The sequence below is a fragment of the Staurois parvus genome, unplaced genomic scaffold (assembly GCF_062004578.1).
Source record: "Staurois parvus isolate SC_StPar_1 unplaced genomic scaffold, SC_StPar_1.0 ptg000251l, whole genome shotgun sequence".
Taxonomy (NCBI): Eukaryota; Metazoa; Chordata; class Amphibia; order Anura; family Ranidae; genus Staurois; species Staurois parvus.
In genome coordinates, this window is record NW_028318047.1 from 4,211,491 (window position 1) to 4,355,669 (window position 144,179).

Sequence of the window (144,179 nt, forward strand, 5' to 3'; positions counted from 1 at the left end):
GGTAAGGGAGGATAATAATCACTCACAGCAAGTTTGTTTATTTGTTTGACCAACATTTTCTAAAAATGCAATGATGTTTGTGACATGTACCCAAGCAACTTGACTTTGTGTGGAAGCCAGCCATGACATTAACAACTAAAAGTGTAGAAGTAGATGTCCAGTTCCTAATGAAATAATGTAGGTTTTGCAATTCATTCTGCTAAAGCAGGGGTCCTCACATTTTGCAAAGGACCAGCTCACTGTCCTTCAGGCACTAAGGGGGCCATACTGTGGCCAGGGTCAGTAGAAGTGCCCTAGGTCAGTGTGTGTAAAAGATGCCCCAGCGTTGGTGATTAATGGGAGTAAAAAAAATGGCCTAGCACCTCGTGCCAGTGGAAGGAGAAATAGAACACCACTGCTGGTTTCAGTCAGAGGAATAATGCTCTACTGTTGTTGTTGTAAAAGGGAGGGAAAGTTTTACAAAATATTGGTGTCAGTGGGAGAAATAATTCCCCCTCATTGGTGTCAGTGGGAGGAATAATGCCCTGCTGCTAGTGTTGGGGGGAAGAAATAGTTCCCTATAAGTGTCAGTGGGAGGAATAGTGCTCCATCATTGGTGTCAGTAGGAACAATTGTGCCCCATCTTTGCATCAGTGGAAAATGGTGTCTCATCAATGGTGTCAATGGGAGGAATATTGCCCCATTGTTGCTGTCAGCGGGAGAAATAATTCCCCATCATTGGTGTTAGTGGGAGGAATCGTTCCCTATCAGTGTCAGTGGGACTTATAGTGCCCCAGAGTTGGTGTTAGTAGGAGGAATAGTGCCCTTGCCGTTGGCGTCAGCGGGAGGAATAGTGCCATATTGTTGGTGTTATTAGGAGGGATAGTTCCTCATTGTTGGTTATCAGTGGGAGTAATAGTGCCCCTTTCTTGGTGTATGTAGGGGGAATAGTGCCCAATTGTTGATGTCAGTGGGATTGCCGGGCAGGAGATACTTGAGGCCTAAGGTACAGTACTGTTGATACAACACTATCTATTTTAGCCTCTGCTTCCCTTCTCCTTCTGCTTTTAATTTTCCCAGTATGAAAATCTTCCCTTGTGAAACCAATCTACTCATTAGGTGGCAAAATAATATAAAGTATATCTAAATTCAAGAATTAAAATGTAATAAGTTGCAGCTTACCACTTCTTAGATGTGCTGGCTGCATTCGTTTTTATTTTTTTCAGTCTATTTATTTTCACTGTGTGATGCTGCCGATAGCCTATTTTCCCCTTCAAGGGTGAAAACACTCACCGTACTGTATCTCCTGGTTTGAACTATAGAGCAGCTCCCACTCTCTTCCATTCCATAACATGGGACAGGATGTTACAAGCTTGCTGGATTTCTGACAACAGGCATTTGATATCATTTAAAAAACTTTGAATTAAAAATTTACACAAATCAACAAGGAGCAAAAAAGAAACCTGCATTATTGGGGTTTGCATATACGATAACCACTCTCCGACCAGACTATAGCCGAAAAACTGCTACAGCGTGGTCAGCTGGTTCTGGGAGGGCATCTATTGATGTCCTCTCAGAACTACACCCCCTGCACACCTTCGGGGCATGCTTCGAGAGCGCTCTGTGGTTCTGTGTCCTTCGGACACAGCTGATCACAGAAAAAGGTAAAGGTCCAATCACAGCGGCCCTTTACCATGTGATTAGCTGTGTCCAATCACAGCTGATCACAGTGTAAGTATACTTGCCGGTTATTGGTAGACTTCTCACGCACTGTGACAGCGTGAGGAAAAGAGAGCCGGTGACCAGCGATTCTTACGGAACATGTACACTGATAATCAGGGCACTGATCATCAGTGCAGCCCTATAAGTACCAATCAGTACCCATCAGAGCTGCCTGTTAGTGCCCATTAGTGCTGTCTATCAGTGCCTCCTATCAGTGCAGCCTCATCAGTGCCACCTCATTAGTCTGTACAAAAACCAGTCCACTATAAACTCTCCTGTGTCCTTTAAAAGTCTGTATGCAAATGATAGTAGTTTCCTTATGTTCTCACCAGACACTTGATGCAATAAACTGTTGTATATTAGCAATTCCTCCTCTTTACTTCCTTCCCATCCACTGCACGTACTCCTGAGTGACATAAATCAAAAATATTGCATATAGTGTAGTGTGTTTCAAAATTCATATAAATTTATAATACATTGTTGTGCTCACTTTCCAAGTGACAGAACCTGCCACAAAACTCTTCATATGATCACGATATCATCAACCTTCCTTAATATTTACTCTTCTCCTCAACCAAAGGTTTCTTGCATCAATATAGATAGCTATAAACACTATATTGCCAAAAGTATTGGAATACCCCTCCAAATCATTGGATTCAGGTGTTCCAATCACCTCCATGGCCACAGGTGTATAAAATCAAGCACTTAGGCATGCAGACTGCTTCTACAAACATTTGAATGGGCCTCTCTCAGGAGATCAGTGAATTCAAGCATGGCACTGTGATAGGTTGCTATCTGTGCAATAAGTCCATCCGTTAAATTTCCTTGCTACTAAATATTCCACAGTCAACTATTAGTGGTAATAGAACAAAGTGGAAGCAACTGGGAAAAACAGCAACTTGGCTTGAAGTGGTAGGCCACGTAAAATGACAGAGCAGGGTCAGCACAGAAGTCGCCGACTGTCTGCATAGTCAATAGCTAAAGACCTCCAAACTTTGTGTGGCCTTCAGATTAGCACAACAGTGTGTAGAGAGCTTCATGGAATGGGTTTCCATGGCCGAGCAGCTGCATCCAAGACTTACATCACCAAGTGCAATGCAAAGTGGCGGAGGCAGTTGTATAAAGCATGCCTCCACTGGACAGTGGAAACGTGTTCTCTGGAGTGATGAATCACGCTTCTCTGCCTGGCAATCTGATGGACGTGTTTGGGTTTGGTGGTTGTCAGGAGAACGGTACTTGCCTGACTGCATTGTGCCAAGTGCAAAGTTTGAGGGAGGGAGGATTATGGCGTTAGGGTTGTTTTTCAGGGGTTGCGCTTGGCCCCTTAGTTCCAGTGAGGGGAACTCTTAAGGCGTCAGTAAACCAAGACATTTTGGACAATTTCATGCTCCCAACTTTGTGGGAGTAGTTTGGGGATGGCCCCTTCCTTTTCCAACATGACTGCGCACCAGTGCACAAATCAAGGTCCATAAAGACATGGATGAGCGAGTTTAGGGTGAAGGAACTTGACTGGCCTGCACAGATTCCTGACCTCAACCTGATAGAACACCTTTGGGATGAATTAGAGTGGAGACTGTGAGGCAGGGCTTCTCCTCTGACATCATTGCCTGACCTCAAAAAATGCGTTTCTGGAAGAATGGTCAAACATTCCCATAGACACATTCCTAAACCTTGTGGACAGCCTTCCCAGTAGAGTTGAAGCTGTTATAATTGCAAAGGGTGGACCAACTCAATATTGAAGCCTACGGACTAAGACTGGGATGCCATTAAAGTTCATGTGCATGTAAAGCAGGCGTCAATATTTTTGGCAATATAGTGTTTATGAGTCTCCTCTACGAGTCTACATCAAAATATAACTCCCAAAAAGAAACAAATCTAATATAGTGTAATATGCCTTTAAATCATATATAGTAGGAGACTACTATCATTTGCAGATAGACTTTTAAAGGACTGGGTAGAGTTCATAGTGTGCTGGTTTTTGTACAGATAGTTTACTTGCCCAGGGGGGCAGTAGCATTTCCAGCTGCTGGATGTTTTATATGTTTTTGGCTCTGTTGTATACTCTATAATGCCGCCTCATCAGTGCCCATCAGTGCAGCCTCATCAGCATACATCAGTGAAGAAGTAAAATTACTTATTTGCAAAATGTTATAACAGAAACTAAGAAAAACATTTTTTCCAAAACTTTTTGGTCTTTTTTTTTGTAAAAAAACACAATGGTGATCAAATACCACCTAAAGAAAGCTCTGTCTAAAAAAACAATGGTGAAAATTTCATAAGGGTACAATGTTGCATGACTGCGTAATTGTCATTCAAAGCGCGACAACACTAAAAGCTGAAAATTGGCCTGGACAGGAAGGGGGTGAAATTACCCATAGGTAAGTGGTTTAAGTTTTATCTTCTTTCTCTGTGACCCTAGTGAGCAGTCTAGTTTCAGTTTCTGTAAATTTGACTTGTTCAATCTTCTTGCAGCCCAGGGAACCCTTCCAGTGCTGGAATTTGGCTGCCTCTTGCGCTCTGTACAGAAAGGGGAAAGGAGAAGAAGCAGAAGAGTAGAATGACAGAGAAATTAGATCATTAAGTGATACTTTTACTTTCACTGTCCAATCACAGGCTGGGGATGCTCCTGTAAGTAAGTAAAAGTGAAAGACTAGGTCTCCTGCACTGCAAGATGGAACTGCACTGTGAGACGGAACTATGTAAATCACAAGACTGGATGGAAAAAACTACAAACCCTTTGACATATAAGGCAGCCCCCTTTTATGTATTTTCCCTGTGTATTTAATTGTTTGCCCAGAGTTCAGCGTTACATCTGTAATTGTTCCTTTCTGGGCAAAGTAACAGGCGTATCTTATTTTTCCACCTTTTCCTGCAAATACTTCTTTTATTTTCTCTCTAATCACTCAGCTCAGCAATGTAAACACCATCATTTTAAAAATGAATATATCATTAGATTACACTGTTCAACAAATTTTTATTTTTTGCCAGTTTTGGAAACAAAAGGATCCATTTCTTAATGAATTTCACATTCTGAGTTCAAATATAACAATGAAATTTGTCAATTGGCTCTAGTTTTTCTGTAAACTGAAAGTTTTCTACTATAGGCGTAATGACTACATAATGCACAATAATTATATAGATAGATGTCTTTCCACAAATATAAAGCAAGTGATATTGACTACATAACAAAGCCTAAATGGCATAATATATTGCATAGGATTACCAAGAAAAATTATAGCCATAAGCTAAGTTGAATCATTTTAATACTTAGGATTCTCACTAGTTTTGTCTTCAGTTTGTGTCGGTTTTGCTTCTCTTGGCTTTTCTCTTGTATTCGAGGAAAGGGCTATCTCTTACAACTGCACGTGACTACACGCTTCAGGTTCTTCCTCACTTGACTCAACCACGAAGGATTCTGGTGCTTTAGGAATTGGTAGCCCCTCTCCATGAGGAACTGGACGTATTGCCGATGGAATATTTGGATAGTGCACAGATAACTTTTTCTTCTTATTTAGCCCTTTTACAATTGGAGGCACCATACAAAAGTAACAATTACTAACATGATTTGTTGGCTCTCTCCAAATCATTGGCACAGCGAAAGGCATAGATGCCTTTTTTCCATTCAACCATTGCTCCAGTGCCGTCCCACAAGAATTGCAGCATATATGTGGTGCCCAGCTCTTGTCCTGGTCTCCTATCTTGCAGCCAAAATACAAGTTGTAGGCTTTCTTAATCATTCCTGTTATCCTCCTTTTTTGTGAGATAAAAGTTATTTCACCGCAGATATAGCAGAAATTATCTGCTTTATTCACACAAGTTCGATGCATTACTGAGTAGCCTATATAAGCATAAAACGAAATGTAAAGACGCTGTCGAACTACAATCAGCTACAGATACTGCAGCTTTTATGCAGTGAAGTGATGCAATTAAAGGCTAATATTGCATCATCTCAGTATACATGCAATTTTCTATTGGTCACCAGTATCAATTGTGCAATATGCAGCTGAAGTTGCATCATAATTTTGAATGGCTTACGTCATTAGATGGGTGAATATATCATGGAAACTAGAGCCAATCAACATTTTTTAGGGTCATTTTCGTTTTCAGCACCCCAAAATTATGTAAGATTAGCTAATTTTATGCTCAAAACTTTTTACCTGTTGAACAGTGTTATCGAGTATTCTCATACGTAACCATATAGTATATACTCTATACCCAAACTGTGTGGACGTGTTTTTACTTTTCATAATAATGTCAAATCTAATTTATCCTTCAAGCTGTACCATCGATTCTCACAGACAGATGGCAGTTAGGACTGTAAAACTTTTGCAGATAATTTCAGCTTCTTTAGACAGAAATGGAACCTATAATCTATGATCACGGATTACGGGTTCCATTTCTGTCTGAAGATGAGGAAATTATTTGCAAAACGCCTTATATTTCTGTCATCTGTATTATTAATGCCATCTGTATTATAAAATGTAAAAACACCTCTGGACAGTTTGGATATAGAGCATATATACTAATGTATGAGAATATTTGGTAATCCAATTGATTTCAGTGTTTTAAATGATGATGTTTTTTGACTAAAATTTTAATTGCAATTTATTCTTTTAGGGTCTACGGACACTGACTTAAACTGCTACTTCTAGAACAGTTTAGCGTTTTGCCTGTAGACACAACTAATATTATCCTATGTGTCCCCATGCATATTAGGTCATTTAGAGGCATATTTTAAGATCAGCGTTTAGAGGCAGAAAAAAAAAACAACCTTCTGCTTTGCATTTTTAAGAGCGTTTTTGTGACACAAAAAATGCTAACCATTCCTAAACACTCATACAAAAATGCTCAAAGTTAGCATTTTTTTCTGCCAAGAGCACTTGCGTTTTTTAAGCCAGTGTACATGGACCCTTACATACAGTACCTGTCTAATATTTTGGAAAACAAAAAGGTGATACCTCAAACATCCTTTGTACAATTTGCTCTGTGTTTTTTGTTAAAACAGAAGGTTTCATGGCACACATTTGCACATATATATATATATGTGGAGGCCACAGTGTTCATGTTTACCATGTTTCCCCAAAAATAAGCCCTCCCCCGAAAAGAAGACCTGCCTCCACCAGGGGCGGACTGACCATTCAGGTACTGCCCGAGGACCCGGGGTCACTGCAGGGCCCCATGAGAGGCTCAGTCCGTTCCTGTATGTGCCGCATCTAAAATAAGCAAACATTGAGGGGACGGACAGTGAGGCAGGCACTTCGGACACCTCTCCTCCTTGGAGTTTCAGCAGAGGGACGGGTACACATCCCTGCCACGGTGCTGAAGTCGGAGTGCTGGAGGGGCGGGCAGAGTATGCAGCAGGTAAGTACGGTATGTAATGCCCCGACCCTGGTGACAGCACTGCAGCTTTGTGTAGTAAGTAGGGGGGAGAGCGAGGGGGGGGAAGAGGGCAGAGAGAGAAGGGGGAGAAAGAGGGCAGAGAGAGAGGGGGGGGAAAGAGGGCAGAGAGAGAGGGGGGGAAAGAGGGCAGAGAGAGAGGGGGGGAGAAAGAGGGCAGAGAGAGAGGGGGGGAGAAAGTGGGCAGAGAGAGAGGGGGGGAGAAAGAGGGCAGAGAGAGAGGGGGGGAGAAAATGGGCAGAGAGAGAGGGGGGAGAAAGAGGGCAGAGAGAGAGGGGGGGAGAAAGAGGGCAGAGAGAGAGGGGGGGAGAAAGTGGGCAGAGAGAGAGGGGGGGAGAAAGAGGGCAGAGAGAGAGGGGGGAGAAAGAGGGCAGAGAGAGAGGGGGGAGACAGAGGGCAGAGAGAGAGGGGGGAGAAAGAGGGCAGAGAGAGAGGGGGGGAGACAGAGGGCAGAGAGAGAGGGGGGAGAAAGAGGGCAGAGAAAGAGGGCAGAGAGAGAGGGGGGGAGACAGAGGGCAGAGAGAGAGGGGGGGAGACAGAGGGCAGAGAGGGGGGGGGGGAGAAAGAGGGCAGAGAGGGGGGGGGGAGAAAGAGGGCAGAGAGGGGGGGGGAGAAAGAGGGCAGAGAGGGGGGGGGGAGAAAGAGGGCAGAGAGGGGGGGGGGAGAAAGAGGGCAGAGAGGGGGGGGGGAGAAAGAGGGCAGAGAGGGGGGGGGGGAGAAAGAGGGCAGAGAGGGGGGGGGAGAAAGAGGGCAGAGAGGGGGGGGGGAGAAAGAGGGCAGAGAGGGGGGGGGAGAAAGAGGGCGGAGAGAGGGGGGGGAGAAAGAGGGCAGAGAAAGGGAGGGGACTTGCTTTAAAACGTACCTTTTTGTGGAGCTGGTGGAGAGATCAGTTAGTTTGCAAGCCGACGATCCCCGCAGGATGGATCGGATCTGCGGATTGGGGAGGATAATGGTTCGGACTCCGATCCATTATGCTCAATCCGCAGATACATGTTAAAACTGAGGGTTTTGTTGCACACATTTGTAAACATATGTGGAAGCTGTAGTGCCCACCCTCTTGGTTGGGTGAGAGCGCTGATTGGATGCTGATCAGCAGACCTTTTTTTGGTAATGCTTCTTCAACAGAAGCCAGCCCGGCTGCTGTCCACATGGGCCGAATGTCGGTCAGATTTTATTGAACTGGTCGATGGCGCGAGGCAATCGGACAATCAAACTCAGGCATGGTTCAGTTCAACCATACCTAGTGTCAGTGCACTACTATATTCCTCATTACATACATATATTGCACCTGTCCAATAGTTTTGTTTTATTAAAAGTCCTGAATAACTATGTAAATAATATTGTTAATATAAATTAACTCAGTGATATTAAAGGCATAATAAAAAAATAAAAAATAAAACAAACATGTCATACTTACCTGCTCTGTGCAGTGGTTTTCCACAGAGCAGCTCCAATCCCGTCAGCACTCCTAGACCCTCCTACTGCCAAGTTCCCCCAGAGCAAGCAGCTTGCTATGGGGACACCTAAGCAGGCTCACTCCTGAGCCGCTGCTCTGTGAGTCTATTCACACACAGTCATGGCTCAGACCCAACCCCCTCTCTCCTCATTGGCTGTGATTGATAGCAGTGAGCCAATGGGGAGGGAGAGTCCCCGGAGAGAGGTGACCTGGAACATTGCTGGATTGTGATGGGGCTCAGGTAAGTATTGCGGGGCTGCTGCACACAGGACGTTTTTTTGCCTAATAGTATTAATAATAGTCATGGAAAAATATGTAAATGTATGATGAGTCTAGAAGAATAGAAGAAATAAAAAGTAAAGGCAAAGCAATTCCAGTATTTGAAACAGTTTGCATAGTTATCAGTTTTATTAGTATTTCATTCATGTAATACATACATAAACTTTTTAAGTTCTGGATATAATGATTCATTAGTTAGACCAGAGCACTAAGACTGTTTTCTTTTATGGTATATACAGTATATGTAGCTTCTCAGTTGCTTTGCCATCTGGAAAGTAAAGTACTGTGCATCCAGCTGTTGCATAACAGGTTATTCAGCGTATTAAATATGTATTGAACGTCAGAGAAAAACATCTTTCTTTGGATTTCAAAATATTTTGAGGTCTGTTTCTGATGAAATCTCACTGCCGTACTTAACAAGATATTTGTTCACGCTGGGCTGAAAATTATTTACTTGAACATGGTCAGTTGTAAAAACTTGAGGTTAATGCAGTAAGATAAGGTGCTAATGTAGTGACTGCGACTTCTCTTTCCCGTGAATTAATTTAATTGACTGCAGTTAATGTTTTCTTATATATTTGAGCACAAACATACGTCAGTGTGTTCAGACCTGTCTGGACTGCTGCCAAACAGATGGCATAGACATAACTAGAAAATAGATGCTGCTTGTTAGATGCCAGATTTTCACTTTTTAGGGAGAAGCACGGCTCATTATGAGCAGAAAAGACACATTTTTTGCCCTTAAATCTTGTAGAGTTGCGATTTTTACAGGTGTCCAGTGCAATCTCATTACTCCTAAAATGCAAGTTGTTTTACAAGGCCAGACATTTTAAAGAGAACTGAACAGCATTTAAAGAGTAACTCCACAATAGCGGGGAATAAAATAGCAAATAAAAAAATATAGAATTCCTACATAAGTCATACTGTAATTAAATGTTATTAAAATTACCTTTCCTTTTCAATCTTCAGCACTGTCATTTACTGTAAAGTGGAATGCAATATGGCCAACTGGAGGTGTTCTGTACACAGATGGTATACAGAACGCCCCCAGATTTTGTCATTTCCTGCTTGTGTGATTGGCTTACTGATTTTCCCAGAAGTCTGCACTAACTTAAAGGGAAATCACGTCTAAAGGGATGCAGACTCTGCCACTGTCCTCATTAGAATCCTGCAAGTGCAGCAGCTAATTGAAAATTGCAAAATCACTCCCTTTAGCCTCGGTTCACAGGCGGGGCCAGTTTGCAGTGTGATTTCAAGCCCCATCTGGTACAACTTCATTCAGCAGTTCAGATGTGATTCAGGTGTGAATTGTTAAAGTGTATGACATTGGAAATCGTACCTGAACCATCTGAAAATTGTACCGGACTCTTTTTGAAATCGTATTGCAGCCTCCCCACACATATGTGAACCAGCTCCATAAAAAAAGCCTTTTGGTTACTGTAAACCAGATGCAGTTCAATATGCATCCAATTTGCATGTATGTGAACCAGGGCTTAGATTCACTTTCCACGTGGACACAGAGAAACAGCTATTTCTACAAAAAAACAAAAGGTAGGAATCTGCAATAATGTTTGTTAAAACCCTTGCAATGTACATAGATCACCTAGAAAGTTTTTTTCTCAACAAAAATGGAGTTACTCTTTAACACAATACACAACAACCAGTCAAGTATATGGTTCTGTTTAGCTCATTTGCTCAGGAAGAGGTTGACGGTCCTACACTGTCACATGGAAAAGCACTAGACTTACAAAAAAATAAAACAGCACAGGCAAATAGCTTGTCCGGTATATAATGAATGAGCAAAATGCTGAGTTTCCTGTTTGAATGTGTAACTTGTGAATAGTAAGTACAAAGCTGTCCACCATACTGCCCCGAACTACATCACTGACCTAATATCCAAGTACCGCCCAGCACGCACACTCCGCTCCTCACAAGACCTCCTTCTCTCTAGTTCCCTGGTCTCCTCCTCCCATGCCCGCCTCCAGGACTTCTCCAGGGTGTCACCCATTCTCTGGAACTCCCTGCCCCAACCCATCAGATTATCACCTACTCTCCTCTCCTTTAGGTGCACCCTGAAAACCCATCTCTTCAGGGAAGCCTACCCCACCCCCTGCTAACTTGCCGACCTCCTCCACTCGTCCTACCACTCCATCCCCCACAGCTATCTCCTCCTGTACCACTATCCCCTCCCTCCTAGATTGTAAGCTCGAAAGAGCAGGGCCCTCAATCCCCTCGTGTATCGCATCGCATTGTATTGGTATTGTTCTGTCACATGTTCTGTCCCCCTTTGTAATGTACAGCACTGAGCGAACTATTGGCACTTTATAAATACTGTATAATAATAATAGTAATAGTAAGAGCCTCAAAAAGAAGGTGGCAACTCTATTACCTGGCTGGTGCTTATAGTTTATTATTTGCAAGGGCCTTCATCAGTTTCCATAGACACCACACCCAAGCTTTTATAAAGCCAAAAATTGTGCTATGCTAATTCTGGTAGAGACACATTACTCTTTGTACATATGATCAGTGGTAGAGCCCTGCTGATTAAGTACATATTCAGTAACCCTAATAATAATGAATATGCAGCCAAGAAAGGGTTATAGACCTAAATTTCACAATGCGATGACATTACGGGGCTTATGTATGAAAAGAGTGCTATTGAGAACATCTCTTTGCTGCCTGTAGCAACCAATCAAGAATTTTTCTTTTGTCAGCTACAACACAATGTTTTCTTATTAGTACATTTTTTTCTTGCATAAGTCCCTATGTGACGAGTTTACAAACTGTGTGTAATGAACTTTTTTTTTTAGATGAACACTTTTGTCCAAGTGTCGGTCATGGCAGTATCTATCTATACATAGCAATCCAAACATGCGATTATGCATCTGCCTTCTAGTGTTAGGAAAAAAATACAAAATACAGATGACACGTGGAATGTACTACCCTTCTATTTTCCTGTCAGAAGGTTTTCATTTTCTTTAGACCATTCAATTTAATAGACACCAGTGGTCTGCTTCTTACTAAATATAGGCATCAACCAATTGTCTGACATTTTAAAAAAATGCGAGAAATGAGCTGAATTCTGCATGGAGGTACACTATTCCATCTGCTGATATTTTTACATCTCATAATGTGGGTATTTATTAAGCTAGGCCATAATATGGGCATTCCAGCTGCCAGCTGCCTCACATTTTTAGCTTAAACTGTATTAAAAGCCAAAAATTATTTTTAGCTTTAGCTAAAGTAGGCAAGTATTTCTAATTCTAACTGTGTCCCATCTAGGCAGATCCACCTTCTCTATTTGTTTTGGTAAACATTGTCACAGGGACTGAAAGTGGAGAAAAAATCCCATGTTTTTAACGGGCACTGGAACATAGAGGTAATATTTAAATAGGGATTACTTGTTGCACTGGCAACAGTCTTTGGGGAGATATCCTTTCACTTCATGCTGTATGTACTGAACAGGAAGTGAAGGCAAATCTCCCCAATGCGTCACAGATGGCAACAAATCAGTGGTTTTAACCATTCTCTCCTCTGTCCAAAACTAATAAAAAACATTTTGGCTTTAGATATAACAGGGTTCTTCAAAAAGTATTTACATGTTTTAAACTCCTTTTTTACACTTCTTCAGTTACTTCCTGGTTTCCAGCCCTAGGCAAATTATGTTTTACATCCCAGGAGTCTTTAGGAGAGGAGGAGGAGGAGTTTTCCTCCCATATGCCTGAGCTATGGGTAGATGGATTCCAGGAAGTAAATGCTACATGGGTCATCTGCCCTTACTCAAAATGGACACGGACAGAAATGTTAGGTGGGTGTTTTTGAAAGTGATTTCTCAGCAAAATAAAGCATAGAGACATGGCTGGGTGAGTGAGTATGCTTTGAATATCAACAAGGATTTAAATAGCTTTTTTGGTTTGGGATGCTCAGACACAGTGTAGTGCCGCTATAGTGTTAACTATGGGATAATTGGGGTTAAATTGGAACAATGTAGAACCTAATAGCTGCTGTTTTAGGCTGCATTCCTATGGGGAATGCTGTCAGTGCTCCTAATACACAGCTGTCAAACAGTGCAGATTATACTGGGTGAGCTGCTCCTCACTGTAATCTGGGGTAACTGAATTTCTCTCTGGCCTCTGCTTTGGCATGACCCTCAACTGAAAGCAAAGCATGCAATGGGTGATATTAATTAAAAGTTTATCAACTCCATTGTGCCAGTGACATAGCTCTGGGCAGCCTCACTGTCCATTAAGAATGTTTAGGAAATAGAAATTGGTGGGCAGTATCAAGAAGTGCCAAAGCTTTGCACAAGATTCTTTCATGCAGTATGTAATGGTTGCAGGTGGTATATGTGATATGCCTGGCAAAGTATTCTTTCATCTTTGCAATCATTGTTCTGTATTCACATCATTGTGTTGAGTAGGGAGCCATCTATTGGGCATATACTGCAATTGCATTGGAAGACAACAAATGCAACTCCCCTGGGACATTCATGCAGCAACAAGAAAGTATATATCTATACACACACTTTCTTGTTGCTGCATTATAGTCCCAGGGGAGTACTGTTTCAGGGATGAAGCAGCAGGTTCTTCACAGGCACATTACCCTCTTTTTCTGTATATTCACTGCAATTGCAGTTTATTTAAATCCTGAAACAGGAAGTTTCACTCACACATCAGTCCAGTTTCAGTTTAGTGTCCAGAAGAACACCAGTGAAGGCCTCCTTCCTTCCTTTGATACACATATGCCTGCAAGTTCTTTCATTGTGTTTGTCAAAGTCACATACATGGCTGGATCACATTTTAATGTATTCAGTGTGATTTGTAGGTAGCTGTTTGCAAGAAATGTGTTAATTGTAGGCATTTGTAAAGAGACATGTAGAAGCCTATTGTGATTTCGGATTGTGTGATTGCTCTGCAGTGTTACAGACGTATTCAAAGAAGTAAATTCAGTTTTGGAATGAAACACAACGCTGCTTCTGTCAGTATTTTTAGCTAGCTGTCAGCTAACCATTAGTAGGAGAGCATGATCATGTTGTAATCATTTTAAAATAATCTAAAAAACACTAATTGCATTACATGCCTCTACAGTAGTCTCTCCTGTAACCCCCCCCCCCCCCCCCCCCCCCACACACACACACACACACCCTTAGTGACTTCTGCTTTAAAGAAGAAGCCAACAGGTTATTGGTCCCATAAATTCCATAGCTAAATCATCAGTTTTGGTGGACTTGGACTCACTATTAAATTAGTAAATTAAGGATGTGTAGTTTCGGCATCATGGAGTGAGGATATGTGATCTCTGAACTTCTGGGCCCCAGGACCATTACAGCCTTATAACTGCAGTCATCTCAGCCCACAACCTCTCCCTCTGTGATGTCACACAGGCAGAGAAAATTAAGACCTTCAGTGAAATGTGCCACCACAGTGATGGATCGCTGTTTGCATTCTTCCTGGCCTTCTGCTTTGACCCCAGCATCAAGATGGAGCTGGATTCAATCTTATGTGCACCACCAACCTCAGCTTCAGAAGCTGAGAACAGCCCTGTTTTCTAGACACCTAAACCAAGTGGTAACACACTGCCACCCTTCACACCACTGATGACAAGTAACGCACCCTTTTCACAGGGGCAGATGTAGGGGTCGGACTCAGAGGCCCCCTTTATACCTGCCTGAGAGAACTATGTACCTGCAACACCAGGTGAGCACACACTGTAGGCAGTCATCAAATTGTTATCCTGTAGTCTGGTGTAGAGGGGCTAATCACTAGGGACAAGACATGGCTCCAGAAAGACATTAATCTTATTAAACAGGACATCCTTGGATTAAGTGTTAAAGGTAACAGCAATGAAGCAGAACAAAGTAGCTTTACAGTTCCAAGTAGCAAGGATTGAGAGAACATAGGCAGACACTACCTCACAGGTTTCACAGCTGCATAGGTTGGGCATAGTTGGGCACTCTCACTGAGAGCCTGTGACAGCTCCTTAGTTCTATAATCCCCACTGCTCAGGAAAATTATGGAGGTGGGAGCCAGGGTTGGGGGGTGCTTGGCATCAGAGGACAGAAGATTTCTACTGAACTGGAAGACAGAAGAACAAGGAACACATCACACTGAAGGTAAATAATGCCCCTTGTGCTTTGTTTGCTTTTTTTATAGGTAAGCACAAACTATAATCAAATAATTATATACCTTTTTTTGACAGCAAAGGATCAGTAGAAACCTACCTACTTTCATAAATGCTACATCCATTGTATATTGGGCAGCACAGTGGCTAAATGATTAGCACTTCCGCCTGGCAGTACTAGGGTCGCTGGGTCGAATCCCAGCCATGGCATCACCTGCCTGGAGTTTGCATGTTCTCCATGTGCCTGCGTGGGTTTCCTCCGGGTACTCAGGTTTCCTCCCACGATCCAAAGACATGCAGGTAGGTTAATTGGATCCTTTCTAAATTGGCCCTAATATGTGTATGTATGAATGTAAGTTAGGGACCTTAGATTGTACACCCCTTGAGGGTTAGCGACTGATGTGAATGTACAATGTATGTGTAAAGCGCTGCGTAAATTGACAGCGCTATATAAGTACCTGAAATAAATAATACCTGTAAGGCACAGCCACAGAGTTCAAAAAACTAGAGAAGAGAGTACCAACAGACTGCTTCAGCCTTAACATCCCCACTATCTCCTTACCAACAGGAGTAAGCTCCACTCCAAACAAGACATTGCGAAGACCTTCCAATCCTTTTACTTAGATCTCTACAATTTAAGTTTAATTTTATTGCAAATTTCTCTGCAAACCTAGAATCGGACATTTTCAAGGTTTAATGGATGCTGAGAAGCAATCACTCTCTACTCCTAATAACTCAGATCAGCATTTTTTTATACCTTGTATTGAAAAGCTGCAGGCAATGACAAGTTGAGTGTAGCATTTTACAGAACTGTTTTTATCTCAACTTTCCACAGTTTCTGCAGGCATTCAATGTGCTTACATCCTTCCACCAGATTTGCTTCGGGCCAATAGTGCAATAATAAAACGGAAAAAAAAAAAACCTTAGTTGTGTTAGCTAAAAGCCATTCTCCATACTGAACTGAAACCTCAAATTTTCTCCAAGATTATAGCAAATAGATTGTACACCAAATCCCAACACATCATCCACCCTGATCAATCCATCTTCACAGCTTAGAGAAACATGTGATAACACCATATGAACTATTAATCTGTTGGCTAAGGCAAGATCAGAAAACATTCACATGCTTCATCTGTCCACAGATGCTTAAAAGCCTTTGAAAGGGTGGGTTGGGACTTTTTAGATCAATCTCTAGCCCATATCAGTATTCCTTTATGGCTGCATACATGGATCAAGGTCCCCACCCACAGTTTGCTCTGGGTCCAGAAATGTATTCAGACAGATTTAAATGCCTGAAGGTTGTTTCTAGAACAGAATTCAGAATTTTGGGCAAGTAATAGCTTATTTATCAGTTTTCATATTTCTGTATATTTCATTATGAAAGATATATTTCTTACAGTATATGAAAGACTTATTTATTTAAAGGATAATAATTAAAAAAAGAAATATATATATATATAATTTTTTTTTTTTATTAAATGTACAGTGCTCATCATAAATGTGTACACCCCAACACATTTGTCAGAAAACCTTTACTTTCCTTTCAGAATCAACATTTTCTATGGGACACTATACTACAAAATACTCCCACAAATGTGGGCCATTGATTGCAAAGAAGATTTGTTAATTTGCACACACAAAAAAGTATTTTTCCTAATAAATTCAAGACCACGTTGCAAAAATGAATACACCCCAATGAAATTCTTAGGAGCAAAGCTAAATTTTAGACAACAAATCCTAATTAACAAGAATTTTAACTACAGGTGAGTCTAATTATTAATTAAACAGGTATCCAGCAGACAGTTGATTACAAAAGGGCAATACTTATGCAGGCCATAGACGGGGAGAAAACCGGCCGTTTTTTTTTTTTTTTTAAATCGGTCGTTCAATCAGCTGACATTACCACTATTGGTAAAAAAAAAAAAGGTCGGCTGATTTTCGTCCCGTCTACGGCCGGCAATTATATAGAATATATGCAGAAGAAGAAGAAATAGAATATATGCAGAAGAAGAAGAAATAGAATATGAAGAAGAAATAGAATACGAATAAAAAGAAGAAATAGAAAATGTATCAACATTGTATCTATTTGTATCCATTTCGGATACAGATGTTTCTATTCAAATACAAATAGATACAATGTTGCTATACTTATAAATGTCAAATATAATATCGGACTGAAATTCTTTTTTTTCTTCTTCATATTCTATTTCTTCTTTTCATTCATATTATATTTTTTTCCTTTTCTTCTTTTCCTTCTTCTTTCATGTCACTGCTCATGCGCATTTTTAAATATCGGAAAAAGATCGGCAAATTTGTCCATCATTGCCGCAAAAATTGGCAGAACGACAAATTTGGCCGATTATTTTCCAGCAGGACCGATAATCTAAAAGGTCAAAAATCACGAAAAACGGCCGACCGATTACTGCACTAACGATCTGAAAATCGGACGATTTTTTTTTTCTCGGCCAGTTTTTCAGTCATTTTTCATCTCATCTATGGCCTGCATTAGTGTTACTAAACCCAGGGCCCTGCGTTCACTATATCTGGTCTCCTGCAGTACGCAGAACATGGAAGTGCAATTATTTTAGTAAGTATAAACAGCTAAATAGCTTTTCTCATCATCAGTATAGAGTAGTCCTGTGACTTCAGCTGAGCACTGGTTAAAGCTTGTAGGAGGAGTTTTCTTTCTGCTCTAGGAGGATGCAAAACCCCTCACATGCACTTTCCCAAGGAAAAAAACCCTCTCTAGCAATATACACTAAACTGAGCATGTCCAGAAGGGTTCAGTCTGTCTTATCAGCGTGGACATTTGAACAAGAGGAGGATCAGAGAAGACGGGATCAAACAGCCTTTATACACAATGCAGAGGATTAACCCCTTCGGTGCCACAGTGAGTATACCAAGCATGCTTTACTGCATATACAGACTGATCTTACTGTTGTGGGTTTAGTAACACTTTAACAAAAAAAAACCCTTCGCATTTCATGCTGTCATCAATAGCACACATGGAAGAGAAGTGGCACAAGGCCTGAGAATGAAAATAATTTCTTTACACAAGAAAGATGACGGCTGCAAGAAGATCAGCAAAGCTTTACTTATCTGTCAGAATACTGTAGCAAAAGTGATACAAAAATGTAACAAAGATGGAACTGCAACCATCTCACAGAGACGTCCCAGCTATCCATGGAAGTTAACATCTCGACAGGAGCATCTTCTGATGAGAAGGGTTGAATAAAATACCATGCAAGTTCACTTCAGTTAGCTAAAGAAATATAAAGCAAAACTGGGATGATTGATTCTCATGACACAATACGGCGTACACTGCAGAGGAATGGCATGCATGGGTTTCATCCAGGAAGGAAGCCTTTCCTAAAGCCCATGCACAAAACAGCCCGTCTAGAATTTGCCAAGGCCCATGCTGAAAGAGAAGAAGAATACTGGAACTCTGTACTCTGGAGTGATGAGACCAAGATAATTGTGGAACTGATGCCTACAAAACTGTGGTGTCGCAAAGGTGAGGAGTACAAAGAAAATGCATGGTGCCTACAGTGAAACGTGGTGGCAGTGTCCTTCTGTGAGGCTGCATGAGTGCTGCTGGTGTTGGGGAGCTGTATTTCATTGATGGAATAATGAATTAACAGATGTACTGCTGTATATTGAAAGAGAAGATGCTACAATCACTCCATGTCCTTGGTCGTCGTGCGCTTTTCCAACATGACAAAGATCCAAAACACACATCTAAGGCCTCTGTTGCATTTCTGAGGAAGAATAGGGTGAAAGTGATTCAGTATCAGGCCAAGTATGTCTCCTGATCTGAACCCAATCGAACACCTATGGGGAATTCTGAAGAGACAAGTAGAACATCACTCTCCATCCAGCATTCAGGCTCTAAAAAAGGGCATTCTTGAAGAATGGAAAAGATGTTGCAATATGTTGCCAACTTGTTCATTCCATGCCTAAAATACTTAGTGCTGTCTTTACAAATCATGGAGGTCATACAAAATAGTAGATGTAGTAGTTTTTGTTGTGGGGTGTATTCATTTCTTCATCAAATAATTTGAGTAAAACTAAAGATTTTGTAATCTAAGTTATATTATTAACCTTAGTTTCATGTAATGAGTTAAACAAATGTTCTATGAAACTCAGTTTTGTAAAAATCTTGGAAATTGTTCTTGTATTCATTGAGATATTGATTAAATGCTTACTTTTCAAAGGGGGTGTACTCATTTATGCTGAGCACTGTATATACAGTATGCTGTATAAAAATTATATAATGACAACTGACTAAAGTTTTGCTCATGTTGCATTGGATGCAAAATAGCAGTGTTTTATTTTTCTTACTACAGGAACATCACAGAAAGGCCCTAGATACTTCAGTCAGTCACACTCAGTACTACAGGTAGCACCCAAAATTTAGCATTGCAACTCCCTGCCCCCAACCAAGGAGTATGAACTGATCCATTCAGCTCAATAAACACTTCTACACCTGCATTGGAAGGTCCGCTTGCCAAGCGCCTGCTAAATAAAAAAAATGGAGTGTGAACAAGCCCTCAAGTCACAGTGCATTAATAATTGGAATTTGACCTAAATTCTGCTAAATGGACTTGACAACAGGGTTATTTGCTGAAACTCTCCTTCCAATATTGAAGGAAAAGCAATCTGCACTGAGCTATTTAAAAGCTTTTAACTATTTCCAGCTAGCATCAGGATACTATAATAGAAGAAACTAACACATACCCTTTGTTCAGCATTTTCATTATCCAACAAAAGCAACAGATGTAAAATTATGGGCATTTTCAGTAAATAGTTATTTAAAGCAATTGTAAATTTTTAATTATGGCACATGGCATTCATGATTTAAAGTGATTTCTGGCCTTTAAGTTTATAATAATATATCATATAACGATTTGTAGCTTATCACTCTACTGGTTTTATTTTCTTATAAGTTAGACATAGCATTAGTCACATCATAAGCCACAAAGAGATATTGTTGTTTGTACAAATCAGTTAAGCTTCAGCTATTGAGCTCTGTAAACAGCATACTTTTACAACAAAGCAGGTAATGAGTGCCTAGAACTAGACTAGGTAAGGCAGAGGGGGGACCCCAGTGGACTACACATATCATCCAGGAACAGGTATCTCCCACGTGTGGATGCAGTGGGCATATGAGGGTATTGGTAGTGATTCTCCCTGTTAGCTTTTCAACACGTTACTCTTTGGGGCACCTTAAAAGTCCATATGGTTTATTCTTTAATTTCTTATGATTTTTTAGATGTAGTGTCCCCGGTTTTGTATCTAAATCCACCCAGTATCTGCATTAGTGAAAACTTTGTGAAAAAACAGAGATAACCAGTTCTCAATCAGCAACTGGGTAGAATCAAGCACCTATTGAAAGCCATAGAGCAGGCATCACTAAATGGGGGACCACCGTCTAAATCCAGACGAATCAATGTCTCATCTGGATCGCCGCGCTCCCACCATTTTGGAGCCGTTCTGTCACTGCAGCTATCACTGCCACCACTATTATTCTCTAGCAGCCAACAATGCTGCAGAACGGCTCAGGATGAAGTGGGGGGGACTGTTAACAAGCAGGTGATTGGAAGGGTCTTAGGCAAGTAATGGGGGGGTCTGAGGAAAGTAAGCAAAGGTCTAAGGACAGTAATGGGGCATCTGAGGAAAGTAATGGAGGGGTCCAAGGACAGTAATAGGGGGTTTGAGGAATGTAATGAAAGGTATGAGAAAAATAAGGGAAGGTCTAAGGACAGTAATGGGGTAACTGAGGAAAGTAATGGGGGCCTTAGGAATGCAATGAAAGCTATGAGAAAAGTAAGGGAAGGTCTAAGAACAGTGATGGAGCATCTGAGGAAAGTAATGGGGGGAGCTGAGGACAGTAGCAAAAGGTATGAGAAAAGTAATGGGGGGTCTGAGGAAAATAATGAGGGGGGCTAATGAGAGTAATGGGGGAGTCTGAGGAAAGTAATGAGGAGAGCTGAGGCAGTGATGGGGGGTTTGAGGACAGTAATGGAGTGTCTGAGGACAGTAATGGGGGGTCTGAAGAAAATAATTGGGGATCTGAGGACTGTAATGGGGGTCTGAGGACAGTAATAAGGGGGTGCTGGGCACAGTAATGGGGAGGTCTGAGCATAGTATTGGGGGTCTGAAGACAGTAATTAAAGGGTCTGATATCATTAATGGGTGGTCTGAGGACTGTAATGGGGGTGCTGGGAACACTAATGGGGGTCTGAGGACTATAATGCGGGTTCGGATGACTTTAATGGGGATGCTGAGGATTGTAATGTCTGTAATGTAAGGGGGCTGCGGATAGGGGGATTTTGATGTGAAGGGGTACTGTAAGAAGGGGATGTAAAATTGAGATTGTGATATTATATTTGCACATGCACATCGCAGGCAGGGCAGTCCGTACATTTTAATGGTCTGCCCTACCTGCAAGAAACACAGGGAAAGAAGTCCCGATTTTTTTTTTTTTTTTTAAATTAAATCACGCCATGCCAAGCTGTATGGTGTTGCACCACCAAGTGATTTGGTGTGCCATAGGTGCTTATGTGTGGGGTGCCATTAAGAAATAATGGCACCCCCCGCACACCTGATATAGTGCAGTGCATTTCTCTGTGCATCAGAACGCATACAATTTTGTGCATGTTCCTCAGCCACAGAGATGTGAACCTATTTTAAAAGGAGAGGAGGGCTTTGATGTGAAGGATCTGAGTCATCGCATAAACTTTTTGGAATTGGACCTCTGCTGGAAGAACATTTTACTAAGTGGACCTCCATGAATTTTCATTCAATATCCCTGGTAAAGAGCAGGAGCAGGCAGGAGTCCAGTTCCCCACAAATGGTCATGTGGGTAATCTGCCTTTATTAATTCATCCAACTTGCAATTATTAAAAAAAAGTCTTCGAAAAAGCAAAATACTGGTAAACACTACATATACAGTAGGGTCGGAAAGCACCTAAATTAAATGTCCAAGTTTGCAATGTAATATGGATTGCAGCTGATAACTGCTGTGGAACTTCTTCCTTTGTTGCTGCTGTATCCTTCTGTAGTGTGGACAGGGTTAAACTGAATATTCACTAATAGGGAAGTGCAGAAGCCATCTTTAATGAGACCACTTTGCAATGCTCCTTTGTGAAGTGTCTCCAGTGCAGGGTGGCTTGACTGGGTCTGGGTCGATCCTGGAAGGACAGTAATTGGCTACTGCAACAAAGCAAGGAGAGGATAGTCTGCACACTGCTGAGAGAAACAGAGAGTCTGGACTGCTGTCTGAATGGAACCTGCCATAGCTAACCACAATCGAGTTAGACCTCGAGGAGACTGCTCATTGCCCAGGACCTTGCCTCAGAGGCAAGAACTTTCTCCCTGGGAAGGTGCAAGCTGTGATTTGGACACCTGGTGAGGCCAGACTATACTAGATAGAACCCCCATCGATAGTAAGGAAGGAAAAGAGGGACTGTTTAAATAGGACTGAAAGAGAGAGACATCGCAGCAGCTCCTATACTTGTTTGAGGACTTGAACTGAACCAGAGCACATATCCAGAGAACCTAAAGAGGGCATCCTGGGTATGGTAGGATACTAACAGAGACTGCAAAAGTTAATCTGTTTTCTGCTGGGAACTGTTGTGCTATCTTCAAAGACCCCAACTTTTCCTGCCAACACTTTTTTTTTCCTTTTTTCCATCATTCACTGGCCAGTGGGATAAGACAGGGACTGCCATAGCAAGTTAGGACTGTCTTCATATACTGTTGCTAGGATAAAGCTATTCAGCTCTGTTAGTTACTGACAGTCACAATACTGCAGGCTGAGTTAGGTCCATATATATTTGTACACAGGCACAATTTTAGTTTTTTTTTCAGGTATTTACCAAAACATATTCAAGCTATAGTTATTTAATGGATATTGGCTAAAAGTGTGCTCTCTCCGGTTTAATTTGAGGGTATGTACATCCAAATTGGAGGAAGGGTTTAGGAATTACAGCTCTTAAGAGTAGCAATGCCCCCTTTTTCCAAGGGACCAAAAGTAATTGGACAATTGAATATAATCATAAATAAAATGTTCATTTTGAATATTTTATTGAGAATCCTTTACTGGCAATGACTGCCTGAAGTCTGGAACCCATGGACATTACCAAAGACTGGGTTTCCTCCTTTCTGATACTTTACCAAGCTCTAACTACAGCTGTCTTCAGTTGTTCTTTGTGGGTCTTTCTGCCTTTAGTTTTGCCTTCAGCAAGTGAAATGCATGCTCAATTGGGTTGCTTTTGCAGTGTATTTTGGATCATTGTCCATCTGTACTGTGAAGCATCATCCAATCAACTTTGCTGCATTTGGCTGAATCTGGTCTGCCAGTATATCTGTAAACACTGCAGAATTCATCCGGCTGCTTTTGTCTTCTGTCACATCATCAATAAACACCAATGACCCAGTGCCACTGCAAGCCATACATGTCCATGCCATCACACTGCTTCCACCATGTTTTACAGATGATGTTGTATGCTTTGGATCATGAGTTGTTCTAATCTTTCTCCACACTTTTTTCTTCCCATCATTCTGGTACAGATTAATCTTAGTTTCATCCGTCCAAAGAATGCTTTTCCAGAACTGGTCTGGCTTTTTTAGATGTTTTTTGGCAAAGTCTACTCTGGCTTTTCTATTCTTCAGGCTTACGAATGGTTTGCACCTTGTGGTGAACCCTCTGTATTTGCTCTCATGAAGTCTTCTCTTGATTGTAGACTTTGACAATAATACGCCCTCCTCCTGGTGAGTGCCCTTCACTTGTCTGGATGTTGTGAATGGGTTTTTTTCCACTATAGAGAGAATCCTGCGATCATCCACCACTGTTGTCTTCCGTGGACATCCATGCCTTTTTATGTTGCTGAACTCATCAGTGCTTTCTTCTTTCATCAGAATGTGCCAAACTGTTGATTTGGCCTGTCACGAGTTCACCCCACATGCCACACTCCTAATGTTGCTGCTATCTCTCTGGTGGATTTGTTTTGTTTTTGAAGCCTTACAATGGCCTTTTTCACTTGCATGGACAGCTCCTTTGAACGCATGATGTAGGTTCACAGCAATAGATTCCAAATGCAAATACCACACTTAGAGTCAACTCCAGACCTTCTACCTGCTTAATTGATGAAGAAATAATGGAGTAACCCACACCTGGCCATGAAACTGCTTTTTATTCAATTTTCCAATTACTTTTTATCCCTTGAAAAGGGAGGATGGCTACTCTTAAGAGCTGTAATTCCTATACCCTTCCTCCAATTTGGATGTACATACCCTCAAATTAAACCTGAGAGTGTGCACTTTCAGCTCATATCCATTATATAACTATAGCTTGAATATGTTTTGGTCAATACCTGAAAAAATCTATAATTGTGCCTGTGTCCAAATATATATGGACCTAACTGTATGTAACCATATTTCTTAGAGCAAAGATGTTGCCTTATTGATTGTTTGTGCACTTGCTAACACTCTTTACATTTAGGCTACACTTGGTCTAAAATATTCCTAAAAATATATCAAGGTGTGTCGGTCAGCGCTGGATGAGCAAGGTGTGTCATCTTCAGGTGTGCAGAGAAATCACAAAACAATTCGGCGGCACCTCTGGGGGTAGCACTACAGCAGTAAAAGTGGTTGTACTAACTAATAAAACACATATTACAAAAAATGTAAGTGAATGCATGACCACACAAGAGCTAACATTGCACAACCACATCATATACCCTTGCCTTTCATTTCAGCTGAAGCTAATCACTTTCTTTCACACTGATTTCCTTACTGAATTAGGCAAAGTTGGTTCACATGCAATAACCTAATCAGTATGAGTTCCCCTCTATTTAGGCATCTTTACTGGAGCGCCCCATTGCATTAGTTAGAACATCTATTAAACACTAATGTGGCTTTTATACAAATTATATTAAGATTTCAAAAACTGCTATAAACGTTTGTTATACTGTATATCCTATGTAGGAGATATCCACTGCAGAGAATCGATTAGGGGAAAGCAAGTCTCACAGGGAGTGCAATGCTCATCCCTGACAATCTGATATGCAGTTTAAGGCATGAAATAATCATCATGGTTGTATTTATACAACAGGCTGTGATCACATCAGTACACAATCTGCTATTTTCAGAACAGCCTCTTCACTATTCAAAGAAAAACTCTTGGCAAAGAACACCACTAGTCAAAGGTCATTCCTTTTGTTTGATTTCCTACACCTTGGAAATGGATTTTAAAACATTGTTTAAAGTTCATCTTATCTAAATTGTCTCTGGAATACTTGGAAATGCATTACTTAAAATTATAACCTATTAAAAGATCAGCCCTAAATGCATATGCTAATGGAAGGTTGTTATGTAACTTGGTCAGAAGTCTGAATACATTCTTTTCAAGATTGTGCAATTTTTATTCATAACCTTCTAATGAAACACATGTGTAGACTTCCCCAAAACACATGCTACATACTACCTAATAAATCAAGTTTTAGATACAGCTTTGGATTAAGAAGAAATGCCAGTGCAACAGATGGGTTTTGACTATGCAAAGCCAACAGACCATTTATGTGCATAAGATGCTGTATGAACAAATTGAATATCTGTCTACAGAAGGTCCCTTATGTTTTTTGGGTATGTTAGTTACAAGCTTTAGCTGAATGTACAGTTTTTAACTGTAAAGGGACAGTTGCAAGTGTAGCACCCTCCTGGCCCCTGGTGGCATGGTGGTCACAAAAAGAATATTGGGGTACTGGAGAAAGTGCAGAGAAGAGCAACCAAAGTAATATGAGGCATGGATTATATGAACTGTATTCTCTCTTGAAAAGAGGAGCATAAGGGGGGGATGATCAACATGTAAAAATACATAAGTGATCCAAATTGTGAAATTGGTTTAGAGTTATTCACAGAGGACAAGAGGGCACTCTTTATGTCTGGAGGAAAAGAAATTTAATCTCCAAATATGGAAAGGATTCTTCATAGTAAGCTGTGAAAATGTGGAATAGACTCCCTTTGGTCTGGTTGGTTCTGGCCAGCTCAGTAGATTGTTTTAAAAAGGTCTGGATTATATCCTAGATACTCAAAATATAACTGGATACTAAAATTTATAGGTAAGTTGATCCATGGAATATAAGATTGCCTCTTGGGGAATCAGGAAGATATTTTTCCCCTGCTGGAGCAAATTGGATCATACTTTGATTTTATTTTTTGCTCTCCTCTGGATCAACTATGGGTATAGGATTGTGTAACCATACGATTGCATCTGTGTGTATGTATATGTATATATATATATATATATATATATATATATATATACTATATTGCCAAAAGTATTGGGACGCCTGCCTTTACAAGAACTTTATTGGCAAACCAGACTTAGTCCATAGGGTTCAATATTGAGTTGACCCACCCTTTGCAGCTATAACAGCTTCAACTCTTCTGGAAAGGTTGTCCACAAGGTTTAGGAGTGTGTCAATGGGAATGTTTGACCATTCTTCTAGAAGCGCATTTGTGAGGTCAGGTACTAATGTTGGACGAGAAGGTCTCCACTCTAATTCGTCCCAAAGGTGTTCTATTGGGTTGAGGTCAGGACTCTGTGAAGGCCAGTCACGTTCCTCCTCCCCAAACTTGCTCATCCATGGCTTTATGGACCTTGCTTTTTGCACTGGTGTGCAGTCATATTAGAACAGGAAGGGGCCATCCCCAAACTGTTGTTCCCACAAAGCTGGGAGCATAAAATTGTCCAAAATGTCTTGGTATGCTGACACCTTAAGAATTCCCTTCACTGGAACTAAGGGGCCAAGCTCAACCCCTGAAAAATAACCCCACAACATAATCCCCCTCCACCAAACTTTTCACTTGGCACAATGCAGTCAGGCAAGTACCGTTCTCCTGGTACCACCAAACCCAGACAGGTCCATTAGATTGCCAGAGAAGCGTGATTCGCCACTCCAGAGAACACATCTCCACTGCTCTAGAGTCCAGTGGCTGCGTGCTTTACACCACTGCATCCGATGCTTTAGATTGCACTTGGTGATGCAGGGCTTGGATGCAGCTGCTCGGCCATGGAAACCCATTCCATGAAGAGCTCTACGCACTGTTGTTGTGCTAATCTGAAGGCCACATGAAGTTTGGAAGTGTTTAGCTATTGACTCTGCTGACGGCGATTTCTGCACACTGTGCGCTGCAGCATGCGTTTACCCCGCTCTGTCATTTTACGTGGCCTACTGCTTGTGGCAGAGTTGCTGTTGCTCCCAGTTGCTTCTACTTTGTTATAATACCACTAACAGTTGACCGTGAAATATTTAGTAGCAGGAAAATAGACTTATTGCACAGGTGGCAACCTATCACTGTACCACGCTTGAATTCACTGAGCTCCTGAGAGCGACCTATTCTTTCACAAATGTTTGTAGAAGCAGTCTGCATGCCTACGTGCTTGACTTTATACACCTGTGACCATGGAGGTGATTAGAACACCTGAATCTAATGATTTGGAGGGCTGGTCCAATACGTTTGGCAATATAGTGCATATATATATATATATATATATATATATATATATATATATATATATATACACAGTTGTGTTCAAAATAATAGCAGCGTGTTGAAAAAAGTGAATATAGCTCTAAATCCCTCTAATAGCTTTTATTTCCATACACACAAATGCATTGGGAACACTACACATTCTATTCCAAATCAAAACATAAAGAAAAATATATAAAATTTGTGTTGTTCCTCTAAAAAAATTGAAGAAAAGTGAATATTAGACTGTTCAAAAAATTGCAGTGTTTGTATTCTTCTTTACAAACTCAAACATTCACTATATAAACTGAAAAATGTTTGAAGATTTTGCTTTCCTTTCAATCACTTAATTAATATTTAGTTGTATAAGCACTGTTTCTGAGAACTGCTGTACATCTGTGTTGCATGGAGTCAACCAACTTCTGGCACCTGTGAACAGGTATTCCAGCCCAGGATGATTGGACTACATTCCACAGTTCTTCTCTATTTCTTGGTTTTGCCTCAGAAACTGCATTTGTGATGTCACCCCACAAGTTTTCTATTGGATTAAGATCCGGGGATTGGGCTGGCCACTCCATAACATCAATCTTGTTGGTCTGGAACCAAGATGTTGCACGTTTACTGGTGTGTTTGGGGTCGTTGTCTTGTTGGAACACCCATTTCAAGGGCATTTCCTCTTCAGCATAAGGCAGCATGACCTCTTCAAGTATTCTGATGTATTCAAACTGATCCATGATCCCTGGTATACAATAAATAGGCCAAACACCGTAGTATGAGAAAATCCCCATATCATGATGCTTGTGCAACCATGCTTCACTGTCTTCACAGTGTACTGTGGCTTGAATTCAGTGTTTGGGGGTCATCTGACAAACTGTCTCCGGCCACTAGAGCCAAAAAGAACAATCTTACTTTCATCAGTCCACAAAATGTTGCACCATTTCTCTTTAGGCCAGTCAATGTGCTCTTTGGCAAATTGTAACCTCTTCAGTACGTCTCTTTTTCAACAGTGGGACTTTGCGGGGGCTTCTTGCAGATAGCTTGGCTTCACATAGGCGTCTTCTAATTGTAACAGTACTCACAGGGAACTTTAGACCTTCTTTTGATCTTCCTGGAGCTGATTGTTGGCTGAGTCCTTCCATTTTGGCTATTCTATCCATTCGAATGGTAGTTTTTTGCTTTCTTCCATGTCCTTCAGGTTTTGGTTGCCATTTTAAAGCATTTGCGATCATTTTAGCTGAGCAGCCTATCATTTTCTGCACTTTTTTATATGTTTTCCCCTCTCCAATCAACTTTTTAATCAAGGTACGCTGTTCTTCTGAACAATGTCTGGAACAACCCATTTTCCTCAGAATTTCAGAGAGAAATGCACTGTAACCAGCATGTACAACATTTGCTGCCTTCCTTCCTTAAATAAGGGCAATAATTGCCACCTGTTTTTCAAAGAATGAATGACCTCACTAATAGAACTCCACACTGCTATTATTTTGAACATGCCCCTTTCAATTAGTGATTCAATTACACAGAATCAGCAGCATGCATGTCATGACTGCTGGGTCTGTTGGATTTCTATTACTCTACTACATCTGCTAGTAAATTATTTGCCATGTAGAAATATCATTTCTACCAAAGACAGTGATTGATCAGGTTAGTGATGTCTGACTGCTATTATTTTGAACACAACTGTATGTATATATATATATATATATATATATATATATATATATATATATATATATATATATATATACATACAGTGGATATAAGAAGTCTACACACCCTGTTAAAATGTCAGGTTTCTGTAATATAAACAAATGAGTCAAAGATAAATCATTTCAGACCTTTAATGTGACCAATAAACTGCACAACTCAGTTGAACAGCAAACTGAAATCTTATAGGTGGAGGCAAGTAAAAATAAAAAAACTAAAATAATATGGTTGCATAAGTGTGCATACCCTTAAACTAATACTTTGTCGAATCACCTTTTGATTTTATTCCAGCACTCAGCCTATTTGGGTATGTGTCTTTCAGCATGGCACATCTTGACTTGGCAATATTTGCCCACTCCTCCTTGCATAAACACTCCAAATCTGTCAGATTGTGAGGGCATCTCCTGTGCACAGCCCTCTTCAGATCACCCCACAGATTTTCGATTAAATTCGGGTCTAGGCTCTGGCTGATCCATTCCAAAACTTTAATCTTCTTCTGGTGAAACCATTCCTTTGTTGATTTGGATGTATGATTTGGGTTGCTGTCATGCTGAAAGATGGAGTTCCTCTTCATGTTCAGCTTTCTAACAGAGGCTTGAAGGTTTTGTGCCAATATTGACTGGTATTTGGAACTGTTCATAATTCCCTCTACCTTGACTAAGGCCCCAGTTCCAGCTGAAGAAAAACAGCCCAAAGCATGATGCTGCCACCACCATGCTTCACTGTGGGTATGGTGTTCTTTTGGTGATGTGCAGTGTTGTTTTTGCACCAAACATATCTTTTGGACTTATGGCCAAAAAGTTCAACCTTGGTTTCATCAGACCATAACACATTTTCCCACATGCTTATTGGAGACTTCAGATGTGTTTTTGCAAAATTTAGCCGGGCTTGGATGTTTTTCTTTATAAGAAAAGGTTTCCATCTTGCCACTTTACCCCATAGCCCAGACATATGAGGAATATGGGAGGATGTTGTCACATGTACCACACAGCCAGTACTTGCCAGATATTCCTGCAGCTCCTTTAATACTGCTATAGGCCTCTTGGCAGCCTCCCAGACCAGTTTTTTTCTCGTCTTTTCATCAATTTTGGAGGGACGTCCAGTTCTTGGTAATGTCACTGTTACGCTATATTTACTCCACTTGATGAAGACTGTCTTCACTGTGTTCCATGGTATATCTAATGCCTTGGAAATTCTTTTGTACCCTTCTTCTGACTCATACCTTTTAACAATGAGATCCCTCTGATGCTTTGGAAGTTCTCTACAGACCATGGCTTTTGCTGTAAGATGCGACTAAGAAAATGTCAGGAAAGACCTACTAGAATGGCTGAACTTTATTTGGTGTTAATCAGAGACACTTTAAACGATGGCAGGTGTGTACTGACGCCTATTTAACATGATTTTGAATGTGATTGCTTAATTGTGAACACAGCTACATCCCCAGTTATAAGAGGGTGTGCATACTTATGCAACCACTTTTTTTAGTTTTTTTATGTTTACTTCCCCCATAAAAGATTTCAGTTTGTTTTTCAATTGAGTTGTACAGTTTATAGGTCACATTAAAGGTGGAAAAAGTTCTGAAATTATTTATCCTTGTCTCATTTTTTTTTTACTTCACAGAAACCTGACATTTTAACAGGGGTGTGCAGACTTTTTATATCCATTGTATACATACATTATTTTTTCCACTCGGTTGTTTGAACTGGATGAATTTTTTTTCAACCAGACTAGCTATGTATCTATGTAACCTTTCAAGATAGGGGTGGGCCAGCATTTCACCATGGGGGGGACGAAGAAAGAACAATGTGCACCAGTCACTTTCTGTCTTTTGGAAGATTTATTAAACAACATACAAGGAGGTGAGTGTTACAAGTCCCAGATACCCAAGCAGTTTACTTACAGATTTTTGTTCGGCTTCACAATGTCAAAGATGCTCCAGCAACAGGTAGGTAGTATCCTAGCTTGTTCACAGAAGTTGTCCTTTCTTGCTGGTTCCAGTTCCCCCTCTTCTGTTCCCTAAGCTTTAGTGCTTCCTTCTATAGGTGAGTCACTAGGCCCTTCTGACAACAGGGTCTCTTCTTCCTGGGGTCTCAAACTCGGCACAACTTCCCCATCAACAGACAGGATAGCTTCAGGACCACTTCAGGCATATCTCCACAGTCAGAACACATGGCTAAATCTCCTACTAGGTGGGCTGAAGGAAATATAAATATTCAGTATTCAGTTATGAAATCTCATACTGTTACCAGTGACACCTGCTGGCAGCAGTGAGAAATCACAGCTGCACATGAACTGAGGGAAAGACCAAGTGAAAAACTATACAGATCATTCTGAGCTGACTACCACTCAGCCAAGTACTAAATTTTGGTAATAGCCCCTATTTAAATCAGGGTGCTACACAAGTTTTAAAGTCAGACTGCCCCTACACTCCTAGTTTTTAGTGCTAACCACCTTAAACATAAAGCCCATTTCTTTTTGTGTGCAGAATTTAGTGCTTACCTATAAATATTCTTTTTAGCAACACTGTCACCATCCCTTGATTCTACAAATTATTTAAGAAGAATAGACTTCAGAGATGCAAAATTGTAAATGTAAATAATGCCAAAGTGGAAGCAGTAAGAGTTGTCCCCAGTGACAATACAGACATCTAGAAAAACGTGGATGTAATGCCAATTCTATCTAAAATGTAAAAACAAATATTTAGCTGCAGTTCTCATTTATTTACACATCTAATTCATTTATTGATAATGAACAGCAAATACGATAAAAGTTTTTCAGTTTTGTAAGTATGGTTAGATGCTTAGAACTATAAACAGCAAAGTGTCTCTGGAACTTCTTGCTAACTGCTGCATCTCCTGCACAGGATAGTTGGGCTAGTACTTAAAGCGATATTAAACCCAAAACCAAAAAATGTAATATATTTCAGCTTACCAATCATTAGATGTGGTGGCTGCATCAGTTTTCTTTTCTTTGTTTTTTTTCCCATTGTTTTCACTTGGATGTCTGGCCAGTAACACACCTCCTGTGTTAGTGAGACACATCTTTGGAGACCTGAGCATAGGAGGCAAAGCAGACAGCAGCATTGTCAGTCAGGGGGGGGTTAAATCTGTACGCAGATTTGAATGCAATAACAAACTGAAGTCAAACTCTAGCTTACACTTTCTAATCAGTTACAGCAACATTTTTTTTTCTGCCTTTTGTGGTAAAGGATTCACGTGAATAAACAAAGGCTGATCATTGTAATCACCCCCGCCCCCACCTGTGTTAAGTGGTTTGTCTCACCCATGTAAACTGATACATTCTGCTGGAGGGTTTGTGCAGTGAAAAAGAACAGACTTGCTGGCTGGATTACCAAATGAAAATAGAAGAAAGAAAGCTTAAAAAAGGAAATTAATGCAGCCATCACATATATGAACTGGTAAGTTGAATTATTATAATTGTTTGCTTTTGGGTTTAATACTGCTTTAAAGTAGGACTAAAGGAAAACCTTTTTTTTTTCATTTTGGATAGAGTAAGTTCGGGTTATAATCTTTGTCAGTTTTTTTGCCATATGTGTTCCTTTGGGACGATTTCTTTTAACTTTCGGTCCCATAGCCAAAACAGGAAATAAGAGGAAATCCTTCCAAAATGACAAAATCCCTTATTGTCACTAATGACTTTCCCACTGAAAGATTTCCTGTCCATACTTGTTCCGGTGGCAACCCAAAATTTTCTTTCACTTTCACTATTGGTGATAATTGTAAACAGGACAAATAAAGAGGATGAATCTTCCTAACAGACAGCAATAAAAACCTAACAAGTGTTCTAATTACTCTCCACTCTGAACTTTTACACTTTAAAGAAACCTTTGCTTTGCCCATGCAGTGCTAAGTAACAGGGTTTTAGCGTTTACAAATGGTGGTATAGGCTGGAATTTTTTTAAATTTTTATTAGTAATGGTGGCAATCAGTGACTTATAGCAGGACTACTGCATAGCCCAAGTACACTTGAGCTTCATATCACAAACTAATGGCCTGCCATTCTCCTTCAGGATTTTCTGGTAGAGCACAGAATTCATGGTTCTATCAATTATGGCAAGTTGTCCAGGTCCTGAACCTGCACGGCAGCCCCAGGCCATTGCGCTACCACCACCGTGTTTGAATGTTGGCATAATCTTCTTTTTTTGAAATGCTGTATTAATTTTATCCCATTTGTAACAGGACGCACACCTTCAAAAACTTTCAACTTTTGTCCCAGCAGTCCGTAGAATATTTGCCCCAATGTCTTGGGGACAATCAAGATGTTTTTTGACAAATGTGAGATGAGCCTTTGTGTTCTTTTTGGTCAGCAGTGACTTTTGCCTTGGATCTCTCCCATGAATGCCATTTTTGCCCTTTTGTCTCTTTCTTATTAAATTATGAACGTTAACCTTAACTGAGGCAAGTGAGGCTTACAGTTCTTTAACCACTTGCCTACCAGGCACTTATACCCCCTTATTTTTTTCTTTGTTTCTATTATAAAATTTTTCAAACAGGTATTTTTTCTCCTTCACTGATGTGCGTTGATGAGGCAGCACTGATGGGCACTGATAGGCAGCACTAAAGGGCACTGATAGGCAGCACTAATGAGGTGGCACGGATAGGCGGCACTGATAGACAGCACTAATGAGGTGTCACGGATAGGCGGCACTAATATGCAGCAGTGATAGGCGGCACTGATAGGTGACACTGATGATGGGTACTGATAGACGGCACTGACTGGCATCACTGCTGGGCACTGACTGGCGGCACTGACTGGCACAACCCCTGGGCACTGACTGGCAGCACTGCTGGGTGGCACTGCTGGGTGGCACTGGTGGGCAGCACTGGTGGGTGGGCACAGGTTGGTGGCACTGCTGGGCACAGGTAGGTGGCACTTCTGGGCACAGGTGTGTGACACTGCAGAGTGGCACAGGTGGGTGCACTGCTGGGCACAGGTGGGTGCACTGCTGGGCACAGGTGGGTGATCTGCTGGGCACAGGTGGGCAGAGCTAGTGGGCGCACTGCTGGGCACAGGTGGGCGGAACTTGCGGGTGGCACTGCTGGGCACCGATCATCAGGGCACTGATCATCAGTGCCCTGATGATCAGTGCCGATCCCCGCTCTTACAACTGCCGGTTCTCGGCAGTACTTTCCTCACGATCTGACAGCGTGAGGAAAGTGCAGCCGAGAACCGGCACTTGCATTTCCCTCTGATCAGCGTGTCATTGGACACTGTTGATCATGTGGTAAAAGGACGCTGTGATTGGCCTTTTACCACATCACGTGATCAGCTGTGTCCGTAGGACACAGCGATCACAGAGATCGCCGGGTGCGCGCCCCCTGGGGCGCGCAGGAGAGCGCGTTCTGGGAGGACGTCATATGACGTCCACTCAGAACTGGCCGGCCGCAGTGCAGCCGTCATTTGGCTATCTGCGGTCGGCAACTAGTTAAATGCTGTTCTGGATTCTTTTATGACCTCCTGGATGAATTGTCATTGTGCTCTTGGAGTAATTTTGGTAGGTCAGTCACTGCCGGGAAGGTTCACCACTGTTCTAAGTTTTCTCCATTTGTGGATAATGACTCTTATCATGGTGCCCTAAAGCCTTAGAAATGGCTTTGTAACCCCTTCCAGACTGGTACACGTCAATAACTTTGTTTATCATCTGTTCTTGAATTTCTTTAGATTGCGGCATGATGTGTTTCATTTTTGCTATCTTTTAGCATGTGCTTCACTTTGTCAGACAGCTTCTATTTAAGTGATTTCTTGATTCAACAGCTCTGGTAGTAATCAAGCCTGGGTCTGGCAAGTGAAATTTACCTCAGCTGTCAAAAAATTGTGGTCAATCACAGTTCATTCATGATTTAGCAAAGGGGGCAATTAATTTTACACATAAGGCCAGGCAGGTTTGTTTTGCATATTTGTTTGTGACAAATATGCAAAAAAAGAAAAAAAGAAAGGGGGGCAAATACTTTTTTCACAGCACTGTAGGTGTGCAGTAAGGCAAATTGGCAGCATGAATATTGACACTGTGTCCACCAATCCTTGTTGGAGATTGCACAGATGGTTGATGGGAAGGTGTATACATAGTCTGAGATCTGGAACAGAAGTGTCCTGTCCCTGAGGAGGAGATCGCAAGCTGTGGGATCGGGGGGCTGTTTGCACCCTGGGCAAATCTGTCATGTGTCTGCTGTTCATTAAGGACCCAGCTGGGCTGGCTGGGGGGCCTACTTTGCTGAAAGCTGCTGGAACTTGGATTTGTCATCTGGGGATTTAGCCTGGTGTAACCCAATAAAATCTTATTACTAACAATACAATAAAATGGACATTAGATGGCAGTGGCCTGCCATTCAGGGTCACTTACATGGACAGAATAGCTTTCTGGAACTTCTACGCTGTATAGCAGGACTCAGTTGGTGAGCAGGGCAATCAGGGACTACATTTCCCAAGAGAGGTAGTGTGTGGGCGGGGGCATATAAATATCAAAGCCCAGGAGATTGGCCAGGAGTGTGTGGTGAGAGGCTGAAGAAGGTGTGCTGCAGTCTGAAGCATTGAACTAGGCCAGGGAGCCATGGTTGGAGAGAAAGGAAGAGCAGGCAGAGCCTACTGACCACACGGTCTGCCACTCTGCCCAGCAGGCCAATCTGACAGCAGGAGACCAGACGGGACACCAGGTCTAAGCCGGAGAGTCTGTGGACTGACCCTGTCTGCAGGGAAAAGACAGGCCACTATAATCTGCCTGACTACTCTGATTGGGTGAGAGGGACCCATGCACCCACTAGCCAAGTGAATACTGACAGTTTGCCACCCCATCTATCTACATACACATAGTTGTGAACACTACATAGAGCCTTGCAGCCTAGTTCTCGCCGTCGCTGAGATACACCTACATTACAGTTTATTGCACAAGCTGACCACAGGACATACAGTACAGTTGCCAACATTTCCCAAAAAAATTTTTTACTGTATGTCCAGAAAGCCAGTGTAGGCAGAGTGATATGTAAATTAGGGGTGGGACATTAATTTGTGGGTGTGGCTTGGCAAGAAAATATGGTGGCTCACGAAGCGTGCTGTGTCAAAAAGTGGGTGTGGTTTAAATTCTGCTTAATATTGGGCATGGCTTAAAAGGGGTATGATTAAATAGAGTCTGAGATTTTCTTGGGTTCCCCCATACAATACAATACCCTCTTGCACATGGTTTCCATACACACAGTGTATGGAAACCATGACTTCTATGGAGTGACTGTTCTAAGAAGTCCCTACTGTGCTAGTGTAATTTAAACAAACCCATGTTAGACCACAAAGAAAAATTACACATCTAGTCCATCAAACCTATTTAAAATAGGATGTCAATAACATATGATTCCAACGCAGACAGAAGCCACTTGGCTCTTGCATAATGCAAATGCTTCTAGCTATAGAGCTGAAAACAAATGTAAATGTTGGGCATATTTTCATGGGAAGAAATCGTTTTAAAGCTGCTTAGATGGTCATAAGTAGGAGCCTGGCTTTTCTTTGACAGAAAACAGAGACAGAGACATGACATGAGGGCAGTCAGGTTATATTTGATTTACCATCTAAGTGCAAGGATTTGCATTTTTTTCAAGCCTCCCCATTGATAAATGACTTACTGACCTTAACGTATTAAAAGTTCCACTGTGTGCCTGCGAGTAGTTTGAAAACAATTATTTGTACTTTTCTAAAAGCAGCTATTATTACTAAAGCTGTGTGCATTTAAAATGGATATAAAATCCAGGATGTTATTGCAATAAATTATTTAGACTATTCTTTAATCCCTCTTTGTATACAGAGTAAACGGCCAAAGCCTAGAATAAAATCATCTGTGAATTTATTGCAGGAAAAAAATATTTCATAAAATGTGTCAGCCATACATTCATAAAATAAAAGATAAAAAAATGTTAAAAGATACAAAAAAAAACAGAACCTTTTTTTTTTATAGTGGAAATATCCATTTTTCAAAATGCAATATAAACCAAACGAATATCAAAAGTCAAAATAGATTTAGGTAAAGGTTAAATCCCTGTCATTTTTTGTGTATGTCCTTGGGGAGATTTCTTTCAATTCATGTCCTACAGATGCTTCAAAGTTAAGTGATGGAAATCCCCGTTGAGACAGTTGTCACCGCAACAAAAGTCCTTCCATTGGATGGTTTCTGCTCTATACCAGTTCTGGTGATTGCTCAAAATTATGCATTTCCTGCCATCTTCAGTCGGTGACAAATGGAGAGGATGAATCTCCCTACATAGACACAGTCAGCCATTGGAACCTCACAGAGGTGCTATCCTTTTCCTACTCTATCCAAAACAAAAAAACATTTTCTCTTTAGATACATTCTGGATGGCTCCGCCTTATTACTTTTTACTATCTACAGTAAACTTGAACAGGCTAGGTTCCTGGCTGTTATATGAATGCACTCGCTACAATATTTAGAATGACTGACTCACAACAATGCAATGATGCTTGATGTCAGAGAATAGCCAGAAGTCTTCTGCATTCTTGTCAGTGTCAGTAAGACAGCCAAGCAACCAGTGTTATCCGGAGGAATGGTCACAAATGGTAGCTTGCTAGTTTTTCATTAACGAGTTACTTTTAAAGCTGAAGTTTAGGTTTTTGGTTTTTTTAGAACGTTTTTACATTAGTTCAGCTTGGACCAATATTAGTATCCATCTCATACCTGACCAATGTCTATGTAAGTTACAAATCGCTGTAGTAATTTCCGCTACAGCAGTGATAGCAGCAGTCTTCGAAGTCCAATGCTGAGCAGCTGCCCTTCTGCATAGTAATCACAAAGTGATGCCCATTTGGCGCTGAACCATTCAGAAAAAGCCTTGTATATTTTTCAATGAATACAAGGTGTTATATGACTGGATGAGATGGAGAGGCAGAACAGTGACATCACACTCTGTGGTTAGCATGGAAAAGAGGAACGTTCGGCACTGAAACTGGGAGACTGCTGTTGTCACAGTTGTAGCGATTTTCAGCTTCCACAGGGGCTACTCAAGTATCATATATGCATACTTACTTGTTCAAAGCTGAACTAAAGTATTATTATTATTATACAGTATTTATATAGCGCCAACAGTTTGCTCAGCGCTGTACATTACAATGGGAGACAATACATGAGACAGTACAGTAACAATACAGTAAAATACACGAGGGGTTCGAGGGCCCTGATCCTTGGAGCTTACAATCTAGGAAGGAGGGGAGAGTGGTACAGGAGGAAATAGCTGTGGGGGATAGAGTGGTGGGGGGAGTGGAGGAGATCAGCAGTTAGGTGAGGGTGGGGTAGGCTTTTCTGAAGAGATGGGTTTTCAGGGTGCGCCTAAAAGTGAGGAGGGTAGGTGACAGTCTGATGGATTGGGGTATTGAGTTCCAGAGGATGGGGGAAGCCCTGGAGAAGTCCTGGAGGAGGGCATGGGAGGAGGAGACCAGGGAAGTAGAGAGTAGGAAGTCTTGTGAGGAGTGGAGAGTACCTTTTATCTATGCCATAGAAATCATACCTAAACTTTAGCTTTAAAGCAACCCTGTCACTAATCAAAGGACACCTAACAAAGCTTTCACTGTAAAGAAGACAGTAAAGACCCCCCCCCCCCAAAGTCCACTGGGAAGCCAATAGCTCTCACTGGTACCTCTCTATGATCTGCTCTTGTTACAGGATGCAGTAGTGATGTGGAGGTCAGCAGAAGAATCTGTAAGTACAGTACCTGGATCTGACTTTATATCAACTTTTTGCAATACTTTATACAGTAGAATACATTGTCTGTTGTATCGGCAAGCACTAGTTGCACTAGTAGCCAACCCGGTGTGTTCCAAGTCAGGGGCTGACCATTTGAAAACTCGGGCACTGGCCGAGGGCCCGGAGTCAGAAGGGGGCCCCATGAGATGCCCCTGGTACCTTTTTCATAGGCTTTTTTGAGTTTAGGCAAGGACACATGGGCCCCATGATCCCCTATTGCCCGGGGGCCCCATAAGTTGTCAGTCCGCCCCTGTTCCAAGTACATTTACTGACAGGAGGAGAGATCGGCCTGCTGAGCTCTTCAGATTGCTACTGCTTTCCTACCACACAGATGCAGCCTGAAGGCAGGAAAGTAACCAAGCCATATTGCTTAGCTGCAGTAGAGAAAAGTCTGTCACCAGCCTGTCCAGTTATCAGTGCTGTGTAAATTTCATGACTGGATTATCAGCAATGCATAACTCTTGGCTCCCATATATGTACTTCAACTGTGAATTTAGCTGTTTCCCTGGAGTTCAGCTTAAAAGTACTGTAAATTTGTGTTGAAACAAATGTGTCATATAACTGCAGATACTATAAGTTGCCAATACATAACTGCTTCAAGAAAAACATCAGCCTAAATGCCTGATGACACATTCATTTTGACTTATCTAGCACTACCCCCTTAGGAGTTGCAATAGATTTGGGTCCCCCTATAGTCCTACATGGCCAGGTAACACACATTTTCCACAGTTTTGCATCCAGGGGACAGTAATCAGTCCTTGAGCTTTTTTGTGATGCTTTATTAGGGGGATTTCAACTTGGATGGAGTAAGGGGTGTATGGGATGCCCAATGGAACCAATGAACTGAGGACAACTTGCTGGAACTATTTACAAGTCTCTACTGCAACACAGTCTCTTTTGGAGATCTAGCCAGCATCTCCTGTAGTACCACCTCACATAAACTCCTCTTCTTTACCCAGCTGTCTAGAGGTATCCTTGAGCAGGGGATCCGGTGCAGGTTACTTTAAGAAATTATATACAAAACAAGTGCAGCGCTAAAGAAAATAACACAAAGTATGTTTAAATATAGAGTGATGCTAATGGTTCAAACACCACTAGAAATACGATTCCATCAAATTATTATATATGAGAGCAGTGACAATTTAAATAATGTCCATATCCTAAAGTATCAATTAGTAGCGCTTCATTTGTGTAGACTGCTGAAAAGTGCAGTCTCTTTTAAGTGAATCCACCACCAATGTGCACTCACCAGAACTAACAGGATAATGCACCTCATACAAAAAGAACTGCAGCTTCAAAGGATCGCTCGGCCACTCCCATGACTCACCAGCCTGTAATATACCCTGTTAAATTAGCTCACCATTCCCACTCACCAGGGAGGAGCCTATGTACTGACGTCACGCCATCGCATCGCATGTGTCGGAGCGGCAGCCATCTTAGTAAGTCCTTTGTTGGCTGTCTTTGTACTCCACATGGTTTTTATTATGTCTTTACTCTATTGGAATACATCTACTACACTATGAAAAGCATTTCTGGCTTCTGTTTGAGCCATTAGCATCACTTTATATTTTCACATACTCTATGTTATTTGCTTTAGCCCTGCACTTATTTTGTATATATTTATTTTGGTTTGTCATCTTTTTTGTGCTAGCTGCTACTTTCTCCAAGCGCTCACTTTTAAGGATTGTCCTGGCCCCTTGCCAAGCCTCCTGTTGGTGATTGGCTGGGATCCCTCAGTGCAGATCAGCCACTCCTCAGATCCACCCAATGTTCTAGACCTTTCTACAAAGTTCTACAGCTGAGGGAAATTCCAAAGGGCTGGTCTGCAGAGCCTCTCAGCTCTGACCAAAGTTTGACCCCTGATAGCTATCACACCCAGGCTGCTGCTCAGCCCTCCTTGCTAACAATTGAGGTCTAGCCCCCCCTAGCTGACTAGGAGGGTTATATACTTATTATTGCGGCTTTGGTATAGTAATCTATCCTGCCCAGTACAGTTTTTTGCACTACTTTGGGAATTGTTTTGAATAGAAGAGGGCTTTTTTTTTTTTTTTTTTTTTTTCAACAGTGGATTGATTGTACCTGGGGCCCTGAGCTGATTTCAGTTTACGGGTACACACAAATGCCATGGGATATTGCTTAAGGGTGTATACTAGCCCCAGAATGATGCCCCTTACATTGGTGGCTAGTGGTAGTGGTAAGAATGCCCCACTTGCAGTGGCAGTCAAAATGACATACTTACAGATAGCTAAGAAGATCATTGGTGTCATGCAGTTGGCTCTGCCAACTGGCCTTGGACCTGGAGCTAGGCAGGCACAGGGGGGGACTGACCATTTGGGCATTCGGACATTGCCCGAGGGCCCAGGGTCAGTAGGGGGTCTAGTGAGAGGCTCACTGGGCATAATTCACTAAACGGTATCTTACCTCATCTGAGTATGCAGTAGGATACCGTATAGCATTTTTTAAAAAGAGTTTGAATTCACCAAAAAATGCTAATAAAATACCACATGAGTTATTTTATCAAGTCATGCGGTATTTTAGTAGTAAAAACCATGCTTTCATGTTTCAGCTGACAGCGGGGTTCCCCACTGACAGCTGAATGTAAAAGAAAGAATTGCCGACAATTAAAAAAATAATTTAAAAAATGGAGTGGGGGTCCCCCTCCATCCATACCAGACCCTTATCCGAACATTTAGCTTGGCAGGTCAGGAAAGGGGGGGGGACAAGCGAGCGCCACCCCTCCTGAACCATACCAGGCCACATTCCCTCAACATGGGGGGGTGCTTTGGGGCAGGGGTCTTCCCCCCAAAGCACCTTGTCCCCATGTTGAAGGGGACAAGGGCCTCTTCCCCACAACCCTGGCTGGTGGTTGTGGGGGAATGCGAGCGGGGGCTTTTTGGAATGTGGAAGCCCCCTTTAACAAGGGGACCCCCAGATCCTGGCCCCTCCCCCCATGTGAATGAGCATGGGGTACATGGTACCATTACCCATTCACAGAAAAAAAAAACTGTAATGTGAAAAATGACAGGAGACAGTCTTTGACAAGATCCCGATAAGCTCCCTACCTGCAGACTCCCACAACCACAGGCCAGGGTTGTGGGGAAGAGGCCCTTGTCCCCATCAACATGGGGCCAAGGTGCTTTTGGGGCATATTGAGGGCATGTGGCCTGGTATGGTTCAGGAGGAGGGGGGGACTGCATGCTCGGATAAATGTCTGGTATGGATCTTGGAGGGGACCCCACACCATTTTTTTTCACTTTTGGCGTGGGGGTTCCCCTCAAAACCCATACCAGACCTGAAGGGCTTGGTTAGAATGGAGGGGGGGGGGCCATACAACGTTGTTTTATTATTTTTTGTAATTATTTTTAATGCCCTTTCTATTCAGCTGAGCTGCAATATGTAGGTGGGGTTTGTGTGGGTGCAGCTTTGGCTTGAGCTTAGGCAGAGACACAGGGGGCCCCATTATCTCTTATTGCCTGGGGGCTCCATGAGTTGTCAGTTCGCACTTGGGCAGGCACCATCAAATAGGAGGTAAATCATGCACAGCTAAAGGCACACCTGACAACCTCTGAGGGAACCCTGGTTGAGAATTGCTCGTGTATATGGACATTTGTGTGTTGGTTCTGAAATGTGTTTGTAAAGCATTTTTGCAGGATTTGGAACACAGTGTTTGAATTTTCAATTTGATCTTATGCTTTGTTATACTCAAATCATACATAATGCTTTCAGTTACAGAGATTCTTAAAAACGCTATCATGTTAAATAATGTTTCTTTTACGTCTATAACCTGGTTCTATCCCCAGGTTTCATGAAAGTGTACCCCTATAGGATCTAGGATCATGGATCTTTGTCACTACACAGCCTATTCTTAAACTGAACTGGAACTGATGTGATTATGATTGTCCTTTTTTGTATATGTGACTACACAATGCTAGAGCAAATTACATTTGATTTTACTACTGTGTCTTCATGGTGGGGTAAATTGCTTGTGGATCTTGGCAAATCAGTAAGTTGCCATTCTTTCAATGCAGACTGGGATTCGAGAGTTATGCATTTTGCATAAAGTAATATTGGAGACAGAACAATGATATATCATTTTGTATCATCTCTGAATACAAAATCAAATGCAAATTTCAGTTGTCGTTTACTGGGAATACTAACAATAATTCTAATGGTTGGCATTTCCAACGGCAGATTGATGGTTGGCTTTATTTAGAGAAATAGCTGATTACTAATATATGTTTGACATAAGGGTGTCCAATTTGGCTGTGGTCAAGGTGCATCGAACAGGTGGACGTTACTGGGCATCCTACTTGTAATTATCGGACATTAAACTGATGGTTGACTGTGTATCAACAAACACATTTGAATTTTACTAGAAATATCTATTGGTGAGTGTGATAGAAAAATACTTTGTGTTCAGAGTGTAAAATCATTGCAACAGCAGAATTGAGGCAGCCATCTGTGCATATTATATATACTTCTTATGTCTGTGATGCAGAGGCATATTATATACACTTCTTATGTCAGTGATGCAGGGGCATCACCACTGCTCAGACTTCTGCCCCACCTAGCATCCCTCACATGAAAACCCCCCCATCACTCTTCTCCTTCAACCTCGCCACTGTCCAGACCTCTACCCCACCCAACATTCCCCACACTCAAACCCCCTCAACACTCCACTCTTTCGACCCTGTTACCACTGAAGAGGTCACTTAGGTCTTCTCTGAAGCTCACCTTACCACCTGCCCCCTTGACCCTGTCCCCACACAACTCCTACGATCACCCTCCTCCTCCATCCTACGCTCCCTTACTCACACCTTCAATCTCTCCCTCTCTACCGGCACATTCCCCTCCCCTCTGAAGCTTGCGCACATCACTCCCATACTTAAAAAACCCTCCCTGGATCCCACCGACCTAAACAACCTTAGACCCATCTCCCTGCTGCCATTCTCATCCAAACTCCTTGAGCGCTTAGCCTATAATCGCCTAAGCTCCCACCTCACCGACAACAACCTCCTTGATCCCCTACAATCTGGCTTCCATCCCCTACACTCCACCGAAACCACCCTACTCAAACTCACCAACGACCTACTAACCGCCAAAGCCAAAGGCCACTACTCAGTGCTATTACTCCTCGACCTCTCCGCGGCTTTCAACACAGTCGACCACCCCCTCCTCATCAAAAAACTATACTCTTTTGGCCTCAGAGACTCCGCCAGTGTACCTCTGTTACCTCACGTCTAATAGCAGAATGACCTATTTTATCTGGACATGAATGTGTATTCATAGCAAACAGGTACTTTTCACAACACTGATTATTTAAAAAGCATCTTCACTACATTTATTGAGTGAATCATGTCAACTTCTTTGGTAAAGGAGGCTCACCATATCATACCCAGCTCTCAGCTTCCACTGATCCCAATGGGCAATTTTGCCTGCCCATAAATTGCCATATCTACGGCATGTGTATAGTCTTGTCAGGTTGCAATGTTAGAGTTTGGGTGAGCGGTTGGGGAGTTTTAAAACTGTGGCCCAGCCATCTGTTTTTACCATCCCTGGTGGCCAGTGTGAAAGAGCCTTTACTGGAAAGTACAGATAGCATCATTTTGGAAATGCAAACATAGCATAGTTTGGGGAATCTGCAAACCTTAAAAGCCCAGCCATCTTTCTTAGGCTGCCTTTTTCCTGACTTTGAAAACCAAGAATATTTGAGAATGGACCTACTTACAGCAATCAATGGTGTTGGAATACAATGTTCACGTATTCTGTGCAACAACTATCAGTATTAAGTAGAGATATTTAATCTTCAACCAGTAGATGGCAGTGTTTATAAGTTTGTAGCTGCATCTATGGTTAAAATCTATGTTTTTTCTCTATAATAGAGTTCTTGTTTCCTGTTAGCAGAGAAGCAGCAGATAAACACATGTGGACTGTGCACTGTCTGTTCTGTAGGGCTATATACAGAATCTCTAACAGGTTATAGGTCAGACATACACCTAGACACCCTGCCATAGCCTGCTACAGTAAAGAAGTACAAAGTTCAGAAACAGAAAGAAGACTGCAAACAAATAAAAAAATGGCCATTAACACAGCTGCAACAAAGCTTTAATTTGCAAATATGACTAACTAGAGCTACCAGCCTTGGAAATTCAAGATTAAAATGCTGCTGATAAGAGAAGGTAAATGGAAATGTATAACTGAAGTCAGGCCAGAACACGATTCAGATGAGTGGATGGAGAAAGATCAGAAAGCTCAGAGCACAATCTCTCTTAGTACAGAAGATGATCAAATCATACATATATGTAAGTGTAAAACTGCTAAAGAAACATTGGAAGGATTATAAAAGGTGCATGACAGATTAATAAATGGTATCTGATTAGAAAGCTATACCAAACCAAGCTGACGAAAGGCCAGGATATGCAGAATTAAATGAGGCACATCTTGGTAATGGTTGAACACCAGAGAGGTATAGGAGAAGAAATGAAAGACTTTCATGTTGCAGCACTATTACTTAGTGGTTTACCAGAAATTTATGAAACACTTTTCACAGCACTTGATGCACAACCAGATGATCAACTGACATTGTAATATGTTAAGAGCAAGCTTATGGATGAATATAAGTGTAAAACAGAAAGCATTAATAGTGAATGTGCCTTTATCGCAGAGTTTGCTTTAAAGATGAATAAAAACATGCAACAAGAAACACATGAATGTGTGCAAGAAACAAGGTAATTTAAAAGCAGACTGCAGAATCTGGAAAGATAGAATGCAAAAACAAATTAAACTACAAAAAATGCTAAAAACGTGGAGGAAGAAACAGATTATTTTTGAGATAATGAATATGTTTTTTAATCCAATAGTTGCACGTCATCTTTTCAGGCATGGTGTGTTGATTCAGGAACTATGAGTCACATGACAAATGACAGAAGTTTCGTTGGTCACCTTGACCAGAGTAAAACAGAAACAAATCACCACAGCTAATGGGCAAATAATGGAATCAGAAGGAATAGGAGACAATTTTCTTTACTGTCCTATTTCCCAGAGTGTCACCAGAAAGATACCTATGAAAAATGCCCTGTATGTCCCTGCTCTTCAAAAAAATCTTTGGTCAGTGAAGAAGCTCACAAAACAAGGTAATGTAGTGACGTTGCAATATGACAGTTGTGCAATCACAAAAGGGGATATCTTACTTGCAAAGGCTAAAATTACAGATGAACTGTATTAAATGAACTGCAATGAGGTGGTTAATACTGCCGAGAAGGAAACACATTTGAACTGCATTCACACATGGCACAGATGACTTGGGCACAGGAGTCCTGACATAATAAAGAAATTGAGAATAACTATGCAAGTGGAATACAAAACTAGTGTATGTGATCAAACAATGAAATGCACCAGCTGTATTAAAGGAAAAATGACAAAAAAAGCCTTTCCAATGGAAAATTTGACCTCAGGAAAGAAGACGTATTTTCTCACTTTTATACTGCAGATGTTTACTCCAGGTATACTACACTATATCTATTACACAACAAAAGTAAAGTACCAGAGAAACCTGAACAGTATTTGGCTCAAGTAAGCAACAAATTAGCAAAATGCTGAATGTATTGTGCACAGACAATAGAAATTAATATACAAATTATACCACACAGGCGATTCTCAGAAAGCATGACATAATATGTCAAACTACTGTACCATACAACCCAGAAAAAACGGGGTTGCAGAAAGAATGAACTGTATTCTATATAAAAGTGGAAGAACCATGCTGTTTGATGCAGATATGCCAACCACATGCTGGGGAGAGGCAATTATGATTGCATAATATTTCCAAAATCGACCACCAGGAAAATCTACTGAGAAAACTCTATATGAATTGTGGAATGGAAAAGCCCCGAATTTGAACCATCTAAACATTTTTGGAAGCAAAGCCTATGTGCACATCCCATAAGAAAAACCTACAAAATGGGATGCTTGCACAAAGGAAAGTGTACTTGTGGGGTACAGTGAATCTCAAAAGGAATACAGAATTCAACACCAAGACACAAACAAGATTACCATCAGTAGAAGTGTAATTATTGGTGAAACTTCAGTGTGCTCAGAATTTCATGAACTAATAAAAAACTTCAAACTGAGGGAAATTCCATATTATTGTCACATGAAGATAAGCAACAAAGTGACACAGACAAACCAAATATAGGCGTACATCAGTTTACAAACGCCTCAGTTAACGTAATTTTTGGTTTATGAATGAAAATGCATTGAAAATAATGCCTCAGTTTACACATTTTTTACAAATTTTTTTCGCAATGTGAAGTGTATGTCAGTGCCAGTTTTTTAATCCAATTTCCGGCTTTTTTTTTTCTTCACTATAGCTCACAGAATTAGCTGTGACTTCCCCTGGAGTTAAAGGAAACTTTGTTTATTTTAAAAAACATTGTTTCTTTTAACTTGGGGAAATAAACTAAAGGGAAACTTTCTTTCTTTTAGCTGGGGGGAAAGTGACAGCTGAATCTCTGAGCTATAGTGAAGGAAAAAAAAAAGGGTAATTACATTTAAAAACAGGTACCATAATAAATAAAAAAAACGGCGTGGGGTCCCCCCTCCCATCCATAGGGGCCCCGCCCCTTACATATTTTAAGAACTGTCAAACCACTGGAGCAGGCAGATGGCCCGGGGCCATTGTCAGAAGTGAAGCCTTTTTTTTCTTTTTTTTTTCGGGGCGGCGGCGGCGGACATAGTGATTGACATTGGATCCACTGGGGGGGGACATTCTTTTATTTTTTTTCTTTTAATAAAGGACTTGTCAAAGACTGTGTCCTGTCTTTTTTCACACTAAATGTTTTGTTTTTTGTGAAGGAGTAGCGGGACCATGTACCCCATACTTACATGGGGGGTGGGATCTGGGGGCCCCCTTGTTAAAGGGGGCTTCCAGATTCCGATAAGCCCCCTGCTTGCAGACCCCCAAAACCACCGGCCAGGTTTATGGGGAAGAGGCCATTGTCCCCATCAACATGGGGACAAGGTGCTCATCCCTATGTTGAGGGCATGTGGCCTGGTATGGTATGTTTCAGGAGGGGGGGGGCGCTCGCTAGTTCCCTCCTTTCCTGACCTGCTGGGCTGCATGCTCTGATTCGGATCTGGTATGGATTTGGGGGTACCCCCACTCCATTTTTTAAAATTTTGGCGTGGGAGTTCCCCTAAAGATCCATACCAGACCCAAAGGGCTTGATACGGATGGGAAGGAGGACCCCACGCCATTTATTTATTTTTTTAATTGCCGGAAATTCTTTTACATTCAGCTGTCAGTGGGGAACCACGATGACAGCTGAAACATTAACACATGGTTATCACTACAAAAATACCGCATGCCTTGATAAAAAAGTTCATGCAGTATTTTAGTAGCATTTACTTTTTTCTGACCTCCGGAATCGATTAAACAAATAAATAAATCACCTCCTTCACTATGATCCCACCAAAAAGTCACACTTTCTCCCTAGAAAGTTTACTATTAATAAAACCTTTTTGTGATATACCCTAAAATCATAATAATATATCAAATATACAATAAATCAAATTAAACCATGAAGTGTCCAATTCCTATAAAGTCTCCAATGTGTCCAAAAAGTCCAAAGTTCCAAGTTTTCATCCAATAAGAAGGATTTACTCCTATTTAATCTGGCAAAAACCTCAAAAAATAAATGAAATATACTCTAGTGTATTACCTTTTATACAAATAAATTTGTGCAAACTACAACCCACTCAAAAATGTGCCAAAAACAAAAAAAAATGTCTTATTATATGCACATATAACATACACTGTGAACACTCTGTGCTCACTGCAACACTGTGTACACTCCTTGGGACAAAACCCAATAGTGCTAAATACCATTACCCTCTGTGAGTATTCATACGCTAATCAATATTATGGAACCAAAGTCTTCCATTCTCTCTTCTAGGACAATTCTTCCAAGGTCCTCACAAAGACAAGAAGAGTCTTAAGATGGATCTCAAAGCATAGGAAAAATTTAATAGTAACTTACATTAAAATACAGAACTTCCAGCTCTGACCATGGCTCTTGTGCAGGCTTAACAAACAGTGGAAAAAACCATGTGTAGATAACCAACAAAATGGCCGCAGCGACACTTCCGGTTCGCGTACGTGCGTCTTGATGTCACTTCCCCTAAAGGTAATGCACTAGAGTATATTTCTTTTATTTTTTGAGGTTTTTGCCAGAATAAATAGGAGTCAATCCTTCTTACTGGATGAAAGCTTGGAACTTTGGACTTTTTGGACACACTCCGAAATCGATTAATTGGTTTTCAATGCATTCCTATGGGACACGGCGTTTCGGTTTACAAATTTTTCACTATACGAAAAGTCCTACAGCACGAATTAAATTCGTAAACCGAGGTATGCCTGTATTGTAAAATAAGAAACCAGGCTACAAGAGGCTTCAATCAGGAAAACTACCAGAAGCAATAAAGGCATCACAGCCAAATGTCTGTCCTATATTACTCGTGTGGCAATAAAACCAGACCCAGATTCAAAAAAGATGCAAAGACTTCCAACCCATGAGAAAAAAAAGTAGATCAGAGCATTTGACAAAACTGCTTACAAGAAAAAGACTTATAGAATGAGATCCAAAATGGGACAAATATAAGGAGTAGTTTTTGAGTGGGGGTGTTGGAATACAATGTTCATGTACAGTAATTTGTGCAACAACTATCAGTTTTAAGTAGAGATGGCAGTGTTTATAAGTTTGTAGCTGCATCGATGGTTAAACGTTGTCTTTTCTCTATAACTAAGTTCCTGTTTCCTGTGTTTATCAGAGGCAGCAGATAAACATATGTGGACTGTGCACTGTCTGTTCTGTAGGGCTATGTGCAGAATCTCTAATGCATGGTGAATACTGGTATCGAAAGGGTTTTTTTGTTGCTTTATACTATTGTTTCAATAAAAGCTTATTCAGATGTTTTACTAAACCTGGTTCACACCCCAAAAAACTCTTAGGTCTCATTCACACAGCTTAAAAAAAACTTGTTTACAAACATTTTTTATTTAGGGATGTGAATGCAGTTGCGTTGTTTTTAATGGAGGAATTCACACAGGTGCGTAAACATGCACTGCATCCAGATTCCTAACACAGAATTAAAAAAATTTGCATCTAAAGACATGTATATTTATATGCCATTGAGAAAAAACTGGACAATTTTATTTCCTGATCATTACGCATGAACGTTTGTTCCTGAGCCGGAAGTTTTTAAGGCAGTGTTACCCATATTTTCTAAATAGAGGTTAAAAAAAATCTTGTTCAACATACTACATTGTCAACTCACAATCAGCGGTGTATGTAGGTTTTTTGCTGCCCCAGGCAACTCAAAAATCGTCCACCCCCCACCTGACACCGACCAATGCCACCCCCGTGGAGGAGAGAGCCTGAGACATTGACCAACAACACCTCTGCCCCCACCCTTACCTGAGAGAGCCTTTACACTACCATTGCTCCCCATACACCACCTTCCCCACCCAGCGAGAGAGAGAAAGACACTCGCCTTCACAGCTACGGACATCCTCGGGAATGAGAGTCGGGCTCTGCATATACCGTCAAGCAGCCCACAGCCTCTCTTGGATCCCAGCTGATCCCCATGCCACGTGTGTCCCTTCTTCAGTCCCTTCTTCCAGAGAGCAGCACTGCCCTCCTGAAAAATGCCGCCCTAGGCAAATGCCTTGTTTGCCTTGTGGTAAATACACCCCTGCTCACAAAGCCACATGCATTTACTTTATGTGCATTAATTATTTTGTGTCATAATTTTTTTCATCAAAGTGTTCAACTGACAAAAAGAAAATGTACAGCTTTCCACCTAATTTTTTTATATGGCCTATCTATATATAGTAAACTTGAAAGCCTATCGCCAGCCAAGGATTTTAGTTTAGTTTTTAGATACAGTGGCAGTTTTGTCCATTTTATTATGTCTGTAAACCCGTTGGGGAGATTTTTTCTTTACTTCTTGTCCTTGTGATGCTTATACAAGGTTTGGGAAACACACCAGGACAAAAAAGCACAGACAATTAAAACACTGACAGGAAATGCTAACCCTTCCTCATTGCACTAAAAATGTGTTGGAAAGATTTTTCCATCACTTCCTGTCCTGACAGGAAGAGGGGGGAAATCTCTCCTATAGAGACATAAACAGCAACAAAAACCTGACAAAGGCTCAAAATCCTTCCCGGCTCTATCCAAAATGTTCACTGGAGTTGGGCTTAAAAAATATACTTCAGGAAATCTCAGTCTTATTCATAAAATGTTACATCGCATGACTGATAAAAAAAAGAGTAAATAGTGGCAAATATTCTCTTCAAACTTTTCTTTATATAGATAACAAAATCACACTAGGACAAACACAAGTGAACTAAATGTTTATAAAAACTTTAAAAAAAAAGTACAATAATCTCTACATTGCAGCTTTATACCAGAAAAATTCATCTCAATCAACATATAGATCACTATTGATGCATTATTTTGGTCTTTCAAGGGTTTCCTTGTTATTCAATTTTAGCCCCCATACAGGGGAATTATGGGATGGTTCTGACTGATACAACGGCTTATTCCATAATACAATATTAGGTGCAAAGATGTACCTAGTGCAACAACCCATAGCACCCAACTCAATTTTCATGGGTTGTAGCACTTTGCTACCTGGCTTAGGCTGGGTTCACATAGTTGTGTTGCAGTAATACACGCATTACACATGCATTACCACAACACATTAAAACAGGTGTTTTGCGTATTGAGGTGCTGCAGTGCCATTCATTGTTAATAGCACAGCCAGCGCCCCCTCACTGGGAAAGAGGTACGGGGAGAAGTTCCCCATACTAGCTGTCATTTTTCAAAAGCAACGCGGTTGTGTGGGTTTCCGCCCACACAGACGCATCATTCATTCACAGTATTCTGTGAATGAATGGAATACAATTCCCGACAACCTTAGCGGTTGACAGCTTGTAGTCCTCACTGAACTACCATGGTGCTGTGAACACTGTGGTAGTTCACTAAATCTTCCTATCAGCAAGTTTCGATAGTGTGCAGGAGACCTGCATGGCATCAGCGACCTGTTGATCCCTAGTGCAATGTTTTACAGTCTCTGAACACAAAAAATAATAAATGCACATTTTTTTATCTGCAAAAAATGTGCATTTATTATTTTTTGGAACTTATCCTTTTAGGTTCAGAATAGAGTGGACCGGATTTCTTAAACAGTCACAGTAAGGGGATGGATCTTTCAATCTATGGCTCAACTCACAAAGTTAGTAAACCAGCAAAAAGGGTCTATATTAAAAAAAAAAGTGACAGCTTGAGTCCAACAAGATTTAAAAAAGACAGTCACTTAGCTATAATAAAGATCCCTATGCTCATGTTAAAGCAGAATTCCGGTCAAAACGTTTATTTTCCTACTGAGTTAAGTGCTCGTTTTGTCCAGGGGCTTAGGGAAAAGCAGTACTTACCCATTCATCAGATCCCCCGGAAAACTGCGCTCCCCTACATCCAGTGGTGGACTGGTCCTACCATCCTCACGTCTGGTCTATGGGCATGATGACGTCAGGAACATCCCTTTCACAAGACCACTAGCAGTCTTTTTTTGAGCTCCTAGACAAAAACGAGCATTTAACTCATGCAGTGTGGGCACAGCCCCACTGTATGAAAAGAAAATAATTTTGCCCGAAATTCTTCTTTAAGGCTTTTTTTAATTGAGACTGTATTGGGCTTGATTTACTAAAACTGGAGAGTGCATAATCTGGTGCAGCTTTGTATTTAAACCAATCAGCTGCCAGGTTTTATTGTCAAAGCTTAATTGAACAAGCTGTTAGAAGCTGATTGGCTACCATGCACAGCTGCACCAGATTTTACACTTAACAGTTTTAGTAAATCAACCCCATTTCCTTCCAGACCAGTTACTTAAGTTGGTAGAACCCCCTTAAAAGTACTTAATAGTGGTAAAAATCTACACATTTCATATAATATTCTCTACATGAATATAGACAATCCTTGTGAAAATGGTAAATCATGATCTCCATGACGACAATCACTGCTTTTCTGAAATCCATCCTAGATCCTCCCAGCCTTAAAGCGGAACTTCATCAAAAGGGGAAGTTCTGCTTTAAGGCTTTCTCCCCAGCTCATCATTAACAAATTGCCTTTTTTTTGGGGGGGGGGGGTTTTGACAGGTACCCAATCCCACTTCCACTCAGATTGCCTAAGCGATCTAAGCAAAAGTTCTCCCCCTGTCAAAGATCCCAGAATACTGTAGGACCATTCAAAATGTGCAGCACGGCTTGTGCATGCGCAGTGGGCACCCAGTTGTGAAGCCAGAAGCTGTTACATCCAGATGCCCATAGTTAAGATGCTGTTGCCGAGGACCAAAGACCAGTGGAACAAAGGACTCGGGTGAGCACAGCGCTGGAACTTGGGACAGGTGAGTGTCTGTTTATTAAAAGCCAGTTTTTGTAGATGCTGTCTTTGAATCTTTAAAAATTAGACTGGAGCTCCTATTTAAGCTGGCCATAGATGGAGAGAATATCAAGCAAAAATTGTTAGGAATTTGTATGAAAATTCTGAGAACATTCATTTGTCGTTTGAAAGATTTAATTTGCTTTTAGCATTCAATTTTGGAATTAATGTACTTTACACAATGAAAAATCACAGACACTTAGAAATTTGTTTACAACCGGCTCCTTCAAATTTTCTTGTCACTGTGGTTGAAAATGGCAATTTGACCCACTAATGAATAGAAAAATGAAAAAACTTTCTTAGAACCTTCTTTTCCCAAGAATTGTCCAGCTTTTTACTGATTAAAAGTGACTCTAATGCCACCACCGCAGCTCAGGAGTGTGATAATGTTCATCAATCATCATTGTTCTCTTCCCCATGAGCCTTTAATATTCTGGAGCTTTCCTGTCTCTCAGACAAGTGATAGCCTAAACAATGGCTCAAGGTTTGACCTTGTAGCAAAGGATTCGTATGGTATTGTGTGTGGGGGTTTATGATGGTTCTGAGAATGTGAGAGAAAAGTGTGCTAACACATAACAACCATACCGAATCGACTTTATTGATATCACACCAGTAGACAATGGAATCTGGTTACTACCATACCGAATCGACTTTACTGATGTCACACCAGTAGAAGATGGAATCTGGTTACTACCATACTGAATCGACTTTACTGATGTCACACCAGTAGATGATGGAATCTGGTTACTACCATACCGAATCGACTTTACTGATGTCACACCAGTAGAAGATGGAATCTGGTTACTACCATACCGAATCGACTTTACTGATGTCACACCAGTAGAAGATGGAATCTGGTTACTACCATACCGAATCGACTTTACTGATGTCACACCAGTAGAAGATGGAATCTGGTTACCACCATACTGAATCGACTCTACTGATGTCACACCAGTAGAAGATGGAATCTGGTTACTACCATACCGAATCAACTTTACTGATGTCACACCAGTAGAAGATGGAATCTGGTTACAATGATACACAGCGCTTTTGCAGCTTGCACTGTTTTATTGAATAAGCCCTTATATCTTAGTTTCATGACAAGCTTTGGTAATTCAGCTCAAATGAGAGTTAAATATATCCAAAGCCAAAACCTTTATTTTCATTTTAGATAAAGTGGGACAGGGTCTTTGTCATCTGTGTCCTATTTGGGGAGATTTCTCTTTACTTCTTGTTCTGTAGACACAACACAAAGCGAGTTAGATACAATTTTACTAATTTACTAAAAGAATGGAGAATTGAATATTCACTTCACTGCAATTATCCAATCATGTGATGCACACATTTTATTGAGTGAAAACTCTAAACTCCTTTGGTAAAACAGACTCTAAATCACTTCAAAGTGAAGGAAATCCTTTCTGGAAGATTGTACCTCTATTCCTGACCTGGTAACAGGTCACTTTGGTTCCTGGTGGCAGATCATTAGGACATATAGAAAATGTGACTCTCCTTGGACACATACAGCCATACAAACCTGACACAGGTTCTTCAATAAAGGAATAGAGTGTTTCCTTTGTGTAGCTTGTAAGGTGAAGCTGTGTTCGCTTTGAATACCCAGTCACATGCAAGGGAAGCAATAAAAAACACAACAGGATGATTAAAATGAACACAGCTTAATCTATTTCATTAAGCTAAGTGAGCATCACTTTGCAAAGTGAACTTTCTCTATTCCTTTAGTAAATCAGATTAATGACCTTTGCATCAGTAGTTTGTTAATTACAGTATATTGGAAAAGAATATCCATATGGTGGTTATAGTGTAAGCTGCTTTCAGCTATCTGCTAAACAAAGCTTGCACTCCATATATTCAAAGAATGGGGATCTTTGGGTCTCAAATAACAAATAAGCAAAACGAAAGAAACAATCTGTCTTGCCCATAGCAACCATTCAGATTCAGTCAGTCATTTTTCAGGGAGGATAGAAAATGAAAGGAGACATATCTCTGGTTGGTGTAGATGATACATTGTTTATACACCTTGACCCTTGGCCAAACGCTCCTTGAAGCTGAAGCTTAATTTGCCTATATTTTCCTTACATAATTATTACATATTTTCTTATAAATCTCTACATTGTCATTTAGTACCTTATTTTTGACCCAGTGATGTCAACCCGTGTCCCTGTGCTTCTCCTTGCAATGTAGACAGGTCATGGCTGGTGAGTGGGGCTGGCAAGGTGCTGTACATAGCTACCTGAAAACATCCCAGCACCCTGCCTCCCCTCAAGATTCATCAGTCCTGATGCAAACAGGGGCCTGGATTTTGGGAGAAGCTATGCAAATATCAAAATGCTTTGAAGGGTTGGACCTCAGTCTGGAGGAGTGGGCTTTCCTTAGTAGGCTGCATTTGAATGCAGAATGCCAAAGGAAATGCCAACATATACATCTGTGCCTCCATGATTGAACTGAGAGCCAATAAATGAAAAGGGAGGGCCAGGAGCAGTCAATCTGAGGAGGAAATGGCTAAATGATGCTGGATATCATCCAGCCAGAAAACAAATTGGGCTCTATTTGACTTGCTGTAGCATCTAATGCATCACTGTGAGTTCACAATGTGCAGTAATATCATACTAAGCATTTTCAGTACAGGAGGGGAGCTGGTACAACTGTGCAAGACTGAAGGGGAGGCTGAAGTACAGCTTTAAGGACATTTTGCTGCATGAAAATGCATTTCAAGTAGAAATCATATTCTACCTGTAGGGCTAGTTCAAATCTATGGACTTCAGTTTAGTATGAAGGCAAATGGAAAGTATATGGGGGTGCTCAAACCTTTGCATGTGCATTACCAAACACGTTGCAATGCATATGAGCTAAAGCTAGCCTAATGCTGGCCAGACACCTGTGGATTGAACATTACAGTAACACATGGTACTATGTGTATTGTAGGGCCATTTATTTAGAGTAGCTCTCCTGAAAATGTACAGTAGCTCCCAACAATGTACAGTGCACCACATCACACATAATATGCTTTATGTTGTACTAGGTTGCCCAAAATGCAGCAGGTGCCTTTTTTTATGCTGTCAGCCCATTCCAAATTAACTAGCTGCCTTTATACAGCAAACCTTAAGGCCTCCTGTACAATGGGTGTTTAGCATTTAGGTGCTGGAAGAAGGCACAGGTGTACCATCCAGTCCCGCTGCCAGCAACCTGAAAAACTCTATGAGAAGCTGACAGCTGCTGCAGATGGACAAGGCTGGATGGTGGACATGTGCTCCTAACGTTCAGGGCAGTACGTGCCTAGGGATGAATATTAGGGCTGCATACATTTTTGGCGTTCATCCCTGAGCACATACTGTCTAAACATTAATAGCACTCAAGCCCTGTCCAACCGCAGCAGCTGTCAGTCTCTCTCATAGAGTTTGACTGGGTGCCGAAAGTGGGACTGGATGGTGCACCTGTGTGTTCTGCCTGCACCTAAACACTGGTGTCTCATGCAGCAGGACTAAACACCCAATGTGCCTTGAGCCTAAAATAAAATCACAAACATTAAAGCAAGCACAGGTGTGAAGAGACCCTAAAGGCCCTGGCCTTAAATGTGAAAGTGTTGGAAAAAGCCATATTTGTTGTCTTTTGCTGTCATTCTTTTTCTTCCACTGAAAGGGAATGACATGAAAAGAATCATCTGGTTCCTATGGGCAAAATAGTTTCATGAACAATTTTCATAGGTGAGTCCTATTAAAGCAATCAGGAACATCTTTAACATAAATTCTCTCCAAGCTTCTCATCCATCGGGCTAATTATTTAGATAAACAACTTTGACATTAATGAAAGTGGACTAAAACTATTGCTTAGTAATTCGTGCAAATATAAAAAAGGGAAAAAAACTAAAATCAACTACAATATTTTGTAGTAAACAATAGGTTATAACGTGCAATAGTGCAATTTCTTCTTTTCTGCTCCACCAATGCAAATCTTTGTATAAAAGTCCACAGAGTTTTAGAAACATTATCCTGCTAGTCTAGCTCTGCATTTGTCTTGAGTTGCTGTTTTTATTGCCGTTTTGTGCCACAGGAAAATCGCTTTTTCGGGGGAGACGAAGTTTCTGATTCCAACGCTGGAAAAAATGGAAAATATGAGGAATTACAATCAGGGAATCCTGTTATTGATCTTTACAACTCTACCTCCATCCTGAGCATGAGTCATTCTGAAACCTTTGAAATCATTTAAAAGATATCTAAAGCCAAAACAGTTTGTGGTAGTTTTTGATAGTTTGGAATGGTAACAGCCTTTCCCAACTGTTTCAACACAAAGGGACCCTTGAATTAACTTTCCAGTCTCAAGGAACAGAATTGTTTCCACCCAGAGCAGGTGGTTTCTTTTATATTGAAGTCTGTAGCTTGTGCTACTTGGGTATTTTTTGACCATATCCAATTTTTTCGTGTTGACATTTAGGATCATAAGTGATTACTTTTGGCTTAAAGGTACCATGAAAACTTTCAGAAATGGATGGTTTATTGTTTTAGAGCAGCCTTTCTCAACCTTTTCAATACAGAGGAACCCTTGAAATAACTTTCCAGTCTGAGGGAACCCCTGCTAAAAATGACTATCTACAACTCATAATATACTACGTTTATTAATGTGATGGTCAGTAGGAAGAATGTTCCCTACACTTGTGGTCATTGGGAAGAATTACCCCCTTACAGATAGCTAAAGCGATCAATGAACTTCTCTGAGAGGCAGAAATTGCTCATTGCTCAAGGAACCCCTAGCAATCTCTAGAAGAACCCTAGTTGAGAAAACCTGTGTTAGTACTTCAGGTTTTTATTGCTCTCTGTGTCATCTTTAGAGCGATTTTCCCTCTTAATTTGGGGACAGAATGTGATGGGAAAACTGAAACTTTTCAGTTAAATATTTCACATGCCACTCCAAGTGAAATCAGGCTCCACACTCCAAAAAAAAAAGTCCAAAAGGAATTTTAACCATTTCTTACTCAAGGAATGTTTAGCCAGCTTTACTATTAACTCTATACATTGAGGGTCATCTAAATGGGTTTAAAAGAGGTTTAGTTTCCCTGAAGATTTATTCAACCCCCTTTTGTACACTTGGTAATTATAAGCAAGGAAGTGCTTGGGTTCACTCCAAACCCCAAAATTAGATGTGCCCACATTAGGTCATTGATGTTGCAAGCATTCCCACCCCTTTGTGTACATCAGCTAGAGGGAGGAAAACCTCCCAGCACAACCTAGCAATGACAGCTAACTCTCAAGTTTGGATGTACTTGGGGATGGGATTAAACCAGAGCTCATCACCAATTAAAAGATAACGGGAATGATGCATCAAACCGTTCTTACTTAAAGTGGAAATTTTCCCCTCAAGCTTTCAGATTTGAATATTCAGTATAGGACTGAACCTAACTGGTGGCTAAGCAGAAGTAACTCCAGTTAGTAAAAACATGTTGGTAGATCAAACCTATAAACTTTTCCCCATTCTGAAGTATTCAGAAAAGGTGTTCCCACCACTAAGGGATCAATGTATAAAGCAGCCTTATCACTACCATACCACTTAAAAGTGAAAAATAAAATAAGAAGCATTTATAAAAGCGCAACAGTGTGCTTTGCAAATGTGCATTGTACTTTCCTTGTTTTGGGACTGCAAAGAAAGTGGCGCGCAAAAAAAATGCAAAACAAACAAAAAACAGGAGGAGAGCCTGCTCATGTAACCTACAGACGTTATTTGATTGGCCTCTCCTCCAGTCATGGCATTCTCTCTGAAGTACTGCAAGCGCCACATCAAGGTATACATTTTATAAACAGGCTGCAAAATTCAGGCCACATTCAGGTGTGGAGTAACCTAGCAGATTATAATGGTGTGCAAATTGTAATATCTGCTATCTGTTTCTGCTATAAATTAACTCCTAAATAGTAAAATACCAATCAATAAACTACTTTTATGTAAAAAAAAATTCACTTAACTAATATCTTCCATATGTGTTATTTTGCCATACAATTGTTTTTCTTTCAATTAGTTGTTTTTCTCTACACCTATAATTGGCTCTCATTGCTGGAAATAATAATCATTATAGCTTAGTAAATGGACCCTGTTAAAACTAATTTTTTATAAATTATAGAGTAAAATTCCAACTGTGTTTTCAGCAGAGAATATTTTTGCTGAAGAAGAAAATCTTCACAAGTATGCAAGTTTATACAAAATAATACTAATAATACATTTATAAATTAATAAACGACATATAATAATGATAAATATTAACCCCTTCATGCCTAAGGGTAAAACAAATCTTAATGCCTAAGCACAATTTTGCAACATCACAACTACTTTGTGCATCCAGGTGAATTATACTTTGTTTCTTTCAGGACAAATTGGGCTTTCATTTGGTGGTAAATGGTAATGGATATCTCCTGATTTTTTTTATCAAAGGAAAACTGGCCCAAAGTAGTAAAAAAAAAATAATTTATTTTAATTTAGCTGTGTGTTTCTTGTTACTACCAAAGAACAACCCAAAATAAATTTTCCAGCTCTTGGCAATCGCAGTGATACCATATATGTGTATGTTATTTGTTGTTTGTACCCGTAGTACAGCCCAGAATCAATAGTGCGCATTTTGTTTTTTGTTTTACCTAAAACACACTAACACTGGTACCAGTTTAAAAAAAAAAATCCTGGCTCTTGACCCAAACACTTACCCTGGCACTAAACTAGTTCAAACCTTGAGATAGGTATTTTTTCTTTATTTTTAATTTAATACATTTTTTAATATTTATTGATCTTTTTTTTTTTAACAATCATTTTTTTTTCCTCTATGACAGGAGTTAGAGATACAATGTATCTCTCTCCTCCATTCATAGAGAAAAAAAAAACAAGGGGGGCGGGCTATACAGTGACTGATCACTGTGATAGCCAATCAGAGGCTATCACAGCGAGCATGTGACCCGGAATCGGGAGTCCCGGGTCCCAATCGTTAGAACGGGACCCGGGGCTCTCAGTGACACCCTGGTCTGTGTGGCGCACTCCCAGCAGAAAGACAGGTACGCAAATATGCGTCCCCACGGAAAAAAGCTCAGTTCAGTGAGGCCGCATATTTGTGCAACGTCGGCGCGAAGGGGTTAGTATTAAAGCAGAATTTCTCCAAGAAGAGGAAGTTCCACTGTTCCTCCTCATACCCCCCTCCTCTGTCAAAACTAGCATATTTTTTGGGGGGAACAGGTACCTGGTTTTGACAGGTATCTGCTCCCACTTCCCCTCCAACTGCATAGGTGATTAGAGTGGACGTTCATCTCCCCCCTTCTCTCTCCATAGCCTCATGAGACACATCACAGGTCCCAGGAGACTGCAAGACCATTCACAAGGCGCAGCATAGCTCACGCATGCACAGTGGGCAGCCGGCTGCGAAGCCACAAGCAGTCACAGTTGGCTGCCTATATTTAAGATGCAAGTGCCAGGGACCAAAGAAAGGTGAAGAAATTGAGTCGGGTAAGCACGGTGCTGGATCCCTGGATAAGTGAGTGGCTGTTGTTTAAAAGTCTTTTGTAGCTGCTGACTTTGAATTATCACATAGGGGGCTGAAGAACCTCTTTACTACTAATAAAACAATTGAAGTAAACTATTAATTGTGTATCACCTCTATCATAAGTCATCTACCATTTTATGTGTATAATTTACTTTAAGCAATTTGTATATCCTGGAACAAACTGTTTATGTGGTCTGAATGCTGTAGCTGTCAGATTACTGCTTAAATAAGCCCCACCCTGGACAGCAGCATGCCGCAGCAAACTAATGTTTTGATTGTGTGCTTTGAGAAGTGTGTTAAAGTGACCCTGTCAGATTAACAAAATTTACAGATTAAAAATCCATACACTAGAAGAAGTATTCTACTATCCCCTTCTGGGGCCCTTGTCTCCTAGCTTTCCTCCATTGCGGTGCTGCAGCCTCCCTCAGTTTATTATTAGTGAGCACATGTTTTAAGTTAATATTGCACTATTTACTTTTAACTTCAGTAGAATTGTTCCCAGGCTATGGACATTTCAAGAATTTACAACCCTAATATGCAGTAAATAGGCTTTAAATTGCAACTCATAAATCTATTTTTTAGTATGTTTGGCATCATGCCTCCCTGAATAAATGATTTTTTTTTTGTAAATCTATTGCAAAATGTGTTACCTATGTATCCTGCCAGTAACAGTGCTTCTTATTGCAGACTGACAGCACTAAGCCACAGCTTCTCAATAAGCAGAGTGTTGTCACACTGTCATATGCACTTCTTCAGTTGGCATTTGGACTTCCTATCTAATAGACCTAATAAGCAGCTGAACAGCCAACTGTAGGAATGTGTATAGTAATTTATGACTCATTCAAACCAGGCACTCCTCTTCTTAGATGCCAACAAGGCATTTAATAGTGTGGAATGGCCATACCTCTGGCATACCCTGCAGAGAATTGGTTTTGCGGACGTATTTATGGGTGAAACTGCTATACCATGCCCCGAACGCTTCCATTAGAGGGGGAGGCAGGTCCTCCCAGGCTTTTGGTCTAGGTAGGGGGACAAGGCAAGGGTTCCCCCTCTCATGTTTGCTCTGGCTATAGAGCATTTGGCTGCGATGATCAGGGAGAATGACAAAATAGTGGGCTTTCATTATGGGTCAGTACATGAGAAAATCACCCTATACATAGATGGTTTGCTTCTGTTCCTGGGGGACAAGGATACTTCACTGAGATAGGTCATGGCAGTAATAACCGCTTCTGGCCTTTTCTCTGGGTTGACAAAAACTGTCCGAAATCTGCTCTTCTACCGCTAGATGGGGTGGTTTCCCAATTCCTCTCTACTTTTTGTCCTGTCCCCATGGTGCAGCCATTTAAGTATCTTGGGATACATACCTCCCCAATTATTACAGACTACTGCGCACTTAATGTCATACCCCATTACTTTAAGGCCAAAATCAAGATTTGGAACAAGCTCTGGCTCTCCTTGATTGGCAGAGCCAACCTTGTTAAAATGATATGTATGCCCAATTACTCTACTTTCTTCATAATTCCCCTGTGGTGATCCCCCTATATATTTTTAGATTAGTTAATTAGTTAAGTCCCCCAGAATTAAACTTGAACAACTACAACACCCCAAAGATAGGGGTGTAGTAGCTCTTCCCAAATCGTGGCTATACTATCTGACTGCTCAACTGCAGCACTTCATTCGTGCCTTTGTAATGGATGTGGACCCTGCTACCTGCCAGACTCCCTATGCTGACACTATTATGCAGCACCACATGAAGGCTTTAGACATTCCTGGTACGTTAGAATTGTCCTCCTTCCTGTCATCTAATAAAGCATTTCCTACTTACTCATTAATTCAGAAGATCTGGCTCAAGGTGTGGGCCTTTCAGGGAGTAGGGGGATTTACTGATTACAGTCTTAGCTGGCACAACCCAACTTATGGGGAACTGGAGAAGCTTCAGTGTGTGGGGCTGTGGAAGCGCTATGGCATTACTCACTAGAAGCAGATCATCGATGGTGAATCTCTTTGACCCTTCGCAGATCTGAGTGGGGAATTTCACCTCCCTTCCACACTGCAGTTTTCATATCTCCAACTCCATCATGCTGTTTGAGCACAGGGCCCTCTAGCTAATTGGTCTCATTCCCCCACGACAATCTTTCACTATGTTCAATAGGTTAAATACACTAAGAGTTTTATATCCATGTGTTATGACATGCTACTCTTTCCATACCTAGAAGGATGTCCTTGTAAGGCTAAGGTACAATGGGAATGAGACATAGGCCCCTTAGATGAGGAGTTGTGGGTTAACGCATTGGAATCTGTCTTGCATAGCTCCCTTAATACCGGTCAGAGGCTTTTGCAACTATTTATATTGTTCCATGTCCAATCCACCCCTCTTAGACTTCATCATAAGGGGCTCTTCCAACCTCCTCTCTGTGCTAAATGTGCAAGAGCCCAGGGGAATCTCATTCACCTCTTATGGCGTTGTCCTAAACTGCATTGGTATTGGGTAGACATTGTTGATACTATACAGTTGTACACAATACTGTCCCTACTGAACCTACAGGCTGCATTTTGGGTATACTACATGATCTTCCATTAAAAGGTTTCCAAGAGGCTGCAGTTAATAAAATGTTCCAGGCTCGTAGACTTATTCTCCAGCATTGGAAATCTGACCGTGTTCCCACACACAAAGACTGGGTTGCGTATCTGGGAAAATTATTTTCCAATACAGAGGCTGTCCAGGAAAATTCAAAAAACTATGGGCTGACTGGTTAGCAGTGCCAGGCTTTGCGCCTGTTAGTTATTGACCGGCTGTTGATTTAATTGCTTAAGAATATTGTTTTCTTTTGTTATATCTGTGTTACCTTAATGCCTTGGAATACACTTTATTGTTTTTTTGTCCATTCTCATGTATGTTTAATAGACGTACCTCAATAAACATTATTTCTGATTAAAAAAAAAATTGACTCATTCACACCTGAGTGTTTTGTGGCTTGAAGCTCGACCTCAGTATCCAAAATCCCATGTATTATAATGGTGACTGTTCACATGAGAATTTAGATGCTGAGTAGGCTTACTTTCAGGCATTTTTTTTGTACACATATATAAGCATTTTAGAGGCATATGTCAAGCATTTTATATGTGTATTCAATTTTTGTTTTAGCCAATGGAAAGCACTAGGGGACAGCAACCAGTTCTTACAGGCTATAAAATTCCTGAAACATGCCTGAAGAACTGCTCAAAAGAGTTTATCTCAAGTGTTGACAGGCATTCCCATTGACGTCTATGGGGTCAAAAATGCTCAAATCTGCCTCAAAAGTATCTTATGTAACTTTTGAAATATCAGGCTTCAAAGTTTTGGAGCTTCAAGCCATGAATTGGTCTTTGAGCTACAGGCATCTGAGCACTCATATGTGAACAGCCACCATTGTAATACATGGGATTTTGAGGATATTGAAGCTTCAAGTTACAATACATTCAGGTGTGAATAGGGCCTAAGTGTTGAAAGCTGTAACCACTTGCCTTTCAGAAGATTTACAACCCTTCCTGACCAGACCATTTTTTTGCTAAACGGCACTGCACTACTTTAACTGACAATTGCGTGGTCATGCAACACTATACATGAACGTCACACAAATGGAGCTTTCTTTTGGTGATATTTGGTCACCTGTGAGTTTTCATTTTTTGCACTATAAATTAAAAAAGACTGACTTTTTTTTTAAAAAAAGACATTTTTTACTTTTTGCTATAAAACATTTCCAATAAAAAAAAAAGCAAAAAAGCAAATTCCTTCATAAATTTAGGCGAAAATGTATTCTGCTACAAGTCTTTGGTAAAAAAAAAATCCCAATAAGTGTATATTAATTGGTTTAGATGAAAATTATAGCATCTACAAATAACGGTATGTATACTGGAATTTTTACTTTTTAATACTAGTAATAGCGGCAATCAGCCATTTATAGCGCGACTGTGATATTATGGCACTGGCTAACTAACACTGACATCACCAGTGACACTAATACAGTGATCAGTGCTAATAAAATGCATTGTCACTGTACTAATGGCACTGGGTTGGAAGGGATGAACATCTGCAGCAATCAAAGGGTTAATTGTGTGCTTAGGGAGTGGTATTATTGTGTATTGTGTGCTGTTTTACTAGGTGATGTGCAAGTGTTTTTTCCCAAAAACTGGCACATCTCCACTCTCAGGACAGAGATCTGTATTGTTTACATACACAGATCTCTCTCCTGTCACTCTTTCTGCCTATCAGCGGGTACCTGCCATGAATCATTGAACGGGACCCAGTGATCAGCATGTAATGGAGACAATGACAGCATGACTGGGTGGGCAGGCGCACATGCTTCCCCCCCCACCTAGAAAAGCAGAATCCCGTATATATACAAACTCACAAGCCACTTGGTAAAACAAATTGCTAATCAGTCAATAACATGGCAGCAACTCAATGCATTTAGGCATCTAGATGTTTTGAAGATAACTTGCTGATGTTCAAACCGATCATCAGAATGGGGAAGAAAGTGGATTTAAGTGACTTTGAGCGTGGCATGGTTGTTGGTGCCAGACAGGCTGATTTGAGTATTTAACAAAACTGCACAACACACAACCATCTCTAGGGTTTACAGAGAATGGTAGGAAAAAGAGAAAATATCCAGTGAGCCGCAGTTGTGTGGATGAAAGTGCATTATTGATGTCAGAGGTGAGAGGAGAATGGGCAGACTGGTTTGAGATGATAGAAAGGCAGCAGTAACTCAAATAACCACTCGTTACAACCAAGGTATGCAGAATACCATCTCTGAATACACAACACGTCGAACATTGAAGCAGATGGGCTATAGCAGCAGAAGACCACTCCGGGTGCCACTCCTGTCAGCTAAGAACAGGAAATTTAGGCTAACATTCACGCAGGCTCATTAAAATTAGACAATAGAAGACTGGAAAAAATGTTGCCTGGTCTGATGAGTCTGGATTTCAGCTGCAACATTCAGATGGTAGGGTCAGAATTTGGTGTACAAAACATGAAAGCATGCATCCTGCCTTGTATCAATGGTTCAGGCTGGTGTTGGTGACGTATAGGTGTGGGGGATATTTTCTTGGGCCCCTTAGTACCAATTGAGCATTGTTTAAACGCCATGGCCTACATAAGTATTGTTGCTGATCATGTCCATCCCTTTATGACTACAGTATACCCATCTTCTGATGGCTACTTCCAGCAGGATAATGCACCATGTCACAAAGCTCAAATCATCTCCAACTGGTTTATTAAACATGACATTAAGTTCACAGTACTCCAATGGCCTCCACAGTCACCAGATCTCTATCCAATAGAGCACCTTTGGCATGTGACGGAACAGGAGCATCATGGATGTGCAGTTGTCAAATCTGCAGCAACTGCATAATGTTATCATGTCCATATGGACCAAAATCTTTTTAAGAATGTTTCCAACACATTTGTTGAATCTATGCCACAAAGAATGAAGGTAGTTCCGAAGGCAAAAGGGGGTCCAACCTGGTATTAGCAAGTTGTAACTTATAAAGTGGCTGGTGAGTGCATGTGATTCTGTGCAGCCAGATGGCATTGTAGCAGTAAATCTACAGCGTGCGCTTGGCACGTGATGTAAAGAGAAGATATCGAGGTAATAAACACTGCAACAGATTCCACAGATATGTGAACAGTCACCATTGTAATACATGGGATTTTGAGGATTTTGAAGCTTCGAGCTTCAAGTTACAATACACTAAGTTGTGAATAGGGCCTAAGTGTTGCAAGAGTAAGTTAAATAAGTTGTAAGTGTGTGTTTACAAGAAGTACTGTTACTGGCAGGATATTGGGGCAATAAACTTTGCAACAGATTCACAAAATATATTTTCTTAAGAAAAGTATATATAGAAAGGCACAATGCTAATCATACTAAAAAATTAATTTTGGGTTTGCATACACTTTAAGAACACCCTCATTGACCTCTGTAGCTTGAGGCACTGTAAAATACTTTATTCTCAAATTTCAAAGTAGAAAGTAATTTCAGTTTCATTGCAGCAGCTCAGTTCACTCCTCACCCTTCCCAGAACTGACTTGGCAACCTTACAGTGTCCAAATGTCTAATTTAAACACAGCAGAAACTCTGGGAGGAAGTCATGAGTTGAACAACTTTAGTGCTTCTCTTTTGAACTTTGAGGTTGAATTGCTACACAGTGCCTGCAGCTAGAGAGGTCAGCAAGGGTGTGTTTTAGTCTGGCCACAGATCTACTTGAAGCATTTTTAATTGCTTATAGCTCAGTATTTTTGTTACTTATGAAATACATAGATTTGCAGTTTAGACACTAAAGGGAGCTTTGCATTAGGCTCAGCTACATTTAGCCTTGCTGCATAACAACTGCTGAGATAAGTTATTAGACAGACAAGATGTTCACTATCTTCAACGCAATGCATTCACCGTATGTCCTCAGTCTTCTGGATTGAATGACACCAAGCTTCATTCACTCTGGGAGAATGAGGACATCTTGTGTCATGGAAAAGACACTGCGGGGGAGAGCATCCAAGTAGAAGTGAGTATTGCAGTCAGAGCTGCTTTTTAATTTTTATACACTGGCTGGGCTCCTTTTTTTTTCAGAAAAAATGTTTGCCTGGAGTTTGGGCTTTAAAAGCTTGAAACAGAAAGGTGTCATCTCTATACCATGTTCTTTGTTTAAATATTTATTAATAATATTAATAAAAAGAACATGGTATAGAGATGACACCTTTCTGTTTCAAGCTTTTGAAGCCCATTAATAAATAAGGACTCACCTTAACCTTTTTTGCAAGACGATCCCTCCACTTTTCAGCCAAGGAACCTTCCACTAGCAGAAGTCTGTAAGGAAAAGAAGAATATAATATAGTCACTACATCCTCCATGCACCTGCATAAATAGCACTATATAATACTATTATTTAGAGTAATTTTGCTATTTGCTAGGCACATATCGTAATGTATTGCATATTGAAAAGGCAACCATATACATTACACAAAAAATGATTAGATTATGAAAAATTCCACTTTTGCTAAACATTGACATGACCTACAGTATATAACCGCAACACCAGTCATTTTTTTTATTTAATGTTATTAAAAATCACCTTTAAATTGTAATCCTTGTATATCACTTTTTTTAAACTGCCCAAATTGTGAATATTACTTCTCTACAACCAGGGCAGCTGGGGCTATTCTGTACTTAGTTTATAGAACATACTGAGCACACCAGACATGTCATTTTTAGCTTGATTGTCTCTTTGATTTGCCAAAAGATCACACAAAGCTTGAACTCAAAAGCAGCTTAAAAGCCTGTAGGCTGTTGGGTTATTTAGCAGACAGCATCTTTAAACTGATAAAGCAAAATATGAATTTATTGGACACACATCTTGTATAAGCTACTGTGTGTCAAGGGCAGGGGCGGACTGACCATTTGGAAACTCGGGCACTGCCCGAGAGCCCGAGGTCAGTAGGGGGCCCCATGAGATGCCCCTGGTACCTTTTTCATAGGCTTTTTTGAGTTTGGGCAAGGACATAGGGGCCCCATGATCCCCTATTGCCCCATGAGTTGTCAGTCCGCCCCTGGTCAAGGGTTTTGCACCTTCTTCATCAGGTCTGAACAAAATGTCCACCATGAAATTATTTAAATGTTTGGAAGCAAAATGTTACTGCTAATCTGCAGAAGAGTCTCTTTCAAATGCTGAGAGTCACAGGACTAGATGGCATGGAGCATGCTTATTCTGTGAACAATACTTTAAGCAATTTTTCCTAGAACCCCTAAACAACTAAAACTGTGTTCAACCATTTTGTAAAAATGTTAATGAATATCTAGACATACTCTGCAAGCACAAAAATCATATTTATGGTAAATCTACAGACTTTAATATGACAGCAAAAGATTGAAACTGATGCTCAAAGTGTAGTAACACATTTTACATTACTACAGTCAGGTCTCTGTTACCAACTTAAAACATTGCAGGTAAAAGTAAAAAACAAGTATTTTAAATGATTACTTGTGTTTTCCTTTCCATACATAATATTTATTAATTTGCAATAAGCTTTTGAACTTGCTTTGAACTGCCTAACCGATAGCCTAGCACAGCCCCCTCCTTACTTATGCATCATACTTCTCTCCTCTTCTGGGAGTGTCTAATTACTCTCTGTGCTGATCCAGCTCCTCTGCCCCACCCTTCCCCTCCCTACATAGCCTTTTATGTAGATTTTTGGGAACAAGTGATAGGGGAGTAATAAACATTGTCAATTGAGTGAGTCTGCTGACATCATATCCAAGATGCAGTGCCCAGCAGCAGTGTCAGGGCTTTTGGTTGTCTATATGAGGGGGGCTTTTACAGGTAAATAACATGCATAAAATGTTGAATGCACATACTGTATAATCTTATGGTTAGAGTGTTGCTAAGATGAATGGTTTGGCAACAAGGCCACTCTAAAATGTATCCTTTGCCGAAACTTTATTTTTCAGTTTTACAGAGTGTTAAGAAGCCAGAACGTTTATTAGGTTTTTATTGCTGGAATGTGTATAACTGTGATGACTGAAACTCCAAAATTTTGAGTTGTCAACAGAACAGAAATAGAGGGTAAATCTTTCCATGGGTACACTTTGTCAGAAAAAAAAACTGTGTAAGGGGGGACTTATGTTGGAAAAGTTTCCCCTCACTTCCTGTTATGTGTACAGGGCAAAAATTGAAAGCAAATCTCACTAATTAGATTTATAAGGTAGAACATTTCTCTATATAAAAAAAACAAACAATAATTTCTGGTGGTTTGCTAAAGGTCACTGTACTTTGCACTTCCTCACTTCTCATTACACCACCTTCCTGAACAAGCTTGCTGGTGGTAGTTCTTTTACCTGGAACGCTCTTTGTCTTCATAACCCATGATGATATATTCCTCACCGACGAGCAGTTCTGGGCACAGGCAACCAGAGTTTGTGTACAGGGTGATGGTGTCTTTTGGAATGTTCACGAGGGAAGACTTGAGAATCTCTTTCACTTCTACCACTGCAGTAGCATCATGGCACTTCACCTTTACCTCTTTCACTTTGGCTCGAATTACTACATTTATGGAAAGAACAGACAATGAGCACATAAACATTGCAAAGTTATTGGTCTGTCATGCATGAAAAATTCAAAGAGTGGAACTAATGTAAAAAATTCATAGTAATAATAATGCACTGTTATGACCCATTCACACCAAAATGCTGTGCACTGCAAGGCACACCACATTGAATGGGCTGAAGTGCACAGCAACACATGTGAAAATGGGACACACTGCGTTTTATTGCAGCACAGCACACAGGACAACAACACCATGAATTTTGGAAAGGTGTTGGCGCGCCATTTTTCCGGGGCATGTCTCTATCCACTATCCAATAATGAGAAATAACCCCTTTATTTTATGGATTTTTGATGGAAGTAAAACATGCAGATACTGTCTAAAATGAGGCTGTCATCAGCTAACAAACATTTTTTTTAAAAGCTGTTTCAGTTCTCATGCCCCTGATATCCTCTTTATTCAAGAAATATTGTTGCCTGAAAGTTTTTCAGCATTCACACCTAGGTGTGATGAATGTCTGGTTTCACTCTGTGCTCTGTGGTTTCTTCCAATGGACTCTACTTTTCTACTATGTCCTATATTGATGTAGGAGGTGGCAGGAAGAACTACAGAGCACAAAGAAGTGCTGGATGAAGAAGATACTTCCGGCAGCAGTATATACGTTAGATAAAAGAAATACAGTGTCTTGAGCAGTGAGACAAGTATTATTATTATTATTATTATTACAGGTACTTATATAGCACCATCAATTTATGCAGCGCTTTACATATACTGTATATATTGCACATTCATATCAGTCCCTAACCCTCAAGGGGCATACAATCTAAGGTCCCTAACTCACATTCATACATACACATACACGGGCCATTTTAGACAGGATCCAATTAACCTACCAGCATGTCTTTGGAGTGTGGGAGGAAACTGGAGTACCCAGAGGAAACCCACGCAGGCACAGGAAGAACATGCAAACACCAGACAGGTGGTGCCGTGGTTGGGATTCGAACCAACTACCCTAGTACTGCCAGGTGGAAGTGCTAACCATCTAGCCACTGTGCTGCCCTAAGTAAAATGACAGGTGCTTCTTAAAGCGGAACTAAACCCTCCTATCGTTTTCAGCCAATGAAGCTGCAATCTTGGCCTCTGTTTGATCTTCAACTGCTATGATACTGCACATGGGATCTGTTATGACAACAGACGTTTTATGGTTGGATAGTTTGGGTGAGAGCACAAGCAAATGTGATAGTTACATACATTGCTGACACATGCCAGGAATGTAACTGTTTTCTTTAACTGTTAAATTGATGGGTTTAGTTCCACTTTGAGGGCTTGTTCACACCATGGTGCAGAGATGTCAGTTTTACTGCACGTGTTCTACAAGGGCACAATGAAATAAATTGTTCTCTTTGTGCCCTATTCATTCCACAACACTAGTATCAAGCACAGATTTTTTTCTGCGCAGCAATCTGCATCCTGTATAAAACTCAGTGAAGCTCATTTGAAAACTGATGCAATCTGATGTCCCTGCAAGTGAAATCTGCGTGTCAGTTTCCATCAGTTTTTCTGCACATGTGGTGTGAATGAAGCCTAAAGCTTAACAGACAGCAAATGTTTTTCATGTTTCAACAGAGTGAGAAGAGTTAAAATTTCTGCTAGGTTTTTAATTCCAGACAGTTTAGGTGGAGATGGCACTGGATCATGGAGTGGATTCAAAGTGTGAGTATTTGCTGAGCCAGCTCTCACAACCAAAGGACCCATGATCTGCTTGGGGAGCCTTAGCTGCAGTCATGGAATGAAGATGATACAGAAGAAGAAAGATGGAAGAAAATGTAATTTTTCCATGAGGTTTTTATTTCAGTTTGTGAACTTATTAGGAAGATTTTTCTTCACTTTCTGTCCCCATGACATACACAAAATGAAAGGGGGCAGCACCACACAGACAGCAATTAAAACAAATTGTCAGAACCCTTCTCCACTTTATTAGTGTGTTATTGTTTGTGTACCCACTGGAGAAAATTTTCTTCCCTTCCTGTCCTTAAAGACAGTGTGGAGAAATGTCTCCATTAGGCAATTATAACCTGACAGAGACTTTAACTGCCCTATCCAAAACTAAATAGAAACATGCGTGAGGCTTTAGCTCCACTACACCATAACCCATCTGGGTATGCTTTCCAACAAAGATATGTTGCAAATGACTGCGTTTCACTGTTAAAAAATGAGTGGGTTTTTTTTTGGTAATGTGTTCCAGCTGTCGTTGTGCTATCATCAGTAGGCAGGATGGCAGGGGTGCTCCTGAAAAGAGATAAATAAGGCTCACCAGTTGACAATAAGCCACCCAAGAGCATAGCATGAGAACTGCCAGTACTTTCTCAACTTCTAGGAACATGAAACATGTTGCAAAACATAATTTTGCAAGCCTCCAGGCAGCAGATAAGAAGCAGATGTATAAAGGTGTACATTTATATCTATTTAAAGTCTCTGGAGATGTAGTTAACTAGAGGTTTAGAACAAAAATAAAAGCATTAAAGTGGTTCTAAAGGCAAAACGTTTTACCTTAATGCATTCCTTGAAGTGTTTTACTGTTTGCTGTCCCCCCCGCCTCCCTAAATACTTAACTGAGTCTTCAATCGATCCAGCGCTGTACATGGCTGGATCTCTTCTCTCCTCTCCTCTCTCTCCATCTTCACACAGGGACTTGGGCAGCAGCAGAAGCAAATGGCTCTGGCTGCTGTCAGTCAAATGCTGTGTGGAAAGGGGGGTGGGGCCAAGCCTCACTGTGTGTTTCTATGGAGGGCAGCTGCATAGACACACAGAGCTCGAGAGCAAGCAAGCAGCTTGCCTTGGGGGCACACAGAGAAGAGGAATAGCCAAGATTGCTAGCAGGGGACCCCAGAAGAGGAGGATCAGGGATGCTCTGTGCAATATCATTGCACAGAGCATGTGAGTATAACATGTTTGTTATTTTAAATTTTAAAAAAGCCTTTAGTAACTAAAGCACACAAAAGAGAAACAGTAATTTGTATTTAGTTATACATTAGTATGACTTTACCCCATCCTACCTTACAAGCCTACCTATAAGCCATTGAGGAAACCCACCAGATGAAAGGACAAACTGAGAGGCTCAAGTAGCAGGATGAGAAAGAAGAAGTTCAACTTCATACTATATGAGTACAGCTTCTGCTGACTATATCTTGGACCAGTAAATTCAGAGATCAGAGATATAAAAGGTTATCTATATGTACATCTTGAGCTTTGCTTTGCTGTGTTTTAGTGTCATTTTGACTGTAACTTAAAAGCCTACATTGAGGGCTTACTTACCATAGTTGTAATTGCTTTTCATGTAAGTCCTTTGTGAGGCTTTCATAGGCTTACATTTGCAAAGATCTAAAATAAAAAAATAGGTTATAGTTTCAGAAACAAAGAAGCAAAGTTAATTATTTAAAGTAAAGCAATCACAAACCCCCACAATTCAAACCCAATGTTTCAAAAATGTGTAAAGCTACCTTTTGTGAAAATTACATGTTAACATTTCACATTCAGATATACAGGCGAGGGAAGTTAAAACAGGCCCTTCCATTAAAGGACAAGCTCCTTCAATTCCATTAGGCCTCCCCTGTCCTTTAGAAGTTAGAAATTCACTTACTGTATGCTGTAGCAAGGGTGACACCACAATCTTCCTGATGAGATCCTGGGTATGATGAGTGCCCCAGATCTTGTAAAAATATGCTCCCACACAGTGTTGAAGCATCTTCTCATGGGATTTGAGATGAGCAGCATTTCTAGGATCTCATTGGAAGGATTTTGACATAACCCTCTCCAATGTGAAAGTTGGTGGTAAGGTAACATTATTTTCTAACTTTTTCTATCAGTGTTTTCTTTTACAATTATCAGGAAGCAATTTGTAAAGAGTGGGGGAGGCCAGATGTTATAAGTTGCCCTTTCTTATAGTATACATCTCAAGTCTACCTGGAAAGGTCCCCCTTCTGCTTTCCCAGTCTGTACCTCATACAGTGATTCAGAGGCCCCAGTACTCTCATATGCAAATAGCAATTTCAGGAACTGAATGTGTACTGGGATTTACCCCCCCCCCCCCCCACTTGTAATGTCTATCATATTTAAGGGAAAAGATGGGGCAGGGCTATGCACAACTACAGTGCCACTTTAAGTTGTAATTACGGTCTCATAGGATTTTCAAACTAAAAAGATGATTTATAAATGGCTATGATAAGCATCTGCACAGAAAGACTAACAATGAAAATAAATCTCTGCTTACCTAATGTATTATTGATTACTGCATATTTGCATTTTGCAGGATTTAGTTTTTTTATCATTTTGTAGCATTTATATAAAAGCTTTCCAGATAAACTTAGTTATGTAAATTTTGTTGATAAGAGAGATAATGGAGGAGATTTATTAAAACTGGTGCACACAGAATCTAGTGCAGCTGTGCGTGGTAACCAATCAGGTTCTAGCTTCAGCTTGTTCAATTAAAGTGATACTAAAGGCTCAGTTTTTTTTTTTAATAACAAACATGTCATACTTACCTGCTCTGTGTAGTGGTTTTGCACAGAGCAGCCCCGATCATCCTCTTCTGGGGTCCTCCACCGGCGCACCTGGACCCTCCCTTCTGTTGGGTGCCTCCCAGAGCAAACAGCTTGCTTATGGGGGCACCCAAATAGGTGCGCTCCCGAGCAGCTGCTCTGTGTGTCCACACACAGAATGGCGGCTTGGTCCAGCCCTCTTTCTCTCCTCATTGGCTCACTGGCTGTGATTGACAGGTCCTGTTGCTGTCTCAGCAAATGAGGAGGGAGTGTCTCTGGCTCTTGTGCACATCGCTGCTTCGCAATGCAGCTCAAGTGAGTATTGGGGGGGGGGAGGCTGTGGGGAGTGCTGCACACAGAAGGTTTTTTACCTGTATTCTCCAGTTTTAGTAAATCTCCCCCAATACATGACTTTTACATTACATGATATTTTCAGCTTTTTAATAAATGTTATCAGAGACAAAGATTTATCTAAGCAGGATATATGATATGTATTGTGTAAATGGGAAATAAAAATCCATTTACAGGTAGATAAAACAGAAGTAATTTTTTCCTTTAATTTTCACTACACTCACACAAGCTTTTTCTATAACCAGAGTGGCTCATTGAAATTCACCAAGTGGCTACTATGTCTATAGTACTGTAACCCCACACATTGTGTCAGCTCTTGTGCATGGCTTCTTGGGAGAATTCATTAGGCTGGTTTTGTGCTCCATCAAACATTCCAGGGCAGCAGCATAGCTATCCATTAATCTGTTTATAATGCCAATGTTATAAGAAATGTGCAGTTTGCTGCACAAAATGTTCAACATTTAAACGTTGTGAAAGAATAAAAGCAGAAGAGAGATTCTACATAACACTGAAGCATGAATAGTGCAGACAGTACAGGCAGCACATTTTGCAACCACTACCACTGGCATCTATAGTTATCATATACTGTACAACATTTATGTTCATCTATGGTGAGTGGTAGATGTCATAAACACATAGCACCGTTTATGCTACATAAGCACCAACCTACAACTTTTGCTTTCTCTGGCCACTTTTACTGTGTGTTTCCAAATTCCTTTGTGCCCACAAAACATGTATAAAATAAGTATGAATATGACACACACTATATGAACACAAATTGGTGGAAATCTTACCATGAAAGCTAAAGAAGCTTATTAGACATCCTATTCCAAAACCATAGGCCTAGAGAACAGCCTCTACTCTTATGGAAAGGCTTTACAAAAAAGTTTGCAATGTCTTTGGGCAGGCCACTCGGGTTCCTCTTGCCATACTCATGAATGTCCTTAAATTGTCTAAAATGTCTTAGTACTGTAAGTGGTTGCATTGACAGTACCCTTTGCTGGAAACACCTGGACTCAAACATTTGGAGGGGTGTCCACGTATGTTTATTCATATAGTATGGGTGTGATGGTCAGGTGTGCACAAACATTTAGCATATACTCTTACAGAGGAAGAAAATGTACTAAAATGATAAAACTCAATGAACACCCTTATTCACAAACAATAACACCATTCCTCAATACACACTTAAAACAAACTTTAATCTACTGGTAAAGCTGGCAAACAGCTAAACACACAGATTGAACAATTATACCTATGGCTACTATTTTACCATCCAAAATATTTGTATTTTTGTCTATCTAGTTACGATTTCCACAGCTCTGCTTTGTGTTACAGCACCGTCTGGCAGATCAAAAGACCTAATTTTTCTGCTGTAGTAAAACCTACAGATGATGCACCAATCCCACCCACCCCCAGCCTGTGATTGGACAGTGAAAGGAAAAGTAGCAGCCTGATAAGGTCATCTGTCTGTCATTTTATTATTTCTTTCAGCATGCTGCTTATGAGCACTGTAGCATAACTGATTGGCACCCCGTGCTGCTTCTCCTTCTCCTAGTCTGAGCTCCACTATACAGGAACTGCAAGAGTCTGCCAAGTCAAGTCCACTTAATTGCACTGTCACTTAAATAAAAAATGTCAATGCTGATGTTGAGAGTTACCAGTAAAGAAGAAGGTTTAGAATGCACTTCTTCCATTGCCCACACTGCAAAACTTGCCCCCATTGGATGACTTCTTCATATTTCTTGTTTCAGTGGCAATTATCAACATCTAGCTCAATAGCTATTTACAATGGAAAAGGATCACATGTTTCAAAATCAGATCAAACCCTTGGATGATTTTCTTCTTACCTCTCTGCTGCTCAGCACGTTTTCTGAGCTTCCCAGTGTACCCTAGCCTCACCTACTTAAATCTCAAGTCTGACTCATTTTATTATAAGCAGGGAAGAGTTTTAACTTCCGCACACTTGTAATTACAGTGTCACCATTGGAGAGATTTCCCTTACATTCAACATGCAGTTGTCAATAAAGAGCCCAAAAAAGGTCCAGCTCCTTCTACATACTATTAAAGAAGTACTGCTAGGTTTCTATGGTAGTGAGCCCTTGTACAAAGCCAACCCAGGGCTCCCCAGGAAGTGAACCTTAAGCCCCAACCTGCTTCTTCACCAGGGCCCCCGAAACCAGGTACCAGCATGCAGGTATGCCCAGCTAACAATGTGGAAACCACTTGCGTGAGCAGGGTGCAGATGCTAGGAGACAAGAGGATCTGGGAAAGGAGCCAAAGTCAGGGTAGGCAGAAGGCAAGTGAAAACAGAAGATGAAACTGGGTTGGTATACGGGTATTCAGGCTCAGAATACAAGTAATTCAAGACAAACCAGGGGCACAGAGAAACTAGGAAGTTGCTCAGGCATCGAGGGCTGCACTAAGCATGTCTATATATAGGGAAGCAGACAGGGAGGTGGGAAGTGATAGAATGGAAAGGGATATAAATCCACAGTAGAGCAGGTGATGCCCATAGGCAAACATAGAAGCCAGCAGCACATGTGAATGGAATCACGGGTCTAAGAGAACTACTGCAGCAAGGAGGTAAGAATTTCACAAACAAGAAACTGCAGTAAAGACCATGACAAGCACTTTATATTGATGTTTATGCCATAGACTTCCTCTAACCACCTGATTCTGTGAGTGAGAAAGGAAGTGAGAGGAAATATGTCTAACAAACACACAGACAGATGGTCTATCTCTTCCCCATGTTATGCAAAACTTAAAAAAGAATTGATGTTGGTTGGGCTTTAATATCTAAAACCACTGGGCACACGAGAGTCAGGTAGGATATAATACTCACGAACAGTCTATTTCTCTGACTAGCTACAATTGTTATTTGACTGTATGTAGAAAGTGATCATTTGTATCTGAAGAATTAGACCCTTGGACAATCTTTTTCTCACTATTCACAAGCATCCAGTGTTCAGAGCCTGTTGGGTGAGCTCCCCATGGTCAGTGCAGCTCTGTGTAGGCTTACGTCTGTTCAATCAGCAGAGGCTTGTATAATTTACAGGAATATTACATTTTCAGCATTTCATAGTTTTCAGATTTACTGACAGACGCCTCTGGTCCAAACATATCTGGGCACGGTTCACTGAGGTCTCTGTGCCAAATGACCAAAAATGGTTACAATGTTTAATGTACAATTATGCAGAAATGAATGAACAAAGACAGCATTATTAAGACAAAAAAAGAGTTTATCTTGGATGGAAAATGTAACCTTGGTTCTCTGCTGGTCTGGATTTCAGACCACTTCCTCTCCCCATCAGGAAAATTGCAGGTCTCAGGTTCGGTAAGGCGTCATCTCAGCAGCATGTCAAAGCTAGTCTGTTTGACCTAAAGGGGGTTCTTTCCCATTCACTATTTAAATATTGTTTAAATATATAAATAGAGTACATATATATCATTAAATAGTAAAATATTGATAAATAAGATGGATCACCACTCTACTCGCATGGACAGTCAAGTCACAAACGTAGGGAGACAAAAAGCCTAAACTCTGTGGACTGGTTCACCTACATCATACAAACAATTTCTGGATAGACTACACCCTGTCCAAAATAAATATTAGAACTTATCATAATTATCCCATGATTTTTTACCTTGCCACTGCTACAAATTAAATCTGAAGTCTATAGATTTGCTATTGTATGGAAGATTTTGATATAGTTATGGGCATCACCTCCATTTTTGAAGGCCAGATCAACCTCAGAAAATTTAATATAAAGTGTTGATTTACTAAAAGCAAACAGACTGTTAACTTTGCATGGGAATGTTCCCCAGAACTTAGTGAATGAGGAGAAGCTCTTCTGACTTCCGTTATCCAATCATGTGCAAGTAAAAATGCTGTTTTATTATTTGCCTTGAATTTGACTGGGCATATAGATAGGTCTTATTCTACCTTTATTAAAACGTGCAAGATTCAAGGATGTAAATACATGCCTCACATAATTACAAAGCATTTGTATTGTCTGGAATTTAACTTCAAGTATTGTATATACCAGTGGTTCTTAACCTTGTTGGAGGTACTGACCCCTACCAGTTTCATATGCGCATTCACCGAACCCTTCTTAATTGGAAAAATAAAATATGATTTTTCAAATTCAAAACATAGGTATATATTTAGGTATATATTTATACATAGGTGCACAAAATGAACAAAACCATTAAGAACAAAGAACAAAACCATTAAAACATGATTTTCACACAAAAACAAAAACATAATAATGAATATTTACTGCACGAATCATATGAGTCGGGTGTGGGTCTTCACCTCCGCCGAACCCGCGACACTGACTCACCGAACCCCTGGGGTTCGATCCAACCCAGGTTAAGAACCACTGGTATATACAAACAAATGTCACAATCACAAAATGGTGCCTAATTCTCTTCTGACCATTGTCACTAAGAAAAGGGGTATGTAAATTAGAGTGGATGAGCCTCCCACTACCAAGATATAGAAATGGCCATGGCCATAGACCAAAAAATGTTGTTTGAACATTCGTATAGAAATTCATAAAAACTGTTTATCATTTGATCATGCTATCATTGAGTCAACTAATTTTGTTCAAAAGTCCTTTTTTGAATAGGTTTTAGACGATTTAAATAGGTTTCCTCTGTGCCTAGAACATGCGCATTGCAATGTTTATTATTTTTCTCAGCTGAAAAATACCAACTTTTCGCAAAATTTTCGTACTGAAAATAAAAATTTTGGAACCAAACTCTGCTGGTTTAATGGCAGTTTAGAACTGCATTCACAATTAGCGTTTTGTGATTTTGTGCGCATTTATGAAAAATGCATGGCACTCTTGTGTGTTGTCAATTATTGTTAAAGGCACCTCAAACAACACAAAACTCAAGGTTAAAAAAGTGCAAAGCTCAGCTCCTAAAAAAATGCCTTTTTTACTTTACCGCATTTGTTGCTTATACAGCAGCCCAATTTATATGAATGGGCTGCCCTATGCCTGTTGTTGCAAAAACGCACAAAAAACATGCATATGCAGGGGTTTTTTTTGCGCCTTGACAAAACGTTGAATGTTAATGGAGGCTTATTCTGTAGGTTTATGGTCACATTTATTTTAAACTAATGTAATGTGAGCACACAGCAAGTAAACAAAGGACAGAAGACATCATGCTTAGGTCCCCTATCCTGAGTAACAGATACATATTAAGTACTCCCCAGCTTCAAAATATTTTTTGTACTACTAGTAAAAGTATGCGTGTATCCCGTACACATGGGAAGGTTATGAATTGTGAAGAAACAATAATTCTGCTTTCACTAGGGTTCCAGATTTCCAATCACCAGCAACTGATCTCATGAGTCTCAGCCTTGCGTAAGCTGACAGCGATACACTTACATCTCCTTCTTTCATGGGTTGACTATGTCACTATTACTAGTACATTAAATGACAGTGATCTTATATACAAGGTATGTACCTTGCATATATACATTCTTTGTTGACCAGTGACTAAATATAATTCCTACATAGATGTTAACTAGGGAACCAGATGACATATGGAGCGGGAAAGGACAACAAGTCTTCACATCCAAAAATTGTCAAAATAAAAGAAATGAAGTTGTCATTCCAGCCACCTTTAATCACATCAGGATGTTCACGTAAAAGATATCAGGTCTCAGCATAATTAAAGAGCAGTCACAAGTAACATGAGCTGAGTCAGAAGTACAATTATGGTTTGCAGAGACAATGAGATTAAGGCAGGAAGATTACAGTGTGGGAAGGAACAAATAGGCAGGTTTAATGGAATAGGTTTACTTGATCACCAATAGTTATGTGACATAAGGGTCAAAAAAAGGCCATTTTAATTCAGTTTTTTACTTTTATAAATGAATATGAAGATCTATTATAGGAGCTGGGGACATACATTCCTACTGGGCAATATTAGCATAAAAGGAGTTTGACATAATTGCTTAAAGTGCACTGACTGTTTCCCTTGACTTGTCTGACCCTGGTGCTATGGGGTTGATTTATTAAAACTGGAGAGTGATAAATCCGGTGTAGCTGTGCATAGAAGCCAATCAGCTTCTAACTTCAGCTTGTTCAATTAAGCTTTGGCAAAAGAAAAACTGGAAGCTGGTTGGTTTTCATGCAGAACTGCACCAGATTTTGCACTTTCCAGTTTAGTTAAATCAAACCCAAAAGTATTGGGACGCCTGCCTGTACACTCACATGAATTTTAATGGAATTCCAGTCTTAGTCCGTAGAGTACAATATTGAATTGGTCCACCCTTTGCAGCTATAACAGCTTCAACTCTTCTGGGAGGGCTGTCCACCAAGTTTAGGAGTGTGTCTATGGGAATGTTTGACCATTCTTCCAGAAGCGCATTTGTAAGGTCAGACACTGATGTTGGACAAGAAGGCCTGGCTCGCAGTCCCATTCTAATTCATCCCAAAGGTGTTCTATCAGATTGAGGTCAAGGCTCTGTGCAGGACAGTCAAGTTCCTCCACCCCAAACTCGCTCATCCATGTCTTTATGAACCTTGCTCTGTGCACTGGTGTGCAGTCATGTTGGAACAGGAAGGGGCCATACCCAAACTGTTTGCACAAAGTTGGGAGCATGAAACTGTCCAAAATGTTTTGGTATGTGGAAGCCTTAAGAGTTCCCTTCACTGGAACTAAGGGGCCAAGCCCAACCCCTGAAAAACAACCCTACACCATAATCCCCCCTCCACCAAACTTTACACTTGGCACAATGCAGTCAGGCAAGTACCTTTCTCCTGGCAACTGCCAAACACAGTCATTTCCATCAGATTGCCAGACAGAGAAGTGTAAATTGTTGCTCCAGAGAACACATCTCCACTGCTCTAGAGTCCAGTGGTGGTGTGCTTTACACCACAGCATTGGACGCTTTGCATTGCACTTGGTGATGTAAGGCTTGAATGCAGCTGCTCGGCCATGAAAACCCATTCCATGAAACTCTCTACGCATTGCTGTTGTGCTAATCTGAAGGCCACATGAATTTTGGAGTGCTATGGCAGAAAATTAGCGACTTCTTCGCACTGTATGCTTCAGCATGATCTGACCCCACTCTGTCATTTTATGTAGCCTACCACTTTGTGGCTGAGTTGCTGTTGTTCCCAGTTGCTTCCACTTTGTTATAATGCCACTAATGACCGTGGAATATTTAGTAGCAAGGAAATTTCACGAATGGACTTATTGCACAGGTAGCAACCTATCACAGTACCATGCTTGAATGCACTGAGCTCCTGAGAGCGACCCATTCTTTCCCAAATGGTTGTAAAAGCAGTCTGCATGCCTAGGCGCTTGATTTTATACACCTGTGGCCATGGAGGTGATTGGAACACCTGAATCCAATCATTTCGTGGGGTGTCCCAATACATTTGGAAATACAGTGTATTTGCATAGTAGTTCTCAGTGCAGGCATCACAGAAAGTTTGGAGTTTAAGTGATACCCTTTATTGGTTAATTTATTAATATGCAAGCTTTTGGGACAACCTAGATTCATTCGATATGCTTTATAAAGACTGAAGAAGGAATCTAAGGACTCTGTGCAGGACAGTCAAGTTCCTCCACCCCAAACTCGCTCATCCATGTCTTTATGAACCTTGCTTTGTGCACTGGTGTACAGTCATGTTGGAACAGGAAGGGGCTATACATTTTTTTTTTTGTGTGTGTCTTTAATCAGTGGATTTAATGTAAAATAAAAGGAACGGATTCTCCCATCTACATATTCAATGTGGATGGAGGAATCACTCCCATTAAGCTATTGTATTACAGTTATCGGTATTGCCGGCTATATCTGACAACACCAGTTATTCAGGAAAAACCCAACAGGTTGATTGTATACAAATCGATTGATAGATTGACTTGTGTAAAATCAGCTAGCCCATACATGGATCAAAATTTGGCCAGTCTCTGCTGAACCAGCCAAATTTTAATCCATGTATGGCCCCCTTAGGTTATCCCTGGGGTGCTCAGGCAGGGGTTTTAACACTCTATTAAAAACTAAAACAAAAAGATTTTACCATTAGAGACAATTTAAGTGCATTAACCCGTAGCAAATCTGGATCTATTATGTACTGGTCTGGTTTTAGTAGAGCGCATCCTGTTTGATTCCTATAGAAAAGTGCACTTAGGAAAAACTCTGTCTTGAATATAGTTTATAAGCTCTCTGTCAATTATTTGTTTTGCATTTTGCTGAAATAAAGACAGCAATGTTTTCTGCAGTTTATCATTGCAGTGACATTTACCTGTATTTTACCTACTAAAACCAGGTCACAAGAACAGCATAGGTCACTATTTTGATGCATTTAGATTAAAAGAAACTCACCACTGACAGCTCCACCACAGTTCCCATTGTTTGAGTCCATTGAGAAGTCCGGCATTGGTTCTGGAAAAATAAAAACATGCAGGGGTTTTTTTAGTGTCCAATGCACAATTAAATATTTGTATAATTATATATCTCATTTTCACAATTCATATTATTGTATTGGTTCACACTTTGCAAATACCTCCCAGTGGAACTGATTATACATTCCAAAGCATCTATTCACTATTTGAGGATTCGTGCCAACACATGTGAAATACTAATAGTTTGCTAAAGGTTACTAATATAGATGGAGCTGTGTTTCCAAATCTGTATTTACTTAACTCTCCACTCATTGTTTTCCTTACTTGCTGTGTGATATACGGTAGTTTAGCAGATGCATCAGGGAAGGATGAGAAGGTTACACATGGACATAGTTTATGGAGACAAGGTCAACCAATAGTGGTGACGTCTTGTATGCCATGCGGTCTGATCATTCTTTCTTGTACTCTCCTAACAATTACATCATTGAAATGCCATACCTTCTCTTCTCTGTATATAGGCTATATACTGAGCAGGGGCGGACTGACCATTTGGAAACTCGGCACTGCCCGAGGGCCCGGGGTTAGTAGGGGGCCCCATGAGATGCCCCTGGTACCTTTTTCATAGGCTTTTTTGAGTTTTGGCAAGGACACAGGGGCCCCATGATCCCCTATTGCCCAGGGGCTCCATGAGTTGTCAGTCCGCCCCTGATACTGAGTGATTATGATCAGCTATAAATCAAATCAACATGCTTCATTAGAGAATTTTTACAAATTCAGATTATGTAACTAAAAATAATAGCACAAGTGAATGTGTATCTGTCCTGTACCTGGTCATAAGTAAGGTATAAAGTTTAAAGCCCAATTCCAGACTATGCACCGTTGGCCCAGCCAACACGCCCCCCCCCCCCCCCACTAAAAACGAGGCTTCTTTTATACTTATTTTTCCAGGTGTCTTCAGGCTGGCCATATGACACATAGGGGTTTATTTACTAAAGCTGGAGAGTCCAAAATCAGACTCCCTTCTGCATAGAAACCAATCAGCTTCTAACCTCAGCTTGTTCAATGAAGCTTTGGCAATGAAACCTGGAAGCTGATTGGTTTCTATGCAGAAGTGAGTCTGATTTTGGACTCTCCAGCTTTAGTAAATAAACCCCATAGAGTCCTCCAATCCTTTGGATATCCCCCTGCGATAGTTGGTCCTTAATGTTGCAGATGGTGGCACTGACCATTATTATACTGTAAGAGCAGGGTACTGTGGTGACATGTGGTGGGTCTATGATGCTCTGCACTTCCTAATGCCATCAGTCCTCTGGGGTAAATGGCCCAGAGTGTCATTAGACCTGGACTATTGAGGACATCTAATGGCAGAAACAGGGGCGGACTGACAACTCATGGGGCCCCCGGGCAATAGGGGATCATGGGGCCCCTGTGTCCTTGCCCAAACCAAAAAAGCCTATGAAAAAGGTACCAGGGGCATCTCATGGGGCCCCCTACTGACTCCAGGCCCTTGGGCAGTGCCCGAGATTCCAAATGGTCAGTCTTCCCCTGGGCAGAAAATAATTACTATAGATAGCAGGGAGTATGACAGCCAGAAGGAGTGCTGACTACTTAGGTTTTGGATTGTGCTGCTCCTGGGAAGGAGTGTTGCCCTGCTCCACCTACAATTAGCTTATGATATGGTTCTGGATGTGCAGCGAGCTGATCACATGATGAACATTATTTAGTGAAGTATGAGCTCATTGGTTGATAGCGGTGGGCAGGGTAAGCAGTAATAATCCACTCTTTGAACTACATCTTAAGGTTTTAGTCTTCTTTTTTATTTTCCACTGTATTATTCTTATTTTTCTCATCATATTTATGTAACAGATGACCTGCCAGTTAACATTTTGATCCATCCAGTTTATGTGTGACCTGCAGAACATGCTTGAACATGATGTCCCTATAATACAAACAACAACAGATGGACATGAACTCCCAGATTATATTCTTCAAGTGACCAGATACTGAACTTTGTAAAAGTACATGTGCCTTGCACAGACGGTATAGTTACAGTACTAATCACATCTCCAGGTCCTCTGTATCCTGAGCGGGGGCATCCATTGTGTACTTTGAAAGGGTGGTCCATCTATCTATGACACAGATCCCTCTCAGACATGTCTGTCTGCTCCTTGCTTTCTGCAAATGTGCTGGAGCATGGAGACACTGCTCAGGCCCCATACAAGTGAAGTAGGTAAAGGCACACATGTAGCTTTACATGTTGATTCTAGATTGTAAGCTCTTGCATGCAGTGACCTCCTAACCCTCTTGCCTTAAAAATGTATTGTAACTGTATTGTCTCCCTTTATTTTGTAAAGCACTGGGCAACCTGTTGGCACTATATACTGTACATACGGTATAATAATAATAATTTGGCACCACCTCATATGCCTATTCCAGTAATTACATTTTAAATGATAATTAGCATTCTTAGCTCTCACAAAACTGTGATCACTATATGGGGGCAGCCATATCTGAACACAACTCCAAATTACTCTGAAAGTTCTAAAATATCTTGTATCCAACATATTAAGAGATTGGACAAAGAATGCTTTCCTCTAAAACTAGATGTAAGAAAGATTGTGGATATACATGAAATTCCTCATGGAACAAAACCATTGTTAATAGTGCCTTAATAATTAAATTAAAAAATGATACAACCAATCAAATAACAGGCTGTGTTTATCACATTTAAAACCCTGAGTGCAGCCAACGTTAACCCCCCCCCCCCACAAAACCAGCAGAGGGAACATAACTTATGGTCAGTACGATGTGTCTCTTGAGCTGATGCCGCTGTAATATTCCAGTGCGGCAGGGGTTAATAGAACTGGGGGCTCTGTCGCAGACTCTTATCAAGAGTGCCCGATTATGCCTATCCCTTTTGCCCAGCTTCATCATTCATCGAAGCAATAGTACAGCTTCTATGAATGTTATAGGATCTAGGGGGACAGTCCGGTGATTAAATGGTCCTCCTCCTCATTAATAGATCATTTTTCATTCATCAAAGCTATAGTGTGACTTCTAAGAATGGAGATGCTGGGCAGAAAGGACAGGCTTAGTCGGGCATGCTTGATGAGAGGCCGACACAGCACCCACAATTCTAATAACCCCCACCGCACTGGAAGATTATGACAGCAAAGGTGGGAAGGGGGGAATTGATGGAGGAGTACTTCACCAAAAAGAAGAGGCAGCAGCACAACGGACACATCCTACTAGTTCTAGGTTATGTCCCTTGTGCTGATTTTATGTGTTTTAATTATTTTGGCTGCACTTAGAATCCTTTTAAAAAGCAATAGATTTTGAAGATCCAGAAAGATATCAAGATAGTGGTAACCTTGAACAAGCTTGATAGCTCTGTTATAACAACTGATTAGGAAGTTCCAAGTGAAATACCTATCAGAGGGGTAATGTGGACATGCAGAAAACCTCTGTAAAGTTGTATTCCAGGCATACAGTATATGCAAATAAACACCAATTACTGCCATTATCTATTCCTTTAATGTATATATCCAGCCAAAACTGTGAATAAGTTTAGAACCCTGTCAATCTTTTCCTGCTGTTTTTTCCTGGATAGAAAATATGGAAATTTTTGTTGCTAGAAGAGATTCTCTAAACTTCCTTCTGATGAAACAATTGTCTCTCTATTGGAGTTCCAGATACCAGTAAAATCAAGGCAGGGTTTCTAGGTTTCCCCACGCTATCCAAAACCTTAATAAAATATGTTGGCTGGACATAGACTTTAAAGCACTGAATGTATTTCTAATTGCAGCTAGTGTAAATTTGTCTTGATATCAGCCTTCTGTATTCCTCTGTACTGCAGCAATCAGACTAGAAGATTGAGGAGCAGTACTAGAAGGAGTGGACGCACTAGGATTCAAGCAGGCTCTGTGGCAAGCACATGTACTGTACTGTATTGTAAGGAATCATACTGGTAGGAGAAGAGAGCAGAGTGAGTATGTAGGCAGGTGCAGTTTGTTTTCTCCACTGCAGGTGGCGCACAAGCAACAATTCTCTACAGTTTCCTGAGTCAATGGATTAGCGTTTCAATTGGGTGCACTGCACCCATGTGACCCTCAGTGACCACCATGGTTCAGCAGGGTCTATTTAAGTCCCTGCTTCCAGGTTTTGGCGTGCTTCTAGTGTGTGGCCAGTGTACGGATAGAGACCACTGATGAGTAGGGAAAGATGAGGGGCTCGCTATCCTTGAAAGGAGCTTCCCTCTTGGGACCAGACTAGCCAGGCCACGCTTCATCCTCTGAAACGGACACTGTCGGCACCTCTCCTTCTCTACATCCAGCTATATTGAACTGTGAGTTATTTCCCTAGCAGTATTCTCCCGCTTGGCTATTGCAGCATTGGCAGTCTGTTTGATACAGGTTTTACTCCAACTGGACTCTGTGTATTTCCTCTCCGCACCACGCTGCACTTCCCTACAAGAAGACTGCTGGCTTCATCATGGAAGTTAAGGGTGTTTTTTGACTGAAGTATCCTGGGATCACAAATCTGCATTTAAATCATTTGTGTTGTTAATTAGACAGTTTTCATATATGTGTTTAGGCTTTGTATTTAGCTGTTTGCCTGGAGCTTAGCTTTAAGCTGTTGTAAATGTTACTTTTCTATAAGATGAAAGTTAAGTTTCCGCCATAATATCTACATGGAGCTTAGCTGAGTTCTGCCTAAATTGGCCTAAAGTATGTGCAGGCTCTGTATATGCCTATTGTAGTGATTCTCGCCTTACTAGGGAAGGTTATTAATGGAAAAAGTGCAAAATTATCTGTACAGCACCATAAATGTGAAACCTGAATAATCATAATAACACACAATAAAGAATCCAATGCAAATCAGTAAATAAAATATATTTAGAGATGCTTCCTACAATGGTGTTTGGCCTCTTATCTATAAACACATTTGTAACGCTGAAAGTCCATCATTCCGCATCCAGCCATGTAGCTGTGACCTTTCTCTGGTCTGTCTATTTAATTCTGAGAATCTCTTGAGCTTCACACAAAAGCTCTTAGTTGACACGGCAAATAAGGCTGAGTTACCCATCAGAAGTAGGCATGCAACTGTTTGCTGGTGTACTGACAATGCAAAAAGGAAGTTCTCATTAGGGTACAATAGAAAAAGTTTCTTTAATTAATAAAGTTGTTTATGGACAACTATCTGGTAAAGTTGTTTATGGACAACTTTCTATCTTCTTCTTAAAAAAAACCTGACAGGCTCAGCTCATATTCACAGAAAAAGAGGGGATAGTGACAATTGTCTAAAGAGGGTCTCCCTAACTTTGGAGAGATTTCCCTACTTCCTATTGTGTCGTCAGGACAGGAAGTAGGGGGATATCTCACCATGGACTCTCTAACTTAAAAAAGGTTGTGTCTTTAGATATCTCTAGACATCTCTTGATGATTCATTATGGATATGATCAGGGAACCATCCATAGAGCCTATACCTCTTCCACATTTTCCATGGGTTGTTTTCTTTTGCATTTTTGTTTATTTTCTGTATTCATTTTTTCCATTCACCATGAAACTTCCATGTAGAGGTGAAAAATAGATATCTTAGGGGTCTAACAGCTTGGAAACTAAAAATCAAGTCAGGGCCATGCAGTGAAAGTCACAGGAACAGGAAGGAAGGTAAAAACTAAAAATAGCAGGCTGCACTCAATGGGGTAGAGAGGGGGGATTGGGAATTACAAGGTCACTAAAACTTATAAAATGTATTTCTTCACCAAAACTGTTTTATAGTTTTTAATAGAATTAGGAAGGCCATTCAGATATAGAGATGCCTGTGATTTGGCCATGTGACAGTGCTGGGCCAATAGATGTGTGAAACAGGGGCCCATAGCTTCATGGAATCTACAATTCTGGTGACCTGTAGTGTACACGGGACTTTCTATCACTCATAATGGCTGAACAGAGAAGTAGGGGAGTGAATGGAAGGTGAGCATAGCCAACTGTGGTGGTTTGCATTAACATGAACTAGTTTCTTTGCCATACATGTGCAAAGCAAAAATTAATTTTAAAATATCTGTTAGGTTACTATGTACCCTTGGTGGATACTTTCTCTGACTTCCTGTACTGTCAACAGTGCAAAAAAATGGAGAGGCTATTCCACTGCCGACAATTGTTACATATAACAGGAGATGAGGGACATATCAATGTGGGGACACATGTCCTATTGAATGTTGTTAATAGGTGAGATTTTCAGTTACTGTGAAGAGATTTTTATCTCATTCCTGACTTGTCACATACAACATGTCACTTGTCACAGTAAAACATGTCAAAAATTAGAAAAGCTAAAGAAAATGCAGCAGGCTGTTGAAGTATATGATGGAATATAAATGGTAGTTCAATACAACAGAGAAAATGAAAAAGACAAATAAGTTGGAGTAGAAAATATGAAAGCACTAGATTTGGGCATTTTCCAGTGTACTGGTAAATAATTTCTCTTTTCCATAAAGGAAAAGAAGATCTTTAAAGCTGAATTTCAGGCAAACATCTAAATACAAAGATGAGATACTGGGATTTTTGATTTACCTGTAAAATCATTGTCTTAGAGTAAATCACAGGACACAAAGGATTGGATATTCATTACTACTTGGGTTATGCTTCCACTTCTGGTGAATAGACATTGGCCAGGAATCCTCAGGCCTAACCCTTCCCAGCTTTGCTAAGTCTCATTTTTGTAGCAAGTAGGAACACAGACAAGAGGGGAGGGATCCCTGTATCCTGTGATGTACTCTTAGAAAAGGATTTCACAAATCCAAAAATCCAAATTTCTTAATTGTACATCATAGGACACATTCATGACTACCTGGGATGTCCCAAAGACCTAAACATGAGTGGTGGGTAACATGCCCAAAACAGAACGGGAGAACCTCACTACAAGGCAGCCAGCAAGACCTTCTGTCCAAGAACATCTACCTGGTAGATCTTAGTACATGTGAAGAGAAGACCAGGTAGCAGCTTTACAAACTTGAACAACAGAAGCTAAATGCTGACAACCACTCAATCACCCAGAAATCAATCACCCAGAAATCAATCACCCAGAAAGTACTGACATTCCTGGCAGCATAGGCCTTAACCAGGAGGAATCTTGCCCTTGATACACTAGGCCTGAAAAGTGAGCTGATGACTCCACCAAGTTGTAGACCTAAAATGAACTCGAACAGCTCAGACAACATCCAAAGAGTAAAGCACCTTTTCCCTTAAGATATTTAGGAATAGGAGAAAAAGATGACAAGATAATGACACCTATGCGATCTGATTCTGCACATCGCACAGCGTTTTGCAAACTGATTTTGGGGTGTTGTTAATTTAACAAACACACTCGCATCAGTTCGCATGAATGGTGTGCGATTCTGATGCGGTGCGGAATTCGCACAGAAAACGCTGCAAATTCTGCACCACATCAGTGCGAACCCAGCCTCAAAGGGAGAAATCTGCAAAACAGACAAGAGAAAGTGAAGGTCCCACAGAGAAAAAAAGGGTGGTCCATGAGACACCTTGAAAATGAGGCTTTAACCAAGGAACAAAGTTATTGGTCTCTGAAACAAAATGGCCAAGGCCTCGACATACTGTCGAGAATAACAATTTACCTAACCTCACACCAGGCAATGAAAGATGGTACACTTTTCAGGAGTTCATATTTCTAGCCTTGAGGAGGGTAGAATTTACAGAAGCAGAAACATATTTATCCGTCAAGACTTGGGTTTCAACAACCATGCAACCAAAGCCAACGCCCATAAAGCAGGATATAAGCTCGGATTCTACTACAGCAAATCTGGACGATCTAGAAGAGCCAACAGCAAGAGATTTACTATGTCAGCATGTCATGTTCCTCTTGGCCAAACATGTGTGATCACTGGAATGCCCTCCACCTTTATCTTGTGCAACAGATGAACAAGATGAAGTAAAGGGAAAGCATAAAACATGGAAAATTGATTGCAAAGAGTCACCAGGCCATTCACCGCAAACACCAGTGGATCCTTGGTTCTGGACACAAATCTCTCAAGGTTGTTGTTGAAACCAAATGTTAAGAGATCCACATTCAAAGTCCCTCAATGCAGACAAATCTCTATGAATACCTCTGGGTGAACTGGCCAGATTCAGCTGCTGATGGCTAAGATAGTTTACCTGCCAATCCACATCAGGAATCTGCACAGTGGAGAGGGCCAGAACATGAAGGCCTGCCTAAGACATGATCAGGTCTGCTATCTTCTGAGCAGCATGACTGTCAATTGCTCTCTGAAGAGCGATCCATGCACCACACATTTGATCGAGGCCTTATGGTGACACTGGGACTGGCTGCATTATTAGGGTTTATACACACATGAGGTTGGGGGAGGGGGATTCATTCCTTGTGATTTATCCGCAGTTTTACTGACTTACCCCCAACAGTTCTCTCTTTAAGCCGCAGAGGCAGTGGCCGGGTGTGTACACATGCCTTGGCTGGTAGAAAATATACCACCTGTTCCTTTCAGCAGGCATAATGCGTGCCAATCGTGACCCATTCAAATGAATCGGGGCACTTGTACAGGGTCCAAAGTGTTAAAACAGGTGGTGAAGAGGTGACACAATGCTTACTCACCACCTGTCAAATAATCTCTGAATAGTGATCTGAACATGGGTCACTCTTCAAAGTGAATCACACATGTAAACAAGGCCTTATGGTGACACTGGGACTGGTGTGGTGGTGATTGGGGACACTGCAAATGGCTGCACTGGTCTGGGGACATTGTACAGATGTGGAAGTGATCATGAACAATGGCTGGCTGCTCTGATGACGCTATATGTTAGTGTAGCCAGCCATTGTCTCTGATCACTGCCATAGCAGTAGAATGCCACCATTGTGAAACTGCACATGCTCTGGTAACAGTAAGTAAAAAAAAAATACACACTGTCACCAGAGCAGTGCAGTGTCACTATGGTGACTGCAGCAGTTATTGCCTCCGATCATTAATAGCCATGTACTGCTATGACTATTAATGATCAGAGGCACCAGTTTTAGTAAATCAACCCCACTGATTGCCTCCTATAGTCCAGATGCCTGTAGGAAGCATTCAGTTCACTCTCATAGCCTATATATATATATTATTATTATACAGTATTTATAAAGCGCCAATAGTTCGCTCAGCGCTGTACATTACAAAGGGGGACAGAACATGTGACAGAACAATACCAATACAATGCAAAACATGAGGGGATCGAGGGCCCTGCTCTTTCGAGCTTACAATCTAAGAGGGAGGGGATGGTGGTACAGGAGGAGATAGCTGTGGGGGATGGAGTGGTAGGAGGAGTGGAGGAGGTCGGCAAGTTAGCAGGGGGCGGGGTAGGCTTCCCTGAAGAGATGGGTTTTCAGGGTGCGCCTAAAGCAGAGGAGAGTAGGTGATAATCTGATGGGTTGGGGCAGGGAGTTCCAGAGGATGGGTGACACCCTGGAGAAGTCCTGGAGGCGGGCATGGGAGGAGGAGACCAGGGAACTAGAGAGAAGGAGGTCTTGTGAGGAGCGGAGTGTGCGTGCTGGGCGGTACTTGGATATTAGGTCAGTGATGTAATTCGGGGCAGTATGGTGGACAGCTTTGTACGTCAGCGTTAAGATTTTGAATTTGATCCGTTGCGCAATCGGAAGCCAGTGGAGGGATTGGCAGAGGGGGGTGGCGGAAACGGAGCGGTTGAAAAGGTGAATGAGTCTGGCAGCCGTATTCAGGATGGACTGAAGCTGGGATAGCCAGTGGCGAGGCAGGCCAGTGAGGAGGGAGTTGCAGTAGTCGAGTCGTGATATGATGAGGGAGTGGATGAGCTGTTTAGTGGTTTCTGGAGTTAGGAACGTGCGGATTTTGGCGATGTTGCGGAGGTGGAGTCTGCACGAGTTTGTTAAAGAGTGGACTTGGGGCTGGAAGGATAGGTTGGAGTCCAAAATGACACCAAGTACCCTGGCCTGCGGGGCGGGTTTGATGGTGGCGTTGTTGGACATGATGGAGAAGTCAATGGGGGGTGGTGTCCGGGCTGGAGGGAAAACAAGGAACTCGGTTTTGGAGAGGTTCAGTTTAAGGAAGTGGGGCGACATCCAGTCTGATATGTCGCTCAACAGGTGTGTGATTCGGGCGGAGACCGAGGGGGTGAGGTGGGGGGTTGAGAGATAGATTTGTGTGTCGTCGGCATAGAGGTAGTAGTTGAAGCCGTGAGAGTGTATGAGTTGGCCAAGGGAGGAGGTGTAGATGGAGAAGAGAAGAGGCCTGAGGACAGAGCCTTGAGGGACCCCAACAGAGAGGGGGAGTGAGAGGGAAGTGGTGGCATTATAGGTAACGCTGAAAGAGCGTTGTGACAGGTAGGATGAGAGCCAGGAGAGAGCAGAATCTCTGAGGCCGAGGGAGTGTAGTTTTTTGAGGAGGAGGGGGTGGTCGACTGTGTCAAAGGCCGCAGAGAGGTCAAGGAGCACTGAATAGTGGCCATTAGCTTTGGCGGTTAGCAGGTCATTGGAGAGTTTGAGTAAGGCAGTTTCGGTGGAGTGTAGGGGACGGAAGCCGGACTGTAGGGGATCGAGGAGGTTGTTGTCGTTAAGGTGAGAGCATAGGCGGGCGTAGACTAGGCGCTCGAGGAGTTTAGATGTAAATGGGAGCAGGGAGATGGGTCTGAGGTTGTTCGGGTCATTGGGGTCCAGGGAGGGCTTTTTAAGTATGGGGGTGATGTGTGCATGTTTCAGAGGGGAAGGGAAAGTGCTGGAGGAGAGGGAGAGATTGAAGATGTGGGTGAGGGAGCGTAGGATGGAGGGGGAGGGAGGTTGTAGGAGTTGTGAGGGGATAGGGTCGAGGGGGCAGGTGGTGAGGCGGGCATCAGAGAGGATCTTGGAGACTTCTTCGATGGTAGTAAGGTCAAAGGTGCGGAGTGTTGGGGGAGCTTCAGTATGAGGAATGTAGGGTGGGGTGGGAGAGGAGGTCAGAGCAGTGGTGGGGCCGTGGGAGAGGGGTGAAGAGGGGGTAGCTGAGTGAGGGGGAAGGGGGTTGGAGGGAGTTTGAGCAGCGACGAAGTCCCTGTGGGTTATGTCGAGGGGGAGGGGGGATGAGGGGGTAGCTGTGTGAGAGGGGACGGATTGAAAAGGCGTGTGAGTTGCGGCCATGTCCTTGCGAATTGTGTCAATCTTGTTTTTGAAGTGATTGGCAATCTCAAGGGCAGTGAGTGAGGTGCTGGGTGGAGGTGGGGGTGGCGAGAGTAGAGAGTTGAAGGTGGAGAAGAGTCGGCGAGGATTGGAGGAGAGGGCCTTGATGAGGGTCAGGAAGTAGGCTTGTTTGGCAGTATGGAGGGAGGAGGTGTAGGTGTGGAAGGCAGATTTGTATCGGGTGAAGGCTTGTTGGGATTTGGTTTTGCGCCATAGTTGCTCCAGGGCACGACTGTGCCGTTTGAGGGTTTTGGTGTGATCAGTCTGCCAGTGCTGGAGCGGTCGGGGTCTGATGTTGCGTGTGGTTAAAGGCGCTAGTGAGTCAAGGACTGTTGACAGCGCATTGTTGTAGGCGGTCATAGCCAAGTCGGGGCAGGACAGGGGGAGGATGCGGTCATGGAGTTGATCAGCTGCGGAGTGGAGGGAGGCAGGGTTAAGGTTGCTGAGGTTACGGCTGGTAGAAGTGTGACATTTGGAGGGGTAGGCGTTGGAGGATTTTGAATGTCACTTCAACACACAAATTCAGTGTAACCCAACCCTGTACTGTTTGTTTATGTGGTGCACTGCCTTGCCCAAAAGATGCGCAGGTACTTTTTTGTGTGTTGAGGCTTAGTGGCTTAGTTACACATGCAAATTGAAAAAAAACCACAATAATGTTGTAATGGTGAACATGGTAGGTGATTATGTAGAACCTGCCTGGTACTCACAAAATACCTGTGTATTTTTGGATGCCTTGTTAAACAAACACAATGGAAAATATAATCACCACAATGGTCAATATACAGTTGCAAGAAAAAGTATGTGAACCCCTTGGGATTACGTGGAGTTTTGCATGAATTGGACATAAAATGTGCTCTGAACGTCATCTAAGTCACAACAATAGAAGAACACAGTCTGCTGAACATAATACTACACAAACATTAGATGTTGCCATGGTTTAATTGCACATAACATGTAAACATTCACAGTGCAGGGAGGAAAAAGTATGTGAACCTTTGGACTTAATAACTGGTTGACCCTCCTTTGGCAGCAATAACCTCAACCAAACGTTTCCTGTAGTTGCAGATCAGACCTGCACAACGATCTGGAGTCATTTTGGACCACTCCTCTTCACAAAACTGTTTCAGTGTAGCAATATTCTTGGGATGTCTGGTGTGAATCACTCTCTTAAGGTCATGCCACAGCATTTCAATCGGGTTGAGGTCAGGACTCTGACTGGGCCACTCTAGAAGGCGTATTCTGTGCTGTTGCAGCCATTGTTTTGTTGAATTACTTGTATGCTTTGGGTCATTGTCCTGTTGCATCACCCATCCTCTGCGGAGCTTCAGTTGGCGGGCAGATGGTCGTACGTTTTCCTGCAAAATGTCTTGATAAACTCTGGAATTCATTTTCCCATCAATGACAACAATCCATCCAGGCCCTGAGGCAGCAAAGCAGTCCCAAACCATGATGCTCCCTCCGCCATGTTTTACAGTGGGGATGAGGTTTTGATGTTGGTGTGCTGTGCCTTTTTTTCTCCACACATAGTGTTGTGTGTTCTTCCCAAACAACTCAATCTTGGTATATTTTGCCAGTAGTGCTGTGGAACATCCAGGGGCTCTTTTGCAAACTTCAAACGTGCTGCAATATTCTTTTTGGACAGCAATGGCTTCCTCCGTGGTGTCCTCCCATGTACTCCATTCTTGTTTAATGTTTTCCTTATTGTAGATGTGTCAACAAAAATGTTAGCATGTGCCAGAGATTTCTGTAGGTCTTTAGCTGACACTCTGGGATTCTTCTTTACCTCATGCAGCATTTTGCGCTGTGCTCTTGCGGTCATTTTTACAGGACGACCACGCCTAGGGAGAGTAGCAACAGTGCTAAACTTTCTCCATTTGTAGACAGTCTGTCTTACCGTGGACACATGAACATCAAGGCTTTTGGAGATACTTTTGTAACCCTTTCCAGCTTCATGCAAGTCAACAATTCTTGATCGTAGGTCTTCTGAGAGCTCTTTTCTGCGAGGCATGGTTTACATCAGACAGTGCTTCTTGAAACCAGTAAACCCAAACAGGTATGTGTTTTTTAAGGGCAGGACAGCTGTCAGCAACACATCCAATATCATCACACTGTTTGGAGTCAAGGTTGGCTCACTCCTGGCTCCAATTAGCTCTGGGAGAAGTCATTAAGCTAGGGCCTCACATACTTTTTCCTCCCTGCACTGTGAACGTTTACATGTTATGTGCAATTAAACCATGGCAACGTCTAATGTTTGTGTAGTATTATGTTCAGCAGACTGTGTTCTTCTATTGTTGTGACTTAGATGACGTTCAGAGCACATTTTATGCCCAATTCATGCAAAACTCCACATAATCCCAAGTGGTTCACATACTTTTTCTTGCAACTGTAGGCTGTCACATAATTGAGAAGTTCTTCTAATAAGCATGTACAGTACTCAAAGTTCTAGCCACTGACTATGTGGATCAAATGTCCTCATCTGCATTTATATCATCAACTGCAGATCATTTTGGATTCATTTTAAGGACTGACACATTAGCTAGATGTGATATTATCATGGTCAATCAATCACCGGAGTCAAATACAAAAACATCACCTGTCACATTTCATATGAGTGCTATGCTGATCTGTACCAAGGTCACCCGTGCAGAGCTATTCTGAAGCTAAAAATGAACATTGAATAAGTATATCCTTAAATAAACACTGTACATAACCAATGACTTAACATAAGCTTGGTGAATGACAAGGTGACCTATGTGGGGAAAATATTCCCATCTGCATTTTGTCTTCATTGAAAATGTACTTGCCCGGTATATAAACCGATGTCAGGCAAAAGGGAAACAACTTTGCAAACTTTAATGTCAAAGACCTCCATAACCTGGAAAGTTATGACAGATATATTGAACACAGATGATAGAGATTATAAAGGCTCTAAGACACAGATGTAGCTTGGTTTATACATGAGTCAGCATAATGAAAGGAGTGGTAAAGTAGGCCATAGACATTAAAATACAGTTGGACATGCACACACTCTGCATTCATTCCACAGTCTTTCCTGGGCCAGTTCCTCCACTATACAGGGGCACTTTGATTAAAGTTTAGGGCAGTGGAGGAAAAAAAGTGGACCCAGATGTTTCATGCATGGGGTAAAAAAAATAGTAATTGGGCCAGCTTTTCTAACCCTACTAATCATCTTTTGTTCACAGAGAATGGTCTTCAAGTGTGTATTTCTCTGACCATAGTGACAAGGTCATTACTCGATCTGTCCAGAAATGGACAGATCAGGAGACCATCTAACATCCATGGCCATTTATGACCATCTATGGCCACCTAAAGTCTATCCAAAGCCGAAACCTGTTTTTTTATGTTTGGATAGAGAATGAAAAAAAAACTGTCACATTTTGTTTTTACTATCTGATTACCACTGGGGAAATTTCCCTTATTTGTTTGCTATGTAAACATAGCAGGCAAAGTATTCACAACAGGGAAAAGCTCTCCAATCACCTGAGCAATTTGAAATGCGTTTTCAGTAATGCTTCAATGCTCAACAGCAGATTTCCATGTTATTTTATTGTGCCCTTGCACATCTGAGCATTGTGCTATCAATCAATGGTCTGAAAAAGTGAGATCACTTGTTTTTGGCCCCAATAGACTCGTTAGGAGCTCCCTAAAATGTACATTTTTGCATGATTTTGTGCCCAGAAATTGTCATTTCTTTTTAGTAAATAGCTTTCAATTGGCTAAAACAGAAATGCTCAACCCTGAAAAAAGTGCAGAAAACATGCAAAAATGACAACTTTCCAAAATCACATAAACATACTCAAGATCAAGTGTGAATCAGGCTTAGACAGTTACTGCAACAACTGTTCTAATTGGAAGATTTCTCTATTGTTCTTTTTCCAGTAATTCCAAATTTAGGGGTTTTCCTCACTTCTGGTCCTAGTGACATGATTACCAAGACAAATAGAAAGAGTGAATCCCCCAGTGGACACACACAGCAATAAAGACATGACAGGGGTTCTAGTCCCTCCCCATTCCATCCATCCAAAACCATACAAGACAATTCATTCAAAATCTACAACCAATATCCTCAGATATATTTGCAAATGCATCCAGAAAAATGTATGTTTTCAAATGCACCCAGAAAAAGGTATGTTTGCAAATGTATACAGAAAAAAGTATGAGCAACATTGTCACTTAGTCATTATAGTGAAAAAAAAAAAAAATAGGCCCACGAGTGCCAGATGCCAATATTGTTCTCTACTACAATGCTCACCCCCATACTACTACCTTTATCTCAGAAGTCTTCAGATCTGAGAAGGTTGTGAAAGTTAAATACATATTTACCCTTACAATGTATTCAATTTTTTTTTCATTTACTAGTCTTTTTATAGGGAACTGACAGATGCATTTTACGGTTTCCAAAAAGCCCGTAGGTTTGTATACAGAGCATCCAAATTATTTTTGACATCTCTATATTGTTCCCCATTGTAACCATTGGCTGTTTGCAGGTATTCATATGACTGTATATGTGGATACTGGAGGTATGGGTTGCACTTCAATCAACTTTCAGAATATGACACCTGTTTCACAAATCTACTTACTGATGAATCCTAGTACAGAGGAAAAGTGGAAATAGGGCTCACAGCTACCAATCAAAATGACAGAGACTATCTGATTGGTCGCTATAGTCAAAATACCTTTGCTGCACTGTTCGTGAATATGTCTTAATGAGTTGTCATATATAATGTCACACCAATTCAATTTGGAAAGTTGTAATATTGTGTAACTTTTCATTAGACTCACACAGATTGATATATAAAAACTAGAGCAAACTAAAATGATGATATTGTCCATAACAACCAGATTCTATATTTCTTTCTTTAGGATGTTGATGAACCCTGATTGGTTATTATTATAGCTAACAATTTAATTTTATCTAAAAACCAGATTACATAATTTCATTTGTGTGGGCAACTCCACCACTTCATTCCTCTTTTCATAAATCATCCTGATTTATCCAACCTGATGGATCAGTTAAATTATTCCTTATGAAAGAAAACATTTCAGGATTGTTTTAATACTTAGCACTGACTACATAGAGATCATTTAAAAAATAGTTTTGACCATACCCTAAGCAACATCAACAAGCAATGCATCCATTAGGAGCATACCCTGTGACAATCTTGTGGATGGAATGTAGTAAGCATGGCTTTGGTTGAAAATACTTTACATCATGCTGGAACATCTGTCATTGATCTTAATTCATTCCTTTATTAATATTATTATTTTTATTTCAGGTACATATATAGCACTGTCAATTTACACAGCACTTTACACATATATATATTGAACATTCACATCAGTCCCTAACCCTCAAGGGGTGTACAATCTAAGGTCCCTAACTCACATTCATACATACACATACTAGGGCCAATTTAGACAGGATCCAATTAACCTACCAGCATGTCTTTGGAGTGTGGGAGGAAATCAGAGCACCCAGAGGAAACCCACACAAGCACAGGGAGAACATGCAAACTGCATGCAGGAGGTGCCATCGTTGGGAATTGAACCCATGACCCATTTACTGCAAAGCAGACGTGCTAACCACTAAGCCACTATGCTGCCCAGAACAATTCTTTAACGGCACAGGTAATTCAGTATGACCATAGACTCTTCAAAATCACTGATTTGATTTGGAGACCATAAGATCTAATAGTTGCCAGCACAATATGTTTACATATGGCCTGATTATTAAACTTGTGTGACATTCAGAATCAGTAGGGATATACAATGCAGCACCTACCTGTTCCTTGCTCCACTGTAATGATGGCCTCTGGAGAGATGCAGACTCCTCTATCATAGACTGGTAGTTCCTCACAGAGCAGGCTTTCTGGCCAATTATGGCGATACTTGATCAGTATTGGTTCACAGCCGGTCCTGGCTCTCTCACACACTGACTTACACGGCTTGATTGGTTCATGCTGGAAATCAATGGTGCAGATGGGTGCATACATGGCGCATAGAAAAAAAAGCAGGTCCTGGCTGCATTTTGTCTCCAGCAAGCCCTCAAACTGTTCAATTGCCAAAATAGCATTAGCCTGGGTGCTGTGATGCAGATGGTTGGGCATCTTGGTCATGTTCCAGGGCATGGTCTTGCACATGGGAATCTTGACTGGCTCACAAGACGCACTTTGCGCTCTGGGCAAAACAGCTAATACCCCCAGCATAACCAAGGAAACACCGAAACTCCCTAAAGGGGACATCTTCAAAATATATATTAAAGAAACAGTCACTTACGGCTTCACTTGATCCCACAACTTCTTTAAAAACCTTACAAACAAGTTGTATCTTGAAGCAGAAAACCGTGACTTTTGTCTACTCACATCCAAGTTGGATAAAGTAGCAGAATATCAATAAAAGCAGCAAAGCAGTAAAAAAAAAAAAAAAAAAATTACAAAGCTCAAGGGTCAAACACTAGAATGAATTTAAAGGAAAATTTACAATAGATCCATTTGGCCAGGCAGGCAGAGCTGCAGTGAAAGTGTCTGTTGTTCTCCTCTCCTGGAGCAGAAGTTTGAAATAAATGCGATTGCAGCTAATGCCTGGCTCCTTTTGAGTCCAGCACTGTCCCTGGGCACACAACCCCTCCCCTCCGCCCTCCCCTGTCTAGAGTCTCGCCTGCTGTACATTAGGAATCCTACTAAACTCAGCTCGCACCTATACTTCCGAAAGGATTAGCAAAAATCACATAGGGCTGTGTTTGGAGAACAGTACCTGGCTATTCCAGCACCAGCATAAGCCTTTGTAAACTAAAAGCCATTAGGAAATCTTTGCTACTGCCTTTCCCTTTACTTTTTAAACATAGGTTATTAGCACAGTCAATTGTACCTGGGTTATATCACTTCACTCCTCCACCTGTCTTTTAGATAGGGAGTTCATTGTGTGGGAATACATTCCAATATAGGCATGGAGGAAAAAAGTACTTAAAAAGTATATATATATATATATATATATATATATATATTAAAAAAACAAAACAAATATATATTATATATGTATATATATATATATATATATATCTCTTTATATGTATATATTAAACTCAAATATTGCATGTCTGACTTGTTCATACATGTGAACAAGGCACAACCGTTTTCTAAATGCCCTGGTCACATTATACGTGTGTGGCGGTATATATATATATATATATATATATATATATATATATTATTATTATTATTATTATACAGGATTTAAATAGCGCCAACAGTTTGCTCAGCGCTTTACAATATAACGAGAGACAATACAGCAACAATACAGTTCAATACAAGAGGGAAAGGAGGGCCCTGCTCTATATACACTGTATGTGTGTGCATATATATATATATATATATATATATATATATATATATATATATATTAAAGTTAAATACTGCATGTCTGGCTTGTTCACACATGTATGATGTAAACAAGGCACAATTGTTTTCTGTGTGCTCTGGTCACATTATACACGTGTGGCGGTGTACAGAGAAACACAGCTCAATGGACAAGCGGTGAACAAGCTATGAAGATATTCTCTTAAGGGGTATATTCACAAAAAGCACATATCTATAGAAAAAGATTTTTTTTAATCATTCTGGAAGAAAAACACAAATGTTAATACTTTAATAACTTCTTTAGGCTTTTAGCATGGATACACGCCCATTCACACCTGAGCAATTTGAAGTACGTTTCCAGAAGCACTGCAATACTCAAGACCAAATTTCTGTTATCTTATTGTTCCTGTCAGGAAAAGTACAAGACATGATTGTGCATTTTTTGCCCCAAAAGACTTCAGTAGGAGCACCTAAAAATGTGTATTTTTCAATGAATTTTGCCTAATTTTACCTAATAACAATCTCCTCCCTCTAGTAACTAGCTTTCCATTGGCTATAACAAAAACGCTAAAGCCTGAAAACACCAGAAAATACACACAAAATTCATTCAAGTGTGAATTCAGCAGTATCTATCGATATTTGTTTGTGCAGTTCAACAAACTGCATGTGATTGTCACTGCATTGTTCCAATACTCTATGCTTTGTAAACCACATTCTCACATACATATGTACAGTATATTTACATTGAAATCCTCCTATTTAGGTAAGGATTGCTTCTGATCAGTGTTATTGTATTATCTGCCACAGGCAGAACTCTAATTGGGACCAATATAATACTGTGCACTAAGTTAGCAGGCCACATAAAGCATTTCAAACCACTAAACTACTGAATTTGTGCCAAAAGAAGGGCTAATCTCCCACAACACTCGATCCAACTGTCTTCATTGTTGTGTATCATTGTATATAATATACAAAAATTCCACTATTAGGACCCTCCACATTATAAAAGAGTGCTAAACCAGGTTATCAATGCATATATCTATATGCTGAACAGTAAGCTGTATGTCCAGCCACATTTTTGTTCCTGTTTTGGATAGCATGGGGAAAGAATTGGAACCTCAGTTGCTTTTTTACTGCTATCCAGGGTTCTATATGAGAGATATTGCCTTACCTTCTATACCGGTTTCATCAGAAAAATGCTTTCAAAAGAATTGTATACACTGGTATTGTTGGAGTTTTTTTTGGAGATTTACCCTCACTTCCTATTTGGTGAAACCCTCGTCATCAGGGCAGAAAGTGGCAGAAAATCTCTCTGTGAAACCCAAAATAGCAGTAAAAAAGTGGTTCTCACTATTTCCCAAATCGAAAAAATAAAGGTTTTGGCTGGAGATATGCTTAAACCTTTTAATGGAAGTTTATTATTCACCTTTTTTGCCCACCCTCTCTGATTTATGTATATTCCACCAATCTCATCAGAGAGATTCCCCCCCACTTCCTGCCCTTATATAACACCAGCATATACTGTATTTGTATGTATGCATGATGAGCCATATTCCTGTTCAGCTAAACCCTAACCTAATTGTTATTCAATATCCCTAAAAAACACCATAGAAATGGCATTTAAAAAACTCATATCATATTCTCATTTTCCTAACATGTCTCCAATCAATTTTAAGCAAATACATTTCAAAATATATTTTTTGCTTCTTTTATGCTTCTAATATTGATTTTACACTATTTGCAGCCTCTGTTTCTTTCTTGGAGGGCAATATAAAGATATTGGAATTGAAAATGTACTAGATGCAAAGAAAAACTTTGATCTGTCACATAGATTCATTTATTTATTTTGCAACAATTGTTCCTAAATTGGCACTAGGTACAATTAAGACTTTGATTTGGGACACAGAAGGACCTTTTGGTTGATTTAATTATGTAACATACATTACTGAGGTTACAGTTGAAATGTTAAATGAGATTTTGGTGAATATACTGTGTGTCACTATTCAGTGGTGGGGTGTTTTTTTTCTATTAAGATGCATAGTTTTAGCTTTATGTTTACATTTATACATCTTTCACAGTAGTTTTATGATTTTTAGCATGTAAAATGTAGTCTTCCTCATTTTACCTGGTAGTTTGATTTGTTATTGTGAACTGTTATTGTATTCCACATTGTATTAGAAATAAATCTCTCATGTTATGCAGTTGAATCATCCTCTTTTTTACACTTTTTTTTTCTTGCTAAGATGATATCCCTATTAATGGCTATGCGGGTTTCCCATTAAAATCAATGGAAACACATCAAAACATGTCAACATGGTTCGATGCCCGATAATGTGCGTTGTTATGCATTTTTAATGCACATTGCAATGCACTTTGTATTGAATGTCAATATGCATCATAACGCACATCAATGCACGAGAATGAGCGTTGATGCACGTAGTGATACGTTTCCATTGATTCTAAAGGAACTCATATCAGTGAACAGGCCTTAAAGCAAACTAGGGGCTTAGTGGATGGGACGTCAGGACGCTCCTCGAGACTGTCGGCTGTGATGGCGGTGATCGAGGCTCGTCTCTGCTTTAGCTTTTTGAGACTGATATTGCTGGTATCGGTTGGACACCTTTCTTGTGAGTGCATATTTTAGGCTACAATAAAAATTATCTTTGTTTTTATATACTGCACCATGATACTCTTCTTTGATTCCCCGAGCATTTCCAAAGTTATGAAGGCATGATGACCACTTGTAGTTAAGGCTGTTCCATGTGTGCTGATTTGGCTGATTGCAGTCTATTGCTCCTGGATACTCCAACAGATCATCGCTCCCAGAGCAATTGCTGTTTTTGCTGATTTATAATTTGATCAGCAAATAGCTCTGGTGAGTTTATCCATTTCATTCGGAGGGTGGATTTTGCTACACGGTGTTTTTTATTGTTTAAGAGATTTTTTAATCACTTATATTGGTGTTTGGACTTATATATGAATTACGGACATTTATAAATATATTTTTTATTTTTATTTATGTATTTATCTGCATTTTCATGTGACTTGGTATTTAGCGCATTCCTTTATATATTTTTTGTCACTTAAAGCAAACTAGTTTTCGTCTGAAAATGCAAAATACAGATTCCCTTTGTGCACTGCCCTATGGGGAATATGATATAGTAATAATCAATGCAGACTATTACATCCAATAATTACTTACATAATGGTCAGCGCCAACTCATATGGTCTTATGGCAATGATGAAAGATAAGAGGGACAGCTATGGTTGTCATTGCTGAGCCATTGTACTAGGGTCACCATGTATAATTACATTTGTTCCTTTGTCTATTTTGTGAATAGGAAAGGTTCTATTATTCCTAAATGTCTTTACACATAGCAGGCACAGATGAATAGAGGTTACCCCTCCCCCAAATTTTCACAGTATCAGAGTGAAGCTATGTCACCTCTGTCTGATTAATGTAATCTCATATGACAAGGGAGTTTCCTTGGTTATATTGTGAATGTTGAGTAGCAGTAATCAGGATGTTCACAGCACATAACTCATCCCATTTAATGCAAAGTGCTGTTTATTACAGTCGTGTTGATCTATAAAATCATTAGATCATCAAACACACACGTTTAATTAATTTATGCCATGGTGTATGCATATTTAAAGTAGTTTAAAATTCAATCACTAAAGCCTAATATAAGCTTTAACATGTTAATGTAATTTTAAGAGTTATTTAATTTTTTTGTAGCGTCCCAAGCGGTCTGATTATGTCCATATTTCTGTGCTCAAAGCGGTACATTTTTTTGCATGGAAATATGTATTTTTTTTATTGTAGGCCTGTAATTTTTAGGAATAACTCACTGACATCTGTCCGAACAAGAGTCTAGTAAATATCCCGGGTATGATAAAATCTGAAACACGAAATCGTAAATTATAATTTAATAATCATAAAAAATAATAATATATTAATAATAAATGTAATTCAATAATATAATCAAACCAAAAACACTGAAATTTGAAATATAGCGCCAAGTTCACACATCACTGAGCAAAGTCGCAAAATCGTTTTCAGTGTCTGATGACGAATTTCCCCACAAAAATCATCATTCAATTCTGCAAGTGGTTCTAATTTACTATCACTGTTCTCTAGCTGGTCTAAAACCGCTTTTGACCTAAAGGGACGCTTTTTGGACGCCATGGACATTTCTTAGTTTCCAGGCAGAAAGAACGGTAAAAATGCAGGCAAGGCACAGGACAAAGCACTCGGGACAAAATGTATGTGAAATGGTTTGATACAGTAATGTTTTACTATGTGATTTTAGTGAATTTAGTGAATGTCACTTTTTCACATTTTTAAATTTCCCGCCGTTCCGTCCCCATACGTCCTGACGTTGCAGGGAACGGAACCCAGTAGACGGATGCAGACATTGGCCGGAGGACATTACCGGAGACACTGCAGGAGGGACATCACGGGAACGAAGGACAAAGTAAGTGAAGAAGAGATCCTGGATCAATGCTGCAGGGTATTCCCGAGTGTAGCTTGGGGTTACCACTTGTGGTGCTGAAACTTTACCCCGAGCTACACTCGGGAATACCGCCAGGGAGGTTAATATGCAGCTTTTAATAAAATAATAACTAGTCATCCTGTCATGAAGGTCTTTGTTCAGGCACTTCCTATTATAGGGTGACAATGCTCTGTCCCTGTCCCCCAGTTGTGCTCCTGCATTGTCACCCTGGTAAACATGAGAGTCCCCAGCACACCTAAATGCTCCATAAGAAACATCCATTTGTCACAGTAAAAATAACAAATTAAAGGTTCTTATTGAACATTTAATGTGCTGGTGATACTTGCTTCTATTTGAATTGATTTACCTATGCACTGTTGTGTGGTTACTATACCCATCTTTAGGTCTGTGAAATGTATGGCGTGTGCCAGGACTCTTGTATCCTGTGTTGCCACCCAATTCACACATAAGCACAGCATTGTAGTTTGTTAATGTGTGTTGCATTAGGGCTGGCCATACATTATGTGATTTTCTTTCCTTCAGCCATGGGTTTAAGAAAAGGAAATTGCTCAATTACCCTATTAACACAGTCAGTGTTCCTGCTGTCTTAATGCACTATTGTGTTCTGACAGCAGGAGGTTTACCCACTGTCAGAATACGTTGATCACTGCTGCCAGCTATAGCCATTGGCAGTGATCGTGCAAAAAAACGTGTGTGTAGTGTGTGTGTGTTGCCCGCTATTGTATAATGTTGTATAATATGTGTTGGGGTGGCATTCAAAATACATGTGTGGTACACACATTGCTGTTGGTTGTAGTACTGCATGAAAAATCACAACACATATAGTGATCGTGCAAAAAAACGTGTGTGTTGTGTGTGTGTGTTGCCCACTATTGTATAATGTTGTATAATATGTGTTGGGGTGGCATTCAAAATACATGTGTGGTACACACATTGCCGTTGGTTGTAGTACTGCATGAAAAAACACAACACATATAGTGGATCAGAATGGCCCCTAAAACGTTTCCCATAAGATACAAATGCTTCCTATAAATATAGGGATATAGAGCTTGCTACTTGTGATCTCCTTATAAAAATGCTAGTTCCATGGCTGTCATGATAACCTTTATTCTGGGTCCCTGACCTTGGGCAAATTTGCAGATAAGACAAGTACCATTCTCTTGGCAACCGCCAAACCCAGACACATCCATTGGATTTCCAGACAGAGAAGCGTGATTCATCACTCCAGAGAACACGTCTCAACTGCTCTAGAGTCCAGTGGTGGCGTGCTTTACACTACTGCATCCAGCGCTTTGGATTGCACTTGGTGATGTAAGGCTTGAATGAAGCTACTCGGCCATGGAAACCCATTCCATGAAGATCTCTATGCACTGTTGTTGTGCTAATCTGAAGGCCACACAACGTTTGGAGGTCTTTAGCTATTGACTCTGCACACAGTTGGTGACTTCTGTGCACTGTGCACTTCAGCAAGCGCTGACCCCGCTCTGTAATTTTACGTGGCCTACCACATCATTGCTGAGTTGCTGTTGTTCCCAGTTGCTTCCACTTTGTTATACCACCAACACTTGCCCAAGAAATATTTAGTAGCAAGGAAATTTCACGGATGGACTTATTGCACAGATGGCAACCTATCACGTTACCACATTTGAATTCACTGAGCTCCTGAGAGCGACCCATTCTTTCACAAATGTTTGTAGAAGCAGTCTGCATGCCTATTCGTTTGATTTTATACACCTGTGGCCATGGAGGTTATTGGAACACCTGATTCAAATGATTTGGAGGGGTGTCCCAATACATTTGGCAATATAATGTATGTATTGGGGAAGATTTGCTAAAACTGAGTCACTTAGAATCTGGTGCAGTTGTGTGTGGTAGCCAATCATCTTCTAACTTCAGCCTGTTCAATTAAGCCTTGGCAATAAAACTTCAAAGCTGATTGGTTTCCATGGAGAGCTGCACCAGATTTTGCACTCTCCATTTTTAGTAAATCAACCACTTTTTGTATTTTGATAGCTAAAGTCTGGTTGGTGATCTTTGATCTCTATTGCCTGACAAGCAGAACATGGTAAATGCTAACTGGATTTTAAATGACTTATGTAGCTTTCAGTTATTATTTCTACTAAATGACCATTCTATCAAGGGTCTATATATAATTTAAAATAGAAATATAATTGAAAGTTTAAAATGCAAATAAGTAAATAAAATTAAATTTTTATTGTCAGTTAAAAATACAATACAAGTAAAACTAGCAATAATAATATTTAGTCATAGTAATACTGCTCAAAGTAATATTAGCATCAGTATTTTAATATAGTTTATGTTGTCAGCTCCTCAGCTAAGACCAGGCAATTGACTCTGAGCCATGGGGTAGACTGTGCCTACTAGACAAAGAGGGTCCTCACTCACCTTTGATGCTGACAGGTTCTCTTTACTAATTTCACAGTACACAAAACTATTAGGAATATGATGGGATATATTTGTTTGCTTGTTACTTTATTTTAAAAAAATAACATCCTATTTGAATAAATCAGGATACAGTCACAAACCTTTACAAAAGAATAAGAAAATCTTATTTTAAGCCATGTCACTAATATTTTCAACTCTCTTTGGACTCTGAAAATAACTGTCACTTTTTTGAAACAAGAATACTTATTTAAGGGTGTTTGCTTCCTAAACTGAGCCTTTTTTATGCAGTTCTTGCAGATAAATTCGTGATTATATTGTTAATTATATTATTTCTGTTATTTAATAAAATAGCTATTAAGACAGAAGAATGAAAATGAAGATACACAGTAAAAATAAATCTTGAATCCCTATGAGTTTTTTTCAATAATGTGCAAGTATGCATAGCTTATTTTCATATTATGGCACTCTTAACTTACAAAGCATCCCCCCTCCAACACCCTCCTTCCACCCCAGTGGCAAGATGTCCACGCTCCCCCTCCATTGCAGCTGCTTCAATTTTCATCCAGTCTTGTTTTGGATTCGGGCTCTTTAGCCAACTTCATTAGCTGAACCGCAATGACTTAAGTCCCATGTATGAGCACAGAAGTAATTTCATCCCAGCACAGAATTGTACCAAAACTGTACACTGAGCTGCACATTGTACACTTACAGAAGAGACATGTACCTTCATTTGGTCCTAAAAAGTGTACCTGTCAGCATTTCTGGTTATGGCAACTTTAGCTTCATTTCAATTGTTTTCCCGGAGTAGAGTGTAACATGGATTTTACTTGGGCCCATGTAAGTTTATTAAAATCTATAATAACTAAATAATTTCACTGTGTAACCAATGTTCCACCATTTTGCACCACATTTTCCCCTCCTCTGAGAACATTTGCTGGAACTGCCTAAAACATAGGAGTACATAGTTTCATATCTGGTGGAGTCACAGAAAGATACAGCCATATTGGCAGAAAGTCTTTGAAGTTTATCACAATGACACTGGAAATTTCTCTGTCACCCTCACTTCTGGGCTCCAATAAAAACAACAAATCAGACACTTTCAGATTTTGTCTTTCTATAGACTGAAGGACTATATCTAGATACTGGAAATCCTCTGAAACCCCTTTATTGTAGATGTGGGCTTTAGTTATGAATGAACTGTTGCACATGCAGAGTTTGGTGGCAGAGGACAATGACCATATAGATCCATACATATAAGTATGGTCAGGTTGGAATACTGTTTAGCTCTTAGCAGGGGTGGACTGACAACTCATGGGGCCCCCGGGCAATAGGGGATCATGGGGCCCCTGTGTCCTTGCCCATACTCAAAAAAGCCTATGAAAAAGGTATCGGGGCATCTTATGGGGCTCCATTCTGACCCCGGGCCCTCGGGCAGTGCCCGAGTTTCCAAATGGTCAGTCCGCCCCTGGCTCTTAGGTTACATTAGGTAACTGCTGGGCTCTTAATGTATTCCTAGGTCAATGTAATGGCTGAATTTATTCATTACTTTCTCACTTCTGGGAATCCACACTACCCCTTTCTGCTGGGCATCTCCTAATCCTCTCACTCTCTTCACTCCCCTGGCTTCCTTTTTACCATTTACACCTGGAGAATTTGCAGTCTTAGTGCATTGCCCTTTCAAAATTCTCTCCTTCTCTTTCTTACCTTCTCTTTCTCAAATCCCTCAGTTTCATCTCTACATCATCCAACTTGGTACTTTGTACCTATGTAAAAATATATAAAATGGTAATTGAGCGCTGGGAACATCAATAAAAAGCAGCTAGCATAAGAGGTAACCTTTAGAACCCAATGAACACATGTAAAAAAATATATGCAGCGCTAATAAAGCTAACAAGAACAAATGGAAAATCAGAACATAGGTTGCACAATAGCATAGATGAAAAAACTCAGTCCATATTACATGGTGAGATAAAGTGATAGGTGCAATTGTCCAAGTGATCCATGGTCAGAGATAATTGTGACTCTTGTGATCTTGTAATTGTACAAATAATGCACTAACCAGATTGCTCATAAAATGCGCATGGAGCAATTAAGACCCGCTCCTGGTGCTCTGGACTTGTGATATCAGGAGGATGTCATCTACAGGTTAGCCACCAGATGTCATCAATCCAGGTATATTCGTAAGTCATCCACCAGGAAAATCATCAGCGGGGGAGGGGGTAATCACACATCACTCCAAACCAGCAGGAACCTTCAAAAGCGGGCTCCCATGCAATAGATGAGACCCAGAGAGGCTTCTAATAGTGTAGTATATCTTTAATAAGCAAAATTACAGCATGTACAAATAATGGATAAACTTACATCCAGAGTAAGATCTGGCCACCAGGATGTCAGTCAGGATGGCCTTGTGGTATGAGTACACAGGTCAGGGGCACCTCCCTTAACTTTGTACCTGACTTCCTTACTATGTATAAGTTTCTAGGCAGATTAAATTCAGACTCTACTGTTCTATTGGTCAAAATGTTCATAAAATTTTATAGACCACTCTCTTAGTCTTTAAGCCTAATAAAGAAAATGTTTAACTAACAACAAAGTCTATAAATTCTAAATGGCATCATCATTGATTAGTGTTCTTTCATTTCCTGACTCTGATCTTCCTCAACACCTCTAACAATGTCGTTATTAGCACCCCAGTTACAGGTAGTAAGGTGAGGACAAGTGAGATACGTTTACACAAATTAATCACAAACAACATGTGTATTGAGCTCTTTAAACTGCAGTCACACCTCAGTCCTTATTATACTGCAGTCACCTGAACCTGTATTAAGTACTTTGTGTTTATATCTTGGATTACATTAGCCATTGTCTTCTAAATGTATTGTTCCCATTCCCAACTACAACCTGTGTGTACAAATAGAACACCATCACTGTCAAATCCAAACAAACATTTAAACCAGGTGTTAGGATGAAAGGTAACTATATATTCACTATGCATGTAACATATATAATTACTTTGAAAAATACTTGCACAGTAGGGATGAGTCAAACACATCTGGGTTCAATTCAAAAGTTAGAGTGCCACATATAAATCCCAATGAAATGAATGGGAGCTGTCAAATTATGTTTTTCCATTTTTAGGACTAATAGCCAAGAGATTGGCTTGAGGCTGAGTATTGCCCCAGGGGACTTGTACTGATGCAAAAAAATAAATAAAATAAAATATACAGTTTTGCAGGGTGCAAAGAAATTAATAATGCTTTAGAACACAAGTTTAAAAATGCACTATTCATTTGAAAAATGCTTAGTGGTCCTGCCTGTGAAGTGGTGCATTTCTACCATGTAAAAAAGGTTTTATGGCAAAAGCTGTTCATTTAAATTTCACTGCAAACTTCATTTATTTTAAGTGATAAAAAGGGGACCCCCCCCCCCAAATACATACCAAACCCTATCAAGGAGGATGAGGGTTTAGTATGTATTTTGGGGAGGTCTCTCCACAGATTTTAAGGGAGATCCAAAAAATAATGATATAGGGCCCCCCAATTCCTACAAGACCCTTAATCTGAGCAGGCCACATTATTATTATTATAATACAGGATTTATATAGCACCAACAGTTTGCTCAGAGGTTTATTCCCTCGACATTGGGGAAAGAAGAGGCATCACTGTTGATAAAGACAAGGTCATCTTTCAAACAACCCTGGCTTGATGATTGTAGGGGTTTGGGGGGACTTATCAGGATCTGGAAGCACCCTTTAAGATCAGGGGCCACCCTTACGTAAATTAATTCTATAAAAGTTCTATATAAAAATGTTCAGTTCCTTTATTAAAACAATAAACATCCTGTTTCTGTATTTTATGGGCTATTGATAGCCCCTACGTGGGCGCACCTCTTGCATTGTTGGAGTTACAGTACTGATTTCTTTATTTTTTATGTACTATTGATAGCCCCTGCGTGTCTTTTGATCTAAGCCTTCTTGTTAAATTGTTTAGAAAAGTTAATAAAAACTATTGAAATACAAAACAAACACCTCTTTCCCCCAAAAAAATCCCGCATTGTAAACCCAATGTTAGTCACAAACATCCATCGATACATCAACCTACCAGCTTGTGCCACACTTCCACCTTAATAGCAGCTTTCAGAGCTGTCATTAGATTTATATACAAGGAAGTGGGGATGTGGCGACATCACTGACCAAATATGATCACCCTTTGCTTACATGGCCAAAGATGGTGACATCACTGGTTAAGGACTTGGTGGTGCCTGCATCTACCAGTGTCCTTGACAATTATTGACAGTGGGAAGCTGTGATGTATAATAGCGGTAGTAATACTGCTCTTTTACTGTACATGATGCTCGGCTCCCACTATTCAGGTAAATGTTTGGCTCAAATGCCCAAATAGCCATGGTTTGTTTTAGACCAAACCAAGAGCTCATCTTTATAGCAAAGTCTAAGCCGGCTTTTCTCAGCCAGGGTTCTGTAAAACCCTAAGGTTCCCCCAAAGATCGTTAGGGGTTCCTTGAGAAATTATAAATTGTCTCTCAGATAAGTAATCACTGACACCAATGGTCACCATATTTTTAGCTATCTGCAGTTTTCATGAGATCTTTCTTCCTGTGATTACTAATATAAGCTGGTCCTTCTCCCATTGACCACAAGAATAAGGGAACTTTTCACGGATTACCAATGTAATGGGATACTTTTCCATGGACCACCAATGGAACATTATTTTCAGGCCATTAATATTTGTTTATAATTTAGTTATACAGGGCAGCCCTGGGTGTCAATCACCCTAGGTGTGCCACATTCTTTATTTGTTTGTACCATTGCACTATAAACTGTAGCTATAATAATTATTAGCAGGAACTGCCTGACACCTGAAGGTTATTTCAACTCTTCAAATATATATATTTATAGTGCCGCGCTCCTATTTTAAATCATAAAATCTCTCACGCTTATAAATGCATAAGCTAATACATACATAAAAAATGTGTGAGCAAATGAAATACTGTGACTTATAAATTCAATCACCCATATCAGGGAGGGAGACCATACTATAATGGAAACAGAGGTTATAATCAGAGAGGCCCACAAGGTTATCACAACACACAAGAATACTATGGGAGGCCAGGTCAGAATAGAGGTCCTTACTATCCCAAACCACAAAGGCCACAATACCAAGTGCAGTATCCAATGGTGAACAAACCATATCAGATACCTACACACAATAGATACTCACCCCTAGAGAGGGAAGAACCCCACTCACCCATCCCGAATCCTTTTTTAGGATGGGATATGAATCCCCAAGGGGGGAGGGAAGAAGAAATACAACATACACAAGAAAGAGAGGGAAAAGAGGAGGAAGAAGAACACAACAAAAAAAGAAGAAGGAACTAAAGAGTGAGGGCATCTTTAACATAAGTGGATTACCCCTTACAGAGGAGGAAACATATGCGTTAAGTAAGGGTCTCAAATATGCTCCGCAAAAAGGATTAAATAAATTTGACACTTATGTGAGTGTACACAAACTGATTAGGAAGCTTAATTTGAAAAAGTACTATGCAAGTAATCCTATTACACATAACACTGGAGCAATGGAATACACTACATTTAGTCAACTTAAGAATAAATCTGCTTTCAATCCCCAGATCGGAAATAATAAATATATAGAAATGTTTAAACAAATGGTATTGCAAGATTTGGAATCTCTCCAAATTTAAAAACCAAAAATGACAACCAAGCTGAAGAGAGGTCTGGACACACTAAAAAAGAGGAATGACATTGTAGTACGTCCGGCAGACAAAGGAGGGGGAATAGTGATACAATCAAAAATATATTATGAATCAATTATGACCGAAATGCTTAATGATAAAGAAACATATGAAGTACTAACAAGTAACCCTATTAAGGAATATAAGAAAGAATTAATAAAGTTAGTATCTTATGGGAAAAAGAAGGGAGTAATTAATGAGAAAGAACACGAATATTTAGTACCGTCAGTGTGTAGACTACCCATAATGTATTCAGTTCCAAAAATTCATAAAAATAGCACTAATCCACCAGGTTGACCCATTATTAATGGGATCGATTCACTTACAGCAAGACTGGGTGAATATGTAGATCATTATCTACAGTCATTAGTAATTAAAACTAAAGCATTTTTACGGGATACAAAACATATAATACAGGTAATGAAGGATATTCATATAGATAATAACACGCTTTTGAGTTCAACGGATGTAGCAGCATTGTACACCAACATAGACCATCAGGGAGCCATAGAAGCAGCTAAATGGGCGCTTAACAAATATGGAAATATGAAATATAGACATAAAAAATTCATCATAAAATGTTTAAAATTTTGTTTAACCCACAATTATTTTTGGTATGGTCACACATACTACTCCCAAAGAAAAGGAGTTGCTATGGGCGCTAAATTCGCCCCTAGCATTGCCAATTTATATATGGCGAAATGGGAAGATGAGTTTGTATTTCAGAATATTAGAACAGAAATACTAATATACAAGAGGTATATTGATGATCTACTGGTTGTATGGAATGGTGATAAAGAAGACTTAATTGAATTTTGTGAGGGTCTAAATAGGAATGAAGCAAATATAAGATTAAGCTATGATATACATGAAACATCCATCAATTTTTTGGACATTCAAATTTTCAAAGAGGGAATACAATTATGCACAAAAAATTATTTTAAATCAGTAGACAGAAATGCATATATCCCTATAGATAGCTGCCATCACAAAGCGTGGTTAACAAATATCCCTAGAGGCCAATTTATAAGGCTGAAGAGAAACTGTACAAAAATGAAGGATTATATAGAACAAAGTGGAATACTATCGGAAAGATTTATAAATAAAGGTTATAGCAAAGAAATAATAGAAGTGGAAAGGAAGAAAGTAGGGTCTATGGATCGTAATAAGCTGGTAGTAGACAAACAGAAAGAGAATACTAATAAGGAGGAACTGGTAGTAGTATTACAATATAACACACAGTACAAATCAGTACAAAATATAATAAAGAAGCACTGGAAGATTCTACAATTAGATAAACACTTAAAAAATAACATTTCAGAAACACCTCTGTTTATATATACAAAAGCCCCCACCATCAGAGATAACGTAGTGAAAAACATATTAGAGCCACCTATTAAAAATCAGCATTTAAGTTTTTTCCAAGGAAAAGGCTTTTATGCCTGTGGTAGATGCTATAGTTGCAGTAGACTGGCATATAACCCCAGGAGAAGATTTACATTTCAGAACCCCATGAATGGAAAAGAATATAAAATTCACCAATTCATATCCTGCGACACTAGAGGGGTTATTTATGCTCTGAAATGCCCATGCAATATGATATATATTGGCCGTACTAAAAGGATGCTAAGAGAACGTATAAAAGAACACGTATATAACATCAATAGGGGATATAAGTATCATCATTTATCACAGCATTTTAGGAGATACCACAATAAAGATGCTAGAAAATTAGAATTCTGGGGTATTGAAAAACATGTACACCATGGGAGGGGTGATAACCTTATAAGGGAAATCAGCAAAAAGGAATCAAAATGGATTTATGAGATGGGTTGCCTAGCTCCCAATGGGTTAAACAAGGAGTTTGATCTCACAAGCTTTATTAGTAACAAATAAGTATTTAGGTAGAGATGACATAAAATTGATTCTGAGGTTTATCAAAAATTGATTTTTAAAAAATAATAATTTTTTAAAAAATAATAATTATTTTATTAATTTATTAATGTGAGTTTTAATATGTATATTAAAATGTGTTTTAAATAATTTTCATTGTTCCTATTTAAAATAAAAAATAAATAAAAAATTAATTATTATTCCAATGTGGTAATGGTAATCTAAGGATTTTATTATAGGAAAGATTGTGATCATAATTATAATAAATATTGTAAATATCAAGTCTAAAATAAGATTAAATGTATAGTGTTCAAAATCTAAATTAATATAATTATTTTTAAATGTATTTTTATAATTTTATATTTTATCATGACAAAATAGGGTAATAAAGATTGGTAAAAGTTTTTATATTATTATATTATTGTGCTAAGTAAGTTAGACATATATTAGCACATATAACATATATTTGTAGTAATATGTATGGATGCTTAGGCTGCTACATAGGATATGGAATACAGCTGACCCGATTAGCAACGTCTGACTGACAGAATGTTTATACTTACGAGGATACACATAGGTAAACATTGGGCTGAATTTCAATACTAAAAAATCACTTAGAAAATGGCCGTGCTCATGTAGTCTTCAACAAAATGGCGGCCGATGTATATAAAATAACATAGGAGAGTTGTGATGTCCAATCAATTTCCCCCTGATGAAGTCACGTGACCCTGTGACGCAACGCGTAGGGGAGGGGCTCTGACGTCACGACGTTGCATCGGAGAGGCTCGGCGATTCCAGCAAGGCAGACAGAGAGGCAAAGGCAGAGTATACCATTCACTGCTGACCTGTACTTAAGTGCCATATATTGCTGTATATAACCGCATCTGGCAGCAATAAATCATTCATTTTAAAAGGATAAGGCACCATGGTCTTTCTTCTTTCTTTTGTTTGATCTATACTCCCCACACTGAGGAAAGGAGGATATAAGGAAGAGGTGTCCCCAGGAGGGGAAATGGGAGATCCCTATAGATCTTTATAAACACTCATTTATAAGCAGCTTCCTATAGAGAAAGAGGAGAGCACAGGAGGATTCTTACAGATCTTTTGTGGAAACATTTAATATATGAGTACTATCCCACCAATCCTGGAAGGATTAAAAGCTTATTTGCCTAAATTTATTTAGGCAAATATTAAGGTGAGCGCATATTGAGACCACACAGCACCTGGAGAGAGGGAATAAGGAGATCACCTGCACATTTGCACATATTTGATAAAAAGACTTTATTTATGCACTTTATGGATTGTATTTGCACATTTTTTAATGAATTTGCACATATTTTGATTAATCACATATGATATAGTATTGGTACTGATTATGGTACTAATGCGTTTGTATTTGCACATTGATTTATGAATTTGCACAGATAATGATTGATCACATATGATATGAATTAGTATAGATCATGATTTTGATTTATTTATATTCATTTTCTAATTTTTAATTTATAAGTCACAGTATTTCATTTGCTCACACATTTTTTATGTATGTATTAGCTTATGCATTTATAAGCGTGAGAGATTTTATGATTTAAAATAGGAGCGCGGCACTATAAATATATATATTTGGATAATTGGAACACAATTTAGTGGGTTTGTGTAAGTGCCAGCGAACCAAGCACATTATAAATAGATAATTGTTACTGAACACCTCATTCATAATAGCTCACAAGTATTCTCTTTTTATACTATTATTTCAACTCTTCCTCTGTGGTAAAGTCTGGTCTAAGCAATAACAATGCATTTGTGCCTTACCATAAGTGGACACAAACAATTTATGATTGCTGAAATAGGTTAAAATGGAAAAAAAAAACTGTCACCAAATGGAAATATAGGCACTGCATCAAAACACATAGCCTACCTAAAATAATAACACAATACCAAATCTTTTGGATTGAAAATGGCCACTGCCCTTTATTATTATTATTATTATTGGTTTACATTACAAGTATGGAAATGAAATGTAATATTCTACCATAATTAATTAGACTTGAAATGAAAAAAAAAACACAAACAAACCTCAAGTTAGTGCAACACAAGATAATTGATATACTATACAACAATTGAACATATAGTCCCAACACTCCCAACTGTCTCTAATTTGGAACAATATCCCTCTGTCCCTCTTTCTTCCTCAATGATTGGACAAAGTAGAGATTGTGACATCACCATCCTGCCACTCCACCACATCCAATCAGAGAACTCTGTGCATTCATTAAGAAAATGCAAAGTATACTCTAAAATCCGCCCATGTGTTGGCTAAGCAGCATGGCACCTACTCAGCATGGGACCCTGAAGCTAGCAGCGATCACTGTAGCAGTGGTGCCTAATAGAGTGATTTCCAGCTTTCATAGGGATTGGTCAGGTATGGCACAAATATTCTTAGATCCAAACTCGTTCAACGATGGAAAAAACATAGCTAAACATAAAGTAGAAGTAAAGGAAAAAAACATTCTTTTCATCTTGGATAAAGTAGGAAAGGGTTATAACCCCTTTTAGGTTTTTTGGCCTTCTCTCTCCCATTGGGGAGATTTCTGTTCATTTCCTGTCCCATAGCCAAAACAGGAAGTGAGAGGAAATCCCTCCAAAGTAAGGGAATCCCTGGTTGTCACCAGAACTAAATTCCCATTGGAAGGGTTCCCCTCTATTTCTGGTCTGAGGGCAACCTAAAATGTATGAGTTTCTTTCACTACTGGTGATAACAGTAAACAGGAATATGTGACTTTCCCTAACGGGGATGCAGACAGCAATGAAAGCCTGACAGGTATTCTAATTCCTTTCCTCTCCATCCAAAACTAAAAAAAAGTTCTCTCTTTAACCATACTGTCACCTCTTGCATAGTTCTGAAACCTAAGGGGATGTGACAAGATGAAAGCATGGAAGCTGCCATAACTGACTTATTTTAGAAGATGCAGGCTCCAGGAGTGTCATCTTTATCTTTGCTTTAATAAAAATAAAAATACATATAAAACGAAATTAAAATAAAATCTTAATCATGTCTAAATGACGTAGTTCAAGCATCAAAAAATATCACTGGTACTCCTACAAATCACAGAGTGAGTGATAAAGTGACATAGTGCAGATATATATAAATAAAATAAGTGTAGTGCGTCACTAATCAGTGACTCGCCATGTGCACAGTGCCAGGTATAAGTCCAAATGTTAAAGTGCCTAGGAGTCTTCTGGATCCAAATGACTGGTCCTAATATTGGTGATGAGGAAAAAATGTAAAGACTGCGCACTTACCAGATACGCAATCACACTGCGCATTTAGAGATATCTATCTCAAAGAACCAGGGTGTCTCCTTTAAGGTCTGGTCAGGTCTGGTGTCCCTCTTTAAGCCGACAGACCCCCTATGAATACGTGCCATCGCACGAAACGCATCAGGGGCTACAGCAATAGGACGCCACTCTCCCGGCATTTATATTGGTCCCGGTAGCCACCTTGGAACACCATTACTGGTCAGTGGTTTCTTGTACTTTTATTTGGCTAATAAAGCACCCTCTGTTTAAACGTTATTATGCTATCAGCCTCCTCTTTTCTGAGCTCCCCACAAGCTCTTACCATCCACAGAGGAGGCGAGCCACCCACGGGCAGTAGATGTCGGCTTAAAGAGGGACACCAGACCTGACCAGACCTTAAAGGGGACACCCTGGTTCTTTGAGATAGATATCTCTAAATGCGCAGTGTGATTGCGTATCTGGTGAGTGCGCAGTCTTTACACTTTTTCCTCATCACCAATATTAGGACCAGTCATTTGGATCCGAAAGACCCCTAGGCACTTTAACATTTGGACTTATACCTGGCACTGTGCACATGGCGAGTCACTGATTAGTGACGCACTACACTTATTTTATTTATATATATCTGCACTATGTCACTTTATCAATCACTCTGTGATTTTTAGGAGTACCAGTGATATTTATTGATGCTTGAACTACGTTATTTAGACATGATTAAGATTTTATTTTAATTTTGTTTTATATGTATTTTTATTTTTATTCGAGCGCTACACCCTGCTGTTGTTTTATCTGTTTTGAAGGTTATTGGTACCTTTGGTGTTTAGCTGCCTATTGATTTTTAGCGCTCACTTACCCCCCCCCCCCCTTTTTATTTTATCTTTGCTTTACTATGTAGTGGGTCACTGACCTGGAACATGTAGATTGGGTGTGGGGACACCTGAGCTGCACATACTTGTTCCAACTTAGTAGATCAAAAGGAAGTAAAGTAGATATTAGGATGTAAGCCCTGGAACTCTCACTTTTAAAAACAAGTCATTGATGACAGTTCCCATTTACCTAGTCTGACAGGTCCTTTTTTATGTACAATTTAGGAATAAATGAACACAAATAGGATAAAGATTGTAAGCTCTAATGAGCAGGGCCCTCTGTTTCCTCTTGTACCAAATTGTATTGTAACTGTAATGTCTACCTTCATTTTGTAAAGCGCTGCGCAAACTGTTGGCGCTATATTAATCCTGTATAACAAAAATAATAATAATAAATACACATTACTATTTTCTAATTGCATCCTTTTGGAACACTGCCCTCTAGGGAAAGAAAGTTATTACTACTACTAGATTGCAAACCAGAGATCCTAACCTGCTGTGTCACCAATATACAGTGCCTTGAAAAAGTATTCATATCCTTTGAAATTTTCCACATTTTTTTTTATGTTACAAACAAAAAATGTACATTTGTTTAATTGGGATTTTAATGTGATAGACCAACATAAAGAGGCACATAATTTTGAAGTGGAAGGAAAATGATAAATGGTTTTCAAAATGTTTTACAAGTACATATCTGAAAAATGCAGCAAGCATTTGTATTCAGCCCCCTTTACTCTGATATTAGAAATATGGACAGTGCCACTGGGAACAATACAAGGAAAAATTGTCTGGAAAAATATATCAGATAGAAAAGATATATTAGGAAGAGCAGCTATCTCATCCTTGAGGACAAGGTGCAATATGAATCAATTAATCACTTAAGACAGCACTCCTCAATCATAATATACCTTTTACTATGTTAACCAAACACATTTAAATTAGTGCAATAAAATCAAACTGCACTGAATAATAACATGCAAAGCAATGCCATGCAAAGGATCATGACTACTAAACTCTGTGAATACAGAAATAAATCAATGTCCAACGAAAATGTCCATCAAAATGATAGTGTTCATAAAAATAATAGTGAAATCAAAACATTTTTCTTCAACAATTCTTATAATGAACTTCTGTGTTGTGTGACCAAACACCTCTGTGAAATCCACCACCAAATGAATTAAATACACTCAACAGAGCTCCATGCTGGTAACATAAACCAGCTACAAGCGCTTTAGCTCTGGGAGCAATGATCTGCTGAGGCACAAGCCGACTAATTGCAACTCCTTGAAATGAAAATTGACTCTTCATGCACTCAAAATGGGATCATAAAGAAAGACAGAGGAATCCACATAGCGTAAAACCATCCAGGCATTTTATTCAATAAAAAAATCTTCAGATCCACTCACATTGAACAGTATCACAGCCGGCACTAGCATATATTGCATACAACACTGATAATAATGTGTTTGGTTCACATATTAAGAGGTATATTATGATTAAGTGCTGTCTTAAGTGATTAATTTTTTCCCTTTACTCTGATACCCCTAACTAAAATCTAGAGGAACCAATTGACTTCAGAAGTCACCTAATTAGTAAACAGAGTCCACCTGTGTGTAATTTAATCTCAGTATAAATACAGCTGTTCTGTGAAGCCCTCAGAGGTTTGTTAGAGAACATTAGTGAACAAACAGCATCATGAAGGCCAAGGAACACACCGGAAAGGTCAGAGATAAAATTGTGGAAATGTTTAAAGCAGGGTTAGGTTATAAAAAAAATATCCTAAGCTTTGAACATCTCATGGAGCACTGTTCAATCCATCATCCGAAAATGGAGAGTATGGCACAACTGCAAACCTACCAAGACATGGCCGTCCACCTAAACTGACAGGCCGGTCAAGGAGAGAATTAATCAGAGAAGCAGCCAAGAGGTCCATGGTAACTTTTTAGGAGCTGCAGAGATCCACAGCCCAGGTGGGAGAATCTGTCCACAGGACAACTATTAGTCGTTCACTCCACAAATCTGGTCTTTATGGAAGTGTGGCAAGAAAAAAGCCATTGTTGAAAGAAAGCCATAAGAGGTCCCATTTGCAGTTTGCGAGAAGCCATGTGGGGGATACAGCAAACATGTGGAAGAAGGTGCTCTGGTCAGATGAGATCAAAATTTAACTATTTGGCGTAAAAGCAAAATGCTATGTGTGGCAGAAAACTAATACAGCACATCACCCTTAACACACCATCCCCACTGTGAAACATGGTAGTGGCAGCATCATGTTGTGGGGATGCTTTTCTTCAGCAGGGACAGGGAAGCTGGTCAGCGTTGATGGGAAGATGGATGGAGCCAAATACAGGGCAATCATAGAAAAAAACCTGAAAATGTATATTGTATAGGGCGCGATTGTTGGAGCCCAACCTCTGTGGCTGTAAGATAAAGGTGCCAGATGGATATCAGGGATGGATGGGAGCAATAACACTTAGGAAGCTCTTCTTAGAGTGGAAGCAAGGCTGTAATGCAGTAACAAGAAAAAGAGAGGAAGGCGCCTCTAAGTGCAGTATTGACAATTTATTCAGTAAACAATGGAAAATTTGCACTTACAAGATAAACGGTTAAAAGGCTCATCGTGTGGTAATTAGATCCAAGTGGGACATCCAGCTGTCCAGCAGCAGACTATGCCTATAGGATCAGGAAGTAGAGGTTTGAAGAAGGAGCCTATTGAACATGCTCTGAAATGCATTACTGCCCCCTTCACCTGTTACATCTGACTTTGCTCTCCAAGCTTCATTTTTGATGCACAGGCACATCCTGGTCTCTACTTCCTGATCCTATAGACATAGTCTGCTGCTGGACGGCTGGATGTCCCACTTGGATCTAATTACCACACGATGAGTCTTTTAACCGTTTATCTTGTAAGTGCAAATTTTCCATTGTTTACTGAATAAATTGTCCATACTGCACTTAGAGGCGCCTTCCTCTCTTTTTCTTCATAGAAAAAAACCTGAGTCTGCAAAAGACTTGAGACTGTCCAGCAGGACAACAACCCTAAACATACAGCCAGATCTACAATGGAATGGTTCAGACCAAAGCATATTCATGTGTTAGAATGGCCCAGTCAAAGTCCAAACATAAATCTAATTGAGAATCACTGTCAAGACTTAAAAATTGCTGTTCACAGACACTTTCCATCCAATCTGACAGAGCTTGAGCTATTTTGCAGAATGCAGAGGAAAGGGCAAAAATGTCACTCTCTAGATGTGCAAAGCTGGTAGAGACATCCCCAAAAAGACTTGCAGCTGCAATTGCAGTGAAAGGTGGTTCTACAAAGTACTGACTCAGTGGGGCTGAATACAAATGCATGTCACTCTTTTCACATATTTATTTATAAAGAATTTTGAAAACTATTTATCATTTTCTTTCCACTTCACAATTATGTGCCACTTTGTGTTGGTCTATCACATAAAATCCCAGTAAAATTAATTTACATGTTTGGTTGTAACATGACAAAATGTGGAAAATTTCAAGGGGAATGAATACTTCTTTAAGGCACTGTACCTTTCAGTATCATTGAAGTGTGAAAATTCTGGTCAAGCAGGGTAAATGTAGACATAGGAACAGTGCTTTCAGGACAATTCACTGCAATTTCACACTGGAACAGATAATAAAAGGCTGTGAGCTAATTCTGCCTAAACTTTAAACCCCAACCATGGGCACAACAAAAATGCACTTGCAGTTGTCAGGGTTAAGACAGGAAGGAGTCCACCCTTTTGTAGGGAACCCAGTTGGGGTTCCAGTGACATAGACGTGTTACTGATTTATGGACTTTAGGGACTCTAAATACTTTCTCTACAACTAAGTTATGACTACCTCAAGGGCAGTGGCACACAGAAGGCACTTTGTACTGGAATGATCTTTAACCACTTGCCTACCGGCACTTTTACCCCCTTCCGGCCCAGCCCAATTTTCAGCTTTCAGCGCTGTCACACTTTGAATGATAATTGCACGTTCATGCAACACTACCCAAACATTTTTATAATTTTTTGAGACATAGAGCTTTCTTTTGGTGGTATTTAATCATGCCTGGGTTTTTTATTTTTTTGTTAAACAAACAGAATATTATAATATTTTGCACATAAGTAAATTTTCTCCTTCACTGATGTGCGCTAATGAGGCCGCAGTGATGGACACAGATAGGCTGCACTGACTGGCTTTGACAGGCATCACTTGTGGGCATTGACAGGCAGCACAGATGTGCATTGAAAGGTAGTACTCATATATGGCATTGATAGGCAGTACTGATGGGCACTGATTGGAACTGTTAGGCGGCATTGATAGGTGGTACTGATTGGTAACACTGACTGGCACTGATAGGTGGCACTGACTAGCACCAATAATTGGCACTATAAGGCAGCTCTGATGGGCACTATGTGGCATTGATGTGTATTGGTAGGCACTGATATGTGGCATTGATGTGCACTGGTATGTGACATTGTGGGCAATTACAATTGGCACTGATGGGGCTACACTGATCATCATTGCCCTGATGATCAGTGTAGATTTCCCTTCTGAAGAATGCCTATTACTGGCTCTCCTCACACGCTGTCAGTGTGAGGAGAGGACTGCCAATAACCAGCATTTCCTATTTACATGTGATCAGCTGTGATTGGACACAGCTGATCACATGACAGAGCCAACATCATCGGTTCTTTATTCTGATCAGTGATCCACTGTGTCCCAGGGACAAAGTGCACCACTGATCGCCAGGGCGCGCATGTGCATTTGGAGTGGGAGGATGTCATATGACGTCCTCCCAGAATGAGAGAATTGCCGCCCATCTGTCATTTCCTTCTATGGCGGGCGAGAAGCAGTTAAAGGACTATCAAGCTGTATTTGTTTATTTGTAGTTCAACAACTTTAGTAAAGAAATTTGTTCCTTAATATGGGACTGATTTGTGTGTCGCTAGTCGGTCCCATACTAGAGACCCAGCCTGGGGGTACTGGAAGATGGAGTGAGGCCTTGGAGGGTATAAACATTGGTTATGTATGGAGTTGAGCTTCCAAAGATTCAAGTTTAAACACTTGCCCTCTGGAAGATTTACCCCCCTTCCCAACCAGTCCATTTTTTGCTATTCGGCACTGCACTATTTCAACTGCTAATTGCGCGGTCATGCAATGCTGTATCCCAACGCAATTTATATCCTTTTTACACACAAATAGAGGTTTCTCTTGGTGGTATTTGATCACCACTGGGTTTTTTTTGTGGTATAAACGAAAAAAGACATTTTGGTTATAAAAAATATCCAATAAACTCAAAGTTAGTCATAAATTTAGGCCAAAATGTGTTCTGCTACATGTCTTTGGTAAAAAAAATCCCAATATGTGTATATTAATTGTCTTTTGTGGAAGTTATTGCATCTACAAACTATGGTATATATACTGGAATTTACCCAGTTTTTACTTTCTGACTGCCTACTACATTTTGTGAGGTGCTAAAATGCCAGAACAGTAAACCAAAAACAAAACAAAAAAAACCCAAATGACCCCTTTTTGGAAAGTAGACACCCCAAGGAATTTGCTGAGAGGCATGTTGAGTCCATGGAAGATTTAATTTTTTTGCCACAAATTTGTGGAAAATGACAAAAAAATTCTTTTTACACAAACCTGTTGCTTAAATGATATATTGCTCATGTATGCCATGGCTATATGGGGAATAACACCCCAAAACACATTTTTCTACTTCTCCCATGTATGGGGATACCACATGTGAGAGACTCTATGGCAGCCTATCCACATACAGGACCCCAAAATCCAATGACCACCTTCAGGTTTAAAAGAGCATATTTCCTCATATCACTTCCTCACTACCTATCACAGTTTTGGAGGCCCTAAAATTCCAGAATAGTACAAACATCCCCCCTTTTTGGAAAGTAGACACCCCCAAGGAATTTGATAAATGGCATGGTGAGTATTTTTCAGTTATCATTTTTGTCACAGGGTTTTGAAAAAGAAAAGAAAAAATACATTTTTGTTCTTTCTTTCTTCATTTTCAAAAAACTTGGGGCAACAAATGAGATCTGCACAATACTCACCATGCCCCTTAGCAAATACCTTGGAGTGTCTATTTTCCAAAAAGGGGTAATTTGGGGGGTGGGAAGGGTGCTTCTACTATCCTGGCATTTCAGGGTAAACATTAGATGCTTATACCACGCATCTCCCACTCTTCTAACCACTTGAAAAACAAGCCTTTTCTGCCACTTTTTGTTTACATGAAAAAACATTTTTTTTTCTAGAAAATTACTTTGAACCCCCAAACATTATATATTTTTTAAAGCAATGGCCCTAGAGAATAAAATGGTGAGCGTTGCAATTTTTTATGTAACACACGGCTATTTTTCAAATGCTTTTTTTTTTTAAAAATACACTTTTTTGAATCCTAATGCACAAAAACACAATATATTGCCCAATTGTTTGATATAAAAAAATGATGTTATGCCAAGTAAATAGATACCAAACACAACATGCTTTCAAATTGTGCATGTCCATGCAACTGTTACAAACTATGTACATTTTTAATATCGATAGGCGACAATTTAAAACCCTTTACAGGTCATCACTTTATATTTACACAGGAGGCCTAGTGCTAGAATTACTGCTCTCGATCTGACATTGGCAATGATACCTCACATGCATGGCGCAATCTCTGTTTACATAATGGGACTGATGCTTGCTTTCGCCTTTGCACACAAACACGGAAAGGGGGGGGATTATTTAAATTTTAATATTTTTACACTGTCCCTTTTCTTTTTTTTTTACTTTTCTGTTCACTGTTTTTACAGTGAATGTAAATATCCCCTGTGATTGCAATAGGCAATTAGACTCTAGATCTCTCCTCTACCCTTAAAGCATCTGATCACACCAAGATCGGTGTGATCAGATGCTTTCCCAATTTAAAAATGGTGGTTAATATCCGGTGAAACGGAAATGATGAAATGCTTGTAGCTTCCAGTTTCTTAGACCATAGAGATGATTGGAGCCATTCTGCATCTTTGGATTCCCCTGTGAGATGGGAGAGCCCAGGAAAACAGTAGAAAATGGCGAGAGGGGGGGACGTCCCTTCCCACTGCTTGTAAAAACGATCCAGCAGCTAATTAGCCACTAGGATTGCTTTTACATGAAAGTTTACTACCAGCTGAAAAAAAACAATACCAGGATGATGCCTGTAGCTGCAGGTATAATCCTGGTATAACCCCTCAAGTACATTGCTGGTCTTTGTTGGGCATATATGCAACAGCAGAGAACATGGGCATATAATGAATCAGCTCTGTGGACCAATATGACCGCAATTCATTCTTTTTTGTAATATCCATGTTGAGTGTTAGGCTCAAAAAAGTTTTACATTTGGAAACCATGAAAGGTTTCCATGTGAATTGTCTGGCAAGAGCTGAATTTGGGTGGGCGGCGATGTATTGTTGTACATATAAATTGCTTTGGTCCACAATCAGTTGATACAAATCTTCCATGAAAAACAGCGGAGGGGCTAAGCGCTAGTTCTGGCAGCAAACAGGGCTGATCCTGTTAACACTGTGTTTTTGGGGACACTATACAAAGGAGGCACTAGCATAGTTCTGTTCGTGATCAATATATTGATCCATGCAAACACTATACTAGTATTGGCAGTGATCAGTGACATATAGCGTGAGTGCAATAGTGTGCGGGCAATCTAACGCTAGCTGACCCTGGCTGGGAGGGAAGCTTACAGACCCTGACATTATCTTATGTTGCTAGTGGCAGTAATACCGTCATCAGTGAAAAATCCTATATACTGACACTGTGTACTAATGGCACTGGCTGGTTGACGGGGTGATCAAAGGGTTGAATGTGCTAATCTAACGTGTGAGTATAAAATGTAGTGGTTTTACTCACAGTGAGACGTTCTCTCTTCTCTCTCTGGACTGACAAGGGGGACAGCGGGGGGGGGGGGGGGTGCAGGCACGTTCACACCCCAAAATAGAAAGTGATGGAAGGATAGGCCGCTTTGCCCAGAGCCGCCGCTCACCCGCACAATGGGGCAGGTGGTATGTAACTAGTTAAAAAAAACCTTAAAAAGAAAATAAAAATTTAATTCTCAATACAGTATTTTTTTTTTACCTTTTTCATTATTTTTTTTAAATACTTTTATCAAAGTAGTACAACAGTAACATTGTACTACTCTGGGGGGGAGTGATCAAGGATTTTTTTTTTTTTTTTAACGCTTTCCTTTGTAGGAGCAATAAAGATTATTGCTCCTGGAATGCAAAGCTTGCCTTGAACTATCATGAATCATGAGTTACGTTCATGACAGTTCAAAATAATAGCGATCTGTGATTGGCTAGAGCTGATCTCATGCTTTGCTAACATTGTTATTGCATAGTGATCACATGGTCACCAGGTCCCATTCACCAGGATCCACCGGACAGCAGTCGCAGTTGGGATGTGCTGCGTGCCCGTTCAGGCACTCAACGTCTCCCTATGTTAGTACAGCCAGAGTGACATATCCATACGTCACTTTGCCTGTAGCTGACGCCCGTCTGCAGTACATTGTGGGCAGACGCCAAGCGGTTAATATACGGATCAGTGTCACTGGGATGAGATGACTGATAACTGGGCTGGTGGAGTCCAGTGCAGGCTCTCTCAGAAATGCTGCGTGGGAGAGAGGAGTGTAATGGGAATGGTTGTTTATGTTGTACAGAGTATTAAGAGTTACAGAAGTTGGGCCATGGATTACAAGAAGTTAACTAATGTCTGGATGGAAAAGTGCCACTCTTATGGAGATTGACACCTTAGCATCAAGTCTGTGTTTCTACATATCCCTCTGTCAGCCTTTAGGGGCTCCAGTGAGCACTCTCTCCCTGCCCCCATATGAGCATTGCCCACAAGAAGAAGAACTTACATGTTCCAGTAGGGTCCCTCTAGCAGGGATTGATCTTCTGCAGCCATCTCTCTTAAGGCCCGGGACGCATTGGATGTAATGACACCTAGGTACCACCCACAGACCAAAGCTTTGAGAATAACAGCAATGAAAACATAATCCGAATTACTAAAGCTGGTCATACATTAGTAGAATTTCATTAGAAATATTTCATTCTAAGAATGTTTTTGTTTTTATAATTGCTGGAGGGGTCAAATTGATGTTCATTTTTGACCGCAGTTATGAGAATACAAATTTTTAAATTTTGTTCTGGAAATTACAGTCATTTCAAAATCAAAATAATATTTGAGGTACTTTCAAACAACATTTATCTAGTCATTGAATGTACAATTCATTTTTGCACAAATGTTCATTCAAAAATCTACTAGATTATGGCCAACTTTTTTTGTGTCTTTTTGTTTTTGCTTGTTTCCCCATTGGTGGGATTTCTCATGACTTTATGTCCTGATATATATATTTATGTATGATTAACAACAAGGATACCACAATCAACCTCAAGAGGGGGTTTGTTGAAATTGGGGATTTTTAAGTGCCAAAAAATGATTGTAAAACAATGTAAATATTATTCATAATATTAAAAAATCTATTTATTAATTTACTAAAACATCATACAACGTCAGCTACAATATAGACACAAATATCATATGATGTGATATATATGTAAATTAAAACCAGATGGATTAACGCGTTTCACACAAAAAAGAGCTTCTTTAGAATTCACTTTGTATTCTAATCTTTAGAATGTTGTAGCTTAGCCATAGAAAAAGGAAACAAATTCCACGTGTTCAATATAGAGAATGAGGAATATAGCCAGCCAACCAAAATACAGTATATCCAAGATGGAAAGCATCCAATAGACAATTAGAAGTAATGATGGGTATAGATATAATTCGATGGAATAATCCCCAGAATATATATACAGACCAAATAACAGTCCATAAAGAAATCAAGTAATTCCAGGATGTAAGAAAAATACTCGTAAAGAAACAGTCCCTCTAAGGCAATATAAGAATGTTCTGGGGTAAATTAAAGCCCATTTGAAAGCAATCCACACTCAGTCACACTCAGTAACATGCTGGATATCGATCTGCAAGATGGTGCCATGGGTCTGGTGAAGGTCCTAGAAATACTCATGGAAGAAATGCATATTTTATTTTTCATTTTTCTCTGTCTCCAGGGTGAGAAATCTACAAATATTTTGAACCAAGTTGTCTCTGGGGTGAGAAATCTACAAATATTTTGAACCACGTTTTGTAATTTTACCTGTTTCTTCTCATATAAATATTGTTGGTAATTGTTTTCTCAATATTTCTCTGATGATTGCAAGGAGTACATATTTCAGTAGGGACAAGCTTAGGGTTCAGTCTGGATTCAAGTTCGGACTGAACTTTAGAGGTTTGGCCATTCGGATAAGGTATTACTTCTGCTTTTTTACATGACAGCTTCCCTCCGTCAATGGCTATTAGGACCACCAGTGGGTGCAGGCACCACTGAGTCCATAACTAGTGATACTACCCAGCCCAACCTCTGAAGGTCTGGTATTTAATATGATGTAGACCTTACAGCATTTTTTTTGTGTGGGGTCCCCCTAAAATTCATAGCAGAGCTGAAGGGACTGGTATGATTTTTTGGGGGAATGGAATCCCTGGCCACTTTGTAAACAGAACGAAATGGCTGTGAGCTGTCATTTTGCAAACAATCTAAAGACACTTTTTTTCTTTGCAAATGTCAGTGTTGCTGTAGTAGGTTGTCTACGTTACACAGATGTGCCAATTCACGAACAGAGTCAGGGCATCCCCCAGAAATGTTATTTAATGGAGTTTTGCATTTTTTTTGTCATTACTAAAATCACTGCTCCCTGCCAAACAGAATGTTTTCTTTTTGCTTTTGTACATACCCACCTGGGCAGTGTCTAGCACCCCATCTGTTTGAAAATCCCTTGCTGATTAGCCTAGAAAATGGAAAATGGCCAGAACTGATTTTTAACATTTAGCTTTAAACCAGGGGCGGACTGACCTTTCGTGCACTCGGGCACTGCCTGAGGGCCCAGGGTCAGTAGGGGTCCCCATGAGATGCCCCTAGTACCTTTCATAAGCTTTTTTGAGTGTCGGTGAGGACACAGGGGCCCCATGATCCCCTATTGCCCGGAGGCCCCATGAGTTGTCAGTCCGCCCCTGCTTTAAACATTCAATATCAGAGTTCTTGTAGTAGGTTGTCTACATTACACAGATGTGCCAATTCACAGACAGGGTCGGGCCATCCCCAAGAAAATGTTTTAATGGAGTTTTGCTCCAAACAGAATTGTTTCTTTTTTGCTTTGGTACCTGCCCACCAGGGCAGTGCATAGCCCTTCAAGCCATTTGTTTGAAAATCCCTTGCCTATTATTTTTTTTTGTTTTAAGTTTTTTCCAGTACAAAAATCAGCATTGCATCAAACTTTTCAAAAATACACACATTACCACATATATTACCTATTCCCCTCCCCTCCTACCATCTTTCCACCCTCTCCATTAAAGTTCCCTTGTCCATATTCCTTCAATAATTTTCCTGTTTATATCTATATCCCTTTTCTTCCTGCTTCCTCTCTCTTAACTTCATACAAGACCCTCCGACAATTCAGATAAACTCTCCCTACTCTGACCAACTTATACTTCAACTGCTTCAAAGTATCTTTTAGATGTTTTAAAGTCATACCATATCATAGTCATATCATATCACGACTCGACTACTGCAACTCCCTCCTCACTGGTCTGCCTCGCCGCCGGCTATCCCCGCTTCAGTCGATCCTGAATACGGCTGCCAGACTCATTCACCTTTCCAACCGCTCCATCTCCGCCACCCCCCTCTGCCAATCCCTCCACTGGCTTCCGATTGCGCAACGGATCAAATTCAAAATCCTAACGCTGGCGTACAAAGCTGTCCACCATACTGCCCCGAACTACATTACTGACCTAATATCCAAGTACCGCCCAGCACGCACACTCCGCTCCTCACAAGACCTCCTTCTCTCTAGTTCCCTGGTCTCCTCCTCCCATGCCCGCCTCCAGGACTTCTCCAGGGTGTCACCCATCCTCTGGAACTCCCTGCCCCAACCCATCAGATTATCACCTACTCTCCTCTCCTTTAGGTGCACCCTGAAAACCCATCTCTTCAGGGAATCCTACCCCACCCCCTGCTAACTTGCCGACCTCCTCCACTCGTCCTACCACTCCATCCCCCACAGCTATCTCCTCCTGTGCCCCCATCCCCTCCCTCCTAGATTGTAAGCTCGAAAGAGCAGGGCCCTCAATCCTCTCATGTTTTGCATTGTATTGGTATTGTTCTGTCACATGTTCTGTCCCCCTTTGTAATGTACAGCGCTGAGCAAACTATTGGCGCTTTATAAATACTGTATAATAATAATAATACCATCTACTCCAGTCTTTCCTAAATTTTTCCATTTTAATCTTCCTCCATGTGATATAGCTCCTCCATCTTATTTATATACTCAACCCTATTTATCCAATCCTTCATTGTTGGGGGCTCCTGGACCTGCCAGAATTTAGGAATAAGTCCTTTGGCCACACTAATTAAATGATATAATACACTATTTTTATATTGTTTCACTGAAGTCTCAAATTTATGAAATGCACACACCCACGGATATTTCTGTATGATAATCCCCGATATCTCCTGTATATATTGGATTATTTCTTTTTAGCACACTCCCACCATGTACGTGCCATTGTTCCCTTAATCCCACACCCCTTCCAGCATAAAGTTGAAACTTCTAATCGTTTATGTGCCACACTCTGTGTAATATACCATCTCGCTAAACATTTATAGTTCATTTTGATTGTGCTCATATTCATCACCCCATGTGTTAATTTAAATATCATTTTTTTTTGTTAGTCATTCAGTTTTGTTCCCAGCTCCTTTTCCCAATTCTATAAGAACAACAGAGGATCAGATCCTGCCAAATCAATAAGGATCTGGTAGATCCTAGAGGTGGCATGTTTTTGAACTATATTTGAACTCAACATTTTTTTAAATGGGTACATGTCCTCCGACATCCTCAATGGTTGTGGGAGTACTGGTGACAAAATGTCTTAATTGGTAATACCTCCATTCATCTAGTGTGCAAAATAAATCTTTTTTACTCTTCAAATCCTGAAAAGTGTGCAACTTCCCCTTATCTGCTATATCCTTTAAATGTGCATTTCAGTCTTTAATCCATTTCCCCAAAATACTGTCTTTCCCTGGTGGAAAATACTCCATTCCCACCAGAAGAATCAATATTGAATTATAATTCCAACCCATTTGCTTGTGCATTGTATCCCAAACTATTAATACCTTCCGTGGCAACGTGCTAATATGTTCATTCACTGAACGAAACTTTTGTGGTATCCAAACAATCTTCTCTAATTGTGCTTTACTTAAAAAAAAACCCTTGCCTATTAGCATAGAAAGTGGAAAATGACCAGAACTGATTTTTAACATTCAGCTCCCATTGACTACATTGGGCTTTGGATTTAGCACCTGAAATTTATTCCTGTTCACTAAACCCTGCTTCAGCCCATCAATACTTGTCAACCCCTTCATTGAAAAAACATAGGTATTTTTTAGTTAACCTTTTTTTTACAGATGTGAAGTAAAAGGCTTAAGCCTGGTACACACATACCAAAAATTGTCTGGGTCCAGGGGCGGACTGACCATTTGGAAACTCGGGCACTGTCCGAGGGCCCGGGGTCAGTAGGGGGCCCCATGAGATGCCCCTGGTACCTTTTTCATAGGTTTTTTTTAGTTTGGGCAAGGACACAGGGGCCCTTATGATCCCCTATTGCCTGGGGGCCCCATGAGTTGTCAGTCCGCCCCTGGCTGGGTCATCAGGAACAAACTTGACTTTTGGTCTGTGTATACAGCTGTCTCTCCAACAGAAACTGGAAAACCAGCATTCAATCAGCACTTGCACCTGAGTGCAAAGGCTGTCTGCATCCTAACGCAACAGAGGGACCTAAGGCAGCTTCCTTGATAAGTCCCTGCATCCCAGCAATGGATGATGCTACACAGAAATAGCTGCCAGCATTCTAGCAGCAGAGAATTCTAGGCAATGTCCCAGAGAAGCTGCCAGCTTCCTAGCAATGGAGGATGCTAAGCAGCTTCCTTGGGAAGCTAAGTATCCTATCAAAATGCATGGAAACATTACTCAAACATTATATACATATGAAGCACTAATTACACAAGATCCTGCGTACTGATTGCCATATTGTCACACAGCTATGTGCATTGTCCCTAAGTACATCAGGTCCTGCGCAAATAGGGGATTTCCATTTTTTATTCCTTTTATTAATTATTATTAACTAGTTATAATTTCTAAAGTCACCATTTAACATAACAAAAATAGAATAGCAGAAGGAATCCTTCAAACAAAAATGACACATTTATCTCTGTCTTCCTTCTTGTACAAATGAACCGTTTGTTATGGGAAAATATTCTACTGTGTAATGACCCCTTAAAAGGCTAAAGGTCCATGGACCATGCTGAGCCAGAGAATTTCCATCAAATGATTCACAGTGTCTTGTGATCATCTAGACTTTTGTCAGTTGATTAGTGTAAGGAAACTGAGATGTATAGCAAGGAGGACCTCATATTATGTTAGTGATGATCAGTTCAGGGCTGTTTATTTTGATATGCACCATCAGCTCCATATATAGTGATTGCAGTCAGCACTTTTGAAAATGTGGTTTAGAGTCATTTCTAAAAAGCAAACTTGTGCTATTCATTCATGCTGACAAATAAAATATAAACTAAAACTGCTGTGCATTTTACAAGTGACATGGGCAGCTATAATAATATTCTTTAAAGCCCAAATGAACTTTAAGTTTAAATCAGCTAAATACATCCTTGGTGAGTCAAAAGGTGTGCAAAGTCTTTCAGTTTGCTTCTGTATAAAGCAGCCACAGACTGAGTAGAAAAGCCTGCCTCCTGCCGTCAGCTACAGAGTGGGACCCTTACTCTCTGTGTGGAAGAAGTGGTCTCTCTACACAGGTCCAAGAGTCCCCCATCAGAGCTAAAGTACTCCAATCAGATTCTAGATCACTTGACCACCATTTACAAAGGAGTCCATTCTCAAAGTCATTTCAGAAAGAAATGATGCTTGAAGCCCAAAAGTTAAAAAGAAAGCATCTGAAAAATCAGGTAATTAAACATACAGTATGCTCAGGGAAGTGAGGATGTTATCACTAACTGACAACTGAAACATTTTAATTTTAGCAATATGCATCAACTGAGTCTACTTTTTCCCTTTATCAGACTTTTCTTTACATAGGCAACAATATACATTTGATAAAGGGTCTAACCCTTCCCTACTTTAGCCGTTACTAAGAATAGTTTGCCCTAACATACACTTTAATATATGACAGTCAATTCTCCAGGTCTGATTCAATAAGGCAAGGGTCTCCTAACTTTCTAAACAAAGGGCCATTTTACTATCCCTCAGACTTTAGAGGGGCCAGACTGTGGCCAGTGGGAGTAGAGTAGAAAATGTCCTCTCTGTAACAATGCCCCATCATTGGTGTCAGTGGGAGGAATAGTGTCCCATCATTGGTGTCAGTGAGAGGAATAGTGCTTCATCAATGGTGTCAGTGAGAGGAATAGTGCTTCATCAATGGTGTCAGTGGGAGGAATAGTGCCCCATCAATGGTGTAAGTGGGAGGAATAGTGCCCCATCAATGGTGTCAGTGGGAGAAATAGTGCCCCATCAATGGTGTAATTGGGAGGAATAGTGCCCTATTATTGGTGTCATTAGGAGGAATAGTGCTCCATCAATGGTGTAATTGGGAGTAATAGTGCCCCATTATTGGAGTCAGTAGGAGGAATAGTGCCCCATTATTGCAGTCAGTAGGAGGAATAGTGCCCCATTATTGTTGTCAGTAGAAGGAATAGTTCCCCTTTATTGGTGTAAGTGGTAGGAATAATGCCCCACTGCTGGTGTCAGAAATTATGCCCCATTGTTAATGTCAGAGGGAAGAATAGTGCCCCAAGGGCCGGATAACGGCAAGCAAAAGGCCGCATTTGGCCCAGGGGCCACAGTTTGGAGACCACTGCATTAAGGCATCAAAAGTGTAGTAACCAAGAGCAACCAGATGAAAGAGGATGGCTAGTTGACTGCTTGTCTACTAAACTTTGAAAGTTGGAGTTGCATGGAGACTTCTGTCTGAGCAGTCTTGTTTATTTCAACTTTTATACTTCACTTGGTGTAGAATAAAATGATCGTTTTCATTATTCTAGATCAAACAAGAGGAAAGAATTAGTCCTCGGGTGTTGGGACCTCTTATTAAGCCTGTAATAGGGGCTGAAGCTGACTCATTCCAGTACTACACATTCCAGCTTATGCAACAGAAAGTACATTTGAACTTACGGAATGCAACATAATTAAAGTAGGTACTTTGATGTTGTTCATATTATCTGTCTGGGATAATTGAAGTGGCATAAAAGTTGATTGTTTGTTTATCATTACTAATTAACCCTCTATGTTTAGATGCTCCATCATTGTTTAGGGGATAAATGGTTTATGTTTTAATTGCTTCGGTAAATGTCGTTCTCTTCCAACCTTACACTCTGCGTTCCTTTATTCCCAAACATCCAATGACTAAAAAGAATATCTTGGCACTAGATCTAAGAATCACTTCTACAGATAAAGCAGCACTACAAAGTAACACTATCAATAAATTGGAGGGATGCTTTCATCATTGCACCAAAAAATAAACGAAACGGCAAATGCTGCACTGCAATCAATTGATGTTAATAATAATAACTGTGCAATCAGAATGTTACCAGAGATAGAACTATTGGTAAAATCAATTAAATAGATTTGCTGGTATATTGGCTCCTGCTATCTTTGTAACTCATTTGCAGACAGTAATGAGGTCTCTAGTTAGATAATGCCTGCTTCTCACACCACTACTGGTAGATACTTAGTGGCTTTTTTGGCGTTATGCTGAAAATCAACAAAGACATTGACAGGAAGTAAGATTTTTGCAAAAAAAAAAAATCATGAGTGTTCACCCAAAAACAGGCTGAGGATGACTTCCTAGATAGTGATGCAGGCTAGTATTTCACTTTTCAGGGCGGAATCCTTTCAGTGTACAAAATGAAGTTGGGTGCCACTTACCTTAGTAAGTTTTAAAATTTATTTTGCCCAGAAAACTCTGGAGAGAGGGTTAGGGCACAGGACATAGGACATAGGAGGGAAGACCAGGATCCCTCAAATTTATATCCTCCCCAAGCAAAGCCTGGGAGGAAAGGACACTTGTTCTCAAATATTTATTCTCTTCCCAAGCATGCATCACTTGAATAAACCACCTAGTGATTGGCCAGGATGAAATCAATATTAAAAACCTAAAACACTATATCTTCTCACTCTAAGTACTGGGTAACACTTCCCAGAAGAAGGCAGAAACAATGTTCTGGGCTCAGGAGAAATGCAACAAACTCAGATAACAATAAAAACCAAGCTCAAGCTGGGTACAACCGAGCTGAAAACACAAGATTTGTGCTAGAGACAATCCAGTTTATGGCAAGGACCCTACACTAAATATAGATCTTTTGACTTTTTTAATTGAACTGTGAACCAGTTATATACTGCAATTATTTTCTCCAAGTAGTTTTGCAAATTATTATATTAATCTGAAAAGTGCTAAATAGTTTTTTTTCAATCTGGATAACACATCATTTGCTTTTTGGCTGTCTTCGCAGTCCCAAGGAGATCTTGGGAGCATTGTGAATCTGAAACTGTGACATCAAGCTGCATAATGCTTAATCTTCCATACGTCACATAAAGTGCACATGATCAGTTTCAGCCTTACGTAGACCACACTTCTTCCTGTATAGATGAAAGTAAGACCTAGCTCCAAACTATTCTTACCATGGAGACCATTGAATTGTATAAAGGCTCTCAAATGTTACCATATGATCTGTCTTCTGAGACACAGTATATGTTCCTGAGGAGAATGTTCAACTTGTTCAACTTGAGAGCAAAATAGTTGTCATATTTCATGTTGTTGGTACTGGCAGAGGTAGTGGTGGTACTTATGATGGCCATGGAACAAGGAGGCCAGATAAGGTGAAGGTGGAGACAACCTTACTTCATCATGATGTAAGGTGAAAAAGAACCAGCTGTAGAAACATATCCACAAAATAAGAGTTAGGAAAAGCAGGGAGGCTTCTCAAGTGAGTAGCTCTGGCACAGGACATGCTGCTGTTGCCTTATAGTCCACAACTGAAAGACATCAACTGAGGGGCATCTCAAAGTACATGTGATGGTGCACATAAATCTTTGTTCCAGAGTTCTCTTTCTGGGTTATATTTTGCAACATGTGGATATGAATCCTGAACACTGCAACATAAAGTGCACCAACTATTTTACACAGTGTTTATATATGGATCAATTCAGCTCTATGTAACCTTTCTGCCCCGTGTATGCACCATCCCATTTTGGTGTACTTTGTGTACAGCCCTACAGAGGAAGAGTTCGGTCATTTCTATCATAAAATATGGTTCCAGAGTTTGACTCTCATTCATTTCAAAAGATATTATTCAGTAAATCTTTGGAAGAGCACAAACTGCATTATCTATAGCAACAATAAGAAATAAAATTGTACAATCTGAGCTCAGTGAAGTGAATTTTGATTGCTTTAGGTCAGGGGTGAGAAACCTTAAAGAAGTGGAGATCTACCTGAACAACATGGGAGAAGTCAAAGATCACCAGGCACAGTGTCGCCTCCTCACATCTGATTTAAATCTCTAATTGTCGTACTACCATGTAGCAATCACATGCATTGCACAGCAATCATGGATTTAGATCAGGTGGTGAGAAGGCAACATATCGCCTCCTCAATGCCTATCAAACACACTCAGATCACTTTTCAGAGCATCAGCAGTGCCTGCTGCACTTGTGAATGAGCCCTTAGTTGCATTCAGCAACAGCACCCTTAAAGCTTGTTCACACATAAAGTGGTAAAACCCTGCTGTTGAGTCTCAGTTTTACCGCCCCCAATCCCTACCCCCTTTAGTTGCTGACAACACATGCTGCAGTAGTAATTAACCCCCCTGTTGCTTTTAGTGGGTGCTACCACCCACCAATCATGATCCACTCAAGTAAATGGGGCCACTCTGCAATCGCCCCGCAACTGTATGCTTCTACGGGGTTCAAGGAGTTAAAGCAGGCGGTGAGAAAGTAACAACGCTGCTTGCTTTAACTCCTTGTTTGCTGTTTTGCACAAAGTTGCGGGGAACTTGCAGAGCGGCCTCACTTAAATGAGTCATGCTTGGCAGGTGCTACACCCATCAACCATGACAGAGTATACAACTGCTGCTGCGACTGCAACATGTGTGCACCCCTGGCCACAGCAGCTAAAGCGGGTGTGGTTGGGGCAAGGGTGGTAAAAACACGTCTCTAACTATGTGGTCTTACCACCTTTCAAACTGCACATATAAATGAACCCTTACTGTTCTGAGCCCCATTTAAGGCTGCTTTCACATTGATGTGCTGTAGTTTACCTGCTCCATAGGTGCAGAGCAGTGCATCTGCGACTTTCTTGGGTGAACTGCACTTAGCCATAGACTTCTATTATATCATGCAGGTATGGTGCACTTTCTGACAGCGCACAAAAATGCCTGCATTCAGTGGTTTTGGTTCCCTTTCAGAAAGTGCACCAAACCCATAGGATATAATATAAATCTATGGCTAAGGCCAGAAAACCCGCAGGAAAGCTGCAGGTACACTGCACTGCACCCACGGTGGGTAAACCGCAGTCCATCAGTGTGAAAGCAGCCCCATGTATTGCTTCACACCAGGGGTGGACTGACCATTTGGAAACTCGGGCACTGCACGAGGGCCTGGAGTCAGTAGGGGGCCCCATGAGATGCCCCCAGTACCTTTTTCATAGGCTTTTTTGAGTATGGGCAAGGACACAGGGGCCCCATGATCCCCTATTGCCCGGTGGCCCCATGAGTTGTCAATCCGCCCCTGCTTCACACTGACCTGAAGATCTCTTCTTTCCTGCTGCTGGCACCACTATGGAGACATTTAGCCGGGATAAGAGATGGAGTGCAGTTAGTATCAATCTTCATGCGACAGAAACCAGCACTACAGAGGAGACATCGGCTTGTGCGTCTTTTGCTCCCTACTTTACAAGTTGTCCCTCTGCATTGCACTCGGTTTAAAGCTCTTGAATGGCGGGTAAACATGCCCAGATTGCAATCTACCAGCTACCTGGCCGTGATCTACGGGATGCTGACCCCCTCTTTAGGTTCTGGCACTTTGATCTTTGCTGTACTTCTGTCTGCAGTAAGCAGGAAAAAAAAAACAAAAAAAAAGAAAACTGAATTTAAGACAGCTTGTGGTGTACCATATTATCATAAAGAAACAGAATGAACAAGCTTCTGTATGTATTCTTTAAGAAGCTTTATATAACAGGCCCTTGTTTGACCCTAAAGTGTCCTGACAGATTGTACTCTGAACTGTATACCAAGTATACATAACTCAAAGCTATAAAAACTGTTTATGTCACAGGATGTAAAGCTAGTCATTTTTTTTTTTGGAGGTTATATAAAATGTTAAATATTTTAATGATGAACACGAACATTTAAGATAATCCTAATAAGTCTAAAAATGTAATAACATGATTAAAGAGATTCTGTGGCTGAAGTCCAAATTCCCATATGTGAAAATAACAAATGTATATATTTTGAGAACAGCTTAAAATTATAGTCTCAGACAAGTAATGTTAGCCTGTGATCTGCTAATACACATTGATGGATGCTGAGCTAATCCATCACACTCTTTCAGGCTACATTCACATAGCAGTTTAGCAGTGGCCAGGGCTGGCCACTGACAAGAATCAGTAGACTCTTGCCAGGGGTTGTAAACTCTGCCTATACACACTATGTGAGAACATTTTTCAGCTGTCAGATTTGTACCTATATAAATCACTATATGGCGCCATTACTGCTCGCATGTTACATGTTACATGTGAATAGAGCCTCAGACTGACCGTCTATGGGCCAGGGTTGCATCCAGGGTTGGCTTTTCTGCAGAGTTTTTGATAAAGCTAAATTCAGGCAAACACATAATTGATACACAAAAATTAAAGTGGTTTTCCCTGTTTGGAATTTTTTTTATCTAGTCTAGTGACCTAAAAAAACACCATTAGAATGCACAGCTTGGTCCACTACTGTCAGCACACTGCAAAGAGGTGAATCAAAAATATCCCCCCATATACACCATAATCCAAACTGTATATGATGATAATAAGGAAATCTGTGCAATATCGATAAATCATTTCAGAACTTTTTCCACCTTTAATGTGACCTATAAACTGTACAACTCAGTTGAACAACCAACTGAAATCTTTTAGGTGGAAGTAAAAATAAAAAACTAAAATAATATGATTGCATAAGTGTGCACACCCTTAAACTAATACTTTGTTGAAGCACCTTTTGATTTGATTACAGCACTCAGTCTTTTTGGGTATGAATCTATCAGCATGACAGATCTTGACTTGGCAATATTTGCCCACTCTTCCTTGCACCAACACTTCAAATCTGTCAGATTGCGAGGGCATCTCCTGTGCACAGCCCTCTTCAGATCACCCCACAGATTTTTGAACCGGTTTCAGGTCTGGGCTCTGGCTGGGCCATTCCAAAACTTTAATCTTCTTCTGGCGAAGCCATTTCTTTGTTGATTTGGATGTATGCTTTGGGTCGTTGTCATGCTGAAAGGTGAAGTTCCTCTTCATGTTCATCTTTCTAGCAGAAGCCTGAAGGTGTTGTGCCAATATTGACTGGTATTTGGAACGGTTCATAATTCCCTCTACCTTGACTAAGGCCCCAGTTCCAGCTAAAGAAAAACAGCCCCAAAGCTTATGCAGCCACCACCATGCTTCACTGTGGGTATGTTGTTTTGGTGATGTGCAGTGTTGCTTTTGCACCAAACATATCTTTTGGAATTATGGCCAAAAAGTTCAACCTTGGTTTCATCAGACCATAACACATTTTCCCACATGCTTTTGGGAGACTTCAGATGTGTCTTTTGCAAAATTTAGCAGGGCTTGGATGTTTTTCTTCGTAACAAAAGGCTGCCGCCTTGCCACTCTACCCCATAGCCCAGACATATGAAGAATACAGGAGATTGTTGTCACATGTACCACATAGCCAGTACTTGTCAGATATTCCTGCAGCTCCTTTAATGTTGCCGTAGGCCTCTTGGCAGCCTTCCAGACCAGTTTCCTTCTCGTCTTTTCAGCAATTTTGGAACGTCCAGTTCTTGGTAATGTCATTGTTGTGCTATATTTTCTCCACTTGATGATGACTGTCTTCACTGTGTTCCATGGTATATCTAATGCCTTGGAAATTATTTTATACCCTTCTCCTGATTCATACCTTTTAACAATGACATCCCTCTGATGCTTTGCAAGTTCTCTACAGACCATGGCTTTTGCTGTAAGATGCAACTAAATGTCAGGAAAGACCGACTAGAACAGCTGAACTTTATTTGGGGTTAATCAGAGGCACTTTAAATGATGGCAGGTGTCTACTGACTCCTTTTTAACATGATTTTGAATGTGATTGCTTAATTCTGAACACAGCTACATCCCCAGTTATAAGAGGGTGAGCACACTTATGCAATCACATTATTTTAGGTTTTTTATCTTTACTCCCCCTATTCCCTAAAAGATTTCAGTTTATTTTTCAATTGAGTTGTACAGTTTATAGGTCACATTAAAGGTGGAAAAAGTTATGAAATTATTTATCTTAGTCTCAGTTTTTTACATCACAGAAACCTGACATTATAACAGGGGTTGTGTAGAGTTTTTATATCCACTGCATGGGATCTAGTGCAAAAAAAACACACTGCTTTTGTGACTACCATTTGGGCTGTCAATAAGTTAACATTAACACCCGTTGCAGATCGCAACTGCGCTGCATTTTGAATGCAGTGAGGGAAACAAGCATGCAACGCAGGTTTCTCGTTCCCCATTCTGGTGTGAACTGTCCCATAGTCCAATTTGCCAGATTTTGTTCCTATTTCAGGAAGGTCCCAGTAAAACTGGGACAGTTGGTAAGTATGGATTTATATAAGAAAGATAGATGATTTGTGTTTTTAGGGTTTGCACTGAGAGGAGGGATTTGGGTAGAAGGGTTTATGACAGACAAGGGGAGGAGTTGACCCAAGGTGGGGGGGCTGCTGGAAGGGAGAACTTGGGGGAGAGGATCCGTGGTAGAAGTGGGGAGAGAAGTTTTGCTGGTAGGGGAATATGGGGATGGGGGGATTTGTTCTGGAGGGTTGTCAAGAGGGGGAAGAAGGGTTTGTGATGGGATGGAGGAGTAGTCTTTTGTACTCTTCTCCTGACTGATACCTTTTAACAATGAGATTGAGTCTGAAGCTTAGGAAGCTCTCTGCAGACCATGGCTTTTGCTGTAGGAAAGACCTAGTAGAACAGCTGAACTTTATTTGGGGTTAATCAGAGGCACTTTAAATGTTGACAGGTGTGTACTGACTCCTATTTAACATGATTTTGAAAGTGCTTACACAGCTACATCCCCAG

General features: G+C 40.4%; 1 protein-coding gene across 1 annotated transcript; it reads right to left on the reverse strand.

The window, feature by feature from the left end:
- Positions 1–51,351: 51,351 nt before the first annotated feature.
- FRZB (frizzled related protein) lies at positions 51,352–101,105 on the reverse strand. Its single transcript, XM_089680842.1, has 6 exons — positions 100,309–101,105; positions 83,293–83,352; positions 73,363–73,428; positions 69,842–70,046; positions 67,753–67,816; positions 51,352–57,560 (listed from the first exon to the last, which is right to left on the reverse strand). The coding sequence occupies exons 1-6, from the start codon at positions 100,766–100,768 to the stop codon at positions 57,465–57,467; spliced, it is 951 nt and encodes a 316-aa protein (XP_089536968.1). The 5' UTR covers positions 100,769–101,105; the 3' UTR covers positions 51,352–57,464.
- Between the last annotated feature and the right edge of the window lie 43,074 nt (positions 101,106–144,179).

What these genes read in the sequence shown, in the direction of transcription:
- FRZB (XM_089680842.1), bottom strand. Translation starts at nt 100,768, where the DNA reads ATGTCCCCTTTAGGGAGTTTCGGTGTTTCCTTGGTTATGCTGGGGGTA. An exon ending in CTGTGGTGGAGCTGTCAGTG is followed by an intron (nt 73,429 to 83,292) that starts GTGAGTTTCTTT and finishes TTTTTATTTTAG; the next exon opens with ATCTTTGCAAATGTAAGCCT. An exon ending in GTCTTGCAAAAAAGGTTAAG is followed by an intron (nt 57,561 to 67,752) that starts GTGAGTCCTTAT and finishes CATTTTTTCCAG; the next exon opens with CGTTGGAATCAGAAACTTCG.